This window comes from Scyliorhinus torazame, chromosome 13, assembly GCF_047496885.1.
Source record: "Scyliorhinus torazame isolate Kashiwa2021f chromosome 13, sScyTor2.1, whole genome shotgun sequence".
NCBI lineage: Eukaryota > Metazoa > Chordata > Chondrichthyes > Carcharhiniformes > Scyliorhinidae > Scyliorhinus > Scyliorhinus torazame.
The window spans coordinates 190,204,478-190,348,656 of NC_092719.1; the positions used below are offsets into that span (position 1 = coordinate 190,204,478).

General features: G+C 49.9%; 1 long non-coding RNA gene across 1 annotated transcript; it reads left to right on the forward strand.

Moving 5' to 3' along the window:
* Positions 1-429: 429 nt before the first annotated feature.
* LOC140387751 (uncharacterized) lies at positions 430-121,241 on the forward strand. Its single transcript, XR_011934002.1, has 3 exons — positions 430-697; positions 54,251-54,331; positions 121,004-121,241. It is a non-coding gene; the product is annotated as an uncharacterized lncRNA (long non-coding RNA).
* The last annotated feature ends 22,938 nt before the right edge of the window (positions 121,242-144,179 follow it).

The following is a 144,179-nucleotide window of genomic DNA, read 5'->3' on the forward strand; positions in this document are numbered from 1 at the left end:
GATATGTGGCCAATGGCCTGACCAGGATACTCAGTACCAAATTGAGCTGCTCCGCTTGTTCTATTTGTCTTCCCTGGTCCATCCTCAAATGGTGGAGGTTTTTCCAAATTTTCCACGGAAGATTGAAAACTGGGACTTCACCACTCGGATCAATTACCGGATTGATGGATTTTTGTTATCCAAAGCTATTCATGGATATGGAAGAGTTAAAAGTGGGTATATGGAGATAGGTTGCAGATCAGTAATGACCGAATAGATTGGTGGAACAGGCTTGAGGGCAGAATGACCTAGTCCCATCGCTGTCTTCTGAGTCATAATTTGCATGACCAGTGGCATCTCAACAACGATGAGAGCTTTGAGATAATGCATGGTACACCCACGCATTTCTTGTTTTGTAAGTTTTGGAAAGCATATTTGCCTTTCGATGAGAAGATAAAATGACCGTATTTTAATGGACTGATGGTTCATGATATTGCATTATAATCACTGCAATGTGTGCCTGAACTGAAACCTGCACAAGCCTTTAAACCTAGATATGGATCTAACTGGCACACAGCAGAAGGAAAACATGGACACCAAATGAATTCTAAAGCGACAGAGACTCCAACTGGGCTCTTTTTAGGTCTATACAACAGAAATCTGAACAGAAATCTCAATTTCTGCATTTGCACGCAGTCATTCCTTCTTCTTCCATCAGGTAAGGAACTCTGCGGTGGGTAAGCAACAGAAACAGTGTGATTTCTCTCCCACAGAAAACATTCTGTTTGTGCCAGTCAGTCTGGGGAAGGGATGTTCGATGGGGCATTCGGGGTCTGGTATTCCACTCTCGTAATCAGCATTTGTTTCCCAAGGTGATTGTGAAAGTGTCCAATCCTCACTGGTTTAATGGTGAGCACACATTCATTTTGAGCAAATCCCAAGGGGAGAATTATGAAATACCTGCCAGTTTCAGAAGTGATCATTTTGACTTGCCGGCCATGAGAATGAGAAGGCTGAAGAGATGCAAGTGCTCATCGTGCTGTTGATAACCTGATTAAGGCAAGGATTATGCATCGAGTTCCTCAACAAATAGAGATCAAAATGCATTCACAACCCCAGTTAACTGGGAAGGTGTAGGGAGATCAGCCATGGGAGGCAGCTCTTTCACCCAGTACGACTGGAGCGTCAGTTCAACTATTAGTAAAGCTCAACTTACATGAACTAAAACAGAAACTGATTTTTCCTGCACCCCCCCACCCCCCCTCCAACCCCAGCCCCTCTGCAAACAGAAAATAGGATGTTTATGCAGATACCTGATAGCTTTGCTCATAAAAATGGGAACGTAGTACATTAGTCGCTTGTACCACATTTCAAGTTATAATCCATTAACCACTTGTTTCTCAGGCTATTATTGATGCAAAAAAAGAGATGCAACTATCAGAATATGATCAAAAGGACTGCATATTTGCTGATTTACAACGAAAGAAAGTTTTTATTTCATTCACTCATTCATTGTTTTTTGTCAGGTGACTCTCTCTCTTTCTCTCTCATTCTACCTGGCTCTCATACTCCCTTGGCAAGTCATAAATGGCCCCGAGGTCACAAATAATACCCGATATCCATAAGCACCAGCGATGACTTTCAAATAGCTGCAGGGCTCTATCTTGAAGTTACTAATATTTGATAAGCTTCAGTATATTTCAAATAAAGTGTTCACTGGAAAGGTGACTTTTAAGATAGTATTTACCAAAACCAAGGTGCATTGGAGCTGTGATCTGAGTCCACCACTTTCCTCCTCCAACACCTCTCTTCAATATCTATCTGGGGAGGACTGCCTTTGCCTGATTCCATGCTTATCTATCCAATCGTAGCCAGACGAAAACCTGCATTGACTCAGGAGTTCCCCAAAGATCCACCCTTGACCTTCCTGTTTCTCATCAGCATTCTGTCCCTCAGCAACACCATTGTTGCGATTTGTTTCTCTCTTTATTTGGCTCTGAATATGGTAGTCAATATGGTCACCTTCCTTAATTCTAATTACGTTTTGCTCTAGAGTCGCCAGGTATCTTTCGATACCGCCACAAGGTTCAAACCTGAATACTGATCAAAGACTCGATACACCAGTTAGTTAGTTCAAAGTCAAATGCTTATTTATTTACACACACAGTTAAATATACTCATGCACAAATACTACAGACTAATCTATCACTACTGCTAAAGCCTATACTTAGGTTCGGGCGCCCACTCAGTCAGAGGAACAATGGCCGTTGTTCAGTTCTGAGGCTGGTAGCGTGCATTGACCTTGGACTTACTTGGTCTGGTGCAGCTGTTGGGCAGGTCTCTCCTCGGTGAGAGCCGGAGCCAAGATAACGATTCTCTCTTGGGGATCGTTCTTGTACCCAAAGGGGCTTTGCGCGCTTTTGGGCGGGCCTTGAACTTGGCCCCAATTAATTTGGCCATTTCTCGATCGTTCCTATCGATTTCCTCCAATAAATGGGTGGGTGCCCTGACGGCTGGGCGGGTCCTAGGTGGCCGTTGGCCTGCTTTGTTCTGGTCTCCTCTGGCGCCGGGGTGTCTGCCTTAGTATCGGTTACTCAAATGTTCCTCCTTTGTTCCCGGAGATGGGCCATTAGTATGCTAATGTGTTTGCAGTTTTGGTCTTGTCTGGGAGCTGCGGCTCCAAGATGCAGATAAACCCTGAACCTGCTTGTTTTCTCAGTATTGTCCATTTTCCCTGCAATTTTTTAAAAGTATCCATTTTGTAATCGGGAAGTGGCTATCCCAGATGGCTACACTCCCTCTTTGTGATCCTCAATGCAAAGCGTGAAGGATCACATTACTGCGTCATCTTCGTTCCCTGACCAAGCGGGGCATCTATAAGCACTTCACGGACTCTACACTGCCCTATCCTATGAAACGCAATTTTTACCTAAAATCATTTTACATATCTACAGCATTATAAAACTCTACGGGGCGCTATGACATTCAGGCATGCATTACAAAATTTAAAAAACTGGAACCTCGAAATATCCTCAATCAACTATCCACATTCAAACAATCAAAAATAATCTACAACACTTTAAACTGTACAAATAGCAGCAACACAAGTTTCTCTGGCTTGGCAGTCAAGCACAGAGGTTTACATTTCTTTATTGAACGAACAAAACACACATAAAGAAAAATGGATGCACTTCAATTCACTCGAGGGATTGGGGGGTTTGGTGAAGTCCGAAAATAGGGGTCCTAAACGTGTATATCGGGGTGCGAGAGCGGGAGGCTCTCCTTCGCCATTTTCTGAGTCTAAGTGTCTGCACGATACTGCAGAGTATCACCAGTACTAAGAGTGCTTCTACTATGTAAGATAGTGAATACCAGGTGATAAACTTGTCACACCAGGCCGGGGTGTCGTTAACTATCTCGGGGTTAACTATCTCGGGGTACAGTGTACGGTAGGGGTGGGAATCATTCATGGCCTGTGTGGTGGGGGTCAGGGGGTAGCGGCCGCGCGCAACTGAAGGGATCCCGCTAAGGTCCAGGTGAAAACATGAAGGTCGTCTTCACCTTTCCTTTTGTCTTCCTCTGGGGTTCCTGAGGTTCCAGAGTTCTATGGACACAAGCATAATATCTGTTATTATCTTGCCTAAGATCTCGTATGTCTGTCTGTCTGTCCTTTGTTGCCAATTACCCATTATAATTGGTCACCATCTGTGATTCCCTCATTTTTAAAAAATGTTTTAAAACTGAATATTTGGACAAGACATCCGAGAAAAATACTGACACAGTGCGAGCCGCCTCGCAGCCTGTGCGATCTACTACCCTAGTGTTTGAGGATGTAAATAGCATACGGAAGCAACCTAAGGGTCGCCAGAAACAAACAACAAAGTTTCAAACTAAAAGTGCCAAAATGGGGTGCATATGGGCCGCGGCGGGTAAGAATGGGTGGAATCCCCGTGTAGGACAGTGATCAGTGCCGTTTGTGCTCTAACCGAGCGTAGCTGACCAGAGGGGGGGTCCTCAGGCAGGGCGGGGACCAGTGCCGTTTCTCCACTGCCTGAGCGACCGGCAAGAACGGGTAAGAATGGGGTCATCGTGGGGGCTGCCTCTCGTGATCGAATCAGAAGAGTAGCTATGAGTGGTGTCTGTCGACAAACTAGTTCCTGTAACTGCCAGTGGGCGTTAAAAGAGTGGTGGCGTGGGGTCATGAAAACCTTGAGGTAACAAACAACATTTAACATTCACAGTAACAAACATTTAACGTAACTCACAAACATAACGAAAATCGTGCCGGTTCCACCAGTGAGTAGGATACCGTAAATCACATTTGGCTTGGGGTGTAACTAGCATATGGGGTCGGTGTAGTGTGACTGAAGAAGAGAGGAAGGAGGAGAGAAACAAAAATGAAGTGGCATTGCTGAGGTGTCCCTGCCATGAGAAGTGGTGGGTAAGCGCTCCCAGTTTGCATGGGGCAGCTGGGTCCTTGTAGCTGCTATGGGCGGTGTTCTCCTTCATATCTGGGGGCTAGTCTAGCTGGTGGGGGTCTCCTGCAATCTCGGACAAAGTGTCCTGACTGCCCACAGCTGTAACATGACCCCTGGGCATGTAAGGTGGAGCAGGCTCTCTGGGGTATTGCTCCCTTGGGTATGGTTGCCTGGGTGGGGGGTTGGTGCTGTTGGTGTCGTTGCTGGTTCGGGGGGCATTTGTGGGCTGATTCCGTTGCTGTTTCAGGGGGGCTTGACATTCTCGTGCGTAGTGTCCTAATTGGCCGCAATTATAACACTCCTGGGATTTAGGCTGTGGTGGGCTGTTCCTGCCCTCATTTACCCATGCGGGGTTCTGGTGCATCCTAACTGGATGCATGTCTGCCTGCTCTTCCTCTGGTTTTGCAAATGCGGTTTTGCCTTGGACGGACTGTTCCCAAGTGCGGGACAATCTTTTCAAAACTTATTTCTCGTTGTGGGCCTCGTCTGAGGGGTCGTAATTTGCGCAAGCTCTCTATCCTGCCTCTGTCGCATGAGAGACTAGGATTAGAGTCCATTTGGCCATATTATCCGCGGACAAATGGGCGCAGGCTAACTCTCCGAATACTGCTGTGAAATGTATCCACAAGCGTCCAGCAAACGCTGTGGGGTGCTCTGTTTTCTTTTGCCTACACTTGTTTAGGCCTTCTACGGGGTCTCCTCTGTTATAGCCGATCACATCCAGATTTGCTGTGTGCATTTCCTGGAGTGTGCCTCCTCCTACATTCTGTGGGTCGGGAAGGGCTGCCACGACTGAAGGGTTGAGGCTTAAAAGTGTGAGCTTCACTTGCTCCTTTTCGTCCAGGCCATACATGGTAGCCTGCTGTTTAACTCTAGCGAAAAACTGGTGGGGGTCTGATGTGGGAAGGAACGGTGTAATTTTTCCACACGCGTCCCGTAATTGGGACACGGATAACGGGATTGTATATAGGAAATCTGTGTTTCCTTCTGCTGCAGCCCTGCGGTGTGTGGTTCCAGGGTTCATGGGGGGGTGTTCTGTCTGTTCAGTTGGGGGTTGGGGTGCTTTTCTCTTCTGTGGTTTTTCTTGCGTACATGTCCGATGTACGTATCTGTGGGCAGTTTCATTTAACTCCTGCCAATCGGGGCCGTTTTCCTGGTCTAACTGGGGTCCAAACGTACTTTGAAACCCATTCTGGACAGAAAGCAGAGATTGCAATTCTGCAATTTGCTTCCGGCAAATCTACGGAGCTCTGCCTTTGTTCCATTGTGGAAGTGTGGAGGGCTCGTAGGGCTGCTTTTAAATCATTGCACTGTTTCTGCAATTGCTCAACCTGTTGCTCTGTTTCTTGTCTTACCAAGATCGCGCGTTGCGTGTTCTGGTAGGCCTTATCGTACTGGGTCTGAAAACTACTCAAATGGGCGAGACAAGACTGATGTGCCCTTTTGGCATCATCTACCTCTCTATCCCTCACTGCTAACTGTTCTCTTAACTCCGTTTCTCCTTCTCAAATTCGCTCACATCTCCCTCACTATTTCTGTCTCTCTCCTCAATCTCTCTACGGAGCGTCCTAACGACCTCCTCTGTGCCTCACAATTGTGCCAAGCAGGACACGATTGCCATCGGCTTGTGAGCTTTCCCTAAGCTCTTCTTGTGGATCTCTGACAGGTTCTCCCACCAAGTATGTCCTATACTCCCGGGACCTGTTTCGTCATTGGCGCAGAATTCACTCCAAAGGGGCCACCCTTTCCCTTTGAGATATTTTCTGATCTCTATTTCCCATATGGGACACTGTCCTACTCTACTGGTCGCTGCGACCTCGAATTCTTGGGGGTTCATAAGGTGTTCAATTGCCATTCTCTCTCTATCTCTGGGTTCTCTACTGAATTTGGAACAGTGGTGATAAAGTGGTGATGTAAACACGAGTACGGCTTACGCTATTTTCCGGCCTACAAAACTCCCGACAGTTTTACGCAACAAAATCTCTCAGGTTTACCTTATATCCCTGTTAGTATGCATAATTTAATACAGTTCCGAATCTTGGAGGTTTGATCAGTATCATTCTCACACTTGTGGTTTTTCTGTTTCCAATTGGATTCTAATTCACATTTTGGGTTCTCTCGGAGTGACTAGGCCATTTCTAGGTCAAGTCCCGTCAGAGTCGCCAGTAAATGTTGCTATTAGTTTCTCTCTTTATTTGGCTCTGAATATGGTAGTCAATATGGTTGCCTTCCTTAATTCTAATTACGTTTTGCTCTGGAGTCACCAGGTATCTTTCGATACTGCCACAAGGTTCAAACCGAATACTGATCAAAGACTCGATACACCAATTAGTTAGTTCAAAGTCAAATGCTTATTTATTTACACACACAGTTAAATATACTCTTGCACAAATACTACAGATTAAACTCACTACTGCTAAAGCCTATACTTAGCTTCGGGCGTCCAGTCAGTCAGAGGAACAATGGCCGTTGTTCAGTTCTGAGGCTGCTGGGGTCGAAGTGGTGAAGGGGAACAGCTAAGGTCCCCTGTCTGGTAGCCTGCGTTGACCTTGGACTTACTTGTTCTGGTGCAGCTGTTGGGCAGGTCTCTCCTCGGTGAGAGTGGGAGCCAAGATAACGATTCTCTCTGGGGGGATCCTTCTTATACCCAAAGGGGCTTCGCGCGCTTTTGGGTGGGCCTTGAACTTGGCCCCAATTAATTGGGCCGTTTCTCGATTGTTCCTATCGATTTCCTCCAATAAAGAGGTGGGTGCCCTGATGGCTGGGCGGGTCCTAGGTGGTTGTTGGCCTGCTTTGATCTGGTCTCCTCTGGCGCCGGGGTGTCTGCCTTAGTACCGGTTACTCAAATGTTACTCTTTTGTCTCCGGAGATGGGCCATTAGTATGCTAATGGGTTTGCAGTTTTGGCCTTGTCTGGGAGCTGCGGCTCCAATATGCAGATAAAACCTAATCCTGCTTGTTTTCTCAGTATTGTCCATTTTCCCTGCAATCTTTGCAAAGTGTTCATTTGTAATCGGGAAGTGGCCATCCCAGATGGCTACACCATCCAGAAACATATCACATTCTACATGCAAATGATGTCACCCAGCTCTACATCCCTCTGGGATCTCTGCACTTATCCAATTTTGGCTTCTTGTACACCTCCGATTTTAATGGTTCCACCGAGCTTGAGCTTCACCTTCTAATATAGCATTGAATTCAAAGAATGAGACGCAGTCTAAGGAGAGCTTCAAACACGTAAAGTGGGGGGAGTGGATCACTTGAGGGGAGATGAGGTAAAATAAAGAAAGCGGACAAGGCATTGGAGCAGGGTAGCGATAAGGGTAATGAGAAACCAGGGGCGCAATTCTCCCATCGGGAGACTAAGTCCCGACGCCGGAGTGAAAACCGGAGTGTTTCACTCCGGCGTCGGAGGCCGTTCCCAGACCCCTATTCTCCCGCCCCCGGGGGGCTAGGAGCGGTGCCGCGTCATTTACGCGCGCCGGGCCTTGGCGCCGCGTAAAAGCGGCGCTGCGTAAATGACGCGACCGGCGCCACGTAAATGACGTCACCTGCGCATGCGTGAGTTGGCCGGCGCCAACCCGCGCATGCGCGGTTGCCGTCCTCCCCGCGGCCACCCCTCAAGAAGATGGCGGATCGATCTTGCAGGGCAGCGGAGGAAAGGAGGTCCTCCTTCAGAGAGGCTGGCCTGCCGATCGGTGGGGACTGATCGCGGGCCAAACCCCTTTTGAGCCCCCCCTTCGGTGCAGGAACCCATATCGCCACCCACAGGCAATCCCCCCCCCCCCCCAGCGTTCCTGCGCTGTTCCCGCTGGCAGCAACCAGGGGCGTCATTCTCCGACCCCCCGCCGGGTCGGAGAATGACCGTTGGCCGCTGTGAATCCCGACCCCGCCGAAGTCTCCGGTACCGGAGATTGGGCGGGGGCGGGAATCGGGCCGCGCCGGTTGGCGGGACCCCCCGCTGGATTCTCCGGCCCAAATGGGCCGAAGTCCCGCCCAGAAATTGCCTGTCCCGCCGGCGTAAATCAAAGCTGGTATTTACCGGCGGGACCAGGCGGCGTGGGCGGGCTCCGGGGTCCTGGGGGGGCGCGGGGCGATCTGGTGCCCCCACGGTGGCCTGGCCCGCGATCGGGGCCCACCGATCCGCAGGCGGGCCTGTGCCGTGGGGGCACTCTTTACCTTCCGCCTCCGCCACGGCCTCCACCATGGCGGAGGCGGAAGAGACCCTCCCCACTGTGCATGCGCGGGAAACTGTTGGCGGCCACTGACGCTCCCGCGCATGCGCCGCATTTCCGCGCCAGTTGGCGGGGCACCAAACGCCATTTCCGCCAGCTGGCGGGGCAACAAACACCATTTCCGCCAGATGGCGGGGCGGAAATCCCTCCGGCGCCGGCCTAGCCCCTCAATGTTGGGGCTCGGCCCCCAAAGATGCACCTTTGGGCCGGCGTGATGCCCGTCTGATTGGCGCCGTTTTGGGCGCCAGTCGGCAGACATCGCGCCGTTGGGGAAGAATTTCGCCCCAGGTGTGGATGGCACCAGCGGGAACCTGTCGTGTTGGGCAGGCCGCTCGGCCCATCTGGGCCGGAGAATCGCCGCTCGCCCATTACCAACGGCAAGCGGCGATTCTCCCAGCGGCCAGCCATGATTCGCGCCGCGCCGGTTTGGGGGGGGTGGGAGAATCGCGTGTGGGCTTCGGGATGGCGTGGCGGGACTCGCCCGGCACCCAGACGATTCTCCCCCCCCGGCGTGGGGGGGAGAATTCCACCCAAAATGTGGCGGGAAGGGACAGCAGAGTGTGCAAACATAAGGGGCGGGATTCTCCGACTCCCTGCTGAGCCGGAGAATCGCGGGGGGGGGGGGGCGGCGCGAATCCCGCCCCGTCACCTCGACGCCGGCTGCAGAATTCTCTGGCGCCGTTTTTTTTGGCAGGGGCGGGAATCGTGTTGCGCCGGTCGGGGGCCGTTGGCAATGGCCCCCACGGCGATTCTCCACTCCGTGATGGACCGAGCGGCCGCCCGTTTTCGACCTGTCCCGCCGGCGTAAATTACACAAGGGGCAAAATTCTCCCCCAACGGTGCGATGTCCGCCGACTGGCGCCAAAAGCGGCGCCAATCAGACATGCATCGCGCCGGCCCAAAGGTGCGGAACGCTCCGCATCTTTGGTGGCCGAGCCCCAACATTGAGGGGCTAGGCCGGCGGCGGAGGGATTTCCGCCAGCTGGCGAAATGGCGTTTGGTGCCCCGCCAGCTGGCGCGGAAATGCGGCGCATGCGCGGGAGCGTCAGCGGCCGCCGACAGTTTCCCGCGCATGCGCAGTGGGGAGAGTCTCTTCCGCCTCCGCCTTGGTGGAGGCCGTGGTGGAGGCGAAAGAGTGCCCCCACGGCACAGGCCCGCCCGCGGATCGGTGGGCCCCGATCGCGGGCCAGGCCATCGTGGGGGCACCCCCCGGGGTCAGATCGCCCCGCGCCCACCCAGGACCCCGGAGCCCGCCCACGCTGCCTGGTCCCGCCGGTAAATACCAGCTTTGATTTACGCCGGCGGGACAGGCAATTTCTGGGTGGGACTTCGGCCCATCCGGGCCGGAGAATTGAGCGGGGGGTACCGCCAACCGGCGTGGCCCAATTCCCGCCCCCGCCCAATCTCCGGTACCGGAGACTTCGGCAGGGGCGGGGGGGATTCACGGCGGCCAACGGCCATTCTCCGACCCGGCGGGGGGTCGGAGAATGACGCCCAAGGTTTGTACCGGCGGGACCTGGCTCTGCGGGCGGCCTGCAGAGTCCTCAAGGGGCACGGGGGGGATCTGGCCCCGGTGGGGGGGGGGGGGCACGGTGCCCTGGCCCGCGATCGGGGCCCACCGATCTGCAGACCATGGGGGCACTCTTTCCCTCTGCAGCGGCCTGTGTAAAGCTCCGCCATGGCCGGCGCGGAGAAGAAGCGCCCTGCGCATGCACAGGAATCACGGCAGTGGTTCTGGGAATACGCTGTCGCTCCTGCGCATGCGCCAACTCGCGCTGGCCGGCAGAGGCCCTTCGGCGCCGGTTGGCACGACGCCAACCACTCCAGCGCCGGCCTAGCCCCCCAAGGTGCGGAAGATTTTGCACCTTCCGGGCGGCCCGACGCCGGAGTGGTTCACGCCATTATTTGACGCCGGTACAGCCGACTACTGGAGAATCCCGCCCAACGTTGCATTCGCAGAGAAAGCCAGAACGTGCAAGAACGGTAAATAGACAGAATCATAGGCTCTGTATCTGAATGCGTGCAGCACTCATAACAAAATGGATGAATTGATAGCACAAATAGCAATAAATATTTATGACCTGATAGCCAGATGTGGTTGCAAGGTGACCAAGGCTGGGACCTAAATAGGATATTTGACTTTGAAGAAGGACAGGCAGCGAGGAAAGGTGGTAGGGTAGCTTGTTAATTAGGGATGAGATTAGTGCAGTAGTAAGAGTTTACCTTAGTTATGGAGATCAAGATGTTGCATTAGTTTGGGTAGAGATAAGAAATAACACAGGTAAGAAATCATTTGTGTGACTAGTTTCTAGGCATCCTATTAGGAGCTATACTGTAGGACAGCGTGTGCAGGAAAAATGATCTTTGTATAGATGTTATGGATCAGATAGTCAAAGCTATTAACCGATATTCGGGACAATTTCTTGGAGCATTATATTCTACTGCAAAGCAGTTGTTCTAGTGCAGGCTATTTTAGATCTGGTCGTGTCCTTTCCGGCAATGGAGATGGCTCGCCAATGATCACTGGCAGGATCCTCCAGTCCCACTGAAGTCAATGGTTATTCGTCTTGTCTGCCAGCCGAGCCTCTGGGGAAGCTATCGCAGGTGGCCACCTTCAGCCCGATCTGAAGATCCGATAGCTGGAAGGACCAGAAAATCCTGGCCATTGGACCACGTGCTGAAAAGTGGAATTAAAATGAGTGACTAGTTTATTTTTCGACTGGCGCAGACATGATAGGCTGAGTGGCCTCGTTCGTCACTGTGGTTTTTCTATGGTTCTATGTTGGTGTTTGATACAAAGGGGTTTGAGCATAAAAGGTAGAGAAGTGTTACTCCAGATTTATAGGGCTTTAGTGAGATTGCATCTGGAGTACTGTGAATAGTTTTGGTCTCCTTATTGAAGAAAGGACAGAGAGCAGTGGAAGCTGGGTCATTGAATATACTTTTTTTTTTCAATTCCAATTAAGGGGCAATTTAGCATGGCCAAACCTCACACCCTGCACATCTTTTGCATTGTGAGGGTGGGAGCCACGCAGACACGGGGAGAATATGCAAACTCCTCACGGACAGTGACCCGGGGCTGGGATTGAACCCGGGTCCTCAGCGCCTTCAGGCAGCAGTGCGAACCGCTGCACCACCATGCCACCCTATCATTGAATATACCTAAGGCTGGGAACAGGCAGGAAAGTAGAGTTGAAGCCAGAATCAGATCAACCATAATCTTATCGAATGGCAGAGAAAGCTCGAGGGGAAAATGGCCTGATTCTTGCGTTCTCACAGAAATAAACTAAATAAATTAACAAGAAACAACCCAAGTCCTAAAATCTGATCCCCAAGCTTTTTTTTTTAATTTAGAGTACCCAATTAATTTGTTCCAATTAAGGGGCAATTTAGCGTGGCCAATCCACCCACCCTGCACATCCTTGGGTTGTGGGAGCAAAACTCATGCAAACACGGTGAGAACGTGAGAACTCCACACGGACTGTGACCCAGAGCTGACCCCCAAGCTTATGCTAAATCAATGACTGTCCTGGTTCAAATTGCTCTCCCATCACTTTATGGCACAGATTTTCCATTCTTGACGGAAGAGGATCTGATTGTGAGATTTGCAGTTTTTAAACAGAGGCATCTAATATCGTGATGCACTGTTAGCATTCTCTAAACATGTTCTTTCAAATAAAGCCGGGTTAATCTATAATTGGTCTGCAATTTCCTGTAATTTTGAGAGTTATAACATTTCAAGATTAAGGCAGGTAACTTTGCTTATCCAATGAACTCTATACCCCAGTGGTAGGTAACCTGAGGCCCTGGGGGCCAAATGCGGCCCATCAGGGTTCCAGGTGCGACGCAGAAGACATTTTGTTGACCATTGTCCATGCGCAGGGTTGCCACATTCCACTGGTTTCTATCTGCATAGTTTTTTTCCTACCAGTATGACTGAAGTGGTACGCATGTAAAGCAAGGGCAAGTGAAGTGAGGTGTGCGCTGATTGCTCACAACATTGACGTGAGAGCCATGCGCTCCCTCTGTGTCCAATCACAGCACAAACATTTATTTTGTTTTTACCATTTGAAGTTGATAGTTTTATTAATATATGAGTGATTAAGCATTTTCTATGACTCGTGATGAAATATTCATCACGTATTACATGTATTCAATATTATTCATGGGGTCATGATTAGTCAACAGGCCGGATTTCAATCTTGCGCCCCACTGAGATGTAGGATGGACACTCATGAGGCCCACTCACCGGCCTAGGTTGCCCATCACTGCCCTACTCTGACATTGTTTCGTTAATCAAATTTCCACCTTCAAAAGCAAGAGATGTATGTTATGAATATGGATTGATTGATGTGAAGAACTGATTCCTTTGATGTAAAGATGCAGTTGACCATCCTTTTTGTTTAACCAGTGATCATGACATTGTTTGATCTAGTTTCCTGAAAATTGTCCCTTTATCAGTAGATAAGCAACAAAGGGACACTGAGTGACTTGAAGATCGAAGCTGAAATATTGCAGTGAGATATCTAAAAACACTTGCCCTTTTCATACTGTCCTCGCAGGTTTCCTGAGGTGTTCCTTCAGATCCCGCAGTGACACTTCAGGCATCTTAGACAAGCTTCTTTCACCTCACACAGCAGAAGGCTGTCAATCTAAAGAGTTAGGCACCCACTGGGGTCAACAGTGGGTTACTTATTGACTTTGCTTGTGATGCACGATCAATGACCACTAAAGCGAGGTTGTAGTCCAACTGAAGGCTTTAATAAGCTAGATGTTTCCCCCAGCAGCTCAGGTACAGAAAGAAGGCTGCTGGGGCAGCACGGGCTCTTATACGCCGCCCAGCAGGGCGGAGCTACCATACAGCTTGACCAATAGGAAGTATACAATATCTACCAATGGTGTTCCAGCATTACCAGGTACCGTAATACCTCTACACATTCACCCGCTGTTAAAAAGAATCTGGCGGGGGTGGCGGCCTGATACTACAAACATGGCAATGTGGTAGAATTAGTTATGGAGGTACCGTAATACCTCCGTACAGCGTTTTGTAACTATTTACAATTCTATTAACTATTTACAATTTATGATTTAAATTTACCATTTAAAATGAAGCAATCAGTCGATCCGGGGCCCTGGTCATCCTCTGTGATCGTCGGAGCTTCGGTGGTGACTCCGGTGGAGGCTCGGGTGTCTGTGACTCCGGGAGCGTGGCCTCGATCTCTGTGGCAGCTGCGACACCCCTCGACGGCGCCGGTGGGGAAAACGATTGACCTGGGAAGGGAGCGCCTGCGAGGGGCATCGGTAGGTGGGGGGGCCTAGACCGGGCCGGCGGAAGGACCGATCCTCCTGTAAGGTGCCCTGGAGGAGGGGAGGGTGGGACTGGTGGCTGGGGTGTGCGTGGGGCTCCGGCGGGCGCCAGGTCTCGTAGGGAGACTGTATCTTGTTGGCCGTCGGGGTACGCTACGTAGGCGTACTGGGGGTTGGCGTGGAGAAGATGGACCCTCTCGACCAACGGTTCCGAGTTGTGCGCCCGCACGTGTTTTCGGAGCAGGATGGGTCCGGGTGCTGCCAGCCAGGTCGGGAGCGAGGTCCCAGAGGAGGACTTCCTGGGGAAGACAAGGAGATGGTTGTGAGGTGTCTGGTTGGTGGTGGTACAAAGCAGTGACCGGATGGAGTGGAGGGCATCCGGGAGGACTTCTTGCCAGCGGGAGACTGGGAGGTTCCTGGACCGTAGGGCCAGTAGGACGCTCTTCCAGACCATTCCGTTCTCCCTCTCTACCGGTCCGTTACCCCGGGAGTTGTAACTGGTCGTCCTGCTCGAGGCGATGCCCTTGCTGAGCAGGGATTGAAGTAGTTCGTCGCTCATAAAGGAGGACCCCCTATCACTATGTATGTAGGCGGGGAACCCGAACAGTGCAAAGGTGCTATGGAGGGCCTTGATGACGGTGGTTGCGGTCATGTCGGGGCAGGGGATGGCGAATGGGAACCGGGAGTACTCGTCAATCGCGTTCAGGAAGTACGTGTTGCGGTCGGTGGAGGGGAGGGGGCCTTTGAAGTCCATGCGGAGGCGTTCAAAGGGACGGGAAGCCTTTATCAGGTGCGCTTTCTCTGGCCGGTAGAAGTGCGGTTTGTACTCTGCGCAGATTTGGCAGTCCCTGGTGACTGTCCTGACCTCCTCGATGGAGCAGGGCAGGTTGCGGGTCTTGATAAAGTGGGAAAAGCGAGTGACCCCCAGGTGGCAGAGGTCCTCGCAGAGGGCTCGGAGGCGGTCCACTTGTGCGGTGGCACATGTGCCACAGGACAGGGCATAAGGACGCTCGTTTAGCTTCCCGGGGCGATTCAAGATCTCGTAGTTGTAGGTGGAGAGTTCGATCCTCCACCGCAAGATCTTATCATTTTTATCTTGCCCCGCTGTGCATTATTGAACATGAAAGCAACCGACCGTTGGTCAGTGAGGAGAGTGAATCTCCTGCCGGCCAGGTAATGCCTCCAATGTCGCACAGCTTCTACTATGGCCTGGGCCTCCTTTTCGACTGAGGAGTGGCGGATTTCGGAGGCATGGAGGGTACATGAGAAGAAGGCCACGGGCCTGCCTGCTTGGTTGAGGGTGGCTGCCAGAGCTACGTCAGACGCGTCGCTCTCGACCTGGAAGGGGAGGGACTCGTCGATGGCGCGCATCGTGGCGTTTGCAATGTCCGTTTTGATGCGGCTGAAGGCCTGGCGGGCCTTTATCAACAGGGGAAAAGCTGTGAATTGGATCAGGGGACGGGCCTTGTCCACATAGTTCGGGACCCACTGGGCGTTGTAACTGAAAAACCCTAGGCAGCGCTTCAGGACCCTGGAGCAGTGAGGGAGGGGGAACTCCATAAGGGGGCGCATGCGCTCAGGGTCGGGGCCAATAACTCCATTTCGCACTACGTAGCCGAGGATGGCTAGGCTTGTCCTTGTTGTATGTAAGGTTAAGGATCTTTGCGGTCTCGAGGAATTTTCAGAGGTTGTTGTCGTGGTCCTGCTGGTCGTGGCCGCAGATGGTGACATTATCGAGATACGGGAATGTTGCCTGTAAACCGTACCGGTCAACCATTCAGTCCATCTCGCGCTGGAAGATGGAGACCCCGTTGGTGACACCGAAGGGAACCCTTAAGAAGTGATAGAGCCACCCATCTGCCTCGAAGGCAGTGTATTTGCGGTCACTAGTGCAGATGGGGAGCTGGTTGTAGGCGGACTTAAGATTCACCGTGGAGAAGACCTTGTAATGCGCGATCCTATTTACCAGGTCGGATATGCAGGGGAGAGGATACGCGTCCAGCTGCGTAAACTTGTTGATGGTCTGACTGTAGTCGATTACCATCCTTTGCTTCTCCCCGGTCTTTACCACCACTACTTGAGCTCTCCAGGGACTGTTGCTGGCTTCAATGACTCCTTCCCTCAGTAGCCTTTGGACCTCTGACCTAATAAAGATCCGATCCTGGGCACTGTACCGTCTGCTCCTGGTGGCGACGGGTTTGCAATCCGGGGTGAGGTTCGCAAACAGAGAAGGCGGATCGACCTTAAGGGTCGCGAGGGCGCAGACAGTGAGGGGGGGTATAGGGCCGCCGAATTTGAAGGTTAGACTTTGGAGATTACACTGGAAGTCTAAACCTAGGAGTGTGGCCGCGCAGAGGTGGGGAAGGACGTAGAGCCGGTAATTTGTAAACTCCCTTCCCTGTACTGTGAGTTTTGCTACACAAAACCCCTTTATCTCTACTGAGTGGGATCCGGAGGCCAGGGAGATTTTTTGATTAACGGGGTGGACTAGGAGAGAACAGTGCCTTACCGTATCGGTGTGTATGAAGCTGTCCGTGCTCCCAGAGTCGATTAGGCAGGACGTCTTGTGCCCGTTGATGAATACGGTCGTCGTAGCAGTTGAGAGTGTTCGAGGCCTAGATTGATCCAGAGTCACCGAGGCTAATCGCAGCAGTTGAGTGTTCTCTTCGGACAGTGTGTGGTCAGCCGAGCTGGGGTCCTGGGGGTGTACCCAAGATGGCGGCTCCCATTGGTCGCACAAGGCTTGGGGTGCACAAAATGGCGGCGCCCATCCGTCTAACGTGGCGTCCGCAAGACAGGATGGAGGCACCCGGGGGCCGCACGTGGCCCTGGAGTAGGAAGATGGCGGCGCCCGCTGGCCACACGGGGACCGTGGAGTGGTTTGTGGTGGCGGTCCGCATTCGCCGCCGGAAACCGCGGCAACCGCACGGGCCTGGCATACCACCACGAAATGGCCCTTTTTACCGCATCCCTTGCAGGTGGATGCGTGGGGGGGCAGCACTGGTGGGGGTGCTTGGCCTGCCCGCAAAGGTAGTAGCGGGGCGCCCCGGGGTTGCCAGGCCGCCTTGCAGCACAAGCTTGTGGGGGGATGGGGGATGTCTCGGGGTCGGCTGCGGAGGGGTTCCACGCTGCCCAGGCGGCTGCTGCGCGGTCGGGAACGTAAGCGCAGGCGTTTCTGGAGGCCACATCCAGGGAGCTTGCAAGCGCCCGTGCCTCCTTCAGACCTAGAGTGTCTTTTTCCAGCAATTGCTGGCGGATTTGGGAGGACAGTATACCTGCCACGAAAGTGTCCCGGACCAGGGGTTCTGTGTGTTCGCTCGCTGAAACTTGCGGGCAGCTGCAGTTTCTCCCCAACACCAGGAGCGCACGGTAGAATTCTTCCAGCGATTCCCCAGGGATTTGTCGCCTCGTTGCTAGCAGATGTCGGGCGTAGACCTGGTTTACCGGGCGAATATAATGCCCTTTTAGCAACTCTATTGCTGCATCAAAGTCTTCTGCTTCCTCGCTGAGGGTTTAAATCTCTGGGCTCACCCTCGAGTGCAGGACTTGCATTTTCTGTTCTCCCGTGGGTGTGTTTTCGGCTGTTCCGAGATACCCTTTAAAACACGCCAGCCAGTGCTTGAAGATTGCCGCTGAGTTCGCCACGTGGGGGCTGAGTTGCAGACACTCCGGTTTGATTAGGAGCTCCATCCTTTTAAATCTAGCTTATTAAATTGATGCACGATCACTGACCACTCAAGCGAGGTTGTAGTCCAACTGAAGGCTTTAATAAGCTGGATGTTTCTCCCAGCAGCTCAGGTACAGAATGAAGGCTGCTGGGGCGGCACGGGCTCTTATACGCCGCCTAGCAGGGCGGAGCTACCATACAGCTTGACCAATAGGAAGCATACAATATCTACCAATGATGTTCCAGCATTACCAGGTGCCGTAATACCTTTACACAGACTACCACAGCTTGTGACTGTAAAAAACTTGGGAGTGTTTGCTCAACCATCATGGGCCCACTTTTAACTCTGTGAATGAGTTAAAATCTCAAATAAAAACAGAAGATGCTTGTTAAACTCAACAGGTCTGGCAGCATCTGTGGAGAGAGAAACAAGGTTAACGTTTCAAGTCCATTTGATCCTTCTACCAAACTGAAGAGAGGGAGAAATGTAATGAATTGTATCATTGGACAAGCTGCTGGAGTCTAAGGAGCAGAATAGAAGGACAGGGATAGGTCGGAGCAAAGGGGTGATGGCAAAGGTGTTATGGTCATAAGACAAAGTGGGGTGTTAATGGTGCACTGAAGAGTATTAATGGTGACACAAGGAAAGATAGCAGAATGTATTCACAATGGTCGCTCAGTAGCAGCATAACTGAGCAATAAAGGACGGGTGCCAATCTTGTCCTGGTTGGCGTCCAGGGTGGAAAAGTGCAACATTTTGATTTTGATTTTATTTTGATTTTAGCCATTAAACAATTAGTGCAAATTTACCAGGTGAAGGAATAGTTGGTGGGGGAGGGCAGTCTGGATAAAGATGGCAATCTTCAAGAGTTTATTTTTCTCTTTGACTAAAAATGGTCCCATGAAGGAATTTATAACTACAACACCTGTAGGTGCTAATGGCTGATACAAATACTTGAGGTTTATTTCAGTCACCAAGGAACACCCGCACTGATAATAGTGTGCATTAACTCATGTTTTCATATTGCTGGATATTTGCTTGTTGATTGCCCAGAATTTGTGTTACAGATTCTATGGGCACAATTTAATGAGCGGTGGGATTTACCACCTGAAGAGTGTGTGGGGAATTCACCCTCGTCCAAATGGCTGTCATACAGCCATTTAACACTCTGAGGATCCAGGGATCCTCTCCGAGAGCCAGTGGCCAATCTGACTGCACCTGGACCTTGAAAACAGAGAGCCAGGGGCAGGACGTGAATTTAGTCTGGGGCAGAACGGGAGGTATGTGAGGAGGGGTGGGAGACAGGTTTCATAGGCTGGGAGGTGACACCTCAGGGGGGGGGTGGAGGGCAGGTATTGGGGAGGCCTCCTCCTGCATTCCGCATCCGTGCCCTAGGCACAAGCAGGGTAGCGTCAAAGCTTCCCTCTGCACCATCGCCAACCTCCTCCTGCTGGCTGAAACATTGGGCACTACGTGGCCACTTAAAGGCCACAACCTTGGCTGCCACCTGTAAAATCATGGCAAGTTTGGGACATGAGGGTAGGTGCAGGAAAGTCACCTTCAAAATTTAATGGGTCTCCCCACCTACAAACCAACTCATGGGGGACCCATAAAATTCTGCCCCAAGGTTCTATTGCTGATCAATCCATTACTGTTACTCGCATTAATGCCTGGCTTATCTGCACACGTGGAGCCCACGTAAACTCTTAAAATTCATTTGCAATTGGATCACATTCAATTGTTTTAATGTATCAATCTGTTGTGTACTTCGAAAAGGTCTGTTGTGGAGCTTATTTAACCTCCTGCTCTGCTCCTCTGGGTGCTGTAATCTTCCTGAAATTACATAGAATTTACCATCTAAGAACAGGCTATTTGGCATAGATCTATGTTGGGTTTCAGCTGCAAATGAACCTCCGCCCACCTCCCTACATCTAACCCTATCAGGGAGTTTGTATTGTTTTCTTTCTCAGGTGTTTATCTAGCTTCATATATACCAGAGTTTATTTAAGTATTATTTAAAGTGCTAGGAATGTGGCTCGCGATCTTTATGATACTATGCTGGACATCACACACCAATTGCTCTAAAGAGTGTAAGTCCTTGTAATTGTTATAGGCAGTTGAAACAACCTGCATGGTATCATGGGTTCAATCGTGGGGGCACAGTGTTAACTCCCTATCAGGGTTCGGAGGTTAAAAATGTTAACCTGATGCCCCCCCCCCATCATGTTCACTTCCTGTTTTAACAGAGCCAGGTCGAGGTTGGGTGACCAATCCACTCTCAGGAACTGAGTTGGCCACTGAATTATTTTAAGGTGCCTCCATGTTAAGCCATGGAGGCCAGGCTTCCAGGAGCTTGGGAATTCCAGTAAGTTAAATGGTAAGAAGGGAGTCTGGGAACGGTGTCCTTGCAGTCAGCATCACAGTGAAGCAGTCTGAGAATAGTATCCTCGCAGTCAGCGTCACAGTGAAGTGGTCTTAGAACAGTGTCCTCGCAGTCAGCATCGCAATGAAGCAGTCTGGGAACAGTACCGTAGCAGTCAGCGTCACAGTTAAGTGGTCTTAGAACAGTGTCCACGCAGTCAACGTCGCAGTGAAGCAGTCTGGGAACGGTAACCTCGCAGTCAGCATCGCAATGAAGCAGTTGGAGAACAGTACCCTCGCAGTCAGCGTCACAATGAAGCAGCCTGGGAACAGTAACCTCGCAGTCAGCGTCACAGTGAAGTGGACTTAGAACAGTGTCTTCGCAGTCAGCGTCGCAGTGAAGCAGTCTGGAAACAGTACCCTCGCATTCAGCATCACAGTGAAGTGGTCTTAGAACAGTGTCCTTGCAGTCAGCATCGCAGTGAAGCAGTCTGAGAACAGTACCCTCGCAGTCAGCGTCACAATGAAGCAGCCTGGAAACAGTACCCTCGCAGTCAGCGTCACAATGAAGCAGTCTGGAAACAGTACCCTCGCATTCAGCATCACAGTGAAGTGGTCTTAGAACAGTGTCCTCGCAGTCAGCGTCGCAGTGAAGTGGACTTAGAACAGTGTCTTCGCAGTCAGCATCATAGAAAGGCAGTCATGATATTAAAAATTGGGCTTTCATGATGGGGATATGCTGAGCAGTCGCACATCAGGTGGTTCTCCTCCAGAATACAGGAAAATAGACACTTTTGGCCGAATTTAATTCAAAAATTCAGATGTATTCCTAAACAGAAAAGGAGTGGAATATGAGGCCATAAGCGGTGGAAAAGGGCACAAGCAGTCAGCGAGTGAGTTGGTGGACCCATGTGGCAAGGGGTCTCTGGACATCCCCGAGAGAAGGAGATTGAGGACTCGGAGAATGGGCCCCCCCCCCCAACCTGTAGAGTTATGGAAGACATTCCTAACCAAGGAATTGACCGTGCTGAAGAAAGAGATCAAAGTATAGATCCAGGTTTCAGTCAAGTTGGTGGTGGCGGAGGCGCTGGCCGTCATGCAAGTGGCATTTGATGGAATGGGGAAGAAGCTGAAGGCTCAGGGAAAGACAATCCAGGAATTCGAAAAGGCGTTGACCAAACAGAGCGACAGGATCGGTGCCCTGGAAGCAGGGATTAAAAAGGTACGGGCATTGAACCATGCTGCTGACCTGCCTTTATCTGCTTTCAAAGCCAGTGATTTAGCCCTGTGCTAAACAGCTGCAGATGCTGTTGCTGTCGATGAGATTTCTCATTGAATCCACCCCATGCCGTAGGGAAACCAGCAGTCGGGGGGTGTCGGTGGCGGGACCAGTAGATCAGGCTGGCATGCACAGCTGGAAGATCTCACCCAAGGATTTTCTCAATAGATATTCACTAGGCCAGTTCTCACTCCGACCTCGGCTCTGTTCATTCCCTGATAAAGGAAAAGAACAGAAATAAACCCTCAGAAACCAGGGGCGAGATTCTCCGACCCCCCGCCGGGTCGGAGAATCGCCGGGGGCTGGCGTGAACCCGGCCCCCGCCGGTTGCCGAAGTCTCCGGCACCAGAGATTCGGCGGGGGCGGGAATCGCGCCGCGCCGGTTGGCGGGCCCCCCCGCTCGATTCTCCGGCCCGGATGGGCCGAAGTCCCGCCGCTAAAATGCCTGTCCCGCCGGCGTAAATTAAACCACCTACCTTACTGGCGGGACAAGGCGGCGCGGGCGGGCTCCAGGGTCCTGGGGGGGGCGCGGGGCGATCTGGCCCCGGGGGGGTCCCCCCACGGTGGCCTGGCCCGCGATCGGGGCCCACCGATCCGCGGGCGGGCCTGTGCCGTGGGGGCACTCTTTCAATTCCGCCTCCGCCACGGTCTCCACCATGGCGGAGGCGGAAGAGACTTCCTCCACTGCGCATGCGCAGGAATGCCGTCAGCGGCCGCTGATGCTCCCGCGCATGCGCCGCCCGGAGATGTCATTTCCGTGCCAGCTGGCGGGGCACCAAAGGCCTTTTCCGCCAGCTGGCGGGGCGGAAATTCGTCCTGCGCCAACCTAGCCCCTCAATGTTGGGGCTCGGCCCCCAAAGATGCGGAGCATTCCGCACCTTTGGCGCGGCGCGATGCCCGTCTGATTTGCGTCGTTTTGGGCGCCAGTCGGCGGACATTGCGCCGTTTCTGGAGAATTTCGCCCCAAGAATCATTTTGGACTGATTCTGGGAGAATTGAAAGTCTACGTTAAAGGACAGTGTAAAATATATCTGTGAAGTCTGTTTTTTCAGTTGTGCTAAAATAACAATTCCATTCTGTGGTTCAATATTTAAGTTGTCCACAAAGCTAGTGGGCGCGATTCAGCGGCTTCGTCTCGGCCGCTTTGATGTCAGGGCGAGGCCATTGAATCTCGAGAGACATTGCGATCTGATTCTGTGTTCTATATTCTATTATTCCTGCCCTCACTGGGCATAATCCAGATCAGCAAATTTAAATAAGCCATTTAAATATACAGCCGGATTCATCCGCAGTGCCTGGGGGACCTCACCAATGTGCCGTTTAGTATTGGTCCATACAAATGGGGACATGCATAACGGCACCATACCATTGGAGACCCCCTGGTGGTCAGGGACAGGGGAGGGTGGCTCTCCCTCTGGCGCCCTGGCAGTACCATCCAGGAACCCTGGCAGTACCATCCGGGCATCCTGGCAGTGCCACCCCGCCGATGCCAGGGTGGCACTGCCAGGGTGGCACTAACAGGTTGCCTGATGAACTGCCAGGGTGCCAGGCCAGCAGTGCCAGGTGCCCTGGTGCCAGGTTGACATAGCCACTGATCAGGTCCTGGAGGGGAGTGCCTTCCAAGGTAGAGGAGGGTGAGGAAGGGTTTCCAGCCGTCTCCTAGAGGCTGGGAGGGTCGGGGTGGGGGGTCAAACATAGGACCTGAAAGGGTGGTAGGGCGGAAAAGATCAAGTCCGCTGAAGTAAGCCCAGTGCTCAGTCAAATGGAGCTTTTCACCTGCTGCAACCGTGAATGGCTTAAATCGTGAAATCTTACACCTAATAACTGGAAGTTCAATTTTTTTAAAAATTATCAGTCTCCATGGAGATCATAACACTTTACTGTTCAGATCCTACAACAGTAGCTAACAAAACGTTGAGAAATTTTAAGGTCAAAATACCTACAAACCAGAACAAGGAAAACATTTAAATGTTCGAAACAACTTTCCTTGTGAATGTTACAGAATCCCTTTAAAGAGCAGCCTTGGAGCATGGACGATGCATGCTATGTGACGAGGCGGGGTCATCACATCAGATTTGTATCAGGTTACTGTCTTTTTCAAATGGGATCTCTGGCTGATAGGCCTTATTGCACCATTACCCATACCCACATTTCCCCCCCAAACTGGACAGGAGAAACAAGAAATCCTTCACTTTCCACCTGCCACCATTTTGAATATGACCAGAGCAGTGAGAAGATCAAAATCACCCTGACCTGCTCATCTTTGGACTGTGGGAGAAATCCCCTGACCTGCTCATCTTTGGACTGTGGGAGAAAACCAGAGCACCCAGAGAAAACCCATGCAGACATGGGGAGAATGTGCGAACTCCACACAGTCACCCAAGACTGGAATTGAACCCAGGACCCTGGCACTGTGAGGCAGCAGTGTTAACCACTTTGCCACCGTGCTGACTTTAAGCATTGGTGTTGTTCTCAAATTTTCTACCTATTCTGCTTCTTAAGCCATTGTTGTATTTCGTACATTGTCTCCTTCTTGCTCTGCTACCTTCAGCTTTACCATTCACTACCAGATATTCCTGTTTCTCTCTCCTAAGAATATGCCTGAGGAATTGCAGTTGTTCCTTGGTGATCATTTGTAAGAATTCTTTTTGTGTGCCTGCTTTCCTTAAAACTTCCAGTGCCTGCTATTTGGCCATTCGACACCTGGGGCAAAATTCTTTCCAGTATCTACCATGTCAATTCCATTCAGAATTTATGTTTCAACGAGCTTATCTCTCATTCTTCTAAATTCCAGGGAACATACTCTCAATCTGTTGCATCATTCCATAGAGGACAATCCCCTCACTTCATGAATCAGTCGAGTGAACCTTTGCTGTGTGCCTATCCAGACTATCACATCTTTCCTTAGGTAAGGAGACTAAAACGATACACAGGAGTCAAAATGTGGTCTCACTTTTCAACTATACAATTGCGATAAGACTTCTTCATTCTTCCAATCTCATTGCAGACATGATGGGCTAAAATGGCTTCCTTCAGTGCCATAACAATTCTGTGATTGTAATAAAGGTTAACATAACATTTGCTTTCCTAATTGCCCGCTGTATCCGCATTCATGTACAAGGACACCCGGTAACCTCTGAATACCAACATTTTCCAGTTTCTCACCATAATGTCACAGACAAGAACCTTATAGTTACTCATAAGTTTAAAACTTTCAGGAATTCCATAGCTATCTACTCCTTGATCTGCACAGGAGTACTGTGAATTTTATCGTATTGACATATTTTCACTTTGTGTGTGTCTATCCACATCACACGAAATGCAATGAAAGTGAAACTGAATTGAGAAGGTTTTAGTCAACTCGAACAAGCAATTTTGAACTTGCTGGTGGATACTTTTACCTACAAATGCTCAGACCCTGGCATCAAATCAATTAGATAATACACCTGAGTTTCAGAACACTAGAATTTTTTTTTTTAAATTAGTGTACCGAATGATATTTTTTTCCAATTATGGGGCAATTTAGTGTGACCCTGCACGTCTTTGTGTTATGGGAGTAAGACTCACGCAGACACGGGGAGAATGTGCAAACTCCACATGGACAGAGACCCGGGGCTGGGATCGAACCCAGGTCCTCAGCGCAGTGAGGCAGAAGTGCTAACCACTGCGTCACCGTGCCGCCCTAGAACACTAGAATGTTACTGCTGGTTGTGTTTAGGGCGGAGACTCCAAATGGCTGAAGGTTCCGATTCTTCTACCCTATTCTGCCACACAATCAAATCGCGCACCTGACTCCAGAATTACCCTGCCACTTTTGATCATTATCTCACTCAGTCAATCTTCTTCACAACAACACGGCAGTGGAAGTATATTTGCAGACTTTGAAGTGGTGTAATACCACTTCCTATCAGAGTGATGAATTCATTTTCACCATAGACTCCAGTTTCTGTCACTTTTACCTTCTCAGACCAAAATGTCACAGTTGTCAGGAACTTTATAGTGACAAGGTTGTATTGCAGTAGTGTGTGGTTTACTGAAGCCTTCATGATTAACTGCCTCAGAACAATTCCCTAGAAAGCAAGAGTTCTTTTTGCAATTAACATTCAGATTAATCTAGGAGGGCATGGCGACACAGTGCTCACATGGCACCAAGAACCCGGGTTCAATCCTGGCTCTGAGTCACCGTCCGTGTGGAGTTTGCACATTCTCCCCATGTCTGCGTGAATCCCACCCCCCAACCTAAAGATGTGCAGGGCAAGTGGGTTGGCCTGCTAAATTGACCCTCAATTGGAAAAATAAAACAAATTTTAAATAAACATTTAGATTAATCTAGGCTTCATGCCTGGCTCTGAATGACTCAATATTTTGCAGCCTTCTGTTCAAAGATCAATATATAATGCTAACACTATTATCACCAGAACAGGCCACATCATTCACCTTATGGGTATTTTGATTCTGAACCCCTCCCCCATCACACTGAGTGGAATATTCAGCTCCAGCCAGTCAGACCTAGAAAATATGGATTCAGTTCTTTCGGCTTCAAGCTCTCAATATGAATAATAATAATAATAATAATCGCTTATTGTCACGAGTAGGCTTCAATGAAGTTACTGTGAAAAGCCCCTAGTCGCTACATTCTGGCGCCTGTTCGGGGAGGCCGGTATGGGAATTGAACCCGCACTGCTGGCCTGGTTCTGCATTACAAGCCAGCTGTTTAGCCCACTGTGCATAATATGTAAAATAGCTGGTCAAAGATGTTTGGCTTCAAGAGATCCAAGACCCTTCACTAGTGGCCCACATTTGCAGAGATTCTGAAGGATTATTCCTCTCTACAGGAATTCAGCCGCTCTGTGCTACCATTGCCAGATAAGTATGAGCAAACCTTGTAACATGCCCTCAAACCAGGTTCTGAAGATAATCAATAATATGAAAGACAAACCTGCCATTTTTGTTTAATATTAGTTTTACCTATGGGATGTCAAGTTTCTGCCAAAATATCAATCACAGAAAGTAACCAGTAAAAATGATTTAACTGAAACAACCAAGCACTTCAACATTAATATTCCATGAATGGTTCCTCAGTGATTTATCGTGAAAATATAAAATCAAAAAGCATATTTTGTGCAATAATTGAACAAATATTAAATATTGCTAAAAAAGAGACACACTATCAAAGTTCTTTGTCTTGCACTCATCAGAATAGCTCACAATAAATTCTCAATGTAATTTATACTGCGCGAGAAGAGATTGGCAAGTTAACTCTGATTGGCAAAGGCATTGCCATGGCGAATACAGCATGGAACAGTTAACTGTCCAGCTTTAGTTCAAATGCAAATTGGGCAGTTCGACTCTGATTGATCAAGGCATTGTCCAGAGGAATGCACCAGGGAATGGCTGTCTCACAAACTCTTGCTTAGTTGAGAAAGGGCCTGGCCCTGTCCTTTGCGGACAGGAGGAAAATGTCCACACTTTGTGCAATGATAGTGATTTATTTTAGATGAGCAAAGAGAAAAATCCAAGCAGAAAACTATGGGTGGATTCTCCAGCCTCCCATGTTTCTCAGTGGCGTGCCATTCGCTGGTGCCAGCATTTTTCTACTCCAGCCGCTTGTCAATGGGATTTCACATTGAAGCCACCCACACCGTCGGAAAAGCCGTGGCCGGGAGTGCACTGCCAGCAGGAATAGAGAATCTCAATGCTGGAGAATTCTGACCTATGTGTATTAAATGTAACAGTGCAGTAGGAAAACACCAGCCTGAACAAGGTGGGCCAGAGACATAACCTATCTACATAAATTTGTACTGACAATTAATCCCTATTAAGTGTTTTAATTACATGAGTCTCTTATTTACTAAAATATACATATGATGTAGCATTTAATACCTGTAAACCGTGCTGGTGACACTATGACTCATGGAACAATTATAATAATAAATTAGATAAAAATCTATGACGATGTTGGAGCAGTATGACTTCTAGAATAGGATGCGGTAATTATGTTAACAACTGAGCATGTGCAGTGGCGCTTTCTATTGGGCGTTTTAAAATCTGCTAATTTATTTAATCAGCCTTGAAAGATTACTTGCATCATGCTTGGCAAATGAAGCAGCTACAGATGGTGTTTACAGTGCATCTCCAGTGATTGGCTAGTATGCAGCTGAGATCATTAGATTAGAATGTTTCAAATGTCTTGTGCATTATCAAACGTGACCAGCGTAAAAGTCAGATAAGTGATTGCTTTGGTCATAAATTCAAGGTGGGAAATGGGTAGGTGACAGGAACTGGTTCATTTCCAGCCTTCCATGCGACAGGAATAAGAATGGAATGATCAGAGTGAATGCTGATCATGGCAATGGCAGGCACAAACACAAGTTAATCCTCTGCACAGAAAAGTAGTTTTCGATGGTACAGTGGCACAGTGCTGAGCATTGCTTCCTCACAGCGACAGGAACCCGGGTTCAATTCAGGCCTTGGGTGACTGACCGTGTGGAACTTGCACTTTCTCCCCATGCCTGTGTGGGTTTCCTCAAGTTTCTTCCCACAGTCCAAAGATGTGCAGGTTAGGTGGATTGACCATGCTAAATTGTCCCTTGGTGTCCAAAAGAAGTGGAGGTTAGGTGGGGTTACGGTGCTATGGGGAGTGGGACTAGGTAGGTTGCTCTTTCAGAGGGTCGGTGCAGACTCGCTGGGCCGAATGGCCTCCTTCTGCATTGTAGGGATTCTATGGATTCTAAGAACGGAGAGAGAATTTGAACCGTTGGGTTCCCAAAAGAATGAGAAAGTTATTGAAAGACCCCATGGGAAACAATAAGCTGATCTCTCCAAGTACTTCACTTATTCCTGGGCCATTCAGATGTCGTCTACTGCTCAAAAGAGAGGCAGCCGCCTAAAGAAAACCTTCCCGTGGATACCTAGACCCATGAATTGCCCTTGCCTTTTGAAAGTGCTGTCACATGAGCATTCAATAGACTTTACACCGGGCACAGGCTCAAGCCATCAGATGTGCAAACAGGAACGCAAAGGTGCTTTTCGCCAAGTTCACTGGCTGCAGTGTCCGCCAGATCGATCAACTTTCAAACACCTGAGTGTTTCAGGTGGGCCGGGATCTCTGCAAATAGAAGCATCATTAAGTGATGAAACAAAGACATATGATGAATGGCCGTCATCGCCACTGAGTAACTCCGCAGTTATTTTTCATTGTTTTCTTACTTTTCATGAAGATGGCTGAATGTTGCACGTTTTCCTGTAACTGGACAGTGCGTTCTTCAGTAGAAAGCCATGGAAAGTCAAGCATTTACCAGGGACAGCAGGGTGACACAGTGCTTAGCACTGCTGCCTCATGGCATCAGGGACCCGGGTCCAATCCCGACCTTGGGGACAGCATGGTAGCGCAGTGGTTTAACTGGGACCAGGGTCCCAGGTTCGATTCCCGGCTTGGGTCACTGTCTGAGAGGAGTCTGCACGTTCTCCCTGTGTCTGCGTGGGTTTTCTTCGGGTGCTCCGGTTTCCTCCCACAAATCCAAAGATGTGCGGGTGAGGTGGATTAACCGTGATAAATTGCCCCTTGGTGTTCAAAGGCTAGTTGGTGTCAGAGAGATGGGGGCAGGGGAGTGGGCTTAGGTTAGGATCCTCTTTCAGAGGGTTGGTGCAGACTCAATGGGCCGAATGGCCTCCTCACGCACTGTAGGGATTTTACGATTCTTACCAAATTTCTCAGTGTTCAGGGTTTCCTGAAAAATAAATGCAATTCAGATCTGTTTGAATTTGTCAGAAGTGTGGGATTATTCTGTCGCCCGAGACAGTGAACATTTTCAATAGACAAATATTTGTTCATTTCAGGGACAGAAAGAGGCTATAAGATCAATGTGTTCATTTTATTACAATGGTAGCATGGATTAGCAATGCAGTCCTCATTTCCTGATGCAAATAAAGGCACTTATACAAACAGTAGCGATAAAACCTGTCTAATAACTCTAACTGATGCAACAATAATCCTTCAACGACTTAAATGGGGATATGAAACAGAAATGAAAATGAGCCCCAAGAATGAACTGTGAAAATGTCAATCAGAAACAAAAAAAAAAGAAGCGTTAATTTTTCTTTTGTTGGAAGTGAGAAATAGGGGCACTTTGGAAATAATTTAAAATATGAGATAAAACTGAACAGGACAAAGAATGACTATCTTTCCCAACAGCCAGGAGCGCTAATTTTGCTCACCTAAGTGTAAATGGCCAAAAAAAAAAAATTATTATTTAATATACAAGGACTGTATATGATTTTCTAACATCCATCTCTCTCTCAAACAATTCAGTCATCTCTTTAAAATGATGAAACTTATGGATGACCCGTGCCAATTGTTTTGCTGAGGTGATTTTCTATCATCGTGCAGTTAAAGGATTGACCTGCGTTTATGTCCAGAGGACATTGATTTAATATGATGGGCAAAAGAAGCAATATTAACATAAGGAAACACTGTTTTATGCAACGAGTGGTTAGGTTCTGGAATGCACTGCATGAGAGTTTGGTGAAGGAGGATTCAGTTGCAGCTTTCAAAAGAGAATTAGATAATTCTCGGAAAAGAAAAGTATTGCAGATTTCCAGGGAAAAGGGGAGGGGGGGGTCCTTGGTGGGGGGATTTGTTGTGTTGCTTTTGTTGCGAGCCGAATAGCCTCCTTCTGTACTATAACAATTCTCTGATTCTATTCCCTATAGTGCATTTCAGGACCAGCAGAAATTCCAAAGCACTTTACAGCCAACGTACTTCTGAAGTGCTATCACTGTTTTAATGTAGACAGCCTGGCAGCCATTTTGTGCAGAGTAAGCATCCAAAAACAGCAAGGCGATAATGATCGAGGGATCAATATTGGCCATGACACTGGGTATAACTCCCCATCCTTTCTTAGAATAGTGCCATGGGATCCTCTGCACACACCTGAGAAGAAGACATCGCCTCAGCTTAATGGCTCCACTGAAAGGCAGATGTGACAAAATAAATCACCATGTTACTTTTTTAGTGATATGGGAGTCACAGATTTTTAGAGTACTCGCAAATGCTCTCAAAGGGCAGATAAGGCCTGTAGAACTATCAAGTTGTAAAGTTGTTTCAGTCCCTGATCTTTTAAAAAATAAGGCCACCTGTGTTAGTGAGAATTGAAAAGAAATCTGTTCTAACAATTACAGTAGTTATTTTTGGACATTATTCCAAGGCTATAATTATGTAATTATTAATACTTGGCTGCTTTCCACAATCTATCACCTTCAGGGAATCCTAAATTCACAGTCTAACTGATAGTTCAAAGAAGCTTTTGAAGGATTAGGTGTCTTTGCTTTGAGGTTATGGGTACAAATCTGTTTGTTTTTATAATTGTTTACGTACTTGAGGGAATTTAAATGTTTTGAATTGGTTTTCATGAATGAGGCAGTTTTAGTATAATAAAGGCTGTAATAGATATATAGAACCTTTTTGTTTCATCACAACATGGCTGCTGAGGTCGGCCCATAGTGGATGCTAGAAGAGTTGACATGGAGGGTACGTGGGCAAAGGCCAAGGGGTCAGTTTACATGAGTTGGCATTAAGTTGAAATGGGCCTATAAGAGGCCATGAAGGTGAGTGGGGGGCATGAGTTGGCATTAAGTTGCTGTGGGGGAAAGGTGTGACCATGGGGGTTGATGGGGGCTATACTTTTGCAAGCAGGGGGCATGGGGAGTGGTTGTGGGAGTGAAGGCTAGAGAGAAAATGTTAACACCTCGAGGGTCAATTGTGCCTCTGTTCAGAGTGGTCCACAGAATGTTCATCGCAACTGCTATTCAGCTACATTTCTAGAATTTTCCATTTCTAAAGTTCCGCCATTTGATTTTTTTTATAGTCCTAGAGAACCAAAGTTGGCCTTTTAAACAGCACACCTCAGCATTGATGGCCCCTGAGGCTACCTCCAATCTATGTCCAGAGGCAATAGGCCTGACTCTGTCCTACACCCATGCCCTGGAGCGAATATCCTGCGAATCGGATGAGTTTCTCCCAAGGCAGGCACAGCAAGCTTGGACATTTCTCAACACCTGCTACCCAACTGAGGAGTGACAATCTGAGCCTTAATCTCATTTTTGAGATCAACCTACTGCTCCCTTAACCAATTCCAACAGAAATTCTGACCACCCCTCTACTCCTAACCTTCATGCTAGCTGACATTATACTCTGTATCATTGATAACTGGCTCCATCATTTTTGAATATCAGTCTATCATTCTGCAAAAAGCATACCATCAATACTTGCCCTTGTAAAATACCATTCTAGCTTCCATCGCCGTTTCCTCTGCAAAGCATTTAAACCTGTTACTGTCTTCTAAATGGGTGGCCATCTCTCCCTGTTTTAATTGCTGCAGGTCTTCTGTACGTCCCATACCATTGAAATGGCCCTATCGCCCAAAGTCACAAATTAATTTCTCTGTGTGTTCTGGTGTCCTAATGTCCTTTTTACTCCTTGATCTCTCAGCAGCCTTTGAAATTCTTGATCACACCATGCTTCTCAATTTGCCCTCTCCTGCACAGCTCAATGAGATTGTACATACTTATTTCCACTCTCACCTATCCAATTTCAGACACTGCACCTCCCATAATGGCTGCCTTTCTGGCCCTTGTACCTGGGAACTCCTTCCTCATCTTCATGCTGCCTCTTAGCAATATAATCTGCAGATATGGGATCAGATTTTACATGTAAGCTGATGACACTCAGCTGCCCCCGCTCTGCCTGGATTCACTGCACTTCTGCTGAGAGTGTTTTTCAATTTTCTCCCTGCTATTCATTGTCCATACCCTGTGCATTGGAATTATCTTGCTAAAGCTACACTCCTCTTTAACTCCCTCACTTCCTTAAAGGCTCTTCTTGAAACCAACTCCTTTGAGCAAGATTTCAGTCACCCCTCATACAATTATTTGTTTGGTTTAACCCTCACATTTTTTGTAATGATCATACTATCTTTATAGAAACTGTACAGTGCTATTTGACCCACGGGTCTGCACCAACCCTCTGAAAGAGCACTCTACCTAGGCCCAGTCCCCCGCTCTATCCCTGTAACCCCATGCATTTATCATGACCTATCCACCTAACCTGCACATTTTTGGACTGTGGGAGGAAACCAGAGCACGCAGAGGAAACCCACACAGACATGGGGAGAACGTGCAAACTCCACACTGTCACCCAGACTTCACACAGTCGCCTGTGCCACCGTGCTGCCCTATTTTCCTACATTAAAAAGTGTTATATAAATGCATGTTATTGTTAATAATATCATTGATAGGTGTAGAAGAGAAATGATCAATCAAAATGTAGCAAGGTGTTAAAATTATAGCCTGCTGCCTGATACACAAAAACGTAAAACAATTTCTCCTCAACCTTCCCCTGTTTGAATTCCACAAGAGCAACGTTTTGGAAAGATCTGTTTCACATTTCATGACCATTGGTGGGTAATTCTCAAATCTAAATGCTAAGATGTTACATCAACAACTTGAGGCACAAATTAATGGGAACCGCCATTTAAACTTGACATGAATCCTACAAAACTTCATGTTTTGTGTTCAACTGACCCATAAGGTTCAAATGTGCCTATGGTTTGTAGAAGCGAAAGAAAACTGAGGGATGCGGGGGATCTACAGTTTTGAGATCCTGGGAAGTTTGAGATGTTGAGTCTGAATTATTATTCTTGAATTTTTAGAATTAGGCAACAATGATATTCTTTAATTGACAATGGAAAAGGGTAGGTGCATTATGTCATGCAAATCCACTAAATTGTTCACTGCTGACTTAAAATATATAGTAATATGTGAAGAAATACAATGTGAACTAGTAAGTCTATATCATTGGCAGCCATATGGTAAACCACCCTGATCTTAGTTTTTCCCTTCAAGGCTTGCGATACATGCTTGGTTTTCCTTTTGCAAACCTCCTGAGTAAGCCCTGGCTTGTAAAGCCAGAATTCTCTCAGCAGATGCTCATGCATTCATTGGAAGTAAAATGAAAACTGTGGCTGCTAAAAATCTGAAATGAGAATGGAGAATTATTTAACTACACAGCACATTAGCAGCAGAACCTGAAGAGAACAACTTGGTTCATTTATTCGTGATGCTGTAATCTCAAATGCTATGCTTTCAAAAAGGCAACATCTGCCTTGCGAAGCTTGTTATTTTGGTTGGCCAGAAATGCCATGCATCAATTTCACCACCGTGCTATCATACAACATCATTAAAACTGAAGATATCAGCAAGCGCTGCCAGTGAAGCCTCTAGCATTGAGTTACAGTAATGCAGCCTCTCAGATTAATTGTGCTCCATCATACACTTTTAATGCGTGATGTGTTTTCATATGACAAAAATTGGAGGCTTCCAGGCAAAAATAGATTGGCCGAGCACTTGTCCGTGAAAGTGATGCCCCTTCAATACAGTAACCTGCACTCAAATGGATCTCCACAATTATTCTTTGCAGAAATTCAAAGCTCTTGTCGTGTGCACCTCAAGAAGCCAATGAACTTCACCACAAAATTATCTCATGAAAAAGCCCCTCTTCCCTGGACCACAGAAAAGGTCACCCAAAAACACGCCCTGCATGGGTCAACATGGCTTAAGTGCAGGAGACAGTTGGCTTGCCTATTGTGTAACCGTTGCCTTATTGAAGGGAATTGCAAGTTTACACCGGAGGGCTGCCCGAACACTTATTGTTAAATATAAGTTTGAGTGGAGATATTTGTATTTTTCTGAAATTAACAGTACTACTGGATCTCCACTCAATTCAGATACTGTGGCGTGGTCATCGCCCACTTAAGACCTCATTACTTATTGATAATCCGGCTGCATGACTCAGTAAATGGATTTCAAATACCTTGAAATGGCCATTGACCACCTCAGGAAAACAATTAACCATCTGCAGCATCAATTGCAAGCACTACTTTCAATTGTTGATCTGCAGATATTCCATACCCGTTTTCTCCATGTTATTTTAATAATTAAGCCATCGAATGTCTGGTGCACACGGCGAAATCAGTGCAAAAGCTAACTCTTATTAAATTGGAAACAGATGCTAATGGATGTCACAAAATGTATTAAGTCAGTTAACATCTGATACAATTAAATAAAGCATTGTGTGCAACCCACTAGGAATGAGTGATTATGGGATTTGCAGCCCATTAGAAGTGCACGCTGCAACCCAATTTCCCTCAGAGAATTATTTTCTGCAACATAGCACTCAGGGCCTCACTGGCAGGAAACGGCTTGTTGACATCTTGAATTTTAATGATGTTGCTATTTTCAGAGTGGATTCAAGAACCTGATATCAACAGCAGAGAGGCTTACTGTAACATCAATATCAGGCCAGGGAAATGGGCTATCGATATACATCAGTGGACGGATAAGACCTTCTTACAAGGTGCTCAGTTTTCATTCAATGGGCATACTACGGAATACATTTTATTCATGTAAATTGTGGCAGCACCAACATCGATGCTAAGTATAATTTTATGCATCATGGCACAAAAAATCCTTTTGTTCAGCACTGTGATGCATTTGTTAAAATTATAACTGAGTACTAGAGAGCAGATGTGTTGACAGAGTTCAGGAATTTAAAGGGCTATTTTCTCCTCAGTGACAGCTCAGAGAAAGTATTTCAATACAAAATGAGACTAATCCCATTGGGGGACCCTTTGAGTACCGTCTGATTTCCTATTTTACATACATTTGCAATGAACTTTGTATCATAATGCTGAGTACAGATTGTGAAAATGATATAAATCACCCTGCCACCCACTGTATTGTTGCTATGCAAGGTAAGAGCCCAATTGGAGCACATTATGTAGTTTTAGTCATCTAATGATCGGAAGGATATGATGGACTTTGAAGCTCTCGGATGTGAGCAGCAAACCTGAGTTTGGACATTATGAGGACAGGGTAGGTGGGTTCAGCTTGCTTTCATTGTAAAAGGAGAGTCAGCAACGTAATCTGAAGCAAGTTTTCAACATCATAACCGATATTGGCAAAGCTGATTCAAGTAAATTGTTTAATGTACTGAAGTATTCCAATGACAGTGAAAATCAATTAATTAGTTAGGACAGCATGATAGTGCAGTGGTTAGCACAGTTGCTTCACAGCTCCAGGGTCCCAGGTTCAATTTCCGGCTTGGGTCACTGTGCGGAGTCTGCATGTTCTCCCCGGATCTGCGTGAATTTCCTCCGGGTGCTCCGGTTTCCTCCCACACTCCAAAGATGTGCAGGTTAGGTGGATTGACTGTGCTAAATTGCCCTTAGTGTCCAAAAAAAGATTAGGTGGGTTTCCTGGGTTATGGGGATAGATTGGAAGTGTGGGCTTAAGTGGGGTGCTCTTTCCAAGGGCCGCTGCAGACTCGATGGGCCAAAAGACCTTCATCTGCACTGTAAATTCTATGATCTATGAAAGGTCATTCGGCTTGTAGAATGAATGGTCAGAGCTATTGGGTTAGGCAATAGATTATGGAAAGAAATATGATATAAGGATCCGGTGAGAAGATGGATAAAGTTATCAGAAATAACCTGGATGGTTGGTTCTAACCATTTCCAAATCACAGATTTGTTACTGTGCAGAAGGAGGCCATTTGGCCCATCAGGTCAGCACTGGCTCGCCAAACGAGCATCATGACTTAGTGCCATTCCCTTGCCTTTTCTCCGTACACCTGCACGTTGTTGCACGTTGTTTCTATTTAAGCATTCATCTAATGCCCTCTTGAATGCCTCGATTGAACCTGATGCCTCGATTGAACCTGTTGTCACTACATTTCCAGATAGTCCATTCCAGACCCAACCCACTTATTGTGTGAGAGAGTTTTTTTCTAACATCACATTTGCCTCTTGTGCAAATCGCTTTAAATCTGTGCCCTCTCTTTCTCGATCCTTTTATGATCAGGAACACTTTCTCCCTCTCTTCCCTGCCCAGCCCCCTCATGATTTTGAATATCTCTTATCAAATCTCCTCCTCACCTTCTTCTCTGCAAGGAAAACAGTCCCAACCTCTCCAATCTATCCTCGTAACTGAAGTTTCTCTGGAACCAGTCTTTTAAACCTCTTTGGTGCTCTCTCCAATGCATCCACATCCTTCCTATAGTGTGACGCCCAGAACTATACACAATATTCCAGCTGAGGTCTAACTAATATCTTGTATAAATTTAGCGTAACCTTCTTGTTCTTTTACTCTATGCCCCTATTAATAAAGCCTGGAATACTATTTGCTTTATTAACTGCTCTCTCTACCCATCCTGCCACCTTCAATGATCTATGCACAAATGCACCAGGCTTCTCTTCTCCTGCACCCTTTTAAGAATTTTACCCCTTATTTTATATTCTCTCCATGATCTTCCTACCAAAATGCATCACCTCACACTTCTCCGCATTGAACTTCATCTGCCACCTACCTGTTTCTGCTTCTACTAACTCTTGCCTCTGTGGTGTAATTACTGGCAAAGCAAAGCTGTTGTAGACGGCTATCACAAGAGCAATTCTACATTGCCACAAACACAAAACACATTTTAATTTCCTTTACACTGGTCGCGACTGTTTCGTGAAGGGCCATTGCTGAAATCCTTCGCTGCAACTATGTAAAGGAAAAATTTGTCCCGTGTTTGTTCTGCAGGGAGCCAAATTGTGTTAACAAAATTGTCAGTTGCCACTAATGCAAATTAATACATCAAACCTAAAGGTTCAACCCAGATGGTTCTTTTCGGGTCGCAATTCGACAGCTATTTTGCCATTTTTAACAATGTGATGAGATATATCTATTTCCAATGTAATGTACATGCTTGTAACCTCCTGCAGTACCACTCACAGAGAACATGCTGTTTTCTGAGGACAAGAGCATTCTAACCATGAACTGATGATACATTATTGTTTTGCGAGCATGTGTAAGTGTCGCCTTAAATTTCTTCCAAAGTTGCACCCATAGCAACACCTAATCGGGGTGTAATCAAACCTGCAGCCTAAAGAATTGCAGAATTTTGGACATAAATGAGTTATAGGCATCAAAACAAAAATTTGCCCATCAAACCCTCTGCCCAAACACATTTTCATCTCTAAAAGTGGCTCCATCCCCTAGGTTACGGAATCTCCTGTATAATTTTCCTGCACTTGCACCTGTTCAGGGACACACTTCAATTTATGATCAGATGTTCCAGGTGCAGCCGAAAATAAAGTCATATCTCTAATGCAGCTCTTAGAGCATTAAAAAAAAACTTCAATGAGATTTCCTGTTGGTTTGAAAGCACTTTGTGGTATAAGTCATGTTAATAATTTAAAACTTTCTCAATTGCAGATTCAGAAACATGCTTTGCCTGATGTTAATGAAAGGACAATCAAATGAATTGAAACATTTACTTTTCGTGCTTCATGTTTGAGAAGTATATGTTGGGCGTGATCGAATGGCCTGTTGCGCCCGCCCTGTGACGTGACAAGTCCATTAAATCTCGTGAGAGGTTTGCGATGCTCGGAACGCCTCACAAGATCTAGGGAGACATCGCGATCTGGATCTCGCCCTCACAGGGCTTGATCCAGATTTGCATATTTAAGTGAGCAATTAGGCTCACTTATATACGTCAACGCCGGATTCTCCCAAGGCCCAGGAATTAACGCCTGCACCTGGGGGACCAGGTCATGGCGCGATTTAGTACTGGTCGACACAAACATGGACTGGGCGTAACAGCACCTGGGGGATCTCCCAAGCCAACGGAGGCCCCCCCCAGGTGGTCGGGTTCTGGGCAGGTTGGTACCCTTGCACTCCTGCTGCCACCTGGGAACCTTTGCACTGCCAACCCGGCACCTTGGCAGTGCCACCCAGGCACCCTGGCAGGGCATACAGGTGGCACTGCCAGCCTGGAAGGCGCACTGCCAGGGTGCTAGTGCCAAGGTGCCTGGGTGCCAGGTTGTCCGTGCTGGTGATCGGGCCTGGGGTGCCCTGCTCTTATGAGTTGAGGTGAAGGGGGCTCGAGGATCCCCTAACAGGTAGGCTGGGGCCATTAGGGGGTCCGGAGGCCATGTTGGGGGTCGGGAGATCGGGACAGCTGAGCTGGCCAGTGCAGGAAATGAAGGTAAGTGTGGCCTCAGCAGGCATTCCTCGCTGAGGCCACAAAAAAAAAAATCCCGTTCTTGGCACTGCAGGCACAGAGAAACAACCCACTATTCACACCCAAAACGGGACATTTCCCTCCGTCCCCCTCACTGTTAAATCGCGCCCATTGTGCGTTCAGCACTTTCCTTGGGTTCTGATTGTTTACATCCGTTGAATTAAATTTTACATTCAAGCATATTCTACTGAGAATTGGATGGAATTCCTCCTTGTGGGAAAATCTAGAACTAGGGAGCACAATTTAAAAATAAGTGGCGGAATTCTCAGTTGGCGGGATCTTCTGCTCTGCCAGCAGCGCACCCATGCCCGCGAGCTTCCCAATGGCATGGCTTGACCACAATGGGAAATCCCATTGGCTGGCTGCCGGAATAGAGTGTCCCGCTGCCAGCGAGGGCGCACCGTGCAGGAAAATGCAGCTGGACCAGAGAATCCCGCAGATGGGGGGCTGGATTCTCCGCCCCACTGTGCCATATTTCTGCCCCGACCCGCCGGCGGGATTCTCCGTTACGCCGGCTGGTCAATGGGGTTTCCCATTGTTGGGCAGCCCCATGCCGTCGGGAAACCCCCAGGCGCCGGCAAAACAGATAATCATGGCGGCAGGGAATCCCGCCCTCGGTCTCCCATTTAATTTGTTTTGTTTGTTTTTGGTTTTTTTTTAATTTAGAGTACCCAATTATTTTTTCCAATTAGGGGCAATTAGGTGTGGCCAATCCAGCTAACCTGTACACCTTTGGGTTGTGGGGGTGAAACCCATGCAGCCATGCGGAGATTGCACAAACTCCACGTGGACAGTGATCCAAGGCCGGGACCAAACCTGGGTCCTCAGCACCGTTAAGCAGCAGTGCTAACCATTGCGCCACCATGCCGCGGGTCTCCCATTTAAGGTGGAGGCGCGAAAGAGTTTCTTCTCTCAGATGGTTGATAGATTTTGGAATCTCTCTGCCACAGAGAATAGCAGAGGTTGGTTTCTTGAATATATTCAAAGTTAAGCTTGACCGATTCGTGATTGGCAAGGGCTATGAGGGGCAAGTTTTGACCTTAATTGGATCACCCATGACCTTTTGGAATGGCAGATATGGGTCTAGAGGCTTACTCCTGCTCCTATTATCTGCTGGTTTTATGATCTTATGAGCTGCAGGAAATTTGATCAAAAGTTGGCATAGACAGAATGTGCATGAGAATGGATGGATTTTCAGCTTTAACTTTCAGGTTACACCCACGGCACGTCCCTTTGAAGGCAACAATGTTCTTTCTGGATCAGTGAGCAGCTAATTGCTCTTAGATGACAGAAGCAGTGCTGTCAGATTATTAACACTTGTTTTTTACTGCCAGTAAATTTGAAAATAACCTGCCGTGTGTGCAAGCAACATCAGTTTAGATTGACTAAAGATATTAAAAATAGATAGTGTATAAACTCTCGTAGTTAATACTGATTGCATACAAGGGCAACCTCATGTTGCTGGACGAGGTTTGCCAAATGGTTCCAAATTTTTTACAATTAAAGGGCAATTTAGCGCTGTCAAGCACAGTGGCGCAGTGGGGTAGCCCTGCTGCCTCACGGCGCCGAGGTCCCAGGTTCGATCCCGGCTCTGGGTCACTGTCGTGTGGAGTTTGCACATTCTCCCCGTGTCTGCGAGGGTTTCGCCCCCACAACCCGGCAGGCTAGGTAGATTGGTCACACTAAATTGCCCCTTAATTGGAAAAAATTAATTGGGTACTCTAAATAAAAACAAAAAATAAAAATTTAGCGCTGCCAATCCATCTATCCTGCACCTCTTTTTGGGATATGGGGTGAGACCTATGCAGACGGGGAACATGAACTCCACACAGACCCCTCCATTGATTTTGTAATCGCTTCTTGGGTACAGGAGGAATAAAAGTGCAACTTTGATATAACTAAAAAAGGAATGAAAATGCTTTGACCAAAAAGTGGTCAATATCTATCTTTTTTTAATTGTAATATTATCATTAATGCATTTCTCTAACCTAACCACAACTCTCCATGTAAACAGATATGGCCCCTGGCAGACATTCTCTTCAGCACTCAGGGACTAAAGCCAGGATCTTCACAAACGATGTACCAGTATGTAGAAGACAATGGCCCAAAATGGATCTGCAGCAACCAGAGAAAGGCCCAGCTTAAAGTAGTCTAATTCTTTTAAATCACAATATTGTAAATTATATTCAATTGAACTGCATCTAAGCAGGCTGAAATAACTTGGAACAGAGTCCAGGGAGCCAAGCTTTCTTGGCAAGCAGCATTGAAGCCTCTTCTTTAAGTTTAATGACATTTTGTCAATTTTTGTCCAATTGTGCCCCTGTAAAACACCTTTGGAGATTTAACTTTCAGACGTTATGCAAGCAGTTGTGGTTTAAAAAAGACAAATCAGTCTTTTACCTGAGTAACAAATATTTTTTAGGCCTTTCCTGGCTAAAAATTTGTAACGCCTTACATTGGAGTCAATATTTACTGGGACGGAGTTGGTGAGGGGTAGGGAGGATGTGGAGATGGGGGTTTGTGGTGAGGTTCAGGAGAATTTATGTTCTGGAAACCCAGAAATGGGAGTTTCAACTCCAGGACATTGGCATTTTTTCCAGGTTTCTCACCAGGATATCAGCCTGGCTGCTCATCAGATGTAAGAAAATTTCAGGCGAGTTACCGTTTTACTGATCCCTCTACTTTGGTGTGTGCTATTTGGTAAAAACAAGTAAATTTTAATCTGTACCAAATACTTGAGACGTCATCATGAATGAAGATGGAATGTGTCAGAAATCATTAGATAGTATTTTTTTTTAAATAAACATTTTATTGAGGTTTTTTTGGGGCATTGTAACAGCAGCAATATAAACAATGTACACAAAAATATAAACATAGTGCAAATACCGCCTCCCTCCCACACCGGTCCCACCGTTGCTTTCCCCCCCTACTCTACGCTAGCCTATCCCCCTCCCCCCCACCACCCCCTTCTGCTGACGATTAATTCTCTGCAAAGAAGTCGATGAATGGTTGCCACCTCCGGGCGAACCCCAACAATGACCCTCTCAGGGCAAACTTAATTTTCTTCAGGCAGAGAAAGCCAGCCATGTCCGATAGCCAGGTCTCCAACTTCGGGGGCTTTGAGTCCCTCCATGCTAGTAATATCCACCTCCGGGCTACCAGGGAAGCAAAGACCAGAACGTCTGTCTCTTTCTCCTCCTGGATTCCCGGATCCTGCGACACCCTGGATTCCCGGATCTTGCGACACCCCAAAAATCGCCACCTCTGGACTCATTGCCACCCTTGTATTTAATACCTTGGACATGACATCAGCAAACCCCTGCCAAAATCCCCTCAGCTTTGGACATGCCCAGAACATGTGGACATGGTTCTCTGGTCCTCCCACACATTTTGCGCACCTATCCTCTGATGCACGATCAATAACCACTAAAGCGAGGTTGTAGTCCAACTGAAGGCTTTAATAAGCTAGATGTTTCCCCCAGCAGCTCAGGTACCGAATGAAGGCTGCTGGGGCGGCACAGGCTCTTATACCCTGCCTAGCAGGGCAGAGCTATCATACATTCTAACCAATAGAAAGCATACAGTTTCCACCAATGGTGCTTTAGCCTATCAGGTACCGGAATACCTATAATACCACATTCACCCCCTGTTAAAAAAGAGTCTGGCGGGGGTGGTGGCCTAAAACTACAAAACATGGCAATGTGGTATAATTAGTTATGGAGGTACCGTAATACCTCCGTACAGTGTTTAGTAACTATTTACAATTCTGATAGCTATGTACATTTGATGGTTTATATTTACAGTTTACAATTAAAATGGAGCAATTAGATTACAGTTTACAGTCCACCATTTAAAATGAAGCAATCAGTCGATCGGGGGCCCTGGTCATCCTCTGTGATCGTCGGAGCTTCGGTGGTGACTCCGGTGGAGGCTCGGGCGTCTGTGACTCTGGGAGCGTGGCTTCGATCTCCATGGCAGCTTCGGCACCCCTAGACGGCGCTGGTGGGGAAAACGGTTGACCTGGGAAGGGAGCGCCTGCGGGGGGCGTCGGTGGGTGGAGGGGGCCTAGACGGGGCCGGCGGAAGGACCGATCCTCCTGTAAGGTGCTGCGGTGGAGGGGAGGATGGGACTGGTGGCTGCGATGTGCGTGGGGTTCCGGCGGGCACCAGGTCCCGTAGGGAGACCGTATCTTGTCGGCCGTCGGGGTACGCCACGTAGGCGTACTGGGGGTTAGCATGTAGCAGATGGACCCACTCGACCAACAGGTCCGACTTGTACGCCCAGACGTGTTTTCGGAGCAGGATGGGTCCGGGTGCTGCCAGCCCGGTCGGGAGCGAGGTCCCAGAGGAGGACTTCCTAGGGAAGACAAGGAGACGTTCGTGAGGTGTCTGATTGGTGGTCGTAAAAAGCAGTGACCGGATGAAGTGGATGGCATCCGGGAGGACTTCTTGCCAGCGGGGACTGGGAGGGTCCTGGACCGTAGGGCCAGTAGGACGGTCTTCCAGACCGTTCTGTTCTCCCTCTCTACCTGTCCGTTACCCCGGGGGTTGTAACTGGTCGTCCTGCTCGAGGCGATGCCCTTGCTGAGCAGGAATTGACGCAGTTTGTCGCTCATAAAGGAGGACCCGCTATCACTGTGTATGTAAGCGGGGAACCCGAACAGTGCAAAGATGCTATGGAGGGCCTTGATGACGATGGTTGCGGTCATGTCGGGGCAGGGGATGGCGAATGGGAACCGGGAATACTCGTCAATCACGTTCAGGAAGTACGTGTTGCGGTCGGTGGAGGGGAGGGGGCCTTTGAAGTCCATGCTGGCGTTCAAAGGGATGGGAAGCCTTTATCAGATGAGCTTTCTCTGGTCGGTAGAAGTGCGGTTTGCACTCCGCGCAGATTTGGCAGTCCCTGGTGGCTGTCCTGACCTCCTCGATGGAGTAGGGCAGGTTGCGGGTCTTGACAAAATGGAAAAAGCGAGTGACCCCCGGGTGGCAGAGGTCCTCGTGGAGGGCTCGGAGGCGGTCCACTTGTGCAGTGGCACATGTGCCATGGGACAAGGCGTCAGGAGGCTCGTTTAGCTTCCCGGGACGATACACAATCTCGTAGGTGTAGGTGGAGAGTTCAATCCTCCACCGCAAGATCTTGTCATTTTTTATCTTGCCCCGCTGTGCATTATCAAACATGAAAGCAACCGACCATTGGTCCGTGAGGAGAGTGAATCTCCTGCCGGCCAGGTAATGCCTCTAATGTCGCACAGCTTCTACTATGGCCTGGGCCTCCTTTTCGACTGGGGAGTGGCGGATTTCGGAAGCATGGAGGGTACGAGAGAAGAAGGTCACGGGTCTGCCCGCTTGGTTGAGGGTGGCCGCCAGAGTTACGTTGGACGCATCGCTCTCGACCTGGAAGGGGAGGGACTCGTCGATGGCGTGCATCGTGGCCTTTGCAATGTCTGCTTTGATGAGGCTGAAGGCCTGGCGGGCCTCTATCGTCAGGGGAAAAGCTGTGGATTGGATCAGGGGACGGGCCTTGTCCACGTATTTGGGGACCCACTTGGCGTAGTAGCTAAAAAACCCTAGGCATCGTTTCAGGGCCTTGGGGCAGTGAGGGAGGGGGATCTCCATAAGGGGGCGCATGCATTCAGGGTCGGGGCTTGTAACTCCATTTCGCACTACGTAGCCGGGGATGGCTAGGCGGCCGGTGCTAAACACGCATTTTTCCTTGTTGTATGTAAGGTTAAGGATCTTTGCAGTCTGGAGACATTTTCGGAGGTTGGTGTCATGGTCCTGCTGGTCATGGCCGCAGATGGTGACATTATCGAGATACGGAAATGTTGCCCGTAAACCGTACCGTACAACAATTTGGTCCATCTCGCGCTGGAAGACCGAGACCCCGTTGGTGACACCGAAGGGAACCCTTAAGAAGTGATAGAGCCTCGAAGGCAGTGTATTTGCGGTCACTAGTACTGATGGGGAGCTGGTGGTAGGCGGACTTGAGATCCACCGTGGAGAAGACCTTATAATGCGCGAACCTGTTTACCAGGTCGGATATGCGGGGGTGAGGGTACGCGTCCAGCTGCGTAAACCTGTTGATGGTCTGACTGTAGTCGATGACCATCCTATGCTTCTCCCGGTCTTTACCACCACTACTTGAGCTCTCCAGGGGCTGTTACTGGCTTCAATGACCCCTTCCCTCAGTAGCCTTTGGACCTCTGACCTAATAAAGATTCAGTCCTGGGCACTGTAGCATCTGCTCCTGGTGGCGACGGGTTTGCAATCCGGGGTGAGGTTCGCAAACAGGGAAGGCGGGTCGACCTTAAGGGTCGCAAGGCCGCAGACAGTAAGGGGGGGTATAGGGCCGCCGAATTTGATGGTCAGCGCACAATGACTTACGAGAGAGACGAATAGAGATGAAGTCGATGAGGCTTTATTAAGCGTGACTTGTTCCCAGCAGTTCAGCAACAGACTGGAGCTGCGGGGAGAAGCCCAGGTTCTTATACTCCGCCTTCAGGGCGGAGCTAGGGATCAACAGCCAACCAGGACCCGGGATCTGTCAGCCAACAGCATCACGGCTTCACAGTCCCACATGACCCCTAATGCATACTACCACAACTTTGAAGTTTACACTGGAAGTCTAAACCCAGGAGTGTAGCCGCACAGAGGTGGGGAAGGACGTAGAGACGGAAATTTTTGAACTCCCTTCCCTGGACTGTGAGGTTTGCTGCACAAAACCCCTTTATCTGCACTGAGTGTGAACCGGAAGCCAAGGAGATTTTTTGATTAATGGGGTGGATGAGGAGAGAACAGCGCGTTACCGTATCAGGGTGTATGAAGCTCTCCGTGCTCCCAGAGTCGATTAGGCAGGACATCTCGTGCCCGTTGATAAATACGGCCGTCGTAGCAGTTGAGTGTTCGAGGCCGAGACTGATCCAGAGTCACAGAGGCTAATCGCAGCAGTTGAGAGTTCTCTTCGGGCAGTGCGTGGTCAGCCGAGCTGGGGTCCTGGGGGTTCATCCAAGATGGCGGCTCCCATTGGTCGCACATGGCTGGGGCTGCACAAAATAGCGGCACCCATCCATCTAAGGTGGCGTCCGCGGAACAAGATGGCGGCGCCAGGGTGCGCATGTGGCCCTGGAATATGAAGATGGCGGCGACCGCTGGCCGCACGGTGACCGTGGAGAAGTTTATGGTTGCGGTCCGCATTCGCCGCCGGAAACCGCGGCAACCGCACGGGCCTGACATACCCCCCACGAAATGGCCCTTTTTGCCACACCCCTTGCAGGTGGATGCGTGGGCCGGGCAGCGCTAGCGGGGGTGCTTGGCCTCCCGCAAAAGTAGCAGCTGGGCCCCCTAGGGTTACCAGGCCGCCTTGCAGCGTAGGCCTGTGGGGGAATGGGGGAAGTGTCGGGGTCGGCCGCAGAGGGCTCCACGCTGCCCAGGGGGCTGCCATGCGGTCGGGAACGTAAGCGCGGGCGTTCCTGGTGGCCACGTCCAGGGAGCCTGCAAGGGTCCGTGACTCCCTGAGATCCAGGGTGTCCTTTTCTAACAGACGCTGGCGGACTCTGCCCGTCAGACACAACGGGAGCGCATCCCATCTCTGGAAATCCTCCTTCATCTGATCCACCAACCGGGCCAAGTTCAATTTATGTAGCCGGTCCCAATCCCACGCCACTTGGATACCCAGGTACCTGAAACTGTCCCCTACCACTCTAAACGGCCGTTCCCCCAGTCGCCTCTCCTGACCCCGTGCCTGCAGCACAAACATCTCGCTCTTCCCCATATTAAGCTTATACCCCGAAAACCGGCCAAATTCCCCCAAAATTCCAATAATTTCTTCCATCCCCTCAATTGGATCTGAAACATACAAAAGCAGGTCGTCCGCATACAGCGAGACTCTATGCTCCACCCCGCCCCGGACCAGCCCCTTGATGCCCTCAGAGCAATTGCCAGTGGCTCTATAGCCAGCGCAAACAGCAGTGGGGAGAGGGGGCATCCCTGTCTCGTCCCCCGGTGCCGTCTAAAATAGCCCAAAGTCGTCCTGTTCGTCCGTACACTTGCCACAGGAGCCTGGTACAGCAACCTGACTCAGTCAATAAAGCCCCTCCCAAATCTGAACCGCACCAGAACCTCCCATAAATAATCCCACTCAACCCGGTCAAAAGCTTTCTCCGCATCCATCGCGACCACTACCTCCACCTCCCTACTCTCCGCGGGCATCATGATCACGTTTAACAGCCTTCTTACATTGGCCACCAGCTGCCTGCCCTTAACAAACCCCATCTGATCTTCCACAATGATGTTCGGCACACAATCCTCAATCCTAGAGGACAACATTTTGGCCAGCAGTTTGGCATCTACGTTCAACAGGGATATCGGGGCCGGTCAAGAGGGCCCGGGTGTTCTCGCACTTAAAGGGGCTGAAGGCAGACGTAGCCATGCTACAGGAAACACACCTGAAGATTGCGGATCAAACCAGGCTGAGGAAGGGATGGGTGGGGCAGGTTTTTCACTCAAGGCTGGATGCAAAGAACAGGGGGGTCGCAATCTTGGTGAATAAGCGGGTGGCATTTGAGGCGGTGGGTATTGTGGCGGATAAGGGGGGGTCGTTATGTTATGGTGAGTGGCAGGATGCAGAGGGCCCGGGTGGTGCTAGTGAATGTGTATGCTCCGAATTGGGACGATGCGGGGTTCATGAAGCGGATGCTGAGTCGGATTCTGGATCTGGAGTCATGTAGTTTGGTAATGGGGGGGGGACTTCAATACGGTCCTGGACCCAACTCTGGGCCGGTCAAGGTCGAGGTCGGGAAAGCGGCCGGCAGCCCTGAGGGGGTTCATGGACCAGATGGGGGGAGTGAATCCCTGGAGATTTGCCAGGCCAAGAGCGAGGTAGTTTTCCTTCTTCTCCCGTGTACACAAGGCTTACTCGCGGATAGATTTTTTCCGTGCTAAGCAGGGCGCTGATCTCGAGGGTGGAGGGGACGGAGTATTCGGCCATTGCGATCTTGGACCATGCCCCGCACTGGGTGGAGCTGGGGGTGGGGGAGAAGAGAAGCCAACGCCCGCTGTGGCGAATGGACGTGGGACTACTGGCAGACGAGGAGGTCTGTGGGCGGGTCCGGAGGTGCATCCAAAGATATGTGGAGGCCAATGATAATGGGGAGGTGTCGGTGAGTGTGGTCTGGGAGGCGCTGAAGGCAGTGGTCAGGGGGGGAGTTAACCTCAATCAGTGCCCACAGGGAAAAGAGGGAGAGGATGGAGAGGGAGAGATTGGTGGGGGAGATACTGAGGGTAGATAGGAGGTATGCGGAATCACCCGAGGAGGGGCTGCTGAAGGAGCGCCGGAGCTTCCAAATGGAGTTTGACTTGCTAACCATGGGGAAGGCTGAGGCCCAGTTGAGGAAGGTACAGGGAGCAGTATATGAGTATGGGGAGAAGGCAAGTCGGATGCTGGCACATCAGCTGTGGAAGAGGGAGGCGGCTAGGGAGATTGGGGGAATTAGAGATAGAGGGGGGAACACGGTGCGGAGTCCAGCTAAAATAAACAAGGTCTTTAAGGACTTCTATGGTAAACTGTATGAGTCAGAACCGCCGGAGGGTAGGGAGGGGATGAGGCAGTTCCTGGACCAACTGAGGTTCCCAAAGGTGGAGGAAGGGCGGATAGAGGGACTGGGGGCCGCAATTGGGATGGAAGAGCTAGTTAAGGGGTTGAGGAGTATGCAGGTGGGCAAGACCCCGGGGCCGGATGGGTTCCCCGTAGAGTTCTGTAGTAAATTCTCCGAGGTGTTGGGCCCTCTGTTGTTGAGAACTTTTAACGAGGCTAAGGAAAAGGGTATCCTTCCCCCGACGATGTCGCAGGATCTGATCTCAATTGCCCTCAAGCGTGATAAGGACCCGCTGCAATGCGGCTCCAAAGGCCGATTTCACTCCTTAATGTGGATGCCAAGCTGTTGGCCAAGATCTTGGCCACTAGGATTGAGGATTGTGTCCCGGGAGTGATTCATGAGGATCAGGCGGGGTTTGTGAAGGGCAGGCAGCTGAATACGAATGTGCCGAGGCTCCTGAATGTGATCATGATGCCCTCGGAGGGGGGCGGGGAAACGCAGAAGTGGTAGTAGCAATGGACGCGGAGAAGGCCTTCAACCGGGTGGAGTGGGAGTACCTATGGGAGGTGTTAGGCAGATTTGGATTTGGGGAGGAATTCATAGGGTGGGTCAAATTGTTGTACCAGGCCCCGGTAGCGAGTGAGTCGACGAACCGGCTGCGGTCAGGGTACTTTAGGCTATATCGTGGAAGTAGGCAGGGGTGCCCTTTGTCCCCCTTGCTGTTTGCCTTGGCGATTGAGCCGCTGGCCATGGCATTGAGGGAGTCCATAAACTGGAGGGGATTGGTTCGGGGGGGGAGGAGCACCATGTTTCACTGTATGCGGATGACCTGCTTCTGTATATTGCGGATCCGGTGGAGGGGATGGGGGAGGTCATGCAGGTTCTTAGGGATTTTGGAGACTTTTCGGGATACAAGCTAAACGTGGGAAAAAGCGAGCTTTTTGTGGTGCATGCGAGGGGCCAGGAAGAGAGGTTGGGGAGAACTAACGTTCAGGATGGTGGAGAGGAGCTTTCGGTACTTGGGCATCCAGGTGGCCAAGAGCTGGGGGGTCTTGCACAAGCTCAACTTAGCGCGGCTGGTGGGTCAGAAGGAGGAGGACTTTAGGAGGTGGGACATGCTGCCACTCTCCCTGGCGGGCAGGGTGCAGTCCGTAAAGATGACGGTCCTCCCTCGGTTCTTGTTCGTGTTCTGGTGCCTGCCCATTCTCATCCCCAAGTCCTTTTTCAAGCGGGTAAATAGGAGTATCACGGGATTTGTGTGAGCAAATAAGACCCCGCGGGTTAAAAGACTGTTTTTGGAGTGCAGGGGGGGGCGGGTGGGGGGGGGGGGGGGGGGGGGGTGGGCTGGCGCTGCCGAACCTGTGCAGCTATTACTGGGCGTCGAATGTGTTGACAATTCGGAAATGGGGAATGGAGGGAGAGGGGGCGACGTGGAAACGGTTGGAGGCTGCGTCCTGTATAGATACTAGTTTGGGGGCACTGGTGACGGCACCATCGCCGCTTCCGCCGACGAGCCCGGTGGTGACAGCGACACTGAGGATTTAGCGCAGTGGAGACGGCATAGGGGGGAGGTAGGGGCCTCAGTTTGGACCCCGATACGGAACAACCAGAGGTTCGTTCCAGGTAGGATTGACGGTGGGTTCCTCGGGTGGCACAGGGGGGGAATCAGAAGGATGAGGGAGTTGGTTAACGATGGGACTTTTGCCAGTCTGAGGGCACTGGAGGAGAAATTTGGGCTATCCCCGGGGAATACCATTAGGTACATGCAGGTTCGGGCATTTGTGAAAGAACAGGTGGGGGAATTTCCGCTGCTGCCTGCCCGGAGGATACAGGACAGGGTGGTCACGGGGGTGTGGGTGGGACATATACCAGCAGCTGCAGGAGGCGGAGGAAGCCTCGGTGGAAGAACTGAAGGGCAAGTGGGAGGAGGAGCTGGGGGAGGAGCTGGATGAGGGCCTGTAGGCGGGTGCCCCGGGCAGGGTAAATTCCTCCTCATCTTGCGCCAGGCTTAGCCCGATTCAGTTTAAAGTGGTGCACCGGGCGCATATGACAAGGGCGAGAATGAGTAGGTTTTTTGTGGTGGAGGACAGGTGCGTGAGGTGTTCAGGGAGCCCAGCAAACCACGCCCATGTGTTCTGGACATGCCCGGCGCTTACGGAATTTTGGAAGGGCTTTGCAAAGGCTATGTCCAAAGTCTTGGACACTCGGGTGAAGCTGAGCTGGGGGATAGCAATATTTGGGGTATCGGACGGTCCGAGAGTGCAGGAGTCGAAAGAGGTTGGAGTTCTGGCCTTTGCCTCCTTGGTAGCCCGGAGACGGCTCTTGTTAATGTGGAGGGACGCGAAACCCCCAAGCGTGGAGGCTTGGGTCAGTGACATGGTGGGGTTTCTCTGGTTGGAGAAGATAAAGTTTGCCTTGCGAGGGTCTGTGCAGGGGTACTCCAGACGGTGGCAACTGTTCCTTGACTTTCTCACGGAAAGTTAGGTGGAGGTCAGCAGCAGCAACCCAGGGGGGAGGAGGGGGGGGGAGATTTCATTTTATTTGTAAGGGGCGGATGCCCTACTTTGCTTTGTTTTTGTTTATTAAATTCTTAGTTGGTGAGGGGGTTAAGTTGTTTTGTTGGCAGTGTTTTTGCCTTCTTTGCATTATATTTTCTATTGTCGTGTTTTGTAAAAAATTATGGAAAAATCTTGAATAAAAACATTTTTTAAAAACCAGGGAATTCGGCCTGTTAGACCCACATAGCTCCGGGTTCTTGTCCCGCTTCAGGATAAGCAAAATCGTGGCCTGTGACATCGTCTGGGGCAGAACCCCCCTTTCCCTTGCCTCGCTAAACACCTTCATCAGCACCGGTCCCAATATCCCGGAGAACTTTTTATAGAACTCTGCTGGGTACCCGCCCGGTCCCGGGGCCTTACCCGACTGCATGGCCTTCAAGCCCTCCACTATCTCTTCCAGCCGACCGGGGCCCCCAGCCCTTCTACCAGCACCCCGTCCACCTTCGGGAAAGTCAGCCCCTCCAGGAAGTGTCTCATCCCCTCCGGCCCCGCAGGGGGTTCCTATACAACCGGCTGTAAAAAATCCTGAAACGCCTTACTCACCCCTGCCGAGTCCCCAACCAAGTTCCCATCCCCGTCAATAACTTTCCCTATTTCTCTAGCTGCCTCCCTCTTTCTGAGCTGCTGTGCAAGCATCCTGCTGGCCTTCTCAACATGCTCGTATATCGCCCCCCTCGCCTTTCTGAGCTGTTCCACTGCCCTCCCTGTGGTTAACAAGCCAAACTCCGCCTGTAGCCTCTGCCGTTCACTTAAAAGCCCTATCTCTGGAGTCTCCGCATACCTCCTGTCGACTTGCAGAATCTCTTTTACCAGTCGGTCGTCTCTGCCCTGTCCGTCCTGTCCCTGTGAGCCCGGATCGAAATCAACTCTCCTCTCACCACTGCCTTCAGCGCTTCCCAGACCACCGCTGCTGAGACCTCCCCCGTATCATTTACCTGCAGGTAATTTGGTATGCATTTCCTCAGCCTCTCGCCTACCGCTTTGTCCGCTAATAGCCCTACATCCAACCTCCATTGCGGGCACTTATTGCTATCTGTACTAACTGCAAGTCAATCCAGTGTGGAGCATGGTCCGAGATCGTAATCGCCGAGTACCCCGTGTCCACCACCCCTGCCAACAAGGCCCTACCCAAAACAAAGAAATCGATCCGAGAGTATACCTTATGTAGGTGGGAGTAGAAGGAAAACTCCTTCACCCTCGGCTGCCTAAATCTCCATGGATCCACCCCACCCATCTGCTCCATGAACCCTTTCAGTTCCTTTGCCATTGTTGGCACCCTGCCCGTTTTCGAGCATGACCGATCCAGGCCGGGATCAATAACTGTATTAAATCCCCCTCCCATGATCAGTTTGTGCGGGTCCAGGTCCGGTATCTTCCCTAACATCTTCTTTATAAATTCCACATCATCCCAATTTGGCGCATATACATTAACCAGCACTACCTTCATCCCCTCCAGCTTACCGCTAACCATAATATATCGACCCCCCACATCCGAAACTATTCTACCCACCTCAAATATCACCCGCTTATTAATCAAGATCACAATCCCTCTAGTCTTTGTATCTAGCCCCAAGTGGAAAACCTGACTGACCCAGCCTTTCCTCAATCTAACCTGGTCCACTACTCTAAGATGTGTCTCCTGCAGCATTACCATGTCCGCCTTCAGTCCCCTCAGGTGCACGAACACACGTGCCCTCTTAACCGGCCCATTTAACCCTCGAACATTCCAGGTGATTCGCCGAGTTGGAGGCAAAGTGCCCCCCCCCCCGGCAATCAGCCATCCCCTTTCTTGGGCCCGCCTCCAGCCCCTGTACCGCGCCTCCTCAGGCCCGCCCCCCGGCGGCCCCTGCCACCGACCTCCTCACTGTCCCTTCACCAAAGTCTCTCCCTCGTCAGCAGAACCACTCCCCCCCCTCCCCCCTAGCAACGCTACTCTAAAACCTAACCCACACAGTAAACTACGCATATGCACACCCCGCACTGTGCTTCCGTGAGCTAGCTCACCCAGCTAGCGTGGTGGCCCCCGCCCCCGGCGCCAAAAAGTCTCCCACCTATTGTTCCCTAGCTCCCCCCGACCCCGCTTGAACAAACAAATTCCCTCATCTAACAATCCCCACACAAATCACCCAGCTGCAGAAAAAAAAACACCACCCACCGAAACTCAAACAAGCACGTCTCCACCCCACAAAAGTGCACATCAATGAAAAAGACATTGCCAACATCCACCGAAAAGAAAACCCGAAAACGAAAACACTTTTTTCCCCCTCCTTCATAAACAGAACTCAAAAACAGCAGAGAAAAAAAATAAGAGGAGAAAAAACAAATTTAAGAAAAAAAATAAAAGGGCCCAATATAGGCCAACACGTTGCCCCAAAGTTTGAGAGTTCTCAGCCCCCCACCAGTCCTTTTCTTTTAGCAAAGTCCAGCGCATCTTTGGGCGACTCAAAATAATGATGCTGGTCCTCATATGTGACCCAGAGAAGAGCCGGATACAGCAGTGCAAACTTCACCTGTTTCTTGAAGAAGATTGACATAATTTGGTTGAAACCTGCCCTTTTCCTGGCCACCTCCACACTCAGGTCCTGGTAAACCCGCAGGATACTGTTGTCCCACTTACAGCTCCTCGTTCGCTTGGCCCACTGAAGGATACATTCCTTGTCCAGGAACCGGTGGAACCTCACCACCATTGCCCTCGGAGGGTCCCCCGTTCGCGGCTTCCTTGCAAGCGCTCTGTACGCCCTGTCCACCTCCAAGGGACGGGAAAATGCCCCCTCCCCCAGCAGCTCCTGAAACATACACGCAAGGTATGCGCCAGCATCCGCTCCCTCAGCCCCCTCCGGGAGCCCGACACTTCTTACGTTCTGCCGGCGGGACATATTCTCTAGGTCCTCCACCTTCTCCAGAAGCCTTTTCTGCTGGTCCCGCAGCATCCCCACCTCCAACGCCACTGCTGTTTGATGCTCCTCCTGCTCAGCCAGCGCCTTCTCGACCTTCTGGATCGCCCGATCCTGGGCGGCCAATCTGTGTTCCAGCCGATCAATCGACTCTTTAATCGGGTCCAGGCAGTCCCGTTTCTGCTTGGCAAAACCGTCCTGGATGACCTGCATCAGCTGCTCCGTTGATCGCTGGGCCGACACACCAGGGGGCCGGTCCTCGGCCATGCTGTCTCCCGCTGCAGCTTCAGCACAGCCCTTGCCTATCTTTCTATTTCTGCCTTTTCGTGCACTTCTGGTTCTTTTCTCCACACACCGATACGGGGAAACGGTGCCCAATTGCCTCAGCCTTCGAATTTAAAGTTTAAAACCGGAAAAAAGTCCAGGGGATAAGTCCGAAAGTCCGACCAGAGCGGGAGCCACCAAATGTGCGACTTACTCGTCCATAGCCGCCACCGGAAGTCCCCTCATTAGATAGTATTAAACATAACAAATATCATGCTCACCGTCTATTATGATTTCAGCAGTGTGATGGTGGGCTGAATTCTCCGCCGTCGGGATTCCCAGCTTCTATAGTTAGATTCATGCTGGACAAAGGTGTTTGTATGTGTGGGAGTTGCTTAAGTTCCAACTGTGTTTCTGTTGTATTTGGAGAGGATTAGAGCATGAAGAATAAATAGAAGTAGCACCTTTTAAGGAGAAAGGTGTTTGTTTGTAATTTATCTGAATTTGATTGCAGTTGGAGACAGAACATTGGGGAGTGAACACCTCTCAACCCGGCCAGAAGAAAGATTGGTCAGGACAAGGGTATTGCAAAGAGGTAGGTTTTCCAAAAAACAGATACAGTCCAGATAACTGGGAATTGGGACATAAAGAATTTCTGAAGAAGACTGAAGTTAGGAGAACAGAGATCAAGGTATTGTTGAGGAGAATTCAAGGGGAAAAGTAAACAAAGGCCGGAATACTCCGACCCTGCGCCGGGTTGGAGAATCCCTGAGGGGGGGGCGGGGGGAGGGCGGGGGAGGTGCGAATCCCGCCCTGATACTGGCTGCCCTATTCTCCGGCGCCGTATTCCGGGATTCCCACCACGCCTTTCGGGGGCCAGTGACAGCAGCCCCCCGGCTATTCTCCGGGCCCCGATGGGCCGAGTGGCCGTCCAGTTTTGTCCAGGTAAGTGTGCGGAGGCAGTTTGTGCGGGGGGGGGGGGGCATGGGGGGGATCCGACCCACGGTGGCCTGGCCCACAATCGGGTCCTATCGATCCTGCGGGCGGGCTGTTTCCGTGGGGGACTCCTTTACTCCGCGCCAGGTCCCTGTAGGGCTCTGCCTGGGGGCAAGCACGGAGAAGAGAACTCCCTCGCATGCGCGGAAATACGCAGACCGGTCTGTGCATGTGCGGAAATACGTCGGCCGGTCCACGCATATGCGAGATCATGCCGGCAGTTCCGAGCATGCGCGAACTCGCGCCGGCCCTTCGGCGCCGGCTGGAGCAGCGGGGACAACTCCGGCGGCAACCTAGCCCCTTAGAAAGGTGAGACTTCCTCACTTTGGGGGGAGGTTGACACCGGAGTCGTTGGCACCGGTTTTCCTGCCGGCGTGGGGACATAGCCCCTTTTCAGAGAATCCCGCCCAAAGTTTTCTGAGTTAAAGGGACTGCTGCAGTCACCGGAATTAAAGTGGGAAAACAGACTTCAGAGGCAAATCCTGGGCGAGATTCTCCACTCCCGCGCCGGTTGGGAGAATCGCCTGGGCCGCCAAAATTTCCCGGTACGCCTGTCCGACGCCCTCCCGCGATTCTCCCAAGCGGCAGGAACGGCATAGTCGAGTTCCGCGAGCCACAGGCCGGAGAATCGCCGGAGACACCCAAAATGGCGAGTCTCCGGCACCCCCGCTATTCTCAGGCCTGGATGGGCCAAGCGGCCAGGCCAAAACGGCGGGTTCCCCCCGGCGCCGTCCACACCTGGTCGCTGCCGTCGGGAACAGCGCGGGAAAGCTGGGGGGGGGGGGGGGGGGCCTGCGGGAGGGGGAGGGGGTATCCTGCACCGGGGGGTACCTCAAATGTGGCATGGCCCGCGATCGGTGCCCACCGATCGTCGGGCCGTCCTCTCTGAAGGAGGACCTCCTTCCTTCCACGGCCCCGCAAGATCCGTCCGCCATCTTCTTGCGGGGCGGACTCAGAGAGGACGGCAACCATGCATGCGCGGGTGACGCCAGTTATGCGGCGCCGGCCGCGACATCTATGCGGCGCCGCCTTTACGTGGTGACAAAGCCTGGCGCATGTAGATGACGCGGCCCCGATCCTAGCCCATTGTCAGGGCCTGAATCGGTCGGGATCAGGGTCGTTACGCGCTGTCGTGAACCTCGACGGCGTTCACGATGGCGTGGGCACTTCGGCGCGGGAGTGGAGAATCCCGCCACAGAGGTTTGATACCATCTTAGTAGTGCCTGGGAATCGATAGTTAAAGCAATTGGTAACAGTTGCTAAAAATAAGGATATTTATATACGGCATGTTGATGTTGAGTAAAGGTAACTGTGAGAGAGGGAAAGTTTCTGGTCTGATTCTCTCAAGGCTCAAATTCATTATCAAGAAGCTATCTGGTATTAACCATTAAAAAGGAAGGACCACACTAATAGGGTTAGGAAGGATCTGGTTTAATCTTACTCAAAATATGCTGTCCTCACCATCACCACCAACTCAGCAAGAGCATTGTGACTTTGGCAAAGTTTCAGGAAGAGCACTAAGATCATTCAGTGCACTAGAAACACAGATGAATTTGAAGCTTTGAGTTTGTATTCCGTGGACAGGCAGATATTTAATGGGGATCTGATCCAGATATTTAATGATTAAAGACACCATGCAGCTGTTTGGTCTGTTGTGCTTGGGTTAGTTACAACTGATATTGGACAGCCAGAGGTACTTTTCTCAAGGGGCGATCAACTTGTGGAACAGGAGGTAGTAAACATTTTATTTTTGCAGCCCTGCAAAGATGGAGTAACAGATTCGTATAATAGGTAAGAGTCTTGCCTGATCACATAAGAGGAAGCAAAGAATTCTATTTCCCCCCAGAGGATTCCTAAATTTCCTGCAGATCACAATGTTCTTCCAGGAGTGAGATGAATGGGGGGAAGGTGGGAGGCTAGGTGACCAGGGAATAAATAATCTGAAAAAGAGTAGGGAGCACTTACGGATCTGGTGGTGTTTCCTCATCCTGAAAGCATAAAAGGACCACGTGCTTTTAGCCACAATAATATTGGGTTGCACATGCAGGGACTGACCTTCATTTAACCACTTAGAATTTATTTGAAGGGATCATGTTATGTTGCAAATAGCCAGCAAGTACTTAGAGAAAGGAGATCAGCTTCATAGCATTTCCGATGCATTGGGAGTGCATGTCAGACTGGTCCGGGATCAGATAGTTCCACAGTAGACTTCCTGAGGAACATGTGATCCTCTACCACAGCTGCCTAAACTGAGAAAGAATGCCGTAACGTTGTAGAACCAGTATCATATTTTTAATTCTTAATGTGACTGTTGTGAGAGGAGTGAGATGACTAATTTTACAACTTGTACTTATTGCTTCATTTGTGTTCTGTTCAAAATTTCCTTCCTTCATGCCCTGCTAGTTTGATATGTTGCAAAACAAAAAGCAACCTTAAATTTACTGGAGGCTCTCATTATGCATCACAACTGGTTGGAAGCTAACCAGAAACCATGTTTTTTGAAGGTAACTTCGCAAGGCACTGCACTCCAGTGACGTTACAAATGAAGAATGCTGCCCGAGGTCCACCACTCCCAATTTTACCCCAATTGTCTTCTAATCCTCTGGAGCAGAACAGCTCGATGCCACCATGTTATGTTTCCATGAGTCTACTGTTTTAAAACATATGCCAGGATTTTAAAGCCCCTCCCAACCAGTGGGGAGTGAGGGGCACGTGGAAAGACTCGCCATGGCAAGGAACACTGAGAAACTTCCAGATAGGTAACAATTCAGCAGAATACACTTCCTCTTTAAATATATGGTTAAGGTCTGTCAGAGCTACACTCCTGCAAGGCAAATGGAATGTGTCACCATTGGTGATGAGCTCCAATTGTTCTGCTGATTTTGTGAATGATTACAGAGTAATTGATCTTGCACATACATGAAAAGAATTTCTGTAACTTACTGCACTGGGGAAATGTCCCTCATTTACTCGACAAGCTTTGCAAGGAAGCGGGTGGCTGGAAAATTATTTTTGAATACCATAAACAGGGAAATTATAAAATTAGTAAATGACCTCCTATCAGATCATTACCATTCAGACAAACAGATATGAGCATCCCTGATTAAATGTTATAAAATAATCAAAAACGGGGAACAGCTCGTGTTCGAAAAATAGTCAGTTTACTGAGCAGGTCGCAGGTTACAACACCAAACCACGATCACTGCTGAGACATCAACCAACTTTTAAAATACCTAAAAACAATCCTTTCAATTAGAAATAATTTCTTGAGAACTTAACAATCCGGCAGATGAGAATGGAGGAGAGATTTTTGCCTGAATGGAAGTGTCAAGTTCTCCAATGTAAATTTCAAATTTCACCTTGCCATCAAAATGTGAGGTGATAAGAGTGTAAACACTTGAACTAAGACAAATTGTTCATTCCTGGTGCCAAATAAGGTCAATGGAGCAAAGTTAACTGCAGCTGCTTGTTAATAACAAAGTTGGTGCCAGTCATTTGAGTGGGCCAACCATATGAACGCAGAAAGCTTCTTACAGCCAATCTAGATTAACCATGTGTGTCTGTGCAACAAACATAGACCTGCAAACCAAAGTTTACCGACAATTGGTCAGCCTGGTAGAGCAAATTTTAAAATTATTTCCTTCGGATTTGATTCAAAATTAAAACACGAGAAAGTCTAGGCTAAGATTCTGCCATTCTGAATATCAACTCTGTTCCTGAAAAGCATGAAGGGTGTTCAGAAGAAACAGTCCAGGAGAACAGTACCGGAACTGGAGCCTTGATAAATTTGAAGTGGGAGTTGGATTGCATTTTGTCATCAGGAGTGAACGAGAATTAGAAGAAAATAGGGGTGAAATTAGACCTCGCCAGGATTATAAAGCAGACAGAATTCTGTTTGCTGAAGTTAATTGTGTGACATGCCCAACATTCAGTTTGATTGAAGGCAATGGAATTGAATATCAGGCAGAGCCAGTAAAAGGCAATCGGCTTCCCAGGATCAACCCAGCTCCCCAGTGAGAGGTCACACAGGGTGCCAATTAGTACTGGTCCAAACAAACATGGACCAGGTGTCATCTCATCTGGGGGGTCTCCCATCCATGGGTGGCACCCAGGTGCTCCCTCTGGCACCTCAGCGCCTTGGCACTGCCAGGCTGGCAGGAGGACTGTCAGGGTTCCAGGGTGACAGTGCCATCATGTCCAGGTCCCAGGATGGCAATACCAACGGTCAGGGCCTGAGGGGGTAGCATGCCCATGAAAGGCGGGATGAGAGGTGGGGTGTGCAGGATGGGTATGAAAGAGACTCCTAAAGGTTGAGGGGTCACATCACAAGGTCTCGCGAGATCTAACGTGATCTCGCAAGGCGTTGCGAACTGGGTAGATCCCGGGACCAGGGTCCCCAGCTTTTATTGGCCACACTGCTTGGCAGCAAGCCGGTTTTCGGGAGAAGTGCGGCCATTTAGTCACGCCCCAAGAGTGGGCATGACCGGAGAGAAACTCCCTAAGGCCCCAAAAAATTACTAATTGTGGTTAAATAGCAGTGGGGAGCTCGCTGAAAAAGGCGCCTGAAATAACACTTGAGGTGATCTGCCTGAATGGGAAGAGTCCCATTGTGTGCGAATAGCCTGATGTTTCCTGGCGCTCGGAGCGCCAAGGCACATCAAGCCATCGAACGGCCATTTGGATCGATTGGGGGCCTCTCTGGGGAATGCGTGACCCAGACTGCACTTAGTCCAGTTTTTTGCTCTGAGGAGCTCCGATCGGTCCACCCGATGTGGCCTCTCCCCAAGTCCCAACTCACCGATAACGGGGTCCTCAGGCACTCTCACACGCCCCAGCACCCGCACAGGGCACCCCCATGCCCGATCCACTGTGCAGGAAAAATGCCAGCCTGGCACCCTGTCAGTGCCACCTGGGAACCTTGGGAGTTAGATCCCGTTCCTTGGCTAGACTGTGAGAATGCATCTTAGAATGAGACTAGCTGTCTACAGGCGGGATTCAGATCACGTTAGATCTCGTAAGGCGTGGCGAGATGATTAGATTCCGGAAGAGCGATCACCCGGCATCTACGGTCGGGCTGCGCCGCGTCGCAATGTCGTTCTGGCGTAATGCGAACGGTAGTTCTCGTCAAAAGGATTTCCGTTAAATAGCGCCTGATATTTCCTCTTGTGGGCGAGACCTAGGGGACACAATGTAAAAATAAAAGGGATCTGGATGGGAGGAGATTTTCTTGTTAATCAAAGAAATTGTCTTCCATAGAGATCAGTGGAGGCTGGGTCATCAATACTTTCAAGACTGGGTTCGATAGATTTTTGATTGACAAGGGAGTTCAAGGGTATGGGGGTAGGCAGAAAAGTGTCAGATTAGCCACAATCTTATCAAATGGCGGAGCAGATTTGAGGGACCGAATGGCCTAATGTGTATGTTTGTTTGAATGTATGTATGTTCATATGTTCATACCTATGTTCATATGTTTGCATGTAAGTTCATAGTTAAGATTAAACAGCCATAGATATCAAATCCAAAAATAGATATTTGAATTTCTTCCTGATCTGTGCAAACAAAGCAAAAAGCCTCCAAGATATCAACCCGACATTAGTAAACCCTTGTTGCATTCCACAGTTGTCATGGAATAAAACCTTGAAAATAATGAACAGTTAAATCAAGCTTGGAGTTGAGCCAAATTTTCCCTTTGCCATTGGGAACAGTGAGTTTAATGGTTCACATGTGACTCTGACTTGAGGAGAGGTCTGCGAATCACCAGAAAGAGGAAATGCTTTCGCTATTAATGTCGACAGGCGAGGGGAATATTTTTTCTCCTGAAATGAGGAATCCTTCATTCTTCGGCTTCCAACTAAGGCTGAGTGAAGCCAGTGCCAGATCCCATGTTAAAATGTGATGTATGGCAGAATTACCTTGGAATAATTAGGGCCAGAATCTTCATAAACATGCCTTGAGTCATTTTATTTTACAAACATAGCCCCTGATTATATATCCAGGTTCAGAAACTATAACAATTTATTCTTATATAGCACCTCTATATGTAATGAAATGTCCCAGCACTTCACAGAAGCATAATAAAATAAATGTTTGGCACTCCGCCACTTAAGGAGTTCTGAGGTCAGGTGACCAAAAGCTTGTTCAAAGAAGTAGGATTTAAGGGGCGTCCGAAAGGAAGGGAGTGAGGTCGGGAGGTATAGGGCTGGACTTTCCGATTTTCAGGCTACGTCCTGACGCCGGCATGTGAACGGTAGTGTTTGATGACCGACTATTCGTGGCAATACGGCCACCAATCCTCTGTCTGGTGGGGGGCTAGTAGGCAGGCAGCGCAGAGGCCGTTGATACGGGTGGGCACGGGAGCAATAGGTCAGAAGGTGAGAGCTTTGAGGGAGAACTAGGGAATAGGGACAGTGCGGCTCTGAGGCAGAGCAGACATAGAACATAGAGCATAGAAAAATACAGCACAGAACAGGCCCTTCGGCCCACGATGTTGTGCCAAACCTTTGTCCTAGATAAATCATAGATTATCATTGAATTTACAGTGCAGAAGGAGGCCATTTTGCCCATTGAGTCTGCACCGGCTCTTGAAAGAGCACCCTACCCAAAGTCAACACCTCTACCCAACGCTAAGGGCAATTTTGGACACTAAGGGCAATCTATCATGGCCAATCCACCTAACCTGCACATCTTTGGACTGTGGGAGGAAACCGGAGCACCCGGAGGAAACCCACGCAGAAACGGGGAGGATGTGCAGACTCGGCACAGACAGTGACCCAAGCCGGAATCAAACCTGGGACCCTGGAGCTGTGAAGCAATTGTGCTATTGACAATGCTACCGTGCTGCCCATAAGAACAAATAAATCTACACTATATCATTTTACTGTAATCCATGTACCTATCCAATAGTTGCTTGAAGGTCCCTAATGTTTCCGACTCAACTACTTCCACAGGCAGTGCATTCCATGCCCCCACTACTCTCTGGGTAAAGAACCTACCTCTGACATCCCCCCTATATCTTCCACCATTCACCTTAAATGTATGTCCCCTTGTAATGGTTTGTTCCACCCGGGGAAAAAGTCTCTGACTGTCTACTCTATCTATTCCCCTGATCATCTTATAAACCTCTATCAAGTCACCCCTCATCCTTCTCCGTTCTAATAAGAAAAGGCCTAGCACCCTCAACCTTTCCTCGTAAGACATACTCTCCATTCCAGGCAACATCCTGGTAAATCTCCTTTGCACCTTTTCCAAAGTTTCCACATCCTTACTAAAATGAGGCGACCAGAACTGTACACAGTACTCCAAATGTGGCCTTACCAAAATTTTGTACAGCTGCATCATCACCTCACGGCTCTTAAATTCAATCCCTCTGTTAATGAACGCTAGCACACCATAGGCCTTTTTCACAGCTCTATCCACTAGAGTGGCAACTTTCAAAGATGTATGAACATAGACCCCAAGATCTCTCTGCTCCTCCACATTGCCAAGAACTCTACCGTTAACCCTGTATTCCGCATTCATATTTGTCCTTCCAAAATGGACAACCTCACACATTTCAGGGTTAAACTCCATCTGCCACTTCTCAGCCCAGCTCTGCATTCTATCTATGCCTCTTTGCAGCTGACAACTGCCCTCCTAACTATCCACAACTCCACCAATCTTCGTATCGTTTGCAATTTTACTGACCCACCCTTCAACTCCCTCATCCAAGTCATTAATGAAAATCACAAACAGCAGAGGACCCAGAACTGATCCCTGCGGTATGCCACTGGTAACTGGGCTCCAGGCTGAATATTTGCCATCCACCACCACTCTCTGACTTCTATCGGTTAGCCAGTTCGTTATCCAACTGGCCAAATTTCCCACTATCCCATGCCTCCTTACTTTCTGCAGAAGCCTACCATGGGGAACCTTATCAAATGCCTTACTAAAATCCATGTACACTACATCCACTGCTTTACCTTCATCCACATGCTTGGTCACCTCCTCAAAGAATTCAATAAGACTTGTAAGGCAAGACCTACCCCTCACAAATCCGTGCTGACTATCCCTAATCAAGCAGTGTCTTTCCAGATGCTCAGAAATCCTATTCTTCAGTACCCTTTACATGACTTTGCCTACCACCGAAATAAGACTAACTGGCCTGTAATTCCCAGTGTTATCCCTAGTCCCTTTTTTGAACAGGGGCACGACATTCGCCACTCTCCAATCCCCTGGCACCACCCCTGTTGACAGTGAGGACGAAAAGATCATTGCCAACGGCTGTGCAATTTCATCTCTTGCTTCCCATAGAATCCTTGGATATATCCCGTCAGGCCCGGGGGACTTGTCTATCTTCAAGTTTTTCAAAATGCCCAACACATCTTCCTTCCTAACAAGTATTTCCTCAAGCTTACCAGTCTGTTTCAAACTGTCCTCTCCAACAATATGGCCCCTCTCATTTGTAAATACAGAAGAAAAGTACTCGTTCAAGACCTCTCCTATCTCTTCAGACTCAATACACAATCTCCCGCTACTGTCCTTGATCGGACCTACCCTCGCTCTAGTCATTCTCATATTTCTCACATATGTGTAAAAGGCCTTGGGGTTTTCCTTAATACTACCCGCCAAAGATTGTTCATGCCCTCTCTTAGCTCTCCTAATCCCTTTCTTCAGTTCCCTCCTGGCTATCTTGTATTCCTCCAACGTCCTGTCTGAACCTTGTTTCCTCAGCCTTACATAAGTCTCCTTTTTCGTCTGAACAAGACATTCAACCTCTCTTGTCAACCATGGTTCCCTCACTCGACCATCTCTTCCCTGCCTGACAGGGACATACATATCAAGGACACGTAGTACCTGTTCCTTGAACAAGTTCCACATATCACTTGTGTCCTTCCCTGACAGTCTATGTTCCCAACTTCTGCACTTCAATTCTTGTCTGACAACATCATATTTACCCTTCCCCCAATTGTAAACCTTGCCCTGTTGCACGCACCTATCCCTCTCCATTACTAAAGTGAAAGTCACAGAATTGTGGTCACTATCTCCAAAATGCTCCCCCACTAACAAATCTATCACTTGCCCTGGTTCATTACCAAGTACTAAATCCAATATTGCCCCTCCTCTGGTCGGACAATCTACATACTGTGTTAGTAAAGCTTCCTGGACACACTGCACAAACACCACCCCATCCAAACTATTTGATCTAAAGAGTTTCCACTCAATGTTTGGGAAGTTAAAGTCACCCATGACTACTACCCTGTGACTTCTGCACCTTTCCAAAATCTGTTTCCCAATCTGTTCCTCCACATCTCTGCTACTATTGGGGAGCCTATAGAAAACTCCTAACAAGGTGACTGCTCCCTTCCTATTTCGGACTTCAACCCATACTACCTCAGTAGGCTGATACTCCTCGAATTGCCTTTCTGCAGCTGTTATACTATCTCTAATTAACAATGCCACCCCCCCCCCCTCCCCCGCCACTTCTTTTACCACCCTCCCTAATCTTATTGAAACATCTATAACCAGGGACCTCCAACAACCATTTCTGCCCCTCTTCTATCCAAGTTTCCGTGATGGCCACCACATCGAAGTCCCAAGTACCGATCCATGCCTTAAGTTCACCCACCTTATTCCTGATGCTTCTTGCGTTGAAGTACACACACTTCAACCCATCTCCGTGCCTGCAAGTACTCTCCTTTGTCAGTGTTCCCTTCCCCACTGCCTCATTACACACTTTGGCGTCCTGAATATCGGCTACCTTAGTTGCTGGACTACAAATCCGGTTCCCATTCCCCTGCCAAATTAGTTTAAACCCTCCCGAAGAGTACTAGAAAACCTCCCTCCCAGGATATCGGTGCCCCTCTGGTTCAGATGCAACCCGTCCTGCTTGTACAGGTCCCACCTTCCCCAGAATGCGCTCCAATTATCGAAATACCTGAAGCCCTCCCTCCTACACCTTCCTGCAGCCACGTGTTCAACTGCACTCTCTCCCTATTCCTAGCCTCGCTATCACGTGGCATCGGCAACAGACCAGAGATGACAACTCTGTCTGTCCTGGCTTTTAACTTCCAGCCTAACTCCCTAAACTCGTTTATTACCTCCACACCCCTTTTCCTACCTACGTCGTTGGTACCAATATGCACCACGACATCTGGCTGCTCCTCCTCCCCCTTAAGGATCCTGAAGACACGATCCGAGACATCCCTGGCCCTGGCACCCGGGAGGCAACATACCTTCCGGGAGTCTCGCTCGCGACCACAGAATCTCCTATCTATTCCCCTAACCATTGAATCTCCTACAACTATTGCTTTTCTATTCTCCCCCCTTCCCTTCTGAGCCCCAGACAGGGAGAGGTTGCTGAACACAGCGGGTCTGGTGGCCTGAAGTGCATATGTTTGAATGCAAGAAGTATTACGGGTAAGGCAGATGAACTTAGAGCTTGGATTAGTACTTGGAACTATGATGTTGTTGCCATTACAGAGACCTGGTTAAGGGAAGGGCAGGATTGGCAGCTAAACATTCCAGGATTTAGATGTTTCAGGTGGGATAGAGGGGTATGTAAAAGGGGTGGCGGAGTTGCGCTACTGGTTAGGGAGGATATCACAGCTGTACTACGGGAGGACACCTCAGAGGGCAGTGAGGCTATATGGGGAGAGATCAGGAATAAGAAGGGTGCAGTCATAATGTTGGGGGTCTACTACAGGCCTCCCAACAGCCAGCGGGAGATAGAGGAGCAGATAGGTAGACAGATTTTGGAAAAGAGTAAAAACAACAGGGTTGTGGTAATGGGAGACTTCAACTTCCCCAATATTGACTGGGACTCACTAATGCCAGGGGCTTAGACGGAGCAGAGTTTGTAAGGAGCATCCAGGAGGGCTTCTTAAAACAATATGTAGACAGTCCAACTAGGGAAGGGGCGGTACTGGACTTGGTATTGGGGAATGAGCCCGGCCAGGTGGTAGAAGTTTCAGTAGGGGAGCATTTCGGGAACAGTGACCACAATTCAGTAAGTTTTAAAGTGCTGGTGGACAAGGATAAGAGTGGTCCTAGGGTGAATGTGCTAAATTGGGGGAAGGCTAATTATAACCATATTAGGCGGGAACTGAAGAACTTAGATTGGGGGCTGATGTTTGAGGGCAAATCAGCATCTGACATGTGGGAGGCTTTCAAATGTCAGTTGAAAGGAATTCAGGACCGGCATGTTCCTGTGAGGAAGAAGGATAAATACGGCAATTTTCGGGAACCTTGGATAACGAGAGATATTGTAGGCCTCGTCAAAAAGAAAAAGGGGGCATTTGTCAGGGCTAAAAGGCTGGGAACAGACGAAGCCTGTGTGGAATATAAGGAAAGTAGGAAGGAACTTAAGCAAGGAGTCAAGAGGGCTAGAAGGGGTCAAGAAAGGTCATTGGCAAATAGGGTTAAGGAAAATCCCAAGGCTTTTTACACGTACATAAAAAGCAAGAGGGTAGCCAGGGGAAGGGTTGGCCCACTGAAGGATAGGCAAGGGAATCTATGTGTGGAGCCAGAGGAAATGGGCAAGATACTAAATGAATACTTTGCATCAGTATTCACCAAAGAGAAGGAATTGGTAAATGTTGAGTCTGGAGAAGGGTGTGTAGATAGCCTGGGTCATATTGAGATCCAAAAAGACGAGGGGCGTCATTCTCCGACCCCCCGCCGGGTCGGAGAATGGCCGTTGGCCGCCGTGAATCCCGCCCCCGCCGAAGTCTCCGAAGAGAGAAAAGTCGGCGGGGCGTTAATGGCGCCGCTGCCGCGGAGAATGTCACGGGTCTGCGCAAGGCAGCCGATTTTCGGCCTGCCGATATTCTCCCTTCCGGATGGGCCGAAGTCCCGTCGACGTGATGACCGTTCACGTCGACGTCAATCAAACCTCCTTTTCATCGGCGTGACCCGGTGCTCCAGGTTCACGCCGACCAGCGAGGAGGTGAGTGACGGCCTGGGGGGTTGGCTCTGGGCAGGAAATGGCGTGGCCGCAGACTGATTGCGTGAGGAGAGGTGTGTCTCGGCTTGTGTGTGTGTGCGGCGGGGGGGGGGGGGGGTGAGTGGTTAGAGTAGGCTGGGCTCCGGGGGAGTGCCGGGAGGGGGTCCGTGCCGGGGTGGAGGTTGGGGGTTGTGGAGGGGGTCCGTGCCGGGGTGGAGGTTGGGGGGGGGGTCCGTGCTGGGGTGGAGGTTGGGGGTTGGGGAGGGGGTCCGTGCCGGGGTGGAGGTTGGGGAGGGGGTCCGTGTCGGGGTGGAGGTTGGGGGGGGGGGTCCGTGCTGGGGTGGAGGTTGGGGAGGGGGTCCGTGCCGGGGTGGAGGTTGGGGAGGGGGTCCGTGCCGTGGTGGAGGTTGGGGGGGAGTCCGTGCTGGGGTGGAGGTTGGGGGTTGGGGAGGGGGTCCGTGCCGGGGTGGAGGTTGGGGGGGGGTCCGTGCTGGGGTGGAGGTTGGGGGTTGGGGAGGGGGTCCGTGCCGGGGTGGAGGTTGGGGGGGGTCCGTGCTGGGGTGGAGGTTGGGGGTTGGGGAGGGGTCCGTGCCGGGGTGGAGGTTGGGGGGGGGTCCGTGCTGGGGTGGAGGTTGGGGGGGGGTCCGTGCTGGTGTGGAGGTTGGGGGTTGGGGAGGGGGTCCGTGCCGGGGTGAAGGTTGGGGAGGGGGTCCGTGTCGGGGTGGAGGTTGGGGGGGGTCCGTGCTGGTGTGGAGGTTGGGGAGGGTGTCCATGCCGGGGTGGAGGTTGGGGAGGGGGTCCGTGCCGGGGTGGAGGTTGGGGGGGGGGTCCGTGCTGGGGTGGAGGTTGGGGAGGGGGTCCGTGCCGGGGTGGAGGTTGGGGAGGGGGTCCGTGCCGGGGTGGAGGTTGGGGGGGGGGGGTCCGTGCTGGGGTGGAGGTTGGGGAGGGGGTCCGTGCTGGGGTGGAGGTTGGGGGGGGGGTCCGTGCTGGGGTGGAGGTTGGGGGTTGGGGAGGGGGTCCGTGCCGGGGTGGAGGTTGGGGGGGGGGTCCGTGCTGGGGTGGAGGTTGGAGGTTGGGGGTTGGGGAGGGGGTCCGTGCCGGGGTGGGTGATGGGAGGGCAAATGAGTTGGTCCACCTGGCCAGGTGCCAGCCTCCAACAGTTGGACCCATGCGGTCCATGCCACCTGGCTGGGTGGAGGAGGGGATATGGGCAATGATGACATGTCGTTGTTCCCCTCCCCCCCCCACCAGGCCGTCATGTTTTCAGACCATCCAGCGATGTTGGCCGCCGTGGTGGCAGCCGCTCATGTCTATGTTGCCCTGGATGAGGAGGAGGAGGAGGAGGAGGAGGAGCGTGCCAGAGAGGCGGCGCAGGCTGCCGCAGAGGGGCAGGCGGCAGCCGCACAGGCTGGAGGGACACCTGACCGACAGGACGAGGAGGGGGAGGAGGACGTCGTGGCCCCACGGCAACGGAGGCACCCGAGGGCGCCCCGTGTGTACCGGCCCCGGCAGTCATACCAGGACCTCACGGACCGGGAAGGCAGGAGGAGACTCCGGATGAGCCGGGAAACCGTGGCACACATCTGCCACCTGCTGGCACACCTGTCACCGCGTGGCACTGGCGGGGGACACCCTCTCCCCGTGTCCGTCAAGGTTACGGTGGCCCTGAACTTTTATGCAACGGGGTCATTCCAGGCACCGAGTGGGGACCTGTCCGGCATATCGCAGACATCGGTGCATCAGTGCATCCGGGCAGTGACAGATGCCCTTTATGCAATGGCGCACCGCTACATCCGCTTCCCCGTGGACCGGGCCAGCCAAGATGCCCGGGCCGTGGGCTTCTCTGCCGTTGCCGGGTTCCCCATGGTCCAGGGCGCGATCGATGGGATGCACGTCGCCGTGCGGCCACCTGCAGAGAACAGGGCCGTGTTCACGAATAGGAAGGGGACCTATTCAATGAACGTACAGGTGGTCTGCGACCACCGCATGATGATCCTGCACGTCTGCGCCCGTCACCCAGGCAGTGTACACGACTCATTCGTGTTGTCGCGGTCATCCATCCCCGGCATGTACGAGGGACGCCATCCCCGGCTGAGGGGCTGGTTGCTGGGCGACAGGGACTACCCATTGCGATCGTGGCTGATGACGCCTATACGGAGGCCACGCAATGAGGCGGAGAACCGCTACAATGATGCCCATGTAGCGACAAGGGGAGTGATCGAGAGGTGCTTTGGCGTGCTGAAGATGCATTTCAGGTGCCTGGACCTCTCTGGGGGCGCCCTCCAGTATCGGTCAGATAGGGTCGGCCGCATCATTGTGGTGTGCTGCGTCCTGCACAACATAGCCCAGCAGAGGGGCGATGTGCCACAGGCAGAGGAGGGCGGAGTGGAGGAGCAGCAGGAAGAGGCCCAGTCCTCCCCAGATGAGGGGGATGGGGGCAATGGTCAGGGCAGACGGGGTAGACACAGGCGGGTGGCTGTCCACCGTTACCGGCTGGCCCAGCGGGCACGGGACAGACTGATAGACGCCCGCTTCACTGACTAGATGGGCGTGGGAATCGGGTAGTATGGCCACAGACCGCACACCATGACAACAGCCGACCACCCACACCCCCCACCCATCCACCCACCCAGCACCCTCACCCCCCTCCCCAACCCCACACACCCCACCCGCATGCACACCACCCCCCCACCCCCAATTGCCGATCCACCGGCGGCACAACGGGCCGGGCTCACCCAGTTGCGGGTGGACGCGTGTCTATCGCAGGCCATGGAGGATGATGACAACCCGCCTCCGATGAGCTCCTGGCTCTACATCGTTGGACTATGTTTGACCCATGGCCACAGTACCACCATCCACCCGGACCATCCCTGCATGCGGCTGTGACACTGCAGCGCACGGTCCCGTCCTCTGCCCGGGGGATGTTGATGGCGGCCAAGGGGGAAGGGGGCAGACTCACCTGGGGCTGAGGTAAGACCACCCGTCACACACACACTTGCGCTCAACGTACATGACACGCCCGCACACTTTGGACAGAGCACAAAGGCAGCTTCGGTAGGTGTAACATTGACTTTAATAACCAAAGGAGTTCATGCACGTGCCCTAGCCCCTAAAACTCATCTGTGCCCTGCACCCGTGCCAACTTACTCAGTGTCTAATTGTTTGGCCTTACGGGCCCTTTGACTACGTCTACGTGGTTCCCCAGACGGTACAGCAGAACTGGAGGTGGACTCCTGTGATTCCTGCCCTCTGACACCGGATCCCTTTGGCGGCCGTTTCCTGAGGCGTCCTGGCCTAGATGGGCCAGGCTGCGGCCCGGGCAACTGGGATGGTGAGCTGCCAGCCTGTCCTGCCCGTTGCCCACCCGATGCACCTGGGACGGAAGGGGGGGAGTCCGAGGTGTCGCGGTGTACCGGGACCTCCCCTACAGAGGGAGCCGGGACGGACCACACCACCTCCTCCTCCCTCGGGGTGCCCGATGGCCCCCAGGCCTCTACATGGGTGGGGGATGCGAACGGACTGGCCATCCGACGCGCCCCCGACATCTGGCGCTGCCAGTCCTGGAGGCCCGTGCTGGTATCGACAGGGGTCTGCAGGTTTGCAGCCATGGAGCCCAGGGGGTTGTCGAACCCTGTCTGCGACAGTGCGACGCCAGCTCGCACATGGCCACTGGCGCCGATGCCCTCAGCGATGGCCTGCTGAGACTGGGCCATGGCCTGCAGAGACTGGGCTATGGCCTGCTGAGACTGGGCCATGGCCTGCTGAGACTGGGCCATGGCCTGCTGAGACTGGGCTATGGCGTTGAGCGCCTCTGCCATCTGGCGCTGGCACTGGCTCATGGCCTCCTGTGAGAGGGCAGCCATTTCCTGGGCCACAGACGCCGCCTGCACGGAAGGCCCCAGACCTCGCAAACCGTTCCCCATGTCTGACACCGTCGCACCCATTGCCTCCACCGCGGACGCCACCCGTGTGGTGTCAGCCTGGGTGGCACGCATGACCGGGACCACTCCCAGCTCCTGGACGCGGGTGGACTCCTCCACCTGCGACCGCAGCCGCCGCAAGCCACCCGTCACCCTATTCGCTCGTCTCCGTGTCGGTGGTTGCATCGGATCTATGTGTGGGTGTGGTAACTGCAGGAACCCGGGATCCATCTGGGCGGCAGATGTTCGCTTGGCCTGGGCTGCCCTCCGACCGCCCGGTCCCTCTGCTGCTCCTACCTCCACCTGCTGTACCGGGACGGCTGTGTTGTGCGCACCAGTGAGTGTACCAGACGCCTCATCACTAAAGTGCCCAACCGTGGTGAGTGTTTCTGCGATGGTGGAGGGTGTTGGTGACAGCAGTGGCGTTGTGTCGTGGTCTTCGTCCCACTCTGAGTCCATGGCACTTTGGGGTGGGGGTTCGTCTCCACCCATCCACTCTGAGTCACTTTCCGGTATTTCGTCTTCCCGGGTAGGGGTGTCCTGGGTAGTGCTGTCCCGGGTAGTGCTGTCCCGGGTAGGGGTGTCCTGGGTAGTGGTGTCCCGGGTAGGGGTGTCCTGGATAGTGGTGTCCTGGGTAGTGGTGTCCTGGCTCGGATGTGACGGGGGCCTGTGGCTGCCCCCCTCATCGCTGGGTGGTCGCTCCCGCACGTGACGGGGGTGTCGTCTCCCTGTTGCTCCAGGTCTCTCCGTCTCCCGTGGTCTCCGAGGGGCATCCTGCGGGCGTTGCATGCTGGAGGGTGCGGGTCTCTCCGTCTCCTGTGGTCTCCGAGGGGCATCCTGCGGGCGGTCTGCATCTGCGGGGATGGGTGCCTGGACGTTTGGTCCTGCGATACACAATGAAGCATGCATGGTTAGACATCAGGCAGTGATCAGGTGATACGGGGGAGGGGGATATAGGGGAGGGGGGATATGGGGAAGGCTGTTGGTGGCTCACTTGCTCGTGGGGCCCCGACCTCTGCATCAGCAACCTCCCGGTCCTCAGGTCCGCCAGCCAGTTCCAGGGCCCTTTCCTCGTGTACGGTCAGTGGCCTCTCATCAGCGGGCCCTCCTCCAGTCCTCACATGCTCCCTATTGTTATGTGCGCGCTTCTCCTGTGCGGGGGGGGGGGGGTGGTGGTGGCAGGGGTAAAAGGCAACAGTGTTAGGCAGGTATATGAATGCACGCCATTGGTTGCGCGTGCATTGCAGAGGTTAAGGTTAGGGCTGGATTCACTTGGAGATATGGGGGATATGGGGGAGGGGGGATATGGGGGAGGGGGGGATATGGGGGAGGGGGGATATGGGGGAGGGGGATATGGGGGAGGGGGGATATGGGGGAGGGGGGATATGGGGGAGGGGGGATATGGGGGAGGGGGGATATGGGGGAGGGGGGATATGGGGGAGGGGGGATATGGGGGAGGGGGGATATGGGGGATATGGGGGAGGGGGGATATGGGGGATATGGGGGAGGGGGGATATGGGGGAGGGGGGATATGGGGGAGGGGGGATATGGGGGAGGGGGGATATGGGGAGGGGGGATATGGGGGATGGGGATATGGGGGAGGGAGGATATGGGGGAGGGGGGATATGGGGGGATATGGGGGATATGGGGGAGGGGGGATATGGGGGAGGGGGGATATGGGGGATATGGGGGAGGGGGGATATGGGGGAGGGGGGATATGGGGGATATGGGGGAGGCTCACCCTGCCTGCTCTGACGAGGTCGTTCACCTTCTTGTGGCACTGGGTGCCTGTCCGTGGTGTTAGGGCCACAGCAGTGACGGCCTCTGCCACCTCCCTCCACAGACGCCGGCTGTGGCGTGGGGCAACTCTGCGGCCGTGCCCGGGATACAGGGCGTCCCTCCTCTGCTCCACCGCGTCCTGGAGCGCCTCCACATCGCGTGACTCGAACCTCGGGGCTGAGTGACGGCCAGCCATCAAGTCGGGTGTTGCGGTCGGGTGTTCCGGTCGGGTGGGGGGGAGCTGCGCGGCCTTATGAGCCGTCACGCCGTGCAGCGCGTATGACGCTGCACGGCGTGAACCACTGCGCAAGCGCGGATCCCGTTACGTCGCTGCTAGCCCATTTCGGGCCGCAGACTATCGGCCCATTTTTATGACGTGACGCAAGTGGGATTTGCGCCGTTTTTTGTGCCGATCGGCGGAGTTTCCGCCGATAACGGAGAATTTCGCCCGAGGTGTTGGGCATCTTAAAAAATATTAAGTTAATAAGTCCCCAGGGCCTGATGAGATCTACCCCAGAATACTGAAGGAGGCTGGAGAGGAAATTGCTCAGGCCTTGACAGAAATCTTTGGATCCTCACTGTCTTCAGGTGATGTCCCGGAGGACTGGAGAATAGCCAATGTTGTTCCTCTGTTTAAGAAGGGTAGCAAGGATAATCCCGGGAACTACAGGCCGGTGAGCCTTACTTCAGTGGTAGGGAAATTACTGGAGAGAATTCTTCGAGACAGGATCTACTCCCATTTGGAAGCAAATGGACGTATTAGTGAGAGGCAGCATGGTTTTGTGAAGGGGCGGTCGTGTCTCACTAACTTGATAGAGTTTTTCGAAGAGGTCACAAAGATGATTGATGCAGGTAGGGCAGTGGATGTTGTCTATATGGACTTCAGTAAGGCCTTTGACAAGGTCCCTCATGGTAGACTAGTACAAAAGGTGAAGTCACACGGGATCAGGGGTGAGCTGGCTAGGTGGATACAGAACTGGCTCGGTCATAGAAGGCAGAGAGTAGCAATGGAAGGATGCTTTTCTAATTGGAGGGCTGTGACCAGTGGTGTTCCGCAGGGATCAGTGCTGGGACCTTTGCTGATTGTAGTATAGATAAATGATTTGTAGGAAAATGTAACTGGTCTGATTAGTAAGTTTGCAGACGACACAAAGGTTAGTGGAATTGCGGATAGCGTTGAGGACTGTCAGAGGATACAGCAGGATTTAGATTGTTTGGAGACTTGGGCGGAGAGATGGCAGATGGAGTTTAATCCGGACAAATGTGAGGTAATGCATTTTGGAAGGTCTAATGCAGGTAGGGAATATACAGTGAATGGTAGAACCCTCAAGTGTATTGAAAGTCAGAGAGATCTAGGTGTACAGGTCCACAGGTCACTGAAAGGGGCAACACAGGTGGAGAGGGTAGTCAAGAAGGCATACGGCATGCTTGCCTTCATTGGCCGGGGCATTGAGTATAAGAATTGGCAAGTCATGTTGCAGCTGTATAGAACCTTAGTTAGGCCACACTTGGAGTATAGTGTTCAATTCTGGTCGCCACACTACCAGAAGGATGTGGAGGCTTTAGAGAGGGCGCAGAAGAGATTTACCAGAATGTTGCCTGGTATGGAGGGCATTAGCTATGAGGAGCGGTTGAATAAACTCGGTTTGTTCTCACTGGAACGAAGGAGGTTGAGGGGCGACCTGATAGAGGTCTACAAAATTATGAGGGGCATAGACAGAGTGGATAGTCAGAGGCTTTTCCCCAGGGTAGAGGGGTCAATTACTCGGGGGCATAGGTTTAGAGTAGATGTACGAGGCAAGTTTTTTTACACAGAGGGTAGTGGGTGCCAGGAACTCGCTACTGGAGGAGGTGGTGGAAGCAGGGACGATAGTGACATTTAAGGGGCATCTTGACAAATACATGAATAGGATGGGAATAGAGGGATATGGACCCAGGAAGTGTAGAAGATTGTAGTTTAGTCGGGCAGCATGGTCGACACGGGCTTGGAGGGCCGAAGGGCCTGTTCCTGTGCTGTACATTTCTTTGTTTGTTCTTTGTCTGATACATGTGGCGTACTCCGAGAGTAAGCCGCTTGGGAGGGGGCGGAGCATCGCAAAAGTGGCGCCCCCCCCCCCAATTTGGTCGGAAACAGGGATTCTCCGGCCATTCGCCGAACACAATTTCGCCGTCGGCGACTGGAGAATTCCGCCCATGGGATTGGAGGAGATTACAGGAATAGGGAATAACAAGGCCACGGAGGGATGTGAAAAGAAAGATGAGAATTTTAACATCAAGAGGTTGCTTGACCAGGATATAATGCATATCAGTGAACACAAGGGTGATATTTGAACAGGATTTACTGTGAGTAAAGACATAGGCAGCAGGACCTTGGGTGGTGTCAAGTTTATGGAGGCTAGGATGTGTAAGACCAGCCAAAAATGTGTTGGAACAGTCAAGTGTAAAGGCAACAAAGGCACAAATGAGAGTCTGAGCAGCCAATGAGCTGAAACATGGGCAAAGTTGGGTGATATTATGGAAGGGGAAATAGATGATGCCATCTATATGTGGTTGGAGGCTCATCTCTGGATCAAATGTGACACCAAGGTTGTGCAGAGACTTGGCTGAACTCAGAGTGTTGCCAGGGAGATAGATGGTGTGGACATAGGGAACCGAGTTTGGAGCGGGGACTGGAAACAATAGCTTCAGTCAACGCAATATTTAATTGGAAGAAATTTCTGCTTCTCCAGTAGTGGATGTCAGATAAGCAGTCTGGCCTTCCGGTGATGGTGACAGGGTTGAGAGAGGTGGTGGTGAGTGTTGTGTTATGTACTCTGGGGATTAAGCTGTCTCCTAATAGCATGTTGTGTTCTGTACTCTGGGATGACACAGGCTGCAACTGGATGCAGCTTTAACCAAAAGATACTCCAGACCTTGACGTTAGTTCAATCTGATTTATTGAACCAGTAGCACAGTTTGCACAGTTCTCTATGAGTTCGACTCTGCTAACCTAAGTGTGTTTACTCTGTCTGACTGAATCAGACTAGCTCTTAGCCACGTGCTGGAGGTGTGATACTGTACACACACCCTGACTCACTCTGTAGATGTCCATCAGTGGAAAGAGGCGGAGTGTGAGTGCCTCGTGCCTTTTATAGTGAGATACCATCCTTGAGTGTCCTGCCTGCTCATTGGTCATGTCCTGTTCTCTGTGTTCATTCGCTGCCTGTCTGTGCCTGCCTGAATATCATTATCTGCATGCCTGCATATCATGACAGTGAGGTAGAGCTGGGAGTTGGTCGTCAGCATACATGTGAAAACTAACACTGCGCCTTAAGGTCACATCATTCTTCCCATTTGCAGAGTATTGCAGTCGCATATCAACTTCAAATTAACAGCAATAAACTTCACTCACATTTGTTCATCGTCAAAAATATGAAATTATAAACATTTGTATTGATAGAGGCTTTCTTCAACATTCTTGCTTCAATCCTCTGAAATCAAGCCTAAATTATTTACTCAGAAACCAATAAAGACAATCAGTTTTTATTAAATATACCAAAGTTAACAAATGCAAACTTTGTGATTTCTGAGGGGCAGCGTTTTTGATTCCCTTTCTATCCCTTTAGACAAATAAGCAATGTCACACTGATGAGAAATTCTGGGTAATCAGGAACAACAGCATCAGATATCATTGGTACAAAATTCTGATGGATATCTGGCATGACAATGTGAAAAACTAATCGAAAGAATTGCATGTCGTGTGCCTTATCAGCTAAGGATAGTTAAATAAATTGCAAACAGTCTTTATCTTATTTGCTTCAAGATCTTTGGCTTAGTTGTTGCTCGTTTTAGCCTTAGTTTATTTGCTCTAACTCTGTCACCTTTGCTCGAGTCGCCAGGTATCTTTCTGATACCACCACGTGGTTCAAGTCCGAGTAATGATTAATAATCCAACACACCACTTAGTAAGAGTTAAATCAACGCTCATTTTTTTTTACAGCAATTAATACTTATACATTAATTCTACTTCTAAACTACTACCTACCACTAACAGGCCAATACTTAACTTTGGAAATGGTCCACCAGGTCAGGGAAACGAATGGCCTTTCGAATGGGTTCTGAGCCTGCGGGATTCAAAAGCTGGTACAGGTCAATAGTCAGGAGTGTCTATCTGGTAGCGATCGTTGGAGTAAAACTTATGTTCTCTTTCAGAAGGGTCTCGAAGGGTGCGGAGAGGAGAAGAAGGGTCGATTTGAACTGGGCCCCTATTCTTATAGTCCTCAGGGGCTTCCCGCCTCTCTGGGCGGACCTTGTACCTGGTTCCAAGTGATTGGACTTGGTCCCAATCACTTGGTTCGATATTCTCCAATACTGGAGCGATTCCTTGATCGAGGGGTGGCCGTTTACCTCTCTTTGTGTCAGCTCCTGCTGGCGCCGAAAGGTCTGGGTCGGCTTTGTGTGTCTATTTTGTATCAATTGTTCCCGGGGATGGCTGATTAAAATGCAGATGGCTGGGGTGTTGATATGTTGATGGCTGCAGGTATCGATTTGGTCTGGCTTCTCCAGAGGCGAATACACTGTTTTACCTGCAGCTGTCTGTTTGAGTCCTGTTGGCTGATTTTCCCATCAGCCTCTTCCGTTCGCCATTTTCAATCGGGGTTTGGCCATTCTAATCGGGAGTCAGCCATTTTACATGGCTACATAATTTCTGTCCTGCAGTAAATGGGTGGTAACAATGTGAACGAATAAAAATCACTCAGCTGGCACAAGACTTGTTCTGGGGTCAAGCATGGCAACATCATGAAAACATCAATTGGAATGTATTTACACTTTGACAAGAGCAACGTGTTGTCTGTAGAAAAACTATTCTGCGCGTTAATCACCAGTTTAATGTTTGTTTTCATTCACCTGAAAATATTGAATGTTCAACTATCATTCAGCCACATACACTGAACATGAGTTAAGTGATCATATCAGCAGTGATGAGTAAAATTCTTGAGCTTTTTGCATTACATTTTTAATACGATTCACTTTACAGCCCTAAATGTCAGTTAAAGGATTCATGAAGGCATCAAATATAAATTTTCTTTAGTCAAGTGGTTAGCATTGCTGCTTCATGGTGCCGAGGTCCCAGGTTCGAACCCGGCTCTGGGTCACTGTCCGTGTGGAGTTTGCACATTCCCCTTGTGTTTGCGTGGGTTTCGCCCCTACAACCCAAAGAGGTGCAGGGTAGGTGGATTGGCCATGCTAAGAATCATAGAAGTTTACAGCATGGAAACAGGCCCTTCGGCCCAACCAGTCCATGCCACCCAGTTTTTACCATTAAGCTAGTCCCAGTTGCCCGCACTTGGCCCATAACCCTCTATACCCATCTTACCCATTGCCCCTTAATTGGAAAAAATGAATTGGGTACACTAAATTTTTTTTTAAAACTTATTCTTTAGTCAAAGCCACAGAGCCAAACACCCAGAACCACAGAATGGAATCTTGTGCCCTCGGTGATGACGAGTTTGGAGGAGGGAAGGGCATTTACTTAGGAGGAATGGTGACATAAATTAACTCTTCCTGCCTCTGCCTGAATTAGGTTCTGGGCAGGAAGACTCATAGTCAACATTTTTCCCCTGCTGCCTATTGAGGGCCTTAAGTGGCCAATGAATGACCGGTTAAGGACTTCATCCCATTGTCACTAGTTTAAACACAGGCAGGTCTGATGCCATGTCACACAGTGGTTAGCACAGTTGCTTCACAGCGCCAGGGCCCTGGGTTCGATTCCCAGCTTGGGTCACTGTCTGTGCGGAGTCTGCACATTCTCCCCGTGTCTGCGTGGGTTTCGTCTGGGTGCTCCGGTTTCCTCCCACAAGTCCCGAAAGACATGCTTGCTCGGTGAATTGGACATTCTAAATTCTCCCTCAATGTACCCGGGCCAGCACCGGAGTGTGGCGACGAGGGGATTTTCACAGTGTTGCAGGGAAAAAAGTCAACCTGAGTCAGAAGTTTGAATCGCAAGACAGGGTTTATTGTCTGAAGCTCCAGAGAGAACAGCGGGCCAGAGTTCAAAGACAGCACGGTCCACACTGAACTCAAAGTACATTCAGAAAGGCTTCATCTTACATAATACAGATTTCTTACAAGTTTTGGCGGGCTTTTGGGTTAATGCATATTTACAGTTTTACCCTGCAGACATGATTCTTGGCGGGCTTATTCATGAAGGTATTATCGTAGGTTAGTTTCAGTGGGCCATTACCGGTTCCCACTTCACAGCCCATTCATTCATGATTTCATTCATTCATAGTTTTTGCGGGCTTCCTGGCTCTGACGTCAATACCATGCTTTTTAATAGGATTTATTTAGGTTCACAATAGAGCTCCCTTTAACTAGATCAAATGGTGATGGCTTTTGGCTGGCGGTTGAGATATGTTCCGGGTTTCATACCAAGGTGTTAAATGCAGGCTTTGTATTGATTGGGAATACTTTATTGTCCTGATGGGATCTGTGTTTGTGCTTTTTAAGTGTGGTCTTTCTGTGCTACCCATCTGATTTAACCCTTTGCCTGCATGTTTCTGATACAGTGTCAGCCATGATTTATGGTCTTGATCCGTTGTCCCGAATTTTCCCCTTACAACAGTAACTTCATTGCAGTGTTAATGTAAGCCTACTTGTGACACTAATAAAGATTATTATTATTATTGTGTGGTGTTTTCCCCCACCCAGCTAAAACTATGCACCCACCTTGTGTTCGGAAAAGTCCCTCAATCAAAGGGAGACTCAACATCGGGAAGTGGGGGAACCCACTGAGAACCACACCCTGTCCTTGCTGGTGACTACCTCCTACACCCCTCTCCCTGCGTCCTCCCTACTCTCATGGTGGGGAGGACTCAGGGAGAGGAGTGGGGTGTTGGGGAGGGGTGGTGTGGAGGTGGTTGGGTGCTGAGGTGGGGGCTGGCATGAGGGGGGGTGAGGATCGTGCCACATGTGCCACTGGGACACCGCAATGCAGTGGGGGCTTACGTGGTTCCCCGATGCAGACCACCGCCTCTAAGGACACACCAACCAGGCCCAATGCCCACTGCTCGGCGACAGGCTCCCTATAGCCTGCTTTCTCTCTCTGCGGTTGTACGCTGCATTTTCTTGAGGGGGCGGGCAAAGATTGCACAGTGTGGGACAGTTGGACGCGGGCAGCTTGTGGCCTGTGTGTGCAGGGCATCCAGCCATGGCAGGCGATATGGATATTGAATTGAGGGTCAGGGTGGGGTGCGAGCCTCCAGACCGGGGTCCCTTTTCTGAGGGGAGGATGGGGAGGGGAGTCTATTATGGGGAGGCTCTGTGTAGGGGATTCCTTTAGGCAGGGGGTACCTGTGGGGGTCCCCTAATCCAGGGAATTCCTGTGTGGTGTCACCCGATTACACTATTGCACAGGGCCGGCGGGGGGAGGGGGGGGGGAGGGGGCGGTGCTGTTACAGCGGTCCTAGCTGCGCCTCACGGTTGCGCCTCTCCATGGCCTACTCCTCTCTCTCCCTCATCAGCCACGCACCTGTTTCATGATTTCTGAAAGCACAAGTGGACCTCGCCATCGGGATATCATCCCGGTGGAGGCGGAGAATCGCGGTGTGAAACCAGCTCCCGCCATGATTTCGGCGCCATAACCGATTCTCCGCCCGATTGCGTTCCCCAATTCTGGTCAACGGGCCTGGAGAATCCCACCCAGTTTCTGTCTACCCTCTCTGGCCCCCTTGATATCTTATTAAATCACTGCTTAATCTTTCGAGTTCCAAGGGATTCAGGTTTTTGTAATGTTTCCTTGTAATTTAACCCTTGACATCCCACATTATCATTTTGGTAAATTTAGCTTACACTCCCTCAAAGGACAATGTATTCTTCCCATGCTGTGGTGCCAGCACCGCTCCTAGTACACCAGGTGCAGTCTGGGGATTTGTGCAGGAGTAACATAACTTCAAGGTCAAAGGCATCAAGGTGCTCAGCAATGGCACCTTTAAGTAACCACGGAGTTGAGGGGCAACTCAAACTTGGAGAAAATGACAGTTTTACGGGTGTCCTGAAGTTGCAACGGAAGGAAGACCAGCAAATGGAAAGGCTTTCCATCAATAATCAAAATTGTGAGGGCAGCACGGTGGCGCAGTGGGTTAGCCGTGCTGCCTCACGGCGCCGAGGTCCCGGGTTCGATCCAGGCTCTGGGTCACTGCCCGTGTGGAGTTTGCACATTCTCCCCGTGTTTGCGTGCAGGGTAGGTGGATTGGCCACGCTAAATTGCCCCTTAATTGGAAAAAATGAAAAAATGAATTGGGCACTCTAAACTTTTTTTAAAATCAAATTGTGTACAATACTGTGTACCTGGAATATTCTACACAGTTGAACCATAATAGCTCCTTGCCACAAATCCCTGAATATCGCTTTACAGAGGTATCCAGTGTCAAGGGAGAAATGGGGTCATTTTGAACACAGTGTAGGTGGGAGGTTAAAAGTAAATGGGTAACGCAACCCCATCCCACCTCCACCCCACACTCGCATTTAATAAAGGTGGGTCGGGGGATGCGGGAAGATGATCAGCCCACATTCAATAGGCCATAAGACCATAAGACGTAGGAGCAGAATTAGGCCACTCGGCCCATCGAGTCTGCTCCGCCATTCAATCATGGCTGATATTTTCTCATCCCCATTCTCCTTCTCCCCATAACCCCGATCCCCTTATTAATCAAGAACCTATCTTGATTGTCTTAAAGACACTCAGTGATTTGGCCTCCATAGCCTTCTGCGGCAAAGAGTTCCTCAGATTCACCACCCTCTGGCTGAACAAATTCCTCCTCATTTCTGTTTTAAAGGATCGTCCCTTTAGTCTGAGATGGTGTCCTCTGGTTCTAGTTTTTCCCTACAAGTGGAAACAACCTCTCCATGTCCACTCTATCCAGGCCTCACAGTATCCTGTAAGTTTCAATTAGATCCCCCCTTATCCTTCTATACTTCAACGAGTACAGACGCAGAGTTCTCAACCGTTCCTCATACGACAAGTTCTTCATTCCAGGGATCATTCTTGTGAACCTCCTCTGGACCCTTTCCAAGGCCAGCACATCCTTCCTTAGATACAGGGCCCAAAACTGCTCACAATACTCCAAATGGGGTCTGACTGGAGCCTTATACGACCTCAGAAGCACATCCCAGGCAGAACAATCCTTAAAATATTTTAAGGAGGCGGTGTGCTTCCATTTTATAGTCACTTTTATTATTAGTACCTGCAGGTTATGTTTTCCAGGCTTCGATAAACCAAGCAGCTGAACACCTGTGAATGGTCAGATCCCGAAGGATCTTCTGAGTAATGCATGTGGACCAGGAAGAGCAGGAATTATATCCCCCAGGCTCAGCAAGTAAGCCTGACCCACCTTGATGATCTGTCCCCCCCACCCCTCCCCGCCCCCCACCTACCCACTGCATTACCTTCCCATGATCAACCCAGCCTTCATCACAACCTACCACCAATGCTCTGACTGACTCCCACCCCATTGCGATCCGCCTAAACACTGTTAATCTGACTTGCTCCAACCTGCAATCTGACCTCTTATCCCCACCATGACCTGACCAGACACCACACTGTGGTGATATGTGTATCGGCATATCTATGTATAATTGTACATAGTTGTACCAATGTATATATTTGTACATAATAGCACCACTGTACATAGCCACTGACCAATACATGTAGGGCCAGTTCTGACCTCCCGCCAGCAGGTGGAACCAGATACCAACACAGACATATATATATATATATATATATATATATATATCGGGGGACGGATGGGAGGCGGACACTTGGCAGTGGGACGGACAAGTGGACAGGCATCTCCCTCCATGGTTTTACAGTAACGGAAATGGAATCGTTTGTACATAGAAATACATGGTTATCATCAAGAATAAATACTTGTCGCAATCATAGCTTCCGGTTCCATATATAACTTCATGATCAAGGGAGCAACCGAACACAACACACACCACTGTTCAGTGAATGATGCTTCCACTCTCTGTCCTCACACCCTGTGATCTATCCAATTCCCCCACAATCTGATCAACCCTCACTCGCCATCCGACCCCAAAGCTCCTAAATTCCTGTGATCTGACCAACAAGCATTCCGCCTACCACTCCCCACCCCATCTCTCTCCCATGATCGATCACTCACTCCCCATCTCGATCAGCGACGTTCCCGGGTTCTGACCACTGACCCTTCCACCATCCCCAGAGCTATCAGTCACCTCCCCTTATCCTTCTGTAAAAATTCAACACTCCCTCATTCCACCCCTGTGACATGCCTGGAACAACCTTCTGTATAAAAGGCACTGCATAGATGAAAGTTACTGATAGTGAATGAAAGCCATTTCCTGCGTGCCTGTCATTAAAAAGACGGCGCATTTTTTGGACAGCCTGTTCCCTGGTAAAGGTGCTGCACCTTCTCCTGCTATGGTCTCACTTCCATGAAGAAAATAATGAAAGTGTTTCCTCCGGCAAACAAGACTAACCAATGCGGTAAGATGTCGCCTGTGACTCAGAAGGTCGGAATGCTGTGGTTACCTTCAGACCACAGATGGGGTCATTCCCATGGGAAGTATTAGTTAGGGCTTGGGCGTATGTCACAATCATACAACTGCCTAGTCAGGTATGACTAAGTCTGAAGATCCAGTTTCCCGGGAGGGTGTGTGTGGTAGTCACCACTGCTGTATTATATTGTATATATGGGTATTACGGTAAGGCCCCTGTACTACAGGTACGGGGGTAGATCCCTGCCTGCTGGCTCCACCCAGCAGGCGGAGTATAAATGTGTGTGCTCTCCGAACTGCAGTCATTTCGGCAGCAGCTGTAGGAGGCCACACATCTGTGTAATAAAGCCTCGATTACTCTCTACTCTCGTCTCGTAGTAATTGATAGTGCATCAATTTATTACACAGAGATTTTACAAAGATGGATCTCCGCATCAAGCCGGATCTCCTGCAGCTGCATCCTCAAGCAGACAACGGCAAAAAGGACTTCGCACATTGGCTAGCTTGCTTTGAAGCATACATCAGATCTGCAACAGACTCAATCCCAGAAGCACAGAAGCTCCAGATTCTGTACACGCGGCTGAGCTCCGATGTCTTTCCCCTCATCCAGGACATGCCTACCTACGCAGAGGCCATGGCGCTACTGAAGGAGAACTACGCTCAGCAGACCAACAAGATCTACGGCAGGCACCTCCTGTCCACGCGGCACCAACTACCCGGTGAGTCTGTGGAAGATTTCTGGCGTGCCCTGCTCGCCCTGGTGAGAGACTGTGATTGCCAGGCCGTTTCGGAAGCTGAACATTCTAACCTGCTAATGAGAGACGCGTTCATTACGGGCATAGGGTCGGCCTACATCTGCCAGTGCCTCTTAGAAGGGGCTATGCTTGACCTCGCAGTGACCAAGAAACTAGCGCTCTCGCTCACAGTCGCCTCACGCAATGTACAGGCGTATGTCGATTTTAGCGGGAGAAGAGCTGGTTAGTCAATTTCAGCGGGGGCAGTGCGGAAGTGATTGCTGGGAGGTAAGTCTCTCCTTTAAAAACACTTACCTGGCCCCGTTTTCGGTCCCTCTTTTCTGTTTTTTTTTAAATTTTAGTATTTAAGGCGGGAACAGGAAGTTCGACCCGCGGACTTCTGGGAAGACCCTCACCAATAAATTCTGGTGGAGAGGAAACCCGAGACACTACACGTGTAGTGTCTCCCACCCGCCCTCCTCCTCTAACCTAATAATAAAACCCATTGGTGTGAGGTAAGTACCATATTTTATTATTAACACTAAGAAGGTAAGTAAGTGATTTTTACTCATTTTTACTTTTGTACCTTTTTCAAAGTGTGTGTGTGTCGAGCCAAACTGAAGTGACATCACAGAAAAGCTGTGGCCTGAGTGGCTGGTTGGGATTCTACACTAAATTAAAAAATTAAGCATTGGTAACTAATTAAACGTAATTACTTAATTATAATTTAGAGGGATATCTAAGCCAGAGATCAGAGAGTACTATATTTAGCTTTCACATTTCTATTAGAAATCTAGTGCTAGGAAACAGATAGTTAACAGTAACTTTGAAATTTTTAATTTCTGCAATCAGTGCAGTGCTCTGACTGTGAGATGTGGCAGGTCCGGGAGGCTTCCAGCGTCCCGGATGGCTTCATCTGCAGAAAGTGCACCCAACTGGAGCTCCTCACAGACCGCATGGTTCGGTTGGAGCAGCAATTGGATGCACTTAGGAGCATGCAGGTGGCGGAAAGCGTCATAGATCGCAGTTATGTAAATGTGGTCACACCCAAGGTGCAGGCAGAGAAATGGGTGACCACCAGAAAGGGCAGGCAGTCAGTGCAGGATTCCCCTGTGGTTGTCCCCCTCTCGAACAGATATACCCCTTTGGATACTGTCGGGGGGGGATAGCCTATCAGGGGAAAACAGCAGCAGCCAGAGCAGTGGCACCACGGCTGGCTCTGATGTTCAGAAGGGAGGGTCAAAGCGCAGAAGAGTAATAGTAATAGGGGACTCTATAGTCAGGGGCACAGATAGGCGCTTCTGTGGACGTGAAAGAGACTCCAGGATGGTATGTTGCCTCCCTGGTGCCATGGTCCAGGATGTCTCCGAACGGGTAGAGGGTATCCTGAAGGGGGAGGGCAGAGGTCGTTGTACATATTGGTACTAACAACATAGGCAGGAAGGGGCATGAGGTCCTGCAGCAGGAGTTCAGGGAGCTAGGCAGAAAGTTAAAAGACAGGACCTCGAGGGTTGTAATCTCGGGATTACTCCCTGTGCCACGTGCCAGTGAGGCTAGAAATAGGAAGATAGAGCAGCTAAACACGTGGCTAAACAGCTGGTGTAGGAGGGAGGGTTTCCATTATCTGGACCACTGGGAGCTCTTCCGGGGCAGGTGTGGCCTGTATAAGAAGGACGGGTTGCATCTAAACCGGAGAGGCATAAATATCCTGGCCGCGAGGTTTGCTAGTGTCACACGGGAGGGTTTAAACTAGTATGGCAGGGGGGTGGGCACGGGAGCAATAGGTCAGAAGGTGAGAGCATTGAGGGAGAACTAGGGAATAGGGACAGTGTGGCTCTGAGGCAGAGCAGACAGGGAGAAGTTGCTGAACACAGCGGGTCTGGTGGCCTGAAGTGCATATGTTTTAATGCAAGAAGTATTACGGGTAAGGCAGATGAACTTGGAGCTTGGATTAGTACTTGGAACTATGATGTTGTTGCCATTACAGAGACCTGGTTGAGGGAAGGGCAGGATTGGCAGCTAAACGTTCCAGGATTTAGATGTTTCAGGCGGGATAGAGGGGGATGTAAAAGGGGAGGCGGAGTTGCGCTACTGGTTCGGGAGAATATCACAGCTGCACTGCGGGAGGACACCTCAGAGGGCAGTGAGGCTACATGGGTAGAGATCAGGAATAAGAAGGGTGCAGTCACAATTTTGGGGGTTTACTACAGGCCTCCCAACAGCCAGCGGGAGATAGAGGAGCAGATAGGCAGACAGATTTTGGAAAAGAGTAAAAACAATAGGGTTGTGGTGATGGGAGACTTCAACTTCCCCAATATTGACTGGGACTCACTTAGTGCCAGGGGCTTAGACGGGGCGGAGTTTGTAAGGAGCATCCAGGAGGGCTTCTTAAAACAATATGTAGACAGTCCAACTAGGGAAGGGGCGGTACTGGACCTGGTATTGGGGAATGAGCCCGGCCAGGTGGTAGATGTTTCAGTAGGGGAGCATTTCGGTAACAGTGACCACAATTCAGTAAGTTTTAAAGTACTGGTGGACAAGGATAAGAGTGGTCCTAGGGTGAATGTGCTAAATTGGGGGAAGGCTAATTATAACAATATTAGGCGGGAACTGAAGAACATAGATTGGGAGCGGATGTTTGAGGGCAAATCAACATCTGACATGTGGGAGGCTTTCAAGTGGCAGTTGAAAGGAATTCAGGACCGGCATGTTCCTGTGAGGAAGAAGGATAAATACGGCAATTTTCGGGAACCTTGGATGACGAGAGATATTGTAGGCCTCGTCAAAAAGAAAAAGGAGGCATTTGTCAGGGCTAAAAGGCTGTGAACAGACGAAGCCTGCGTGGAATGTAAGGAAAGTAGGAAGGAACTTAAGCAAGGAGTCAGGAGGGCTAGAATGGGTCACGAAAAGTCATTGGCAAATAGGGTTCAGGAAAATCCCAAGGCTTTTTACACGTACATAAAAAGCAAGAGGGTAGTCAGGGAAATGGTTGGCCCACTGAAGGATAGGCAAGGGAATCTATGTGTGGAGCCAGAGGAAATGGGCGAGGTACTAAATGAATACTTTGCATCAGTATTCACCAAAAAGAGAAGAAATTGGTAGATGTTGAGTCTGGAGAAGGGTGTGTAGATCGCCTGGGTCACATTGAGATCCAAAAAGACGAGGTGTTGGGTGTCTTAAAAAATATTAAGGTAGATAAGTCCCCAGGGCCTGATGGGATCTACCCCAGAATACTGAAGGAGGCTGGAGAGGAAATTGCTGAGGCCTTGACAGAAATCTTTGGATCCTCGCTGTCTTCAGGGGATGTCCCGGAGGACTGGAGAATAGCCAATGTTGTTCCTCTGTTTAAGAAGGGTAGCAAGGATAATCCCGGGAACTACAGGCCGGTGAGCCTTACTTCAGTGGTAGGGAAATTACTGGAGAGAATTCTTCGAGACAGGATCTACTCCCATTTGGAAGCAAATGGACGTATTAGTGAGAGGCAGCACGGTTTTGTGAAGGGGAGGTCGTGTCTCACTAACTTGATAGAGTTTTTCGAGGAGGCCACTAAGATGATTGATGCAGGTAGGGCAGTGGATGTTGTCTATATGGACTTCAGTAAGGCCTTTGACAAGGTCCCTCATGGTAGACTAGTACAAAAGGTGAAGTCACACGGGATCAGGGGTGAGCTGGCAAGGTGGATACAGAACTGGCTAGGCCATAGAAGGCAGAGAGTAGCAATGGAAGGATGCTTTTCTAATTGGAGGGCTGTGAGCAGTGGTGTTCCACAGGGATCAGTGCTGGGACCTTTGCTCTTTGTAGTATATATAAATGATTTGGAGGAAAATGTAACTGGTCTGATTAGTAAGTTTGCAGACGACACAAAGGTTGGTGGAATTGCGGATAGCGTTGAGGACTGTCGGAGGATACAGCAGGATTTAGATTGTTTGGAGACTTGGGCGGAGAGATGGCAGATGGAGTTTAATCCGGACAAATGTGAGGTAATGCATTTTGGAAGGTCTATTGCAGGTAGGGAATATACAGTGAATGGTAGAACCCTCAAGAGTATTGAAAGTCAAAGAGATCTAAGAGTACACGTCCACAGGTCATTGAAAGGGGCAACACAGGTGGAGAAGGTAGTCAAGAAGGCATACGGCATGCTTGCCTTCATTGGCCGGGGCATTGAGTATAAGAATTGGCAAGTCATGTTGCAGCTGTATAGAACCTTAGTTAGGCCACACTTGGAGTATAGTGTTCAATTCTGGTCACCACACTACCAGAAGGATGTGGAGGCTTTAGAGAGGGTGCAGAAGAGATTTACCAGAATGTTGCCTGGTATGGAGGGCATTAGCTATGAGGAGCGGTTGAATAAACTCGGTTTGTTCTCACTGGAACGAAGGAGGTTGAGGGGAGACCTGATAGAGGTATACAAAATTATGAGGGGCATAGACAGAGTGGATAGTCAGAGGCTTTTCCCCAGGGTAGAGGGGTCAATTACTAGGGGGCATAGGTTTAAGGTGAGAGGGGCAAGGTTTAGAGTAGATGTACGAGGCAAGTTTTTTACGCAGAGGGTAGTGGGTGCCTGGAACTCGCTACCGGAGGAGGTGGTGGAAGCAGGGACGATAGTGACATTTGAGGGGCATCTTGACAAATACATGAATAGGATGGGAATAGAGGGATACGGTCCCAGGAAGTGTAGAAGATTGTAGTTTCGTCGGGCAGCATGGTCGGCACGGGCTTGGAGGGCCGAAGGGCCTGTTCCTGTGCTGTACATTTCTTTTCTTTGTTCTTTTGACCGCACGACCCACACCTCCTGGGCATCGTGGAGCCCGCCAGCAGCCACCCCATCGTGGAAACCATCAGCGACTGCCCCCAGCCAACCCGACGCATGCGCCGCGTGGCAGCCAACCAACCCCGGGGGACCCAAGTGCTACTTCTGCGGACAGACAAAACTCCCCCAGCTGTGCTGCCCGGCGCGGAGCGTGCTCTGCAAGGCCTGCGGCAAGAAAGAACATTTCGCTGCAGTGTGCCAGGCCCGCTCAATCGGCGCTATTGTCCCTGCACCCCCCGCGTGCGGCCAGTGGGCGCCATCTTCCTCGCCTCAGACAACATGCGGCTCCTGGGCGCCGCCATCTTGCTCCCCTCATAACACGTGCGGCCCGTGGGCGCCGCCAACTTGCTTGCCTCCCAACCAATGGGCGGAGCCACCTTGCCTGCCCCAGGACACGTGCAGCCCAAGGGCGCCGCCATCTTGCCTGCCTCTGGACACGTGCGGCCCGTGGGCGCCGCCATCTTTCCCGCCTCAGGACCCCTGCCCATTGGGCACCTCATCGGGCCGCTCATCGCCTGCAACCACCAACAACCAGCCACGTCTCACCTCCGTCACGATCGACCAGTCCCGACCGCACAATCTCGCGACCACGTTGACAAAGTGAAGGTCGACGGGCATGAGATATCCTGGCTTCTGGACTCCGGGAGCACTGAGAGCTTCATCCACCCCGATACGGTAAGGCGCTGCTCCCTCGCGGTACACCCCATTAACCAAAGAATCTCCCTGGCCTCCGGATCCCACTCCGTGGTGATACTGCATCTCCACCCTCACCATCCAGGGCATAGAGTTCAGTGGCTTCCGGCTCGACGTCCTTCCCAACCTCTGCGCTGCCTTGCTACTCGGCCTGGACTTGCAGTGCAACCTCCAGAGCCAAAACCTGAAATTTGGCAGGCCCCTACCACCCCTTGCTGTATGCGGCCTCACGACCCTTAAGGTCGACCCGCCTTCTCTGTTTGCAAACCTCACCGCGGATTGCAAACCCGTTGCCACCAGGAGCAGACAGTACAGCGCCCAGGACAGGACCTTCATCAGATCTGAGGTCCAGCGGCTGCTGCGGGAAGGTATCATCGAGGCCAGCAACAGCCCCTGGAGAGCCCAAGTGGTAGTGGTGAAAACGGGGGAGAAAAGCAGGATGGTCGTTGACTACAGTCAGACGCAGCTCGACGCGTACCCCCTCTCACGCATATCTGATATGGTCAATCAGATTGCACAGTACCGGGTCTTCTCGACAGTGGACCTGAAATCTGTCTACCACCAGCTCCCCATTCGCAAGGTGGACCGCCCGTACACCGCGTTTGAAGTGGACGGCCACCTTTACCATTTCCTTAGGGTTCCCTCCGGCTTCACTAACGGGGTCTCAGTCTTCCAACGGGAGATGGACCGAATAGTTGACCGGTACGGACTGCCGGTCACTTTCCCGTACCTGGATAACATCACCATCTGCGGCCACGACCAACAGGACCACGACGCTAACCTTTCCAAATTTCTCCACACCGCCAACTCCTCAACCTAACCTACAACAAGGAGAAGTGTGTGTGCAGCACGAACCGATTAGCCATCTGATGTGTTGGGTGTTCTGGATCACATACAGGTCACTAACACTTGAAATAGTGCAACACTATTTTGTTGAATCATTAACTGTTTAAACATACTCAGACTGTGGGTGAATACGATACTAGCTTTAACTAAGGACCTTTGCCTTGTCCTAACCAGTCGATGCACTCAGCACATGGTGAATGTCTGTGTTACAGGCTATGAGCTCTGTCTTCCTAGCTAGCTGCAACTCGAATGAGCGGGAACTCTGATGCCCCCTGTCTTTATAGTGTGTGTGCTCTCACTGGTGATTGGCTGCGGTATTGTGTGTGTTGATTGGTCCCACTGTGTGTCCATCAGTGTGTGACTGCACCATGATATACTGGTGTATATTATGACACCATCCTCGGCTATGTGGTTCAGAACGGAGTTCTAGGGCCCGACCCGGATCGCATGCGCCCCCTTTCTCACTCCCCCAAGGCCCTCAATCGATGCCTGGGGTTCTTTTCGTGCTACGCCCAGTGGGTCTCTAACTAAGCGGAAAAGGCCCGCCCACTCATCCACTCCACCAGTTTCCCACTGACGGCCGAGGCTCACCAGGGCCTTCAACCGTATCAAGGCCGACATCGCCAAGGCCGCGATGCACGCGGTCGACGAGAAGCTCCCCTTCCAAGTCGTGAACGATGCATCAGACGTCGCTCTGGCCGCCTCCCTCAACCAGGCAGGCAGGCCCGTGGCATTCTTTTCCCGCACCCTCCATGCCACCGAAAGTCGGCACTCCTCCGTCGAAAAGGAGGCCCAAGCTATCGTTGAAGCTGTGCGGCACTGGAGGCATTACCTGGCCGGCAGGAGATTCACTCTCCTCACAGACCAACGGTTGGTTGCCTTCATGTTTAACAACACACAGCGGGGTAAGATCAAAAATGATAAGATCGTGCAGTGGGGGAATCGAGCTCTCCACCTTTAATTACGAGATTTTGTATCGCCCCGTGTGGTAGTCGGTGTTAGGGGTATTACGGTACCCAGGTTGAAGCTGTAAGACCATTGGTGTGGGAGGTACCTGAGACAGCAATATCATTGGTGAAGCCTGCATGCTGGTTCCGCCCAGTAAGGCGGAGTATAAGGGCCTGTGTCTCCCTAGCAGCTGCATTCTGTACCTGTGCTGCTGGGGGAAACATCTAGTCCAATAAAGCCTTCAATTGTCTTCCAATCTCGCTTCTGGAGTTATTGATCGAGCATCAATTTATTGGACTAGATTTTAAAGAATGGAGCTCCGAATCAAGCCGGAGTGTCTGCAACTCAGCCCCCACGTGGCAAACTCAGCGGCAACCTTCAAGCACTGGCTAGCGTGCTTCAAAGGGTACCTCAGGACGGCCACGACTGCACCTATGGAAGACCAGAAACTGCAAGTTCTCCACTCGAGGGTGAGCCCAGAGATATACACCTTCATCGTGGATGCGGACGATTTTGAGGCCGCAATGACCCTGCTGAAAGGACACTATATTCGCCCAGTAAACCAGGTCTATGCCCGACATCTGCTAACGACGAGGCGACAAATCCCCAGGGAATCGCTGGAGGGATTCTACCGTGCTCTCCAGGTGTTAGGTAGGAACTGTGACTGTCCGCCAGCGACCACACAGAACTCTTGATCCGGGATGCATTCGTTGCAGGTACGCTGTCCTCCCAAATCGCCAGCGGCTACTAGAAAAAGAGACACTAGGCCTTAAGGAGGCCCTTGCTAGCTCCCTGGATGTGGCCTCCCGAAATGCCCGCGCTTAAGTACCCGACCGCGCGGCGGCCCCTTGGGCAGCGTGGAACCCCCCCCCCCCCCCGTGGCCGACTCCAATGCATCCCCCATCCCCCCACAAGCTTGTGCTGCGTGGCTACCAGGCAACCCCGGAGGTGCCGCTGCTATTTTTGTGGGCAAACCAAACACTCCCGGCAGCGCTGCCCCGCTCCTCCACCTGCAAAGGGTGCGGCAAAAAGAGCCACTTTGTGGCGGAATGCCAGGCCCGGGCGGTCGTGCGGTCTCCGGGAGCGAACCGGGACCGCCACCCCAACTCTCTCCACGAGCCACATGCAGGTCCCGGCCACTGCCATCTTGTTCCCCAGAGACCACGTGCGACCAGTGGGTGCCGCCATCTTGGCTGCAGTCTCAGAACCCCGATTCGGATGACCACACACCGCCCGAGGAAAACCTCCAACTTTTGCCACGACTTGCCTCGGTGACCCTGGACCAGTCTCGGCCCCGAACGCTCTTGGCCGCGACGACGATCATGCTCATCAATGGGCACAAAACATCCTGCCTGATCGATTCCGGGAGCACAGAGAGCTTCATACACCCCAACACGGTAAGGCGCTGTTCTCTTCCCATCCACCCAGTTAATCAAGAAATCTCCCTGGCCTCCGGGTCTCACTCTGTAGAGACCAAAGGGTTCTGCATAGCGAACCTCACGGTCCAGGGAACGGAATTTAAAAGTTTCCGCCTCTACGTCCTCCCTCACATCTGTGCTGTCACACTCCTAGGGTTAGATTTCCAATGTAACCTCCAGATTCTAACTTTTAAATTTGGCGGCTCTATACCCCCCCTCACTGTCTGCAGCCTCGCGACCCTCAAGGTCGATCCGCATTCCCTTTTTACGAACCTCACCCCAGATTGCAAACCTGTTGCCTCCAGGAGCAGACGGTACAGTGCCCAGGACCGGACCTTCATTAGGTTGGAGGTCCAGCGGTTACTGAAGGCAGGTATTATTGAGGCTAGCAACAGTCCCTGGAGAGCTCAAGTAGTGGTTGTAAAGACCGGGGAGAAGCATCGGATGGTCATCGATTATAGTCAGACCATCAACAAGTATACGCAGCTTCACACGTACCCTCTCCCCCGCATATCTGATCTGGTCAATCAGATTGCACAATGCAAGGTCTTTTCCACAGTGGATCTAAAATCTGCCTACCACCAGCTCCCCATTTGCCCAAACGACCGCTAATACACTGCATTCGAAGCAGATGGGCGGCTCAACCACTTCCTAAGGGTTCCCTTCGGTGTCACAAATGGAGTCTCGGTCTTCCAACAGGAGATGGACCGAATGGTTGACCGGTACGGTTTGCGGGCCACATTTCCGTACCTCGATAACGTCGCCATCTGTGGCCACGACCAGCAGGACCACGACACCAACCTCCGAAAATTCCTCTATACCGCAAAAATCCTTAATCTAACCTACAACACGGACAAACACATGTTCAGCACCGACCATCTAGCCATCCTCGGCTACGTAGTGCATGATGGAGTTATAGGCCCAGATCCCGAACGCATGCGCCCCCTCATGGAGTTTCCCCTCCCCCACTGCTCCAAGGCCCTGAAATGCTGCCTGGGATTCTTTTCATATTTTGCCCAGTGTGTCCCCAACTATGCGGACAAGGCCCACCCACTAATTCAATCCACGGTTTTTTCCCTGTCAGCAGAGGCCCCCCAGGCCTTCAGCCGCATCAAAGCGGACATTGCAAAGGCCATGATGCACGCAATCGATGAATCCCTTCCCTTCCAAGTTGAGAGCGACGCGTCCGACGTAGCTCTGGCGGCCACCCTCAACCAAGCGGGCAGACCCGTGGCCTTCTTCTCACACACCCTCCACGCTTCAGAAATCCGCCATTCCTCAGTTCAAAAGGAGGCCCAGGCCATAGTAGAAGCTGTGCGGCACTGGAGGCATTATCTGGCCGGCAGGAGATTCACTCTCCTCACTGACCAACGGTCGGTTGCTTTCATGTTCGATAATGCACAGCGGGGCAAGATAAAGAACGATAAGACCTTACGGTGGAGGATCGAGCTCTCCACCTACAACTATGAGATCTTGTATCGTCCCGGGAAGCTAAACGAGCCGCCTGATGCCCTATCCCACGGCACATGTGCCAACGCACAATTGGACCGACTCCGGGCCCTCCACGAGGACCTCTGCCACCCGGGGGTCACTTGATTCTTCCATTTCATTAAGACCCGCAACCTGCCCTACTCCATCGAGGAGGTCAGGACCGCCACCAGGAACTGCCAAATCTGTGCGGAGTTCAAGCTGCACTTCTACAGGCTAGAGAAAGCGCACCTGATAAAGGCTCCCCGTCCCTTTGAACGCCTCAGTATGGACTTCAAAGGGCCCCTCCCCTCCACCGACCGCAACACGTACTTCCTGAACGTGATTGACGAATATTTCCGGTTCCCATTCGCCATCCCCAGCCCCGACTGCAGCCACCGTCATAAAAGCCCTCCACAGTATCTTTACGCTGTTCGGGTTCCCCGCTTACATACACAGCAATAGGGGGTCCTCCTTTATGAGCGACGAACTGCGTCAATTCCTGCTCAGCAAGGGCATTGCCTCGAATAGGACGACCAGTTACAACCCCCGGGGAAACGGACAGGTAGAGAGGAAGAACGGAACGGTCTGGAAGACCGTCCAGCTGGCCCTACGGTCCAGAAATCTCCCGGCCTCCCGCTGGCAGGAGGTCCTCCCCGACGCACTTCACTCCATTCGGTCGCTCTTGCGCACGGCGACGAACGAAACCCGCCATGAACGTCTCTTTGCCTTCCCCAGGAAGTCCACCTCCGGGGTTTCGCTCTCAACGTGGCTGGCAGCTCCAGGACCCGTTCTCCGCCGCAAGCACGTGAGGCTCACAAGGCGGACCCGTTGGTTGAGTGGGTACAGCTACTCCACGCAAACCCGCAGTATGCCTACGTAGCGTACCCCGACGGCTGCCAAGACACAGCCTCCCTCAGGGACCTGGCACCAGCTGGGTCCCCACACACCCCTCCCTCTGCCCCGGCGCCACCCTCCCTTCCCCCAGCGCACCCCACCACAGCCCCCGCTCCAGGACAATCCGACCTCCCCTTGGTCCCACCCGGGGATGAAGATGAGGTCGACACGCTCCCGAAGTCACTGACGACCGAGCCGATGCCGGAATCACCACCAGAACTGCGGCGCTCGCAACGACGGATTAAGGCGCCCAACCGTCTAAATTTGTAAACTTCTCTGAAATTTTAATGACAACCTTTATGTAAACAGTTTTCCACCACCCCCGCTGGACTCATTTTTAACAGGGGGTGAATGTGGTAGTCGCCACTGTTGTATTATATTGTATATACTGCAGTGCATACGAGGGTATTACGGTAAGGCCGCTGTACTACAGGTACGGGGGTAGATCCCTGCCTGCTGGCTCCGCCCAGTAGGCGGAGTATAAATGTGTGTACTCTCCGAACTGCAGCCATTTCGGCAGCAGCTGTAGAAGGCCACACATCTCTGTGTAATAAAGCCTCGATTACTCTCTACACTCGTCTCGTCGTAATTGATAGTGCATCAGGGTGACTGATGCCTGAGCTGAAATTGTGCATTCCTCTGCTCCCGTTGCATGAACTCCTCTTCCACCTCCACAGCCATTACTGTTGTTGGAATGCCTACTGTAATTCCCAACTGTGGTTCCTCACGATGAAGCAGTCTGCAGAAGGCAAGCTGCAGTGCATGAATGCAGCAGTTCATCGCGGTTAATGCAGATTCAGCGATTGGAGGAGTGAAGGAAAAAATCAGCTTGAAACACAGCACTAAACTGTTGACCACACCTTCCAGGATCGAGGCTAAAACAGGAAACCCCAGCAGTATTTTGTTTTTCATTGGGTGAATAACACTGAAAGTACAAATGAAAAGGATTGAGGCAAATTGACAAGCCATTGATTAAATGGCTGCAGCTTTCTTTCACAAAAGTCCCAGTGCGCCAAACAAATAGTGGAAAGAATAGTTGGCCACTTGGCCAGTTCAGGAGCTATTAAGGAGGGTGACCAAAAACCTGGGTTTTAATTAGGATCTTAAAAGGGGGAGAGCACAGTGAGATGTGGAAGGTTTTAGAGAGGGAATTCTAGGTGAACCATAGAATCCAAAAATGATGAAGGAGGTCAGTCAGCCCATCGAGTCTGCACCGACCCTCTGAAAGAGCACCCCCACCCTGGCCCAACCCCCCACCCTATCCCCATAACCCCACCTAGGGGAAATTTAGCATGGCCAATCCACCTAACCTGCACATCTTTGGACTGTGGGAGGAAACTGGAGCACCCGGAGGAAACCCACGCAGACACAGGGAAGAATGTGCAAACTCCACACAGTCACTCAAGGTCAGAATCGAACCTGCGTCCCTGGTGTTGTGAGGCAGAAGTGCTAACCACTGTGCTGCCCCCTGAGGACACAGATAGATGAAGGAATGGGGAATGGTGAGGCACATTGAGATTCAGGGACACTCTCTGTGTGCAATAGATCAAAAAGGTTGGAAAACTTTGCAGGTTGTTGAATTGAATTTGGCAGCCTGCAAAAACAAGTATGATTGCCCACTTCTGCACGATACAGTCCTGGAATATGAAGGTTGGCTTTGTGAGCGACTGTCCCTGAATCAGCCCTCTCGGTGTAACGCCAATTTCAATGGTGCCCAAAAATGTAGAATACGCTAAATTTCAACAGTGTTCTCTTCTAAATCACTGCAAGTTAACAGATTGCATCTGCAGGAATGTCCTGATGTTGAAGTTAAGCAAAGTACATTTGAAAGGGAAAGGTTTGCCGGACTCTGGAGAAAAGACAGTAGAGTGGAACCAGATAGATAGCTCTTTCAAAGAGATAGTACAGGGGCAATGGGCTGCATGACCGTCTCCTGTGTTTCAACATCCTATGATTCAGCATGATTATGGAAAAAAACAAGTTGTGCCTATGTTTTGAGGGCTGTATAGAGCTGCGGACCAAAGCGCCACAAATATTACATGGGTGAGGTTTCTGATTTTAGTCCTAGTTCTGCCTCGTCCTGTTCTCTATTATGGAGTCATGTGCCTGGTTGGCTTTCCTATTTCAAAGCTAACCTGATTGCATACTGCTAATCTGGTATTTAACACTCACTACAATAGAGGTTCTACAAATTAAGTGGATTCATGCTCAAAGATGACTATTACAATGTGACCCTTGCCACCCAGCTCATATCTGCACATGTAAAGTCGGTGAACTTCCCCAAATGTATTTGGGACAGCACACGCTGTGTACAACCCACCCGGAAGAATGAAAAATATTCAGTGCACCCAGGAAATAATTTAACACAAGGGAACCTACCCACCCTGAGATCAGGTCCAGGGAGAAAGCTGCCCAAAGGATTAGATCAGTAAATAAAACTGATTTTAAAATGGTGCTGTAATATGCCTTTACGAGACAACAGCGCGTCATCACTTGACGGGAAGTGAGCCCTGTGATCCATTTCACTTTAGCCAGCGAGCAGAATACAGCACACACAGCATAGTTCTTCAAGTTTTCTATCCAAGTATACATGTTGGGCGGGGCAGGGCCTGGTAGAGCAGGCAAGGCCAGCTCCACATCGATCGGGGTGCCTCATTTAGAGCATTTAAAATAATTCTCCCAACCCCCCCACGGGCATAGAGGACCACCACGACAAGCTTTGGGGCGACCCCACCATGGAAGTATCGGGGGGAGGCACTCTCCCTCCAACCCCCCCCCCCCCCCCCTCCCAGTGCTGTCATCAGAGCTCTCCCCCCCCCCCACCTCCCATCACACATAAGGAAAAACCACTCCCCCCACCCCCCCCCCCCCAAAGGAGGAAGGTTATCTCCTTGGCAATGTCCACGTGCCAGGGGGCAATTCCCAGCCTTGGTCCTCAACCCTTCGGGCCTCCACACACCTCCGTACCCCCAGTGTGGTCACCATGACTGTTTTTTGCTTTTGAAAACTAGTAGTGATTCGTACTGGCACAAGGTCACATCTCCAGCCGGCGAGGATCCATTATGGGCGGACGCTACGGCGTAAAGTCATTTAAGTACATTTAAATGTGTTAAATTTAATGGAAATCCGGTTCGCGCCATTTCTAGGCATGAATCTGATTATGTCACCGGCAGGGAATGGGGAAGATTTCAAACCGAGATCTTGCTGCCGCAAATTCTGTTCTGGCCCTCTCAGGAGATTTAGCGACCATAACGGGATTTGCACGCTCGATTTCGTTCGCTGTCATGTGCCTAGTTTAAATAAATGAACCCACAATGTGGTTACATAACCCTTTTTAAGTGATTGGTGCGTTTATGTCATAAGAACACAACAAGGGAAACATAGCGTTGGTGATTGGACAACTTGCCCACAAGCATGGCCCTGTTAATAATCTCCAGCTTTTCCCATCAACCGGGAAGCTGGTCATAGAGACTAAAAAAAGGCAACACTGGAGATAAACCAGGTGCAGTAGTGTTCGCACAGCCCGTTCCTGTAAGGCCAGGCAAATTAACCACCTGCTCTGAAAACCTTCACAGACCATCCCAAACTCTGCCATCGGTGGAACCCAAGCTAAGGAGCTTTACTCCATTCGTAAACCATCCTCGGCACATGCCATCAAACAGCACAAAGGCATGATTACTAACATCTGTGCTTTCATGTGTAGTAACGGGTTAGTGTGAAATGTGTCTGTCGCACCAGCATCAGTAATACAGTAAGATATTCCGCAGAAATAATATCATTGTCACTTCCAAATCTATCCATCATTTAATCCCTTACGTAACATTGCTCTTGGCACACTGTCATGATATAACTGATTTTTTAAAAGTATTTTTAAGTCATACCAAAATTAACCACATTGAATCGCACTCAGCAGCAATAAATAAACCTGTATTTTTCCACCTTGTAAATCATGTTTTGCCATTAGCACTGCAAAAAAAAAAGAATAAAATGTACCCATGTAATTAACTGCAGCAAGACATTAGTGGCTGCCTGTTCCTAAAAGCTTGTGACAGAAGATACTAATGACCGTGTCTTTTACATATGGAATAAGAATGGCCACCTAGCTTTTGTGTGTCAAAAACTGTGATAAATTATCCAGGACTGGAGCCCAGTGGAACATCAAGCAGACTAAATGGCCTGATCATTAACCACTCTGTATTTTGACCTGCTTTGGAATTAAATTATTTTACTTTATATTTTAATGCCATTCCACTTGGATGAAAACAATCCAGGAACAATTAAGTATCAAGATAGAAGTGATATTTGTTTGTGTGTGTGTATTTGTGTGTGTGTAAATGCAGCACCAGATTCCCCTGCTATCATAAGCAGGCCAGTTACCTATTTTGCAATTCCCTCTTTAACATGTCCAAGAAGATAAGTAAGAGATTCCTTTTATGTTATTTATCCCACTATAGCATCACCCTTGCTGTCTGCCATCCGCCAACACATCCACGAGAACAAATGCCAATTTTCCATTTATTTCCTCCTCAGTGTACACCCACACAACACTACTGCTTCGTGCATTCAGTCACGACGTGCTGAAGCGAAACAGAAAATGTACAGTAATTATAATGGCCTGGCACCGGTCTAGTTTTATTAACAGCACGACTGCTGAAATGTGTTACAATACCAAAAGTCTGTCGTGTTAGACTTGGCAACATAAAAGGACCTCACTGTAATTAACCATCCCTGGGGGGGAAAGGAGTTGGTTAAAAATAAGAAAATGTACATTTGAATTAAAGTCCCTTGTCATTATTTTTTGAAAACACTGGGCAATTGGAAAATGATAACAGAACGGATTCATTTGACAAGACACCCCGCAGTTCTTAATAGGGTTAACAAGTAAATCTATTGTAAGTGGGAGGTGGCTTTTACTGGCAAACATTGCCTAAAATAGGAAAAGGTCTAAAGCCTTTGGTAGATGACTTTTAGCGGGGATGGACACAACTGTGAATTGTAAAGCACAGTTGTCATAACAAACAGAAGAGCAATTAACTGGGATTTAAAAGATAAAGTGCTGTAATCTCCAGGATAATGTACTTTATTTATCCACAGAAATCAGTGGAAGTCGAAAGCCTGCGTACATTAGACACAAGATGAGTAACGTTGTTTGAACATTCTCCATCAGCTTCAGTTGCAAACAGAATTGAATATTTCCATTGTCCTGCCAATCCCTGTGTAGAAGTGGATTCATGTGAATCATCTGTTTCAAAGAGTGTGTACATTAGCAGCAATTAAAAGCAGGAAGGAACCTTTCCGAACTCTCATTGCTCTCACCAACACTTACGGTTATTGATGTGAGCTACAGTCACTGAAGCAAAGTGCTCTCTTATCCCTTGCTAATCTTGGTACCATACCACATGTAAATGTGAGGTTGTGAGCAAAAGACAGTCCAAGTCTTCCTTATCCTGCCACATCGATTCGTAAATCGAAAAGGCTGTGAAGACGGTGCATGCACAAAGCAAAATGTTGTTCATTTTAAAGGACCAGGCATTCCCAATAAAGAAAACATTCCTAGTTTGTCAATTGTGCACAAGTAAAGTCACCATAATTCCAAATGATTACAGGCTGCCCCTTTTGAGGAGGATAGCTGACTGGTGGCGATTTCAGAGACCATAGAGTCCCTTAAAAGCTGAAGGAGGCCATTTGGCCTAACGGGTCATCACTGACCCTTCGAAAAAGCACTCGAGGCCCACTCCCCTGCCGATCCCCATAACCCCAACGACCTTTGGACACTTAGCGGCAATTTATCATGGCCAATCCACCTTACTTGGATATCTTTGGACTGTGGGAGGAAACCGGAGCAGCCTGAGGAAACCCATGCAGACACAAGGAGAACGTGCAAACTCCGTACAGACAGTCAAGCGAGGTTGGAATTTAACCTAAGGATCACCACACCTCAAGTGAGGGGGAAAGTAGGGAAGTCGGGGCCTTCATGACTGACCTCAGCTGGTACAGGAATTGAACATGTGTCGTTGGCAGTGCTCTGCATCACGAAATAGCCGTCCAGCCAACTGAACTATTAAGAATGAACAAAGCAGGCACTATTAAGAATGGAGCCATCCCACTTTAACTGCTGTCAAAAGAACTTACTTCGAATGTACAGCACAGAAACAGACCAGTTGGCACAGCTGGTTCATGCAAATGATAATACTCCATAAGACCTTCCTCCCATTTTAGTACATCTCACCTTATCAGTGTATCCTTCTAGTCCTTTCTTCCTCAAGTAATGATCTTGCTCACCTTCAATATATTTATGGTTTTTGCCTCAAATACTCCATGTGATAGCAAGCACCAATTCTAATCACTCTCCTGCAAAGAGATTTCTCCAGAATTCCTAATTAAATTTATTAGCACGTATTTTATATTTATGTCCCCTGCTTTTGGGCTCTTCCACAAATAAAAATGTCCACTCTACATTATACTATCAAACCCCTTCATAATTGTAAAATCCTCTATTGGGTCACTCCTCAACCGATCTAGAGAATGTAAAAAGTCTCATAACACCAGGTTAAAGACTCCACCTGAGGAAGGAGCAACGCTCCGAAAGCTTGGGATCTCAAAGAAACCTGTTGGACTTTAACCTGGTGTTGTGAGACTCCTTACTGTGCCCACCCCAGTCCAGTGCTGGCATCTCCACGTCACATTTAGAGAAAAGATGCCCCTGGCTGCTCAGTGTTTGCTGATGGTTCTAACCTCCGAGTGGTGATAACATTCTCGCAAACATTGAACATATCACAGAGTTTTAAGTTTGAACAGAATCTGATTGGAAGTTTCAAAGGTTACAACTGTATTTTGTACGCAATTTCAAACTTGCTATATTCCTGCTCCTGTTTCTCCTTCGCAAAGCATGTGAGGGCCAGAGGATAATAATATCATGAACTTGTCCAACAGCGATAAGTTCAAGTGAAACAAAAGTCCACATGCAGGACAATCTTAATCTCAAAGGTCAGTCTCTTTCAAATAAACGGTGCCCTTTTGCCCAGAGAGGCAATTACCAAGTTTGAGAGGCACATCAAATTCTGTAGGTTCAGGTCCAATGACAAAAATTGGATAAATTGGTGTACTGTTCCAGAGATCACAAATTAAGATCCAAATTTTCCAATAAATTACTCAAAAAATTCATGGAAAAATAATATTGTAATCCTGTATTTATCCAAATTGTGCTGATAAAGGTGAAAAGTATAGAAACAATGTAATTGTTATGCTTTGATAATTAGTAAACACAATAATTACACATGATTCAAACTGACATTTCCTCTTTAACTCACAAGTACCACTCTCCACAATGAACCCATGCAATGAGAATTGCTGGTGTGAGGCTCGTTATCTCTTTGTGGAAGTTGCCCAGTGGCTGCCTGTTATCCGACAAGAGGTAGTTTCCCAAATTTTAAAATAACCACTGTCCATCAATCGGACACAGTATGATTCATTCCTCATTAATTACCAGCATTCCTCATTTTATTTCCAGTATTTCTAAAATGTAGGAGATGAAGTTACACTGGATTTTCTGGAAGTGGGTATTTGCCTTTGAGGAAGCTCAAAGGCCACCTCCTTAATTAAATGCTAGACCTTTCCCAAAAACAAATTTTTCAATATTTAAATAGCCGTGTGTTTAAGAATTGAGGTGTTCGCCTCCATTGCAGTATACCTCATTCAAGAAAACTAATCCAAAATGTTTGTGTCCATGTTCCTAACCTTACTTTCAAGTACCAAACAGGTGACCAAACAGGTGGATGAGGGTAAAGCAGTTGATGTGTGTAGCGCACAATGACTCACGAGAGACGAAGAGTGATGAAGTCGATCCAGGCTTTATTAAGCGATGCTTGTCCCCAGCAGCTCAGCAACAGAATGAAGCTGCGGGGAGAAGCTCGGATTCTTATACTCCGCCTTCAGGGCGGAGCCAGGGGTCGGCAGCCAACCAGGACCTGGGATCTGTCAGCCAATAGCATCTCGGCTTCACAGTCCCACATGACCCCTAATACATACCACCACATTCACCCCTTGTTAAAAAGGAACTCGGCGGGGTGGTGGTTCGCATGGTGGTAGGGGTTTACAAGGCTGGCCCTGGAAGGAAAATTTCGGACAGTGTTACTACAGTTTTAGCCCTACACTGGGCTATGTACAAATTTGTGCGAACTATTTACAATATTAGCAAAGTTTTTTTGTTACAACAACATTCTTGGTGTCACGCGGATTCCACGAATCGAGCGGGCGGTCTGGTCTTCCTCGTCAATCGCCTCAGCCCCGGTGGTGGTGCAGGTGCTTGCTCAGGCGTTGTTGTCTCTGGGAGCGTTTCGGTGTTTGTTCCTGTTTTACTCCTGGGCGGGCACGGGAGGAGGACCGATCCCCCCGGGAAGGGGGCGGTCGCGGGGTGCGCCGGTGGCAGGCAGGGGGTGATCGGTGTCGGGGGGGGTGCGTGTGTTGCCGGCGGGTGCCAGGTCTCGCAGGGAGACCGTGTCCTGTCGGCCGTCGAGGTACGCCACGTAGGCGTACTGTGGGTTCGCGTGGAGAAGGTGAACCCTCTCGACCAACGGGTCCGATTTGTGCGCCCGCACGTTTCCGGAGCAAGATGGGTCCTGGGGCCGCCAGCCAGGTCGGCAGCGACGTTCCGGAGGAGGACTTCCTGGGGAAGACAAGGAGGCGCTCATGAGGCGTTTGGTTAGTGGTGGTACACAGCAGCGACCGGATGGAGTGGAGAGCGTCCGGGAGGACCTCCTGCCACCGGGAAACTGGGAGATCCCTGGACCGTAGGGCCAGTAGGACGGTCTTCCAGACCGTGCCGTTCTCCCTCTCTACTTGCCCGTTCCCCCGGAGGTTGTAGCTGGTCGTCCTGCTCGAGGCTATGCCCTTGCTGAGCAGGAACTGGCGCAGCTCGTCACTCATGAATGAGGACCCCCTGTCGCTATGGATATACGCGGGGCAACTGAACAGTGTGAATATGGTGCCAAGGGCTTTAATGACTGTGGCCGCTGTCATGTCGGGGCAGGGGATGGCGAAGGGGAAACAAGAGTACTTGTCCACCACGTTCAGGAGGTATGCGTTGCGGTCGGTGGAGGGGAGGGGCCCTTTGAAATCCAAATTGAGGCATTCAAAGGGGCGGGAAGCCTTGATCAGGTGCGCTTTATCCGGCCTGAAAAAGTGCGGTTTGCACTCTGCGCAGATGTGGCAGTTCCTGGTGACTATACGGACCTCCTCCACAGAGTAGGGGAGGTTGCGGGACTTTACGAAATGGTAGAATCGAGTGACCCCCGGGTGGCAGAGGTCCTCGTGGAGGGCTTGGAGGCGGTCTATTTGTGCGTTGGCACATGTGCCGCGGGATAGGGCATCGGACGGCTCGTTCAGCTTTCCGGGATGATACAAGATCTCATAGTTGAAGGTGGCGAGCTCAATCCTCCACCTTAAGATCTTGTCATTTTTAATTTTGCCCCGCTGTGCATTATCGAACATGAAGGCTACTGACGGTTGGTCGGTGAGGAGAGTGAATCTCCTGCCGGCCAGGTAATGCCTCCAATGTCGCACAACTTCCACTATGGCTTGGGCTTCTTTTTCGACTGAGGAGTGGCGGATTTCTGAGGCGTGGAGGGTCCGGGAGAAAAAGGCCACGGGTCTGCCCGTTTGGTTAAGGGTGGCCGCCAGAGCTACGTCGGATGCGTCGCTCTCGACTTGGAAGGGGAGGGACTCGTCGATGGCGCGCATCGTGGCCTTTGCGATATCCGCTTTGATGCGGCTGAAGGTCTGGCGAGCCTCTGTCGACAGGGGGAAGGTAGTGGTCTGTATTAGGGGGTGGGCCTTGTCTGCGTACTGGGGGACCCACTGGGCGTAATTTGAAAAGAAACACAGGCAACGTTTCAGGGCTTTGGAGCAGTGGGGGAGGGGGAATTCCATAAGGGGGCGCATGCGTTCGGGGTTGGGGCCTATTATCCCATTGCGCACTACGTATCCCAGGATGGCCAACCGGTTTGTGCTAAAAACGCACTTTTCCTCGTTATATGTGAGGTTCAGGGCGTTAGCGGTCTGGAGGAACTTTTGGAGGTTGGCGTCATGGTCCTGCTGATTGTGGCCGCAGATGGTTACGTTGTCGAGATACGGGAACGTGGCCTGCAACCCGTGTTGGTCAACCATTCGGTCCATCTCCCGTTGGAAGACCGAGACTCCATTTGTGACACCAAATGGGACCCTTAGGAAGTGGTATAGACGCCCGTCTGCCTTGAAGGCGGTGTACTTGCGGTCACCTGGGCGGATGGGGAGCTGGTGGTAGGCGGACTTGAGGTCCACGGTGGAGAAGACCTTATACTGGGCAATCCGATTGACCCTGTCGGATATGCGGGGGAGAGGGTACGCATCTAGCTGTGTGTACCTGTTGATGGTCTGACTATAGTCTACGACCATCCTTTGCTTCTCCCCGGTCTTTACTACTACCACCTGGGCTCTCCAGGGACTATTGCTGGCCTGGATTATGCCTTCCTTCAGCAACCGCTGGACTTCAGACCGAATAAATATCCGGTCCTGGGCGCTGTACCGTCTGCTCCTAGTGGCGACGGGTTTGCAATCCGGGGTGAGGTTTGCAAACAAGGACGGCGGTTCAACCTTGAGAGTTGCGAGGCCACAGATAGTGAGTGGAGGTATTGGGCCGCCGAATTGGAATGTTAGGCTCTGCAGGTTACACTGGAAATCTAATCCCAGTAATGTGGGCGCGCAGAGTTGGGGAAGGACGTAGAGCCTGTAGTTCTTAAACTCCCTCCCTTGCACCGTTAGGTTCGCGATGCGGAACCCTTTGATCTCTACGGAGTGGGATCCTGCAGCTAGGGAAATCTTTTGCGTGCTTGGATGGATGGTCAGAAAACAGCGCCTTACCGTGTCTGGGTGAATAAAACTTTCAGTGCTCCCGGAGTCGATCAGGCATGGCGTCTCGTGTCCGTTGACCAGCACCGTTGTTGTCGTCGTCTGGAGCGTCCGGGGCCGCGATTGATCCAGTGTCACCGAAGCCAGTCGTGGTAGTAGTGTCACGGCGTCTTCTTCGGACCCCGTGGAGCCGTCGATGCTGGGGTCCTTTGTTGTCAACCAAGATGGTGGCGTCCATGAATCGCACGCGGCCGGGGGTGGACAAAATGGCCGTCCCCATGAATCGCACGTGGCTGGGGGTCACAAGATGGCGGCGCCCATCCTCCCCTCGTGGTGCCCGGGACCCAAAATGGCGGCGCCCGCGGGTCGCACATGGGGCGCTGGGGGGGTTGGGGAGCATTTGGGATGTGCTGGGCTTGTTCTTCTCCGGGGATTGCGGCGACCCCCCCGGGACCGGCACACTGCCGCGTAATGGCCCTTCTTGCCGCAGCTTTTACAAATAGCTGCGCGGGCCGGGCAGCGCTGCCGGGGGTGTTTCGCTTGTCATCAGAAATAGCAGCGGGCCCCCCCGGGATGGTCTGGCGCTTTAACCGCGCAAGCTTGCGAAGGGGGGGGAGTATGTCGCGACGGGGGTCCACGGAGCCCAAGGGGCTGCCGCGCGGTCGGGGCCGTAGGCGCGGGTGTTTTGCGAGGCCACATCTAGGGAAGCTGCAAGGGCCCGTGCCTCTGAGAGTCCTAGCGACTCTCTTTCTAAAAGTCTTTGGCGGATTTGGGGAGAGTTCATACCTGCCACAATGCATCGCAAATTAGCATGTCCGTGTGTTCGATCGCGTTCACCGGCGGGCAGCTGCAGCCCCGTCCCAAAATTAGCAGCGCGGCTTAGAATTCTTCTAGCGATTCTCCAGGACTTTGCCGTCTCGTCGCGAGTTGGTGGCGCGCATATACCTGGTTAACGGGCCGAACGTAGATGCCCTTCAGCAATGCGAGCGCCGTCGGGAAATCCTCTCCGTCTTCTATGAGAGGGTAAATTTCCGGGCTTACCCTCGAATGCAGGACCTGCATTTTCTGGTCTTCTGTGATCCGGCCGGGAGCCGTTCGGAGGTAGCCTTCAAAGCATGCTTGCCAGTGTTTAAATACTGCTGCCGAGTTCGCTGCGTGGGGGCTGATCCGCAGGCATTCCAGGGCGATCCGGAGCTCCATAGTCCTTTAAGCTCGCTTAATAAATTGTAGCGCACGATGACTCACGAGAGACGAAGAGTGACGAAGTCGATCCAGGCTTTATTAAGCGATGCTTGTCCCCAGCAGCTCAGCAACAGAATGAAGCTGCAGGGAGAAGCTCGGATTCTTATACTCCGCCTTCAGGGCGGAGCCAGGAGTCGGCAGCCAACCAGGACCCGGGATCTGTCAGCCAATAGCATCTCGGCTTCACAGTCCCACATGACACCTAATACATACCACCACAATGTGGTGTGTATGGATTTCAGTAAAGCGTTTGATAAGGTTCCCCACGGTAGGCTACTGCAGAAAATACGGAGGCATGGGATTCAGGGTGATTTAGCAGTTTGGATCAGAAATTGGCTAGCTGGAAGAAGACAAAGGGTGGTGGTTGATGGGAAATGTTCAGACTGGAGTCCAGTTACTAGTGGTGTACCACAAGGATCTGTTTTGGGGCCACTGCTGTTTGTAATTTTTATAAATGACCTGGAGGAGGATGTAGAAGGAGGGTGAGTAAATTTGCAGATGACACTAAAGTCGGTGGAGTTATGGACAGTGCGGAAGGATGTTACAAGTTACAGAGGGACATAGATAAGCTGCAGCGCTGGGCTGAGAGGTGGCAAATGGAGTTTAATGCAGAAAAGTGTGAGGTGATTCATTTTGGAAGGAATAACAGGAGTACTGGGCTAATGGTAAGATTCTTGGCAGTGTGGATGAGCAGAGAGATCTCGGTGTCCATGTACATAGATCCCTGAAAGTTGCCACCCAGGTTGAGAGGGTTGTTAAGAAGGCGTATGGTGTGTTAGCTTTTATTGGTAGAGGGATTGAGTTTCGGAGCCATGAGGTCATGTTGCAGCTGTACAAAACTCTGGTGCGGCAGCATTTGGAGTATTGCGTGCAATTCTGGTCGCCGCATTATAGGAAGGATGTGGAAGCATTGGAAAGGCTGCAGAGGAGATTTACCAGAATGTTGCCTGGTATGGAGGGAAGATCTTATGAGGAAAGGCTGAGGGACTTGAGGCTGTTTTCGTTTGAGAGAAGAAGGTTAAGAGGTGACCTAATTGAGGAATACAAGATGATCAGAGGATTGGATAGGATGGACAGTGAGAGCCTTTTTCCTCGGATTGTGATGTCTAGCACAAGGGGACATAGCTTTAAATTGAGGGGAGATTGATATAAGACAGATGTCAGAGGTAGGTTCTTTACTCAGAGAGTAGTAAGGGCATGGAATGCCATGCCTGCAACAGTAGTGGACTCGCCAACACTAAGGGCATTCAAATGGTCATTGGATAAACATATGGATGATAATGGAATAGTGTAGATGGGCTTTAGATTGGTTTCACAGGTCGGCGCAACATCGAGGGTCGAAGGGCCTGTACTGCGCTGTAATGTTCTATGTTCTATGTTCTACAGTGCTGTGGTGGCTGGAGACATACACTGGAGTTAACAAAGGAATTTATTGATGAAAAGAAAAGGCAGTTAAGTAACAAGCACAGAAGACAATACAACAGGGGGCAGATTCTCCACTGCCCACCGCCGGTAGCGGAGTTCCTGATGCGCCCATCCCATTCCGATGCTTATGTTCGGACTAGCTGTCTCACTCTAATATGCAGATTAGCCAAAATGTGATCCCGCCCACAATAGGCCAGATTTACAACACAACGTCTTGCAAGATTGCGTTAGACCTCGTGAGGTGTTTCAAGCCAGGTAGATCCCAGGAGCTATTGGCCATGTTGCACCCTGGCATGCTACTTTTCAGGTGCAGCATGGCCATTTAATTGTGCCCATTATCTCTTTCTCTCTCTCTCTCTGTGCAGGTACCATGTCCTAGGAGGGCATTGGTGACATTAGACCTCCATGTTCACCTTGCTCTGGAGGCAGGAATCATCTTTGACGGCGGTGCATTCATTCAATTTGCAAGGCCCTTTAGAAAGATTGTTCTTCATTTTGTTTGATTCTTTCACTATCGATCATTCCCATCAGCATCAGATTTTCTAAATCATGAACTCGAGTTATGCCCCAAGAAATTCCAACTGTCTCGTCTTGGTCCGCAGAGTTCTTTTGGTCTCATTAGTGGTGTGACTTGTCCAAGATATCTTCAATATTCACCTCAAAAAAAAACACAGGCGGGAGTCTCCATTTCAGAAAGTGTTGACTCAGGGACTGATTCGGTGGACCTCTCCGACAGCTAAATTGGTGCCAGGCCCAGAGCAATTCATGATCCGTTAATGAGCTAGCACTGGCCCACGTGGAACTCAATCGATTCCAATGAAAAGCAGTGTCCAATTCGACGGAGTCAGGATTAATACTCGAGAGGCTGACAAGCTGCAGCCGCATATCAGCACTCCACTCCCCGCGCACACTCATCCCAGCCAACAAGATGGCAGCACAAAGAGCGGCAACCAAGTTTGTGTTGGCGGAGGTCGAGACCCGACTGGACGCCGTGGAGAAGAGGCGAGCCACCCTCTTCTCCAAGGTGGGAAGGAGGCTGCCACCCATCGCCATACACTGGGCCTGGCTGCAGGTGGCTGAGGCCGTGGGTGCCGTGGGCCCCACCGCCAAGATTGGACAGCAGTGCCGGAAGAAGTGGCACAACCTCCTCAGGGTGGCCAGGGTCAGTAGGCAGTACTCGGTCCCGGCCACCAACCCCCACCCTACACATCCATAACTCCCCCTCCACCACCCAGAGCGACCGAACCCCACCCACCGGCAGTCTGCTCGCACCCCACCCTGCACCACATACTGGCACCCAGACTGCCTGCCATGGCCTGGTGCCCTGGCCACAAAGGCCACCAGCTTCCCACCCCCTGTGCTGCACATGTCCGACTTCTTAAAACTGAGCGCTTTGTTTCTCTCCTCAGGAGAAGACAGCGCATAACCGCAAAGAGAGAGAGAAGACCAGAGGAGGACTGCCGGAACTGCGGCCCTTCACCGTCGCACAGCAGCGGGTACTGGACCTGGTTGGTGGGCCCGGAGAGAGGGCAGTTGCCGAGGCTTAATTCGGCGTTGGGCAACCAAGCGGGCCCCCGCTGAGTTGCGGTGTCCCTAAAGCACGTGAGGCACGGCTCCCACCCCATCTCCCGCACACCTCCCCGCGTCACCCCCACGCCACCCCGTCATCTGCCCCACACCACCCCCACACCAGTCCCACACCACCTTCACATCACCCATAAACCACCCCTTCACCACCGCCACACCACCCCCTCACCACCCCCACACCAATCCCACACCATGCCCACACCACCCCCACACCATCCCCTCACCACCCCCACACCACTCCCTCATCACCCCCACACCATCCCCTCATCACCCTCACACCACCCCCTCACCTCCCTCACACCAATCCCACACCATCCCCTCACCACCCCCACACCACCCCCTCACCACCCCCACACCATCCCCTCACCACCCCCACACCACCCCCTCACCACCCCACCAATCCCACACCATGCCCACACCACCCCCACACCATCCCCTCACCACCCCCACACCACTCCCTCATCACCCCCACACCATCCCCTCATCACCCTCACACAACCCCCTCACCTCCCCCACACCAATCCCACACCACACCCACACCACCCCCACACCATCCCCTCACCACCCCCACACCACTTCCTCATCACCCTCACACCACCCCCTCACCACCCCCACACCAGCCCCTCAGCACCCCCACACCACCCTACGTCCCCCACATCACCCGCCACCCCAACCCGCGATCCAATCATGGGTCATACCTTGCGTCTTACAGGATCACCTGGTGATGAGGCAGGCCCTTCTGGTGTCCCCCACCCCTGACCCTAACCCCAAGCAGATTCCAGCAACAAGACGGCAACGGATAGTGAAGGGAGCCCCCAAATGCCAGCCCGGGACACCCCCGGAGCACCAGTCCGGGAACAGCACCAGCTTTCTGACACAGCTGTCTCCAACACCCTCCACTATCCCAGAGACACTCACTTTGGTTGGGCATGTTAGTGAAGAGGCTCCTGGGACACTATCTGGTGCGCACCTCACACATGCAGCGGTACATCAGATGGAGGTAGGAACCCCAAGGGTGTACACGGTCACTGGGCAGCCCAACACCAGGGAAGAGCTGCCATTCAGATGGGGCTAGGGCTTCCAGAAAGGGTGTTCCTATCACAGAGCTGGGGACTACATGAGGGGGTGTCAGCCACCTTCCTGTGTCTGCAGGTGCAGTTGGAGGAGTCCACCTTCAGAGGCAGGAGGCCATGTGTGCTCCCCAGGCCAACAGCGACGGTTGGCGCCCGTGGTGGACACCTTGGGGGCGAAGGTATTGGCAATGGGTCAGGATGTCCAAGGCCTGAGGCATTCTGTATGGGCGGTGGTCTGGGTTTACCAGAGCTTGGTCCAGTCACAAAGGTTATTGCTGAGGGCGTTGACGGCATTGCCCGGGCACTGGCTGACCTGAGCCAATCCAGAGCGAGGTAGAGCAGTCACTGAGTGATGTGGCACAGTCCTCGAGGGAGGTGGCCCAGTCCCTGTGCCACGAGTATTGACGCCCTGGTCAAGGTGAGAGCGGGCCTCCAGGACTGGTACCGCCAGGTGGGCGGGAGCCCCGGCAGTTTGCTCCGGTCACATCCTCTTCGCATGGAGAAGCCCGGGGGCCATCGGGCATCCAGAGGAAGGAGGAAGTGATGGAGCCCGTGCCGGTGACCCTCGCAAGGGGGCTGCCGGAATACTGTAGAGGATCTCAGTTTTACCACATGCCTGAGAGTCAGGAGACCCCGGAGTTCGGGTCGGTGGATGACAGTGATTTTCCATCACAGCTGTCTCCAACACTCTCCACCATCCCAGAGACACTCACCTCGGTTGGGCATGTTAGTGAAGAGGATCCTGGGACACTATCTGGTGCGCAACATAGAGTTGACCCGGTGCAGCAGGTGGAGGTAGGAACACCCGAGGGGGTGGACAGTCGGACGGCAGGCCAACCCCAGGAACTAGCTGTCGTCCAGACGGATCTCGAGGTTCTGGAACCGACAGTCCCATCAATCATGGCGATGCAGTCACAGAGCCAGGGACTACATGAGGGGTTGCTGGTGACCATCCAGTACCTGCAGGTGCAGTTGGAGGAATGTGCAGGGTGTGATGCCAACAATCCATACCACCCAGGTCAACCACCTGCGGAGGTCACCGGCCCCATCACCTCCTCCCTCGGGGTGCGAGGGGAGCCACCCCTTGAGGCTCCCCCACCACCTGGCAGTGCCAGTCCAGGGTCTGCACGCTCGTGGCCATGGAGCACAGCGAGTGGACCATCGTCGTCTGGGACTGCGCCACATTACCCATTGACTGAGTCACCACCTTCTGGGTTTGTATCACATCAGCCAGTGACTGCGTCATCTCCCTCTGGCACTGAGCCACCTCTCCCTGTGTCTGCACCACATTGGCCAGTGCCTGGGCAATGCCGCCGACGTTCCCAGCCATGGCCAGCTGTGATTGGACTACGCTCAGGAGCGGCGCTGCGATTTCCAGGTGGCTCTGGGACATGGTCGCCTGTGAGGTGGCAACCCTGTCCTGGGCCTCGGCCAGCGCCTGCACAGAATGCCCAGGCCTTGGACATGCTGATCGATAGCTGAAATCATCGCCCACAAGGACGGCAGATTTCCTTCCCTAAAGGACATCAGTGAACAGATGTTTTTTTACGACAATCGACAATGGTTTCTTGGTCATCATTAGACTTATTTAATTCCAGATATTTTATTGAGTTTAAATTCCATCACCTGCTGTGATGGGATTCGAACCCTGGTCCACAAATCAGTATATTGGGCCTCTGGATTACTAGGCCAGTGACAACACCACTATAGCACTATACCACTACCACTGAAGAGTTGTCCTGAGCCTTTCTTCTTGTCCCCTTGCCTAGTTTCTGGGAATTTCTCCTGGTCTTTTGGGAAATGTGCTTTCTATGCTTCCACCCCTCTGCTCAGCTCCTCCTCGCATGTGCTTCCAACTGCATTGAAACTGCTTTCTCCCCTGTTGCTTGGCAACAGCACAGTTTTGTTCCGGCATACGTGTGTTTTCTAACTTAATGAGGCACTGACTCTCTTTGATGGCAAAGGGTCATAAAACCTCATTAAAATGCAGGTAAACACACACACACAGATACAAAGACAATTTAGGTAAAACTAGCCCTAGTTCCTAACATTGAGCACTGTGTTATCGTCGAGGTGATTTTGTTTAAGGTCCAAACAATCAATTCTGAGTGGATCATTCTTCCATTTGATAAGCTAGGAAAATAATATCAACACTCTCTGGTATCATCCGGATGCAATGGAATGTAGCTGTATAGAGACACAAATTATGGCGGACATTTTGGCCAGGATTCTCCGACCCGGCGCCGGGTCGGAGAATCCCCGGGTGGACGCGAGAATTGCGCCCCGACGCCGGCTTCCCCATTCTCCCCCGCCGATTCTCGGGCGCCCGCAGGATTCCCGCTGTTGACAGCGCCCCCCCCCCCCGTCGATTCTCGGGCACCCGTGGGATTCCCGCCGTTGACAGCGGCCCCCCACCCGCCGATTCTCCGGGCCCCGATGGGCTGAGTGGCCGCCGGGTTTGGCCGAGTCCCGCCGGCGTGGGTTACCCAGGTCCCGCATGGAGGGACCTGGAAGGTGAGTCTGCAGGGGCCGTCCTGGAGGGGAGGCGGGGTGAATCCGATCCCGGGGGGGGGCTCCAACGGTGGCCTGGCCCGCGATTGGGGCCTACCGATCGGCCAGCGGGCTGGTTCCCTGGGGGCCTATTTTACTCTGCACCGGGCCCCTGTAGGGCTCCGCCATATTGTCCAGGGGCCGGTGAGAAGAAGGGAACCCCTGGCATGCGTGGAATCACGCCGGCAGTTCCGCGCATGCACAGAAATACGGCGGCCGTTCCGCACATGCGTGGAAATACGCCAGCCGTTCCACTCATGCGCGAACTCGTGCCGGCCGTTCCGCCCTGGCTGGTGCTACGGGGACTACTGCGATGCAGACCTAGCCCCCTAGGAAGAGGAGCATTCCCCATTATCGGGGAACGTTGACGCCAGCGTGGTTGGCGCCGCTTTTCACACCGGCATGGGGACATAGCCCCATTATTGGATAATCCTGCCCTTTAGGTTTCAGTCCAAATTTGAATTAATTATTGACATTAACAGGTGTGAATTTCCGCAGGAGGGTTGTCTAGGACTGTCCATTTGAAACCCACATTGGAACCTTTCAGAAGATTGAGAAACTTGCAGTTGCAGTATGGTCAGGTGACCTCTTGCATTAATTTTAAGATGGCGTCTTTCTTTCGACAGTTGAAATTGCCTCTTAAAAAGCTGAATATGTGTGTCCAGCAGCTGAAACTGAAATGTAATATTTGACATCAACATACCTCCATAACTGAAACCCCTACACCTCTACAAAGAACTCCCGAACTTTAGATTTACTCCCAATAGGTCTAAATTGCACAAGTCATGTTTCGGATAGCCCACTAGCCCGAACTGGATCTCACTGAAGTCATCTGCAGCTGCCTCTCTGATCCATGGATGGGCAAATCTCAACCTATCATCCCCAGATCACCCCCCCCCCTGCCACCCCAGCAAAAATGATGGGGGTCAAGTTCAGGGGCTTGCAGATTTGGTCTTCCAGCATCATTTTTACAAAGTTGGAGAGCCTCCTTGAAAGAAATCTAGGCCACAATGTATGACTCTGAGGCATTCCCAATCACTAACCCCAAATGACACTCAGAAATGCAAAATGAGAGGACATAAACAGCTGTAAGGTATTTTGTCTTCAAAGTATTTATTGAAAAGTTACATTCCAGTTAATTACACATGAGAAACAATCATAGAATACCTACAATGCAGAAGGAGGCCATTCGGCCTATCGAGAGTCTGCACCGACCCTCTGAAAGAGCACCCTACCCAGGCCCACATCCCAGCCCCTCCCAGTAACCCCACCTAACCTTTGGACACTAAGGGGCAATTTATCCTGGCCAATCCACCTAACCTGCACATCTTTGGACTGTAGAAGGAAACCGGAGCACCCGGAGGAAACCCACGCAGACAGGGGGAAAACATATAGATTTGTTTCACAGGCTTAATTGTGTATCAGGCAGCCATTGTGTGGTCACATTTTTCATCACTATACTTTTCTACCTCCATTACAGACCTATTTTTGCTTCTAAAAATGGTTCTAGAAATGAGAGAAATATAGTTGAGGAATGAATTACAGATCTTCATTCTTCATGTACATTCTGGATTCACGTGGTTGGCTGTACCAGTCTTGCGTAAATTGACTCAAAAGCAACTCAAGGCCTTTTTTTGCAATCCACAATATTCTGTACACAGTCTAAAATTTACGATGCAAGGTTTTGGCAAGAACCAAGCAGTAAAAGAATTATTTTGATTACAGTTCAATATGGTCCAATTATAATTTGCTGTTCCAGGCTTCCTCCTCTATTGCAAATGGCTGGGACCTATGGGTAGTTACTGTTTACTTTTACTGATAAAGTATTTTTTTTAAATTGGCCAATTGACAGAATATGTTATCTATTATTCAACTGATAGAAAGAGACAACATTCCTTTTCATTGGTCTGGAAAGGTCGGATGTTCAACTGTCAACAAATCAACCGCACCCAGCCTCAGCCCCATGATTACATTCTGGGTGTTTAACTTCCGTCATAGACCACAATAGCTGCCCTGCAGAGCATAGATGTCATTAGTGTATTGAATAAATAGTCTGAATTCAACTGGAATTTCTAGAAGAACTATGCAAAATGTTTTGATTTACAAAAAAGAATGTCCGTGGGAGCTGTTTAAAAAAAAAAGGCATCTTCACTAGGTAGCTAATAATAGGAATGATACAGAACTGGAGCTAACCTCATCAAAGGAAGCAGCCAATATCTAAATCGCAAAGTTGAAGAAGCTGTCAGCAGCACGGTATTAGCTGCTACCTTCCCCTCGCACACGATTAGCACGTACTGTATAAGCCTATGAGTCTCCTGCTCAGTTTTATTTAAAGAATTTTTACCTAGCAATCGCAGTGATCACCATGTAAACACATTTTCGCAAGCCTGGAAATAAAGTATTATGTAGCGGGGTGGTGCATTTAGTCACCTCCTTCTAATTTTACATTTTAAATAACCAGAAATGGATTTTATTTCCATACTGCGGAGTTAGATTTTTTTCATTCTAAAATTATGTTTTGTCTCCTCTTTTCGATGTGACAAGACTCCCTGTTCTCACTGGTGTTATGTTTCAGCCATGTTAAAACAGCACGAGGAAGGACGTTGCAACGAAGAAATTTGTGCTTTTGGGATCGAGAGGCCTTTTGCAACATAATCCCATACTTACCAACATCTTGGATTTCCTATCTCCTCTTCTCTGACAATGGTGGCGTTGCATCCGGTTTAAACAGTAGTTTAATTATTTTTTTTAAAGGCAATGTAAATACTTGTGCGATTCCCAATGCTGGAATACAAGTCCGTGCTCAGATTTGCTGCAGGCTGTAAGAACAACCAGGCCATCAAGCCTTGGAGAACACATCATTCGATGCTAAACTATGTCTCTACTTTCAATACGCATTAAGAATGTTATCCTACCCTGCAAGTCAACTAATTATACCCCTGTCACAAGAACAGGTACTTATAAACAAGTCCGCATTCATTTTTGGAGCGCAAAGACTTGACTTATTTTGACGCGAGTATGACGGTTGCTGTGAAACCCAGGTGCTCTCTTATGTCTTTAGGAAAGGACTGTACAATTTGCATTGCTTTAGCATCAAATTACAGTGAGTCACATAGCTGGAGTTCACGCAGAATTCCACAGCTGAAGCATTTCTGGAGAGGCTGCTTCATGAGTTTATCAATTATTCATGCATTCTGTCTGAGTGCTGTGAATGAGCGCATACTCTTCATTCACAAGATATATTCTGCACAGGTGAGGTAAAGTGTGGAGTTAAGAATGGAGATTAAGTACCATTCTTTGGCGACAGTGTATCTTTCAGCACCTGTTTCTTTGAGAAAAGTAACACCAGAGACTGATTTTTAATACCAATTTTTTTTCTGTTACAAGTAAATTACACACAGAACATGATTTGACTAGTGAAAAGGTAATTATAGTGAATATTCTGATGAATTGCTTTGATCTCGAGCAGTTTCTCAGTGATACTGGATTTTTCTTTCAAGGCTGAAATCCCCTTTTTTTTTAAAGCGTTGTTTTTCGTTCTCTCCTATTTTATTGGGTGCCTCTATGTCAATGGCTGAGAGAGCACAAAAGCACACTTGCCAAGGCTCAGCAGGAAGCGCATCCAAGAATTGAGCTCAGGATAATGCTCCGCACCTTCCCAGCCCCACATGCCTCTGCGTTTTCCCACACTTCTGCCTGACCACCACTCGATGACTTGAAGCATTGTGGATGTGAGTCTGCATCCTATTACCCTGTGGTGAAGCAGTCATGGCCGTGTTACACTGTACCATCACAATGCAGATGAGTAATTTGAGACATGACTTGTGGTAAGTGTAGCATGCTTGGGAGGACTAGGTGACTCTGCCTCTCTGGTTCTCACCAATGGGGTTTTCCTCACATCCTGCCTGGCTTTGTTGCAGCTAATTGATAGAGATTGATTACCACGCTTATTCAATTAACACTGTATCTTGGTCCATTTTCTTCCAGCAGTTCCCATGTTCCTATGGACAGCATTTGGTTTTGCACAATTTGAGGCTTCTTTATGAAGCAGTAAATGTAAATGGCAATAATCTTTCTTAAAGTGAAGTGCAACAACTTTGAGATAATGAATAAGCCAAGAGATGGTGTTCATCTTTGTTGTACAAACTCATATTTATAGAAGGTTACTGTCACACAAGTGTTTGCTTTGAATTATTTCAGCCAGTTTCTGTCTAAGAACCTATCAAAACATATTCCTTCCTCTCACCTATCATTTCAAATCCTTGTTCTGTACTGCACACCCACATGCCATGCCAAATTTCTCATTGAGATATCTTCACTGCTTTCCTCCCTTAGCCTCTGTACTGAATGGCTTCTAATCTTTGTTGATCTAAATCTGCATCTCAAGTCATCATATTTGTTCTCCTCTGAGTTCATAGATTTCCGATTCTCCCTTAATCTCTCCCTCCATATAAACTTGGCTACCCATGCTCATGGCCATCATTTTGGTCTTGACATCTCACTTGGCCTCCTTGCTCCCATCATCCAATCACAGAAAAGGCCATCTCTGATCACTTCCATGTATTGCTCTCCACGCTCATCCTCCTCCCCCTTCACAGATGGTTCGCTCCTGAAAAAGGATTCCTCCCATGTCACTATTTCTTTTGATCATTCATGGGATGTCGGCATTTCTGGCAAGGTCAACATTTATTGCCCATCTCTAAATATCCTTGAAAAGATGACAGTGGACTGTCTTTTGAACCGCTGCCATCCCTGTGGTAAAAGCACTCCCACCGTGCTATTTGGCGGAGAATTCCAGGATTTTGATCCAGACCAGGATGGTATGTGAATTGAAAGGAAGGTGGAGGTGGTTTTGATCCTAACCACCTGTTGTTCTTGTCCTTTTAGATGGTAGATGTTGAGAGTTTGGGAGGTGTAATTATACACGCGCACTCCATACAGTGGCGAGCTTTTCCCCTGATTCCAACCGACTTCAATTCTTCTAGGACTCTTTAATGTTACACTTGGTTAAATACTGCCTTGATGTCAAATGCAGTCACTCTCACCTCACTGTTGGAAGTTAGCTCTTGTGTCTAGGTTTGGACCAAGGCTTTGGTCTGAAGCCGACAGGTCTGGCAGAACCAAACTGAACAGCAGTGAGCAGACTGTTAGTGATTGTGCCACTTGATAGCACCATTGACAATAGTTTTCATCACTTTGTAGATGGTGTGAGCATCCCCAATTTTTATTGTGCTAGTATTGGTAACTGAGCCTTCAGCTGCCTAGGCCCAAAGTTCGGAAATTCTCTCCTAAACCTTTCCAACTCCCTTACACTCGTTCCTCCTTTAAGACACTCCTTATCTCTTTGTTTAAACCTAATGGGAAATACCTGGCCAATTTTCCACATTGTCAAATAAGTACTTAGAACTGCACTTCCAAATTCCCAATTGTCTCTCCTTTGGCCTTTCATTCACCAGAGATCCCTTTCCACTCAATCATAGCCTCACCTTTACTTTTGATGCACTTGTCTCCATTAAAATCAGTCCTTTTTCTCACTCTGGTACAGCCCTAATCTTCACTCCATAAAGTCCATAGGACACAGGAATTGTTGATAGTGCATTGCCAAATCTGGTTGGCCTACGTTAAGCACTACTGGATCCTGCTTTCCTCTGCCAAAACTGCTCATTATTTGACAAATGCAAAGGCAACCCCTGAATTCTGTTCTCCACTCCAAACAGTCTTCATAAACGCCTCTCGCTCTCTCTTCCACCCTCTCCTCCAACATCAATACAAGGTGGTCATGGACCTTTTTTGACCATTCGTTCAACTGATTCTGTCATGTTTCTCCCTGGGCCAAATTTCCTTTAAGGTTTTTCCCTGCCTCCTCTCATATTTCCCCTCATGCCCTCTCTGGGTTCACCTTGTCCATGACAACTACCTCCTGCTGTATTGATTCTATTACTGTCAAACTGTTGACCAACCAATTTCCCTTCTTGACCCCCCATGTTAGCTGATATAGTTAAAGCACTTTTTCCTCAGGTACTGTTACCCAACCTTAGAAGCTACCATTACCACCTGTCACTTTGAAAAACTCAGCCTTGGCCCCTCTATCCTTACAAACTATTGTCACCTCTCTAACTTCCCTCTCATCTTCTAAGTTCTTGAATGTCACTTCCCAGATCTTCAATACCATTGCTCTTGACTCAAAACTACAAGACTGCTTGTCTACCATCCAGTGCTCGATTCCTCCAACTAAATCTTGGAAAGAAGGAATCAATGGGCGGGATTTTCTGCACAACTCACCGTGTGTTTCACGGCAGTGGAGACAGCTCACCATTGGCCAGCGGCAGGATCTTCTGGTCCCAGCATTGTCAACGGGGTTTCCTGTGGAATGCCCCCCTTGCTGCGGGACGCCCACAGCGGGGGTGCCCCGTCGGCGGGGGGAAGATCCTGTCAGTGTGAACGGCCAGAAAAGTCCGACCCTGGCCTTCAGCCCTAGCCACTGACTCCATCCCTGTCCCTTTCAGGTGGCTGGGACCTAAAATCTACAATTTCCACCCTGAATATCTTCACCTTTACCTCTTTTTCCTCCTGTAAGATGTGCGGTGAAACCTATCTCTTTGACCTCTTTCAGGTCACATGTCCAAGTATCTCCTTATGTCATTTGGTGTTAAATTTCATTTGTTAACACTCTGTGATGTAGCTGTTATGTTTTATCATGTTTCCAGGTGTTACATAAATTCTGTTCCTAAGAAAGCAGGAGAGATTATATAGTTCAGTTTGCTTGCCCCATCATTTGGGCCAGAGATTTAAATTTCTTCAGACCATCAGTCTTTCTCCTACATTGGACATCAACCGTATGTCCGTCCGTTTGCTATTTAAGGAGAGGTTTGGCTAGTTTATTTTTGTTGTTCCTATTGAGTTCACTGCAAAATTATATTTGACCTAAGTTGTCAAAACAAAATAGCAAGTCCCTGGATCAAACCTTGGTCTTTGCTGGCAAAACCTATCTCAGTCTGGCCTAAGGTAAAAATGCTACAATTGATCTTCATGCCCTTGGGTTGGCACGGGTGGGAGAGGGGTGGGGGTAAGAGAAAGCAACCACCAGGCATGGTTCCTTGAGCTCTAGCTAGTGCCCCTTGCTGACAATGTATGCAGTGAGCTTTGGATGAGGACAGAAACAGGATGGCTGCGATGCCTTCGACAATTGAACACCTTCCATCGCACCATCTCGGTTTCTGTCAGATAATAACTTTGCAGAAGGATGCCCATCAGGCCACTGTGCCTGCAGAAGACATATCCAACTAGTTCAGCCCTTTCCCAAACACCTGCTGAACATCCCCCATCAAATATTTATCCAATTTACATTTGTGATGAATTGTCACTTAGGTGAGGTAAAGGAAGTTGGCAGCTGGAGATTTTCAAGTGTCTTCACTCATTTTCCTCAACTGGCGAGCCAGAGCTTGTGAAACGAAAGATCTCTATGACAACTATACGACCTGCTGTTTTAATAAAGAGTTCTCATTACTTCCATGAATGCTCGGTTAACACACCTCCATAATTGCTATTCTTTTCTTTCAGGTAAGAATAATGCCAGGAATCACCAGCAATGGCACTTACATGTGGGAACACGAGACATCTTGAGAAGCTTGCTCTCTTGAATTGTTTTTTATAATAGACCCTCCATATAAACGTCAAGCCAGAAAGCTTATAGTTCCCAGCATCATGACTGTGAATGATTGTCATGCCTTTTTCGTTCTCGCACACGCAACCTGCCTTACAATAAAATAAGAGATTCTTTAGTCTATTAAAAAGGTTGATTGACATTACCTTTGTATGTGGATCTGTGTCAACTCACAATTTCTAAGTGTCTTCACACCCGTAAGCAATGTTTTGCTCCCTAAAGCATGTTCTGTCTTCAGCAGGTATTCTACCACAATGCCTTCTTTTCAGGCAGTTGAATATTCCTAAAAGCAGGGTTCTCATGAAGCTTCCTTCAGAGACACCGAGAGTTGCAGCTACAGCTATTGCCATTGGTTACCACCCTCCGTTTCCTATTATTCAATTAAATCATTTTGGGACACCATGGGTGGGATTCTCCGACTCCCCGCCGGGCCAGAGAATCGCCGGGGGGGTGGCGTGAATCCCGCCCCGCCGCCCCGTCGCCGGCTGACGGATTCTCTGGCGCCGGTTTTTCGGTGGGGGCGGGAATCGCGTTGCGCTGGTCGGGGGCCGTTAGCAGTGGCACCCCCCCCCGGCGATTCTCCGCTCCGTGATGGGCCTAGTGGCCGCCCGTTTTCGGCCAGTCCTGCCGGCGTAAATCAAACAAGGTCCTTACCAGCGGGACCTGGCTCTGCGCGCGGCCTGCGGAATTCTCGAGGGGGGGGGGGGCGTGGGGGGATCTGGCCCCCACGGTGGCCTGGCCCGCGATCGGGGCCCACCGATCTGTGGGCGGGCCTGTGCCGTGGGGGCACTCTTTCCCTCCGCACCGGCCGCTGTAACGGTCCACCATGGCCGGCGCGGAGAAGAACCCCCCTGCGCATCACGCCAGAACACGCTGGCGCTCCCGCGCATGTGCCAACTCGCACCGGCCAGCAGAGGCCCGACGCCGGAGTGGTTTACACCACTCTTTGGCACCGCTACGACCCGCCCGCCGGATTCCGGAGAATCCTGCCCCATTAGTTTTAATTTCAGCAATAAATCTTCTTTGCGATACCTCACCACATGCTTTTCCAAATATAGAATATTTACCGTTTTATCCTTATTTGCCAACCGTTAGTTACATGCTTCAAGAATTCTAATTGGTTTGTACACCATTGGCTTCCTAGCTTGAGTTGGCCCGGATCAACTGCCTTTGCACTCAGTAGAGGCTCTTGAAGTATTCTTTGTACAACAGCCTTCATTGCTTTTCCGACTATTGATGAAAAGCCTATAATGTCTAAGATCATACTTTTGTAAAGATTGTTTACAGACACACGATGTTCACGCACGATGCATTTCAAAATACTCAGTCCTCTTCAATTTTTTCATTTCTGGAGTCACATGTAGGCCAGACCAGGTAAGGACAGCAGATTTCCTTCCCTAAAGGGCATCAGTGAACCAAATGGGTTTTTACAACAATGGTTTCATGGCCATCTTTAGACTTTCAATTCCAGATATTTTACAGATTACTAGTCCAGCGACAATACCACCTCGCAACTGCCTCCGCTTATCGATGAAAAAGAAGATTAATAGATCTTCCAAAAGATTATACAAGCACACTGTGAATTGCAGTTGCATCATTATTCTAAGTGGGGTCATTCACAAAAATCCATGGAGTCATACACTGCAGATTAAAATAAGGTTACATTTCAAAATGATTGTTATTTTCTGGTCACAGTGACTGGATAGATCTTCTTTACACATGGGGCGGGATTCACCGCAATCGGCGAATTGGCCCGACGCCGGTGCCAAGGACGGCGCGAAACACTCCGGCGCCGGGCCAACCTCCGCACGTCCGGGAGCTGGGCCAGCACCGGAGGGTTGGCGCCGCGGCAGCCGGCGCCGAAGGGACTGCGCAAGTTAGCGCATGTGCAGAACCGTCGGCGTGGTTTAGTGCACGCGCAGACCGGCCAGCGTATTCTGGCGCATGCGCATGGGTGTGTCTTCTCCACGCCGGCCATGGCGCAGCCCTACAGGGGCCGGCGCGGAAGGAAAAAGTGCCCCCACGGCACAGGCCCACCTGCAGATCGGTGGGCCCCGATCGTGGGCCAGGCCACCCCCCCCGCACCCCCCTGAGGACCGCACCAGCCGGCCTACCAGCCAGGTCCCGCCATGTGGGGCCATGTCCAATCCACGCCGGCGGGACTGACCAGGAACCAACGGCCACTCGGCCAATTGGGGCCCGGAGAATTGAGGTGGGGGCCGCTGCGAACGGCCCCCGACCGGCGTGGCGTGATCCCCGCCCCCACCCGAAAACCGGTGCCGGAGAATACGGCAGCCGGCGGCGGGGCGGCATTCGCGCCGCCCCCCGGGGATTCTCCGAATCGGCGGGACATGTTCTTTGTCAAAGGATGGAAAATCAAAGAATCTCAGGTTAAGGTCCCTTCTCACCTTGTACATTTTGCCCTCTGTAGCCTTTACTGGAGATGACTGCTTCCTTAGTGCATCCCAATTTCAAAATATTTGTCAGGGTCAGTGCTGCTCTTGTATTGGTGTGTCATTCATAAAAAATGTACACAAACAGAATGGGCCAATAATTTTTCTAATTCTACTCTGTCACTGTTCGCTTCATAAGACAGAGCTAATCCAGATATGGACAGCAGCGTAATTATTTCAACACTCTAATCAGCAGTCACGTTTTAGAATCACATCAAGACAAAATAATGCCAGCGTATATTTGGTCCAATTTAATGATTCTTTGCATTCATGAAAATATGTAACCTTGTAAATTGTTCAGGGTTACCAATAAATCACTTGGGTTTTCAGGTAACACATTTCTAAAACAAGAAGCAGTTGGCAAGTTGGCAGTAAAGCATTATTAGTAAAGGAAAAACCCGACTCAAAATGAAAGAGAAAAATTAAAATGAGCAGCCCACACTCTCAAAATGGTGAGTTTAGATTCTCATTGTGATTCCAACAGAAAACTCCACAATGGAAATCTCACAAGAAGCACATGGTACACCCACGGTTACAATGCAATGGGAGGAGCCTCCGAGAGAGTAAGAATAAAGAATGTGAGACTCAGAAAGTGTCCTGAGAAACAGTGATAATCCAGGAATGATACACTGCAGAAAATTACTTCAAATAGCAAAGAAGAAAAATAATAATAATGATAATAATCTTCATTGTCACAAGTCATTAACACTGTAATGAAGTTACTGTGAAAAGCCCTAGTCACCACATTCCAGCGCCTGCTTGGGTACACTGAGGGAGAATTCAGAACGTCCAAATCACATAACAGCACGGGCGGGGTCTCTCAGCCCAGAGCCGGGCCGGAGAATCCCCACGACCGGCGCGAATCGCGCCACGCCGCCCTGATGCCGGCACGCGATTCTCCGCAAAGCGGAAAATCAGCGCCATTGGCGCCGTCGTGGTTGGCGCGGCGCCGATCGGGGGCCATTCTAGGCGGCCAGCCCACCGATTCTGAGCCCTTGATGGGCCGAGCGGCCATCGTAAAAACGCCGGGTCCAGCCGGCGCCGCCACACCTGCTCTCAGCCGGCGGGACCTCGGCATTGAAGGGTCGGGGGGCGGCCTATGGAGGGGTGGAGAGTTCGACCCCAGGGAGGCGGGCCTCCGATGTGGCCTGGCCTGCGATCGGGGCCTACCGATCGGCGGGCCGGCCTCACTGGCTGGGGGCTTCCTTTCTTCCGTGCCGGCAGGGAGGAAGTGGTCGAGCAAGGGAACCGTGGTTTACTAAAGCAGTCAAAACATTTGTCAAGAGGAAGAATGAGGCTTATGTAAAGATGAGGCATGAAGGTTCAGTTAGGGTGCTCGAGAGTTACAAGTTAGCTAGGAAGGACCTAAAGAGAGAGCTAAGAAGAGCCTGGGGGGACATGAGAAGTCTTTGGCAGGTAGGATCAAGGATAACCCTAAAGCTTTCTATAGATATGTCAGGAATAAACGAATGGCTAAGGTAAGAGTAGGGCCAGTCAAGGACAGTAGTGGGAAGTTGTGCTTGGAGTCCGAGTAGATAGGAGAGGTGCTAAATGAATATTTTTCATCAGTATTCACACAGGAAAAAGACAATGTTGTCGAGGAGAATACTGAAATGCAGGCTACTAGACTAGAAGGGCTTGAGGTTCATAAGGAGGAGGTGTTAGCAATTCTGGAAAGTGTGAAAATAGATAAGTCCTCTGGGCCGGATGGGATTTATCCTAGCATTCTCTGGGAAGCTAGGGAGGAGATTGCTGAGCCTTTGGCTTTGATCTTTAAGTCATCTTTGTCTACAGGAATAGTGCCAGAAGACTGGAGGATAGCAAATGTTGTTCCCTTGTTCAAGAAGGGGAGTAGAGACAACCCAGGTAACTATAGACCAGTGAGCCTTACTTCTGTTGTGGGCAAAATCTTGGAAAGGTTTATAAGAGATAGGATGTATAATCATCTGGAAAGGAATAATTTGATTAGAGATAGTCAACGCGGTTTTGTGAAGGGTAGGTCGTGCCTCACAAGCCTTATTGAGTTCTTGAGAAGGTGACCAAACAGGTGGATGAGGGTAAAGCAGTTGATGTGGTGTATATGGATTTCAGTAAAGCGTTTGATAAGGTTCCCCACGATAGGCTACTACAGAAAATATGGAGGCATGGGATTCAGGGTGATTTAGCAGTTTGGATCAGAAATTGGCTAGCTGGAAGAAGACAAAGGGTGGTGGTTGATGGGAAATGTTCAGACTGGAGTCCGGTTACTAGTGGTGTACCATAAGGATCTGTTTTGGGGCCACTGCTGTTTGTCATTTTTATAAATGACCTGGAGGAGGGCGTAGAAGGATGGGTGAGTAAATTTGCAGATGACACTAAAGTCGGTGGAGTTGTGGACAGTGCGGAAGGATGTTACAAGTTACAGAGGGACATAGATAAGCTGCAGCGCTGGGCTGAGAGGTGGCAAATGGAGTTTATGCAGAAAAGTGTGAGGTGATTCATTTTGGAAAGAATAACCGGAAGACAGAGTACTGGGCTAATGGTAAGATTCTTGGCAGTGTGGATGGGCAGAGAGATCTCGGTGTCCATGTACATAGATCCCTGAAAGTTGCCACCCAGGTTGAGAGGGCTGTTAAGAAGGCGTACGGTGTGTTAGCTGTTATTGGTCAAGGGATTGAGTTTCGGAGCCATGAGGTCATGTTGCAGCTGTACAAAACTCTGGTGCGGCCACATTTGGAGTATTGCGTGCAATTCTAGTCACCGCATTATAGGAAGGATGTGGAAGCATTGGAAAGGGTGCAGAGGAGATTTACCAGAATGTTGCCTGGTATGGAGGGAAGATCTTATGAGGGAAGGCTGAGGGACTTGAGGCTGTTTTCGTTAGAGAGAAGAAGGTTAAGAGGTGACTCAATTGAGGCATACAAGATGATCAGAGGATTGGATAGGGTGGACAGTGAGAGCCTTTTTCCTCGGATGGTGATGTCTAGCACAAGGGGACATAGCTTTAAATTGAGGGGAGGTAGATATAAGACAGATGGCAGAGGTAGGTTCTTTATTCAGAGAATAGTAAGGGCGTGGAATGCCCTGCCTGCAACAGTAGTGGACTCGCCAACACTAAGGGCATTCAAATGGTCATTGGATAGACATATGGACGATAAGGGAATAGTGTAGATGGGCTGTAGATGGGCTTTAGATGGTTTCACAGGTCGGCGCAACATCGAGGGCCGTAGGGCCTGTACTGCGCTGTAATGTTCTATGTTCTATGTTGCGTTGGGACAGGCACGTTGAAGGAAGCCACTGCGCATGCACGTGTTGGCGCCGGTGCCACTGTACATGCGCGGATCCCGCGGTGCCCAGTTGACGCCGGGATCAGCAGCTGGAGCGGCATGAACCGTTCCAGTGCCGTGCTGGCCCCCTGTAAGGGCCAGAATTGCTGATCCTGAGGCCACATTGACGGAGCACCCAGAGGAAACCCACGTAGACACGGGGAGAACGTGCAGACTCCACACAGACAGTGACCCAAGCCGGGAATTGAACCTGGGACCATGGAGTGGGGGGTGGGACCATGGAGTGGGGGGGGGGGGGGGGGGGGGGGGGGGGGCGGAGCTATGTTGGCAATTTTGCCAAAATGTCCCAAATATCCTGCAAGATTAACAAACACCATCTTCGTCGCAGTTTAATACAACAGCTTCAGGACAGCAAGTTATCCATTTGTAACTTTCTTCTTCATAGCTCCAACCCCCAGGCCAGCATTCCTCGTGATGCATATTTCTTTCATTCCGATGTTGTTAATCCTATAAACACACGAGTGTTGGGTACTCTGCTACACAGACGAACCAACACGGTTGCGAATGGTACAACTCAGTTTGATTAGTAACATTTATTTACAGTGGTAAACTGGTTACTGAGGTTCGATCATAACCCTAGAATCTGTGGACCTATTCCTAATACTATATTGGAGTGGCACTCAGCACATGGTGGATGTCTGAGTGGCTTGCTGTGAGCTCTGTGCCCCGAGCTGTCTCCTGCTGGAATGCCCGGGAAGTGTCGTGTTCCTCGTTTTATAGTGTGTATGCTCTTGCCTGTGATTGGCTGTGGTGTTGTGTGTGTGTTGATTGCTCCGATGATCTGTCCATCAGTATGTATGTATGTTTGTACCATGATGTTTACCTGAATATCATGACAACGAGCTCCTGCTAAAAGCCCCCCCAAAACTTGCTGTTTTATGTTGGTTTGTATTCAGCTGTACAGAATGATGACACACAAAGGTCGCTTGCCCCTCCTCATTTTACATTTGTGAATTAACGTTAATCCTCTATTGTCAATGCCTTGAAATCCATTACTGAGGTGGCCTGGTCGTGCTAATGGCTTTAGCAGTGATTCGTAGGATTAACTATAATCCTTATACAGCAGGAAATGAAAAGGTGGATACATTCACCCAATATTTTTTAGCAAATATTAAATCAGCAAGATTATTTTTCAGTCCTTCACAAAAGTGCTGTCTTAAAACTAAATATCCGTTCTGCGGAACACAAAAGTGTATCTAACAGGGAGATGGGCGGGATTCTCCATTTGAGAGACTGGGGCGGGATTCTTCATTGCCCGACACAGAGGTCGTATTCGGCAATCGGGCAGAGAATCCCCGTTTACGACCGAATTGGGGCTGGTGCCGTTTTTCAGGGGCTCCGCCACCTCCAAATCGGCATCACGTGGTGCAAGTCGCACACCGTTGCGAGGGTATCGGTGGGGTTGGATTGGCACTGGAAATCCTGACAAGCTGCAGGTGTATATATGCAGTCCACTCCCCACACACTCTCATTCCAGCCAAAAAGATGCAACTCCGGAGAGCAGCCCCGAGATTCGCTGATGCAGGGCTTGAGATGCAGCTGGATGCTGTGGAGAAAGGATGGGACACCCTGTTCCCCGTGGTGGGAAGGCGGCTGCCACCGACTTCTCGTCACTGCTGTGACCAACACACTCCACCATCCCAGAGACACTCACCTCAGCCGTCACTTTAGTGAAGAGGCTCCTGGGGCACTATCTGGTGTCGAACCACACACATGCAGCAGTACATCAGGTGGAGGTGGGAACGACCGAGGGGTCAGACAGTCGGAGGGCTGGCCCTGCCCCTGGGGCTGGCTGCCGTCTAGACAAGTCTGCGCTTCTGGAAAGGATGGTCCCCTCACTGTTGGAGATGAAGGCGCAGAGCTGGCGACTACACCGCAGCTGCCCCCTCCCCCCTCGAGAAGGACTGTGGGACTATACAATGGAATGATTAGCATGCATGCAGGGATCAGCCAGGGTGAGAGTGGTATGTGACACCATGTCAGGAGTCAGACTTTGTCAGACGTGGGGGAGCACCAAAGCTCACCACGGAGCGGGTCATCGTCATCTTCCACTCCACGGACCCGACCCGCTGACATTGCCGACCCAGGGCCAATACCCTGTGGTGCAGCAGGTGGGACGCTCGAAGGGGAGGTGGGGATGCTGGGGTGTGGGGGATAGGACAAGGAGGGGGGGCAGTTGTCCATGGGGGGGGTGGCAGTTGTGGGCTGGAACGGGATGGTTGAGCTTCCGGTAGCCATGCCCCCAAGTCAGCAAACCTGGAGGCGATCAGGTTGTCCCGTGCACGGCGGCTCTGGCGCACACGTCATGTAGCCGGCTACGCCTGCCTGGACCCCATGTCCACCACATCCTCCTCGTCGGACGAAGCATGGCATTCCTTCACCTCCTCATCCAGCATGTCGCTCCTCGCTGCACCATGTTGTGGAGAAAGCAAAAGGCCACCACGATGCGGAGAAACTTCCAGGGATGTACTGGAGGGCCCCTCCAGTTCGTCAGCGCCTGCAGCAACGAGAAAGACCCTGCTTTTCAACAGCAATTTGGTGGGTTTTTTGGGCCTCGATGAGGAACTTCCCATCGATGCCGCACTTCAGTAATTTCCTGCACTGACGGGCAGGATTGTTTTTAAATGCAGCCCTGACCCCCACCCCCCCTCAGGGCCCCCAGACTCCGGGCCCTCTCACTTCACCCAACTAACCTCTTCCACCGTCCTCAGCTCTCGACTCACCACACCTTTTTATGGGCAAGCCCCCTCCAGGCCCAACCCTTAGCATGGGGAAACTGGCACCTGGGCACGTTCGCACTGCCAGCCAAGCATCCTGGCCATGTCTCGTTTCGAGCAGCCTTGTCCTGACTCCAAGTCACCTGCGATGAGGCTGTTGAATCCTGGCCATTATTTTGGTTAGCTCACACAGAGTACTGTGCTCTTCAACTTTCTTTTCTCTAGAAAGGCTAAGACTGAGACTGACCTAACTGCGATCTTAAAAACAATGAAGGGGATTCAGTAAGGCAGATGTCGAGATGATAGTCGGAACTTTCCAGCTGTTGGGATTCGCTTTTCCCACAGGCAGCACATGTGGTTTCCCGGGAGCATGGGTTGGCTTCAATGGGAACTCCCATTGACAAGCAGCAGGAGCAGAGAACCCCGCCACCAGCGAACGCCGCGCCGCCAAGAAACACGTGACTGGGGACCGGAGAATCCTGTCCTGTGTTTCCACTTGCGGGGGTGCCCAAAACATTGGTCCATAAATATAAGATAGTCGTTAATGAATCTAATTAAGATTTAAGGAGAAACATCCTTACTCAAAGAGCGGTAAAGATATGTAACGTGGAGTAGTTGAGGCAAATGGCATAGATGCTTTTAAGTGGAAGCTAGATGAGTGCATGTCCGAGAAAAAAAAACGAATACGCTTATACAGCATGGAAAGAGCCTCATGTTTGGCATAAACAGTGGCCCAAGCAGCTGGGACGAATGGCTTGTTGTTATGCTGTGAACAAAATTAAATCTCAGACGCGATTCAGTGGACTCAAGTTAAAGTCCGGTTTTGGGAGCTTTTGGTGGGGAGTTTTGCGACGGCCTAATTGGCAAGATCGCAGCCCGTATTCAATGAGCCCTCACGCAATTCTCACCGTCTGATTCACCCGACTTGTGCCTCAGCAGCCGGCAGCTAAGAAAGGGAACTGTTTTTAAACGCTCCCTCACCACTCAGTCCCAGTCAACACACAAGCATGGCAGCGTGCAGACTTGCTGCTTGCCGGGGTGATGGTCCACCGGGTCAGGCTTCGTGACATTGTGTATGAGAGGCGTGATACCCTGTTCCCCCGAGGGGGGTCGGAGGACCAGAAGCAGGGTCAGCAATGCCGCCTGGGAAGCAGTGGCAGCGGCTGTCATTGTGGACAGCATGACAAGGAGGACCGCCGGCCAATTTCGGAAGACAACATGTGGCCAAAAACATTGCCATTATTGTCGGTGGACTTCACACCGCTTTTCCTGCCTGTCACCGGACTTTGACAATGTCGGAGAAAATCTCACCCTGTGTGTCCAGTTCAGGGAGCTAGCATCCAGGGGGTGAGGAAGATGTGCCTCTCACCATGCTGTTCCCCCTCCCTCTTCCGTGACCCCACTCCCGTGATCCCCATCCAGCCTGCACTCGCCCTAGCCTGGAGTCCCTCAGTGATCCTGGGAATCTGCTGAGTGCCCACTCCAGTGATGTAATGAAGAGCTGCCGGCCTCTGATTGGCCAGCAGCTCTCAGTGGTCAAGACTTCCTGTTGGGGTCCTGAATCTCAGGAAAGCCCTGATGGTAGTCACTTAAGTGCCTGAAGGGTGCTCAATACCATCAGACCTCCCTTATGGAACTGATGGGAGTTCCCCACTGATTCTCCGACTGAACCCTGCCATTCGGAAATGTATTGATCTATTGCACCGAGAGAAGTGGTCCAGCCACAAACGTAGGATAATAGTGCTTCATTTTGCCTCACTTAAAACATAACAAATCATATCACTTCATACAACAATAAAGACATACATTTATATAGTGTGTTTAATGTAATAAAACAACCAAAAGGGCTTCACAAGAGGCTAAATCTGGTAACATTGAGAATTAACATGAGCTACATATGAATTAACAGGTAATTGCAATTGTAGTTACAAACGATAATCTATAAATTGTGCCTTAAAAGGCTGATATTACAAATTGGCTGAGCAGTCTACTCAGGTTTTGGTGATCACACTCAGTCACAAAGTCCCTCAAACTCTGTCTTTCCCATGAGGAATTTCAGCTCCTCTCCTTCCAGGAACTTGTCTGTTCCACAGCCGACAGCAGTGCACAACCAACCTGAGTCCCACAGGCACAGACGTCACTACAAATGGCACACGTCATTGGGCGGCATGGTAGCACAGTGGTTAGCACTGCTGCTTCACAGCACCAGGGTTCCAGGTTCAATTACTGGCTTGGGTCACTGTCGGTGCAGAGTCTGCACGTTCTCCCCGTGTCTGCATGGGTTTCATCCGGGCGCTCCGGATTCCTCCCAAAAGTCAAGAAGGACGCATTTGTAAGGTGAATTGGTACCCGAACAGACGCCAGAGTGTGATGACTAGGGACTTTTCACAGTAACTTCATTGCAGTGTTAATGTAAGTCTACTTGTGACACTAATTAAAATTAATATTATAAAACCTGCTCAACTCAGTCTGGAGGGGATAGATTCACCAATGCGATCTACAAGTAACAGAGGCAGCTTCAGCAACTTATTCTCAGATTATAGGTCTGGACTCTGCCTACTTCAACTTACTGCTCTGCACTGCTGGACTCACCAACTGCTACTGCTCAGCTAGGACTGACCTGTGTCCTTTTAGATCTTTCAACCTGGGTCAGTTTCTGTTACCAAACTTCAGCTTGTTTTTTGTTCCTTTAGCAACTGGGAGGGCCAATTTCATTTCTATGTTTACCTGTTCTATTTTCATTCTGTTCTCATTTTCAGTTCAGTTTCTGATTTAGTTAGGGTCTGCCTCAAAAACATACAAATTACATTTTAAAACACAGATTTCCTCATAAGCACGATAGAGCAAAATAAAACACTGATAAGGTGACCAAAAAAGCTTGGTCAAAGAGGTAAGCTTAAAGGAGTCCCTGAAAGGAGAAAAGTGAGGGAAAGAGGGAGAGAGGCGTAGGGAGGGTATTCCAGAACTTAAAGACTGGGCAACTGAACGCAAGGCCACAATGATGGAGAGATTAAAGACCTGTTGTCGAGGAGAATACTGAGATTCAGGCTACTAGACTAGAAGGGCTTGAGGTTCATAAGGAGGAGATGTGAGCAATTCTGGAAAGTGTGAAAATAGATAAGTCTCCTGGGCCGGATCAGATTTATCCTAGGATTCTCTGGGAAGCTAGGGAGGAGATTGCTGAGCCTTTGGCTTTGATCTTTAAGTCATCTTTGTCTACAGGAATAGTGCCAGAAGACTGGAGGATAGCAAATGTTGTCCCCTTGCTCAAGAAGGGGAGTAGAGACAACCCAGGTAACTATAGACCAGTGAGCCTTACTTCTGTTGTGGACAAAATCTTGGGAAGGTTTATAAGAGATAGGATGTATAATCATCTGGAAAGGAATAATTTGATTAGAGATAGTCAACGCGGTTTTGTGAAGGGTAGGTCGTGCCTCACAAACCTTATTGAGTTCTTGAGAAGGTGACCAAACAGGTGGATGAGGGTAAAGCAGTTGATGTGGTGTATATGGATTTCAGTAAAGCGTTTAATAAGGTTCCCCACGATAGGCTACTACAGAAAATACGGAGGCATGGGAGTCAGGGTGATTTAGCAGTTTGGATCAGAAATTGGCTAGCTGGAAGAAGACAAAGGGTGGTGGTTGATGGGAAATGTTCAGACTGGAGTCCAGTTACTAGTGGTGCACCACAAGGATCTGTTTTGGGGCCACTGCTGTCTGTCATTTTTATAAATGACCTGGAGGAGGGCGTAGAAGGATGGGTGAGTAAATTTGCAGATGACACTAAAGTCGGTGGAGTTGTGGACAGTGCAGAAGGATGTTACAAGTTACAGAGGGACATAGATAAGCTGCAGCGCTGGGCTGAGAGGTAGCAAATGGAGTTTAATGCCGAAAAGTGTGAAGTAATTCATTTTGGAAGGAATAACAGGAAGACAGAGTACTGGGCTAATGGTAAGATTCTTGCCAGTGTGGATGAGCAGAGAGATATCGGTGTCCATGTACATAGATCCCTGAAAGTTGCCACCCAGGTTGAGAGGGTTGTTAAGAAGGCGTGCAGTTTGTTAGCTTTTATTGGTGCAGGGATTGAGTTTTGGAGCCATGAGGTCATGTTTCAGCTGTACAAAACTCTGGTGCGGCCGCATTTGGAGTATTGCGTGCAATTCTGGTCGCCGCATTATAGGAAGGATGTGGAAGCATTGGAAAAGGTGCAGAGGAGATTTACCAGAATGTTGCCTGGTATGGAGGGAAGATCTTATGAAGAAAGGCTGAGGGACTTGAGGCTGTTTTCGTTAGAGAGAAGAAGGTAAAGAGGTGACTTAATTGAGGCATAAAAGATAATCAGAGGATTGGATCGGGTGGACAGTGAGGGCCTTTTTCCTCGGATGGTGATGTCTAGCACGAGGGGACATAGCTTTAAATTGAGGGGAGATAGATATAAGACAGATGTCAGAGGTAGGTTTTTTACTCAGAGAGTAGTAAGGGCGTGGAATGCCCTGCCTGCAACAGTAGTGGACTCGCCAACACTAAGGGCATTCAAATGGTCATTGGATAGACATATGGACGATAAGGGAATAGTGTAGATGGGCTGTAGATGGGCTTTAGATGGTTTCACAGGTCGGCGCAACATCGAGGGCCGAAGGGTCTGTACTGCACTGTAATGTTCTATGTTCTATGTTCTAAATCAGAGTTGTTTAAGAGGTTAGAATTAGATGAGTGCAGGCATCTCAGACAGTTGTGGAGCTGGAGGATATTACACAGAGTCGGAGGGTGTGCGGCCTTGAAGGGATTTGAAAAGAAGGGTGAGAATTTTAGAATCAAGATTTTGCTGGGCAAGGAGTCAGTATAGGTCAGTGAGCACGTTGATGCCCAAAATTATTAGTTTGATGAGTAGCAGTGCAGTTTTACCTTTGCAAAGATATAAGAATAGTTGCTGGGCGGGATTCTCTAATCCTGAGGCTAAGTGTTGACGCCGTTGGAAACGCCATCGTGTTTCTCAACGGCGTGAACATGGCCCCAGGATCAGCAATTCTGGCCCGTTGAGGGGGCCAGAAGGGCACTGGAGCGATTCACGCCGCTCCAGCTGCTGATCCGGCCTTGGAATGGGCGTCGGGGGATGCGCGCATGCGCAGTGGGTCCAGCACAAACCTGCGCATGCGCAGTCCCACCTGCGCGATTTCCGCGCATGCACAGTGTCTCCCTTGTCCGCGCCGGCCCCGACCCAACATGGCGCAGGAGTACAGCGGCCGGCGCAGAAGAAAGGAGGCCGGGAGTCAGAGAGGCCAGCCTGCCGATCAGTGGGCCCCGATTGCAGGCCAGGCCACATCGGAGGCCCCTCCACCCCTCCGGGTCAGACCCACCCTCCCCCCCACAGGCTACCACCCGACCCTTCAACACTGAGTTCCCGCCAGCTGAGAGCAGGTGTGGATGCCGGCGGCGGGACTCGGCATTTCCACAACGGCCGCTCGGCCCATCCCGGCCCGAGAATCGGCAGGCCGGCCGCATAGAGCGGCCCGCGACCGTTGCCGTGCCAACCACGCCGGTGCCAATGGCGCCGATTCTCCGCTCTGCAGAGAATCGCATGCCGGCGTTGAGGCAGCGTGGCACGATTTGCGCCGGTCGCGGGGATTCTCCGGCCCGGCCCCGGGCTGAGAGAATTCAGCCCGCTATTTTCAGGTTGGCTACAGCATTTTAATATTTAGGCACTAATGCTTAGGGCTTAGAAAACAAACAAATAATTGCCCACAGAATATTCCAAATCTAGGTCTTTAGCTTAAAACTTTTCGAAACATTGTGGGCCTTTATCCAATCCTGTTTACAGGGATTCAATCGCAACATAAGTGACTAGACTCACAATAAGCCCATGGGAAATGAAATGGAAATGTTTGCCTTAGGAAAAAAAAGGAGCATTTCTTGGTCTGGAATGAAAAAGGTTAATTGTAAATGGCAAGTCAAATGGTTCCCAGATGAATGGATCTGGGCATGTGTTTTCGTGAGAAACAATGGTACTTACTTAGGGGAGACCAAGCTTCATTAAAAACAATTGCAAATCCAAGCCATTGTGCATCCTTTCTGTTATAAAACCATAAGGTACAAATCACATCTGATCTGTTTCAATGGCATATGCAATATCACATCACACATTTATAAGAAAGATTCAGTATTATGGCCATCTAAAAAACAATTCTGAATAGACTGGGGACATTCTTCATTCAGTTTTGCCAGCTAACTGCAGTCACTGAATATTATTACCGGACTGAGAACCTTACATGAAGCTAAAGATGGTTAAAATTCATTTTTCTGCATCAACAGAGTGCAAAATGTGCCAATTTCACCTCTTCAGCAATCCAGCCAGTTCACAGATTATCTCCTAATGTCTCACTCACCGATCCATCTGTTATACAGAAGGAGCTTAAGGCTCTCTCCGCTTCTTGAGGTTACAGGTCTGGCTTAGAGTGATGCAAAGTTACTTCTGTTCGTTGCTGATGCTCTTACAGAGCTGTTAGGTCATATGACAATTTATCTTTTGACTAAAGCACAGAGTAGAAATGTGCTTAAGTTAATCCATTCGATAAAGGAAGGACGAAGCACTGTTGGCTACAATTATCACATTTTCATTTTCAAAGTCTACAATGACCTGCAATGTAATAGGCTTCTGGGCCCTAATCAATCTTATGTTCAATCTTTCTAGTCAACAGCTATTGCTCTTTCCGAATTCACTAATCAAATATATTTAAGCGCCAATTCCAAGAAACATGGCATGTTTTCTTGGACCTTTAGAAAGTATAATGAGCCACGATGTTGAGTGAGCGGATTTATTGAATTTTGGTCCATCGTCTACTGCAGTGACTGTTTCCTACCCAACACGAGAAAATGACAATTATTTAATCTAACTTCCAAACCAGGTTCCACTGCCGAAGGGATCTGCCCATAGAATCAAATTCTCCTTTGTGAAATGTCATTTTAAAATTGATAATTAGTTGAGAAAATAAAGGGCCATGGTTAAATCTGAAGTGGCAAATGTGACACATTCCATCTGCTCCAGTGTGATAACAAATGGCACTCCGGTGGCTACAGTCAAATAGTCCTGGCTTCTGTGTTACAGGAAGAATATTTGCCTGTCAAATAACATTAAAATGTCAGTTCAAGCCATAAGAATGAAATTTCAATGATCCTTTTTTCCCATCAGATGTAAAATGTTTTTAACACTTAATTTGACAGCTACTTGATTATGGCTGTCTGCTGTCAACACAATCAACAGTATAAACTGTGCACATTATGCATTTACATAGCACATTTACAAAACCTATCTGGTGAAATATCATCAATTTGTCCTGAGCTGTTTTATCTGATTTTACAACCAATTTACTGCTAAAGCAGTTTTGTCTTACCACACAATAAGCAGACTGGAGATAGATCTGCCTTTATTAGTCCTGTCTTGTCAATGCCTTGGGCCAGACAAGCTCACCCTGTTAGTTGAAGAAGAAAGTGAGGAGGTAAGCAGTCAGTCACAATGGGACAAAGAATCTGGCATTCAAATAAAATAGTAATAAAACGTTAAAGACTGGAGTCTGCTCACTCACTGGATCTCATGTTACAGGGTCAGACCACTCCAAAAATGTTTGTTTTAATTGCAATTTGGAACACAATTTGAACCAGTCATTGGCAGGACCACATTTGGAACGCTGCATACAGTTTTGTTGTTCAAAAGGAAAAACGTACAAAACATAAATTTATTTAATTAAAGAGAAAAAAGACAGGCAGGAGACAAGATCCATATATTAAAAATATAAAAATCGGTCAGATATCTGGCTCGGAATGAGATTGAACAATCCCGGCCTAAATACAGGTCAAGTTAATTAAATTGTACGTAGAGCTCATTGTTTTTTTTATATAGTTTAAAATCAAAACAGGCTCCCGGTCTACTGAGTTAATTTCGGGATACTTTGGAGAGGTGCTGTGCAGTTTAGCTTGCTTTGCTTTTGTGAATGGGGTGTAGAGAAAGGTTGCAGAATCTTTCTGGATTGGGCACATTTAAAATAGAATAAATTGTACAAAGTCTTGGATGCCATGGCTAGATAGGTCATGTGGCCTTTTCTCATCCCGTTATTTATTTTCCCTTTACTGTAATGCCATCTCTACCTGATTCATGTTTTTAAGAAATTTAGCTATTTACATATAAATGTAATACCTTTTAGCATATTTCTCTGAGCCGTGTATGGGTCCATGTCACATTAAACCTATCTCTATTTCTTCAGTTTCTTTAACATTTGGTTTAATTTGTGCTTTCTTAGTTAAGCCAACCCTGGTTCAACGACAGTACTTTTAGTGCTGTATCAAAAAAGCAAATTGTTTCTATCCTTTTCATTAGCCAGAGTTTCTGATGAGGGGTTGATGCATTGCTGGAGTCTGTCATTTAAGAACCTAAACCATCTGCTCTCTGAACCAGATGTAAACGGTTCCATGGTACATTTTCTTTGAAGAAGAGAGCTAGAAAATGTTACTGTTGCTCTGCTCAACAGCTCCAGCCATTCAGCACTCCCTCATCACTGCACTGAAAGAGCAGCTGAGATCAATGTTCAAGTCTCTGGAGTGAGGCTTTATCCAATGAATTGCTGACTGACATAGAGGTAAAAGTGTTAGATTAAGCCACAGTCAATATTTAGCAGATTATGTTGTCATCTACCACATTGTTGCATGTGGAACCTTGCTAAACAGAAATTGGCTGTTGCATTACCCTTGGTTCAACAGTGACTCCACCACAAATCCGTCAAGGAACCCTGGGGTTGTGGAAGGTTAGAGATCAATGCAAATTGTTTCTTTCCCGTCCTCAACCAGAATTCATTGTCAATAGTGGACTTGTTTGGAAAGGTCAAGAGAATAATTTCTAGGTCATAAGTTAAACAATTTGGGTAATTGTAACTTGAAATTAATTGGAATGGTATTTCTAGCAGGCTTATCTCTGGGTACAAAGTAAAACATGCCACACCAGTATTTTGAAGATGGGCCAATAGATTTAGTACCAAAGTCTATCAAATAAGAGAAAACTCAAGCCAAGTAAGGTGGTATGAAAGGAAGTAGCAAATACTAAAAGGACAGAAAATAATGGATGCAATGTTCCCACCATGTTGCACTTGGAACCGATCCCATTGCACTGGGTGCATCGTGGGAGAGATCCAAAATGGATTCTGTGCCAGACGCGACCCGATATAAGTCACCTGACTTGCAATGCCCAGCACGATCTGGATCACACACTCACTGGGAATGATCCAGATAATCACATTTAAATGAGCTATTAGGCTCATCTCAATATGCACAATCTGTTTGAGGCTGCATTCCCCTGGCTCTCGGGAGTCAGCGGCTGCACTGGCGAGGCCTCACTCAGGCTCGGATTAGTATTGCTCTCTACATAGGAGACCAGGCATGATGGCCATGCTGGGGCCCCAGAAAGCCATTGGAGCCCCCTGGGTTGTCGCGGGAAGGGCTAGTACCCTGACACTGCCAAACTGGCACCTGGGCACTCTCGCAATGCCAACCTGGCACCCTGGCACTGCCTGGCACCAGGTTGGCATTTCCAAAGGGTGGGGCCTGAGAGCCGTCATGCCCATTAAAGGTGGGGCTTGAAGGGGGTATATAAAGAGTGCGGGGGGGGGGGGGGGGTTAAGAGAGGTATGAAGGGAGGGTCATGAAGGGTAGGGGGTGAAGGGAGATCCTGAAAGGAGAGGTACGGAAAGGGGGGGCCCTAAAGGTGTGGGGGATCCTGAGTGACCCCATAGCGGGGTATGCCCCCTTGGGAATGCGATGCCTCAATGCCCTCATGGATGGATGTGTGTGGGGCAGGATCACCCGCATGCCTGGGTGGTGGGGGGGGAGTGCTCACACCAGCTTTTAGTGATGGGGGAGGTTGCCCTTCAGGTGTCAAGGGTTGGGGGTGTTGCCCACAAATGCAGGTGGGTCATATTGTACGTGGGTGTGGTGTGTGGGGGACCTTCAACCTCACTTTCAGCTCAGGCCACCCCCGATCTGTGAGGTGCCGGTCTTGTCAACAGGGTTAGTTCCCTACTACAGAAAAAGATTCTACTGGGATTTACTGGTGAGAAACTCCCCAGCTCAAAAGAAATGAGTGGATGAATACCGGTCTGGATCTCACCAGAGAAGCGGGCACGAAGCACCCTGCCAAACCCGACCAAAATGACACTTGGGGCGGGATCAAACAGCCACGCTGCACCCGGAAAGCAGCGGTCCACAGTGCAACATAGCCAACAGAAGCTGGAATCCCCCACTCCCAGGATCTACCCACTCACAACACCTCGCGAGAGTGAGACAGCTAGGTTCACTGTAATATGCAGTTTCCTGAGGCACCCTAGGCGTTGGGATCTACCCCCTTTGCCTCGGCGACCTCGGTTGAGCGCCGTTCAGTTCTGGTCCCCACAAACAGGGACCAGATGGAATCACACTCGTGGGGGTCTCTATTTGTTTCCATTTAGTTAAATCATTTAGTTAAATTTAGTTAGTCATTTTTTGAGTAAATCACTCCCAATAGGTTCGGTTAGCCTATTTGCCATTCATTAGTATTTAATCTTAATAAATTTTAATTAAATCTAGAGTAGATGGAGACAGGAACTGGTCTGCTCTGGCAGAGAGTGGTGAACAGTGCATCAGGGTCCCTGCAGCCCTATGGCTGAAAACCTTTATTGCACTCACCTCAGTAGTCTCTGGTGAACTGAGGACCACTTTAGGCACACCACACTTCAGAAATCGGGTTTGAGGCCGATGTGATTTCCCGCTGGTGTGATGAAAGATTGGACGTTCTGACAGGACACCAGCCGCAGCTGTTTTAATGGACATTCACGATATGCAAATAAATGCAAATTACATTCATGTTACCTGCCATGCATGACCGACCCACCATTAACCCATCATTGGGAGAATTGCCACGTACTTTTATGCCATTTTGGCTCTGGGCAGATCTTCTGCACCTGCCGCCCATCCCACCTTGGGCAGCTTGGGAGAATACCGCCCAAAGACCTTCTTGCACTGATTCCTGCCATTCAACTGAACAGAGACGTACAGCGGGATTCTCCGGCCCCCCCGCCGGCCGGTCTGCGCATGCGCGGAACCACGCCGGCGGTTCTTCGCATGCGCGAGATCACGCTGGCCCTTTGGCGCATGCGCTATCTCGCGCAGTCCCTTAGGCGCCAGCTGGCGCGCGCCAACCCCTCCAGCGTCCACTTAGCCCCCGGACGTGCGGAGAATTCCGCACTTTCGGGGACTGTTGACGCCAGAGTGGTTCGCGCCGGTTTTCCCGCCGGTGTAGGGACTTAGACCCCGGAAAGGGGAATCCTGCCCTTAATCTCATCACTATTACAGATTTTGAAGCCTTCATGATTAAACCACTGCATTAATAGGCAGATTTCCTCAACTACAGCCAACATGGACTTCCCTGCCAAGGCTTAATTGAGAAGTTGTGCCCAAAATTGCAATGATTTTGCCCAAGTCTATTTATGTGAACACAATGGCGGTCTGAGGACAAGGTCAAACTCACACCATTTTAAATAGGGAAATTGAGGTTTCAAGCCATATAACTATCATTCATGAACGTTAGGCACAATGGGCTGGATTCTCCGATTTGAAGACTAACTGCTGACGTCGGCGTGGGAACAGAAAAAACGGCGCAAAAGCTGCACCGATCCTCTGTCCCATGGGGGGCTAGCAGGCACTCAGCGCAAAGCCCCCGGCTTTACCTGCGGATACGGCCAGAGAATGGCCAGGTCTGTGGCTGCGCATGCGGACGGCGGCGGCTTGCAGCAGCCACGCCAGCCATGCGCGGACCCGGCCTGCCAAAAAATTGCCCCCTTTGACCAGGTGTGCCAAACCCGGACCACCCCTCACCAGTCCCTCCAGCCCTCACCGAAGCCCCTCTGGCCAGTGGCACGGCTCCCCCGACTGTGGCGGTGCTAGACACAGTCCGCTGGTTCACGGAAGAAAAATAGGATAAGTGCTTCATGCCGTCGGGAACTCGCCCATCAGGGGTGGAGCACCGGGGGAGGACCTCAGACGACGTCCTTGAACTCATATTTCATCTTCTCCCCCCTTATTGTTTTTTTAATTGTCCTCTGCTCGCTTCTAAAGGCTTCACTATCCTCTGGCTTCCCACTCATCCTCGCCACTTTGTATGTTTTTTCTACTGCTTTTATGCTGTCCTTGACTTCTCTCATCAGCCATGGATGCCTCGACCTCCCCTTAGCATGTTTCCTCCTCCTTGGGATGAATTTATGTTGTGCCTCGTGAATAACCCCCAAAAACCCCTGCCATTGCTGTTCCACTGTCTTCCCTGCTAAGCTCCTTTTCCAATCAACTCTAGTCAGCTCCTCCCTCATGTCTTTGTAGTTACCCTTATTTACCCCTCCGATCTCTCTTAGTTTTGCTGTCCCAAGCTAAGACAATGGACTAAGTTGTAACTTTCAAGTTCCTCAATTTCCCCGCTCAACTTAAAGATATATGTCCATTAAGCATCCATGGATCAAAGTGATAACAGCAAAAATAAAGAAACAGGAACAAGGGAATCAACAGGAAGACCCTTACAAAAGCCATTGGTCTCCATTTTCAGTGTTTTCCAATTGATTGCTGAATTCATGGGCATTCATGGCCAAATGTGCGAATAGGGGTCCCTTATGAATAGGACATGGGGCAGGAAAGGAAAATTACATGCCATAAAAAGAAATGAAAAACGCTCAAATACGCAAACATTGTTGAAAATGGGTCTTTTTTCATTGTGAAATAGATTATACTGTTAAAGGTTTGTTGTGAGCTTTATTCAACAACTACTTATACTGTTTGATGCATTCATGTTCAATTTATTTCAAAGAATATGAAATAAGATGTAAGATTATATCTCAAAATATGAATGAGAAATTGTCTCCCAAGGACTGTTTCATGTTTCAGTGCAATCATCAATCGAGGATAAATCTGATTTAAACAAATTTACCCATGTAATGATTTAATGAATGATGCCTGGCATAGATTCCTCGCATGACTAATGGTGTTGTTAGCAGCCAAGAAAGCATATACATTAATCACGTTATAAATTCTTTCCCTAATTAATTAGTCAATGACATGATCTATAGTGAGAAGATTTTCATTGCTATGCACAGCCCTGTCCTGCAAAGTGCTAAAGTTGCTAAGATGACAAGAGAAACAGAAGCAGTTGCTATGGCAACATGATTCACCTCTCCTATCACTCCGAAAGGCATGGGTTTCATCCGTACATCTCGCTGAAGTTTTAATTAATAAGAACTATGTGTTCATTAAAAAGTAAATCTTACCAATAAGACAATATCACATGGAATGCCAAAGTGCATGAAAATTGCTGATGGGTGCAAAAAAATTGCTACCTTTAGACAACAATGTGTGCCATAAATACACATTATCCTTATCAGATCTTTTATATTATTGGGCCAAAGACAAGTCCAAGTGTTGGATCAGTCCAGTTAGGATTATGATTACATTAAATTAAATATCGCCTAAAGGAAGAACATTTTCCTGCCAGTCCCAGAGGGAGCTGACAGTAACACAATCTACATTGTGAGCAATGTGTCAGCCAAGCCCCAGAAACCCTGAGCTAGTCTTAATCTAATTCCTGTAAATTCAAGGGACAGTCACCATTGACTAATTCAATACGGAGCCTAATCCAATGATGTCACTTTGCTACCTGATACCCTTTCTGGTGATAGCATTTTAGAATAGATATCTCGAACATTGGGTCTGTATCTGCTTTAGAGAAGAGCTCTGGTGGGGGCTTGCCGCCTTATGTTGAATACGATGCGGAGATGCCGAAGTTGGACTGGGGTGGACACAGTACGAAGTCTTACAACACCAGGTAATAGTCCAACAGGTTTGTTTCGAATCACTATTCAATAGAACTTCAATGGGGCGTTTGCTCAGTCGGATGTTGTATCTCAAAAGTTATGTCAGATGTTTAAATTATACCAACCAGACTTCTTCTGTCTTATTTCCACAACAACACTCACACACGTTTAAGCTATTTTAAATTCTTCTCCTGTTTAATGATCCTCCATGCCAATTCCTCTACTAAGGGATTGGGCAGCTTGCTTCTCAACATCAAAAACCCTGTAGGGTGCATCTGTCTTATAATTCGACTTATCTTCCAATTAGACTGATCTTCCAATTCAATGCACTTCAGAGAGGGTGACTCAGTGATTTGTTTTAGTAAGATTGAGAAGTCACCATGATAGGAATCACAGGTATGAGCTGGAAGGGCATCATATCGATGCTGTTAGCTGAGACGCTTTTCATTGAATGAAAGTACCAACGGAGATCTTTGAGAGTAACAATGAGTGTCAAAGTCTCCGCATTGGCAAATGCTGCTCTTCCACAAAAACCTCTTGACAGCAGCAAAGTCCAAGGGCGGATCTTCCGGCCTCATTACGCTCTCGCTCAAGCGAATGAGGCCGGCGAATAGCGGGAGAGGCCAAAAATGAGATCCACGCCAGGCGACAAACAGTTCTCGATGCAACTGGTCCGCTCCCGTAGGCGAAATCAGGATCTCGCCACTTAAGCC